The sequence below is a fragment of the Oncorhynchus keta genome, chromosome 21, assembly GCF_023373465.1.
Source record: "Oncorhynchus keta strain PuntledgeMale-10-30-2019 chromosome 21, Oket_V2, whole genome shotgun sequence".
Lineage (NCBI taxonomy): Eukaryota > Metazoa > Chordata > Actinopteri > Salmoniformes > Salmonidae > Oncorhynchus > Oncorhynchus keta.
This window is the reverse complement of record NC_068441.1, coordinates 8,802,040-8,946,218: the sequence shown is the minus strand read 5'-3', so window position 1 is coordinate 8,946,218 and position 144,179 is coordinate 8,802,040. Positions and strand designations below refer to the sequence as shown.

The 144,179-nt window shown below is 41.6% G+C and overlaps 1 protein-coding gene across 1 annotated transcript; it reads right to left on the bottom strand.

The window, feature by feature from the left end:
* Nucleotides 1–31,402: 31,402 nt before the first annotated feature.
* On the bottom strand, nucleotides 31,403–98,415 carry LOC118400068 (contactin-3-like). The gene is made up of 23 exons (XM_035796474.2): nucleotides 97,960–98,415; nucleotides 82,680–82,816; nucleotides 72,996–73,131; nucleotides 67,564–67,739; nucleotides 63,690–63,788; nucleotides 61,362–61,565; nucleotides 60,765–60,867; nucleotides 51,775–51,959; nucleotides 51,346–51,482; nucleotides 50,710–50,839; nucleotides 49,942–50,092; nucleotides 49,377–49,504; nucleotides 48,122–48,297; nucleotides 45,793–45,910; nucleotides 41,368–41,526; nucleotides 41,123–41,272; nucleotides 40,565–40,635; nucleotides 39,945–40,179; nucleotides 39,426–39,535; nucleotides 36,551–36,737; nucleotides 36,280–36,392; nucleotides 35,653–35,818; nucleotides 31,403–35,114 (listed from the first exon to the last, which is right to left on the bottom strand). The coding sequence occupies exons 2-23, from the start codon at nucleotides 82,732–82,734 to the stop codon at nucleotides 35,008–35,010; spliced, it is 3,096 nt and encodes a 1,031-aa protein (XP_035652367.1). The 5' UTR covers nucleotides 82,735–82,816; nucleotides 97,960–98,415; the 3' UTR covers nucleotides 31,403–35,007.
* Between the last annotated feature and the right edge of the window lie 45,764 nt (nucleotides 98,416–144,179).

Below are 144,179 nucleotides of genomic sequence, written 5' to 3'. Positions count from 1 at the left end.
TCTGTCTTGCACTTTGGACATGGACTGTATGGTATTGCATTGTATACAACGTTATTTACGTTTTCAATTAAATCTATGCTTCTCACTGGAGTAGCTTTTTCAGTCATGCACTTGCCACTTATGACCCCAACCTTAACCTTAATCCTAACCCTAACCTTTGTCCCTAACCCTAACCTTAGCCCTGACCATAACCTTAATACATTGTTTGACTGACAAATACATGATCATGTACAATATTGTACAATATATATATATATATATATATATTTTTTTTTACATTTTGTGTATTTAAAAAAACATTTGGTGTATTATCTTACGTTACGATAAGATAATGCGTCTGGAGTTCTCTGCAGTACGTGCGATAAATTGATTGAATCTTTGACTAGCAAATATGACATGACATATGACATATGAGTCTTTCATTAAATCTTAACTCTCAGCATGACACAGTTGTCATTAATTCGTAATCCTTTAAAAGTGTGAAAAACATTCAACACACATTTTTTTATATACTGAACAGCCGTCCTCTGCATTAAATCCAAGGCACTCAGATGCAGAGGTTGCAATGCCACTTAAGAGATGATAATTGGTGAAATCCAGGGCTCAAGAAGCGTAAGAGACCGCTTGGCTTGTTTGATAAATGGATGTTCTGGTTGAACTTTATATATGTTGAGTGGGCTGAGGTCAAAGCAATATTTCCCAAGCTTGCATGAAAATCAGCCTTGACAAGACATTTTGAGAGGGGTGCACTTTGCATGGAGGCTGTGCCATTTAATATAGTTTAAGATGCACACTGAATGTAAATGTGTGAGTGTGATTGCAGGTTTGAGAAACCTTGAGAGCAAAACCCACCAGAGTGCTCTCTAGCTGGAAGATATCTTTGTTCTGGAATACAAGTCCTCAGTGATTGCAAAAGAAGAATGCTTGAAATCAACACAAATTTGCAGCCTTCCAATTTTCATCACACGCATATCTCAGCAACATATTTTCGTTCACCAAATCAGATGGTCAAATGAATCATTGTATTCTGTGTCATCTTTTTCTGACCTACAACAGCACATTTCAATCCATTCATTTGACCCTTCCTTTCATGGCTTTGCTCTTGGTCATGTCGCACAACTCCTGTGGTCATTCCATCCACTGTCATTTTGATGGCCTGCAGAATGTCCCTGTGGATACAGAATGTTGCCTGTCCATAGCCGCTGGAAATGACAATGAGGCCACCGTCGAGTGGACAACAAGAGTTGCTAGTGTGGAAACGCTTGTTGCCGTCTCGTAGATGAGATATGAGTGGACATGTTCTGTCAAAGCCTGAACTCTGGATGTGAGTGTCTGACTCAAAAATCTAACACACGGTCACACGTGTACACAATCACACACACACGTGTACACACACACACGTGTACACACACACACACACACACGTGTACACACACACACACACACACACACACACACACACACACACACACACACACACACACACACACACACACACACACACACACACACACACGTGTACACACACACACACACACACACACACACACACACACACACACACACACACACACACACACACACACACACACACACACACACACACACACACACACACACACACACACACACACACCTTAATTGGGGAGGACGGGCTTGTGGTAATGACTGGAGCGGAATAAGTGGTATGGTTTCAAATGTGTTTGAGGCCGTTTCCATTTTCTCAGTTCCATACATTATTATGAGTTCTCCTCCCCTCAGCAGCCTCCACTGACACACACACACTTACAAAGACAAGTACATCTCAAAAGGACTACCATGGATAGGTTAAAAAAAGCACATAGTTGTTATCACATGGACATGAATTCAGCCCTCTTCAAGTTCAGACCCATAGACTCGGATATTGACGGCAAATGCCAGCAAGAACTTCTTAGGCCTCTGGAGTAGAATGGAAAAAAATATCAAATGCACATTTCAAGCTAAAATCATGTTGATTCACATGGAAATGCCAGCTAAATAAGTCGAAAAAATAGCAGCATGTGTCGAAGTGAAATATGTATATTTAACAGAGGGAGGAAGTTCCTAGTGTGGAAAAGGTCAGACAGCAGAGAGACTGGAGGCCAACACAATGATATCTGACAGGATTCTAATACTGCTACTAACACTGCTACTGGAACACTGTTTATATAGCAGGGGGGGAACATCACTGCATTCACATAAAAATAATTGAAGCACTGCCCTAAATGGTGTCCAAGTCATATACAGTTGTCGTATCTAATGCAACGACAACAAGAGGATAAATCTTTCTTTTTAACAATGCAAAGTGCAACAACAGAGATTGTGATGGCAGTGAGACAACTTTCTCTCTCTCTCTCTCACACACACACACACGCACGCACGCACGCACGCACGCACGCACGCACGCACGCACGCACGCACGCACGCACGCACACACACACACACACACACACACACACACACACACACACACACACACACACACACACACGAAAGGATAACATACTGTGTTGCCTGTTCATTTCCCTGCTGGTTGGTGCCTTGGGGCGCAGCAGCAGCATTTGTGCAGCCTGCTCTAAAGTCATGACCTGGGGCCCAGCTGAGCACTTGGCCAGAGCAGGATTGGGCAGGCTAAACAGCCTCTGCATGCCAAGACAGATACAGTACATCACCATTCTGACTACAGCAGGGAGCCTCATAATAGCAAGTCTGCTTGTCCCCCCCCGTCCCCCCCCGCTTCTCTGTTGACTTTTTCCTGAGCACCTGCTGTCTCTCAGCCTGTAAATTAGGTGGCAAGGCCGCGGTGCCACACCGGAGGAGCCGGGATTATGTGGGAGCGCGGCACGCAGGGATTCTTGGACAGGATTGTGATAACCGGATCCAACTCTCTCTTTATCCTTTCTGCATGCCATAGCAGCAACACTTCACACGTCCCTCCCCCCTGTTCCTGTCCACTCACCATGTGAAAGCAGGCCCTTAAAATAGCTGAGCAGGCACGTGCGACGGCGATACCTAAGCTCAGGTCTTCATTCTGTCTTCTTTATTTAGTTATTTATCTATCAATTGGACATCTGCTCACTAATTTCACACAAAGAGCAAAAACGCTGATGAACTGAGGATGGGATGCCTACAGGGGGATGGAGGAAAGATGGATAAACACATGGATATCTCCTCTGTGAAGACTTGTCATCATCCACTCCTAGGGGGATTGAACAGTCAAGCCTTTGTTTGCTTTAGTTCATCACTCACCAAACACCAAAACATCAAAATGGTGATTCCTCAGATGCACACACATTATGAATAATTGGGAGATCATTACTGAGGGAAACAAAGAAGAGCAATCTGTAGCTGTGACGTTTCAAGTCGAACAATAGGGTATTCCTATTCAGTCATATTTCTCAGACTGAACTCAACATCACCCCCTAGCCAATCTGTCTTTGTATTTCATTAGACAATCATTCGGTGAAGGGATATGACAATCTTTCAGAGAATTGTCAGTCAAAAGCCTCCCTCTACTCACCTCCCTCGAGCAGGGCCGGGCATCCCTTCTGTTTGTTGCCACTTAATATGAATGGAGTCACTCAGCCTGAAAATGTGTACCAGGACTAATATTTACAAAACACCAGTTATCTGTAACGCATACTGCAGCGAGCAACATAATGCATGAACATTTGGGCTTATGACTTTCTCTGCATTACAAATACTGGATGCCTCTGTGTTTCACATGCGTTTTAGCATACACAGCTGTGCCCAGTCTTAATGGAGATACAATGTTTGGGAATGTGCACTCAAGCATGTCTGACAGTAATCAAATAAAGCTGTAATAATTGTGTAATCGAAGCCATTATTTCTACCTAAGGGATCCATTCCAATATAACGTCAAATATACCTAACAGGTCATGGCCACCCAATACTAATACTTTGGTGGAATTATTATTTGGCTACAGTTTGCATCAATGTGGTTATGAGCCAGCAATGAATGCACATACATACGTGATCGACCGGCTCAAATCGGTCTTGTGTAGCAAAATTTGAAATTGTATTTTTTACATTGGATAAAAGTAGACACTCTGGTATATCATACACTACAGTTGAGGAACACTGGGAAAATAATTCTGCTTGGAAAATTGATAAACTTGTAACCTCACTTTTGAGAAAATGGCCTTTGAATGTTTTTTTTCGAGAGCCCTTCTTCGTTTAGACCCCTTTAGCATCGTTCACCCCCTCTTAAGCTTTAGCTTTAGTATTATTGACTGTATGTTTTGTTTATTCCATGTGTAACTCTGTGTTGTTGTATGTGTCGAATTGCTACGCTTTATCTTGGCCAGGTCGCAGTTGCAAATGAGAACTTGTTCTCAACTAGATAAATAAATAAAAAGCCCCACCCATCTCTTTAATTGTTGATCCGAGCATTCTGTCCTAACAACAACAACAGTCAAACACCCTGTCAGGACCCGGTTACGAACCCGGGTCTCCGGAGTGAGAAACAGTCACTTAACCAACTGAGCCACGAATAGTCGGCAGAACCCAGAAGATGAGGCAGACACAGCAGTACTTGAGACGGTGTATTTAATGAAGTAAAAAGTGAAGTTCTTCAGGAAAACATGTAACTCCACAACCTCAAAAGGAATCCTACAAGAACAAAGGTAATCCTCCAAGACAAAAAAGGTAAATCCACAAGGTGGAAGGTAAAGCACAAAAAGCCTCAAAAGATACTCAAAAAACAAACAAACAAGAACAAAAAACAGAATTCCACAAGAGAGTCCACCGGGAACAACAAGAGTTCTCAGAGTACTAGGGCTGGGTGCTAACATACAAACACAAAGCAAAGAACAGAGGAAAACAAAGGGTTTAAATACAATCAGGGGAAACGAGGCACAGGTGCAAATAATAATGGGGATCAAGGGAAAACAAAAAAGGTCAAAAGGCACAATGGGGGCATCTAGTGACCAAAAACCAGAACAACCCTGGCCAAATCCTGACACACCCAAGCTAACTGGCTAACCCTGGCTAGCTTGCTAGCTACTTCCAGACACTAATGAGAGATCAGCTCACTGACCATTTTACTCGGCCTAGCAGAGCTGGTTAGGTTGTTTTTACGTTATCCAGAACGTTTGTGATTGCAACTGTGCTGTAGGCAACAATTTCTGCTTTTCTGCCAACGTTTGTAAATTCATCAGTTAATCGTTAGAGTGAATTTACCAGCTACGTCTATCAACATTTTTCGCAATGACATCATTAACATTCTGTTGAAATGGTTTCTTGCATAGTGGAGTCTTTTGTTAAGATGTGTAGCTAGCTAGATAGCTCGCTAAACAATGAACCATAATCCCAACTCATGATGTTACAGTACTACCCTGCATTAATCCCCAGGTAGCTAATCAACCAGGTTAAATGTTAGCTCGTTAACATTAGGCTATAACTTTCAAAGCATATGGCTCTGAGATATGAATAATATTGCTACACAGATCATACACGTCACGTTAGCTAGCGAGCCAGCCAGCTAACATTAGCTGGCTAGCTAACAGTACACTGTAACTTGAAATGAAAACTACTTTCTGACTAAAATGAGAAACGTGTAATATATGAAAATGTAGCTAGCTCGGACGGACACTTCTTACTCTTTGTCACGGATGCCATGGTTGCCCTTAGTTTGAAGATGTAATCCGGGACAGGTGTTTTCTCCATCTCCTTAGCTATCATATGTACTATAATTCCACTGATTTCAAAATTCGGTCCTGCAGAAAGTGGAGAGCAACACTTATGCAGTTATACTACATGATATATATATATATATATATATATAAAAAACTGTGTTAGACAGGATTACCAACATATACTGACCAACTCATACAGACAGAAGCGTGCAACATGGCTGACCAATCCAAACTCATCTCTCGTCATGTCCAGCCCACTCATTATCTCTAGCGGGAAGGTTGATGGCTTTTTCTGTGGCTAAACCCACTAGGCTCGTATTTACAGATGGCATACAAGTTTGTTATTAAGTCACATGAAAGTTCACATGTTCCAGAAGGCATTTCTGCCCCAAAAAAACACATTTTGATTTAAAAAAGGTTTACGTTCAAATGCCTCTCCTGTGAAGTAGTGACGTGCGACATATGCCTAGTTTCCTAAAATGAGTCACGTACTATGTTGTTGCACATCATGTCAAGCGCAAGACTGATATTACTATATCATGTATTTCCAAATAATAAGCTGTAGCAGTTATTCTGCCATGCTGAAAATGGTCAGGCATTTTTGAGTTTATTGCAACTGAACAAGGATGATAACAAATAATCAGATAATTCAACTTTGCATTTTTCTTTTTTATCGTTTCACTTTAATCTGTTGGTGTCCAGAGGACCTTAGTTCCTATACTGTTCAGTAGTACAGTAGCAGTGATTTCTCTGGTGGTAAAGATAGAGACCTGATAGTGACCTGATGCTTATACCATGATGAATTATTTAAAGCCAAAAGCAATCAGGTTTCAAAGGCAGTGGGTGAAATCTATTATCGTTGTCTGCTTTGCTCTTCCAAAAAAGTACACTGTCTCCTAATGTTTGTTCAATGTGCTGTGGGAGCCTTTTCAAAGTCATAAATATAAAGGTAGCGATTTGGTGTAGGCTTGTTGACGTGTTTATAGAGATAGATGGCTAGGAACAAAGAGAGGGGTCATGTCTGCAGTGCTTAATTAGAGAGATTTGTCTCCAAACTCCTAACTTTAATTAACCATGAAGAGCAAACGGCTCGGCAATTTGAATGATAACTTATCAGCAAACAGATTTCAGTAGCTAATATCATCAAACCCTCAAGGTGCAATACATAGCCCCCCAAAAAATCATTGCGACATGTGTAAAAGAAACTGGCTGTCGCCAATTTATTAATGTGTAATTTGCCTAAATAGGAAATGGAAACACTTCAACGACTACATTTCTATTCAACACTGTAAGTTTTTGAGAAAAAAGTTTGGTGTGACATCATTATGTACACCTGTTTTGAACAACAGACAATAACATCCAAAGATGATTGATATACTGACAAGATACTTGTCTCTCTGCCCAAACAATGGGAGTCATTGTCCACAAAGTGGCACAGCGGGCCGTCTAGTTCCTGCCTATCCTTTCATTAGATTGGTGGATACATCAAATTACTCGAATACTTTTTTGAATATTTGATGAGGGTTGTTGACGTCAACCTCCTGTATTCAATGGAGAGATGCTATTACATGAATATGCATAGCCATCTTGAGACAATTCCGTGTTTCGTGTGTCCTACTTGTATCACTACACTCGTAACAACCGAAGTAGTATGAAAGTTCTATTCGATAAAATAAACCTCACGTAGAGAATAAGCCATACATTTCGATTGGCGACCAAATGTAACACTCTTATTGACCTCCATACAAAAACTCCTTGATTGTTGGGCGAAGTGGGGCCTCTCTCTTTATCTCTCCCTCTCTTTGGAAATGCATCCTGGCAGGAAATTGTTGCATCTATTTTCTGTGGGAACGTTGTAAACATCAAAAACGACAAAAAAAAAATCACTGCACAAGTTAATGGGAACATGGCTACCTGTGTCTTGTCTTTATAGTAATACTTTTTCTCTGTAACGTTGGCACATTTTCAATGAGTTGTTCCAAACAAATATCCTCGGTTATAAAACGTAGATGAACATGTCATTGATTGTGTCTGCATATGTGTGGGGGAGCCAGGCTCTAATTAATTAACCAAGCTAGTCTCTTAACTCAATGCTTTAATTAGCAGTGAATTACACACTGCAGTGTGTGAGTTACATCTAATCAGTGGAATAGATTTCAGCAATTAAAGCGCCCTCCAATAAGGAGGTGAGAGTAAAAAGCATGCTTCACATGCCATTATAAATCCTGCTATTGATTTGGAAAGGGGAGCGTGGTGATTCAACAAGGCAGTCCTGGCTCACTCCATTGGCATTGCTTAAACTGAGGACATTTTCAGACTTGGGGGAATTGGGTGGGGGGGAGCATGCCGATGTGTTACTGTTATTTTCAGGAACGTATAAGCCCACACAGAATTAAATGTGCCTAATCTAGCTTTTGTGCTGTATGAGTACAGGGCGATTCCACGCCAGTGGAGCCCGAAAATATTTTCAGTATCTCAGATTGTTCTGGCAATTCTTACATAGTAACTTCAATAGGAGGAAGGCACGCTTTTGACATTTGTATCACAAAAAAATCTTTATCAAATCTGGATGAGGTGGCCATTTCAGAACATTTTTAGACCTACAGTGCATCCAGAAGTCACCCCTTAACTTTTTCCACATTTTGTTGTGATACAGACAGAATTTTAAATGGTTTAAATTGAGATTTTATTTTTACGTCACCGGCCTACACACAATGCCCCATAATGTCAAAGTGAATTATGTTTTTCGATGTCTTGTCTTTTTGGCTTTGTCTCGAGTCAATAAGTATTCAACCCTTTTGTTATGCCAAGCCTAAATAAGTTCAGGAGTAAAGATGTGCTTAACAAGTCACATAACAAGTTGCATGGACTTGTGTGAAATAACAGTGTTTAATAGGACTTTTGAATGACTCTGTACGCCACACACACAATTATCTGTAAGATCCCTCAGTCGAGCAGTGAATTTCAAACGCAGATTCAGGCACAAAGAGAATGGAGATGTTCCAATGCCTCGCAAAGAAGGGCACCTATTGGTAGATGGGAGAGGGAAAAAAGAAACAGACATTGAATATCCCCTTGAGCATGGCAAAGTTTTTAATTACACTTTGGATGGTGTATCAATACACCCAGTCACTACAAATATACAGGTGTCCTTGCTAACTCAAATGCTGTAGAGGAAGGAAACCATTCAGATATTCAACCGGAAGGCCCGTGGTGACTTTAAAACAGTTACAGAGTTTAGTGGCTCAGAAAACTGAGGTTGGATCAACAACATTGTATTTTCTCCACAATACTAACCTAAATGAGAGTGAAAAGAAGGAAGCCTGAACAGAATACAAATATTCCAAAACATGCATCCTGTTTGCAACAAGGCACTAAAGTAATACTGCAAAAAATGTGGCAAAGCTATTAACATTTTGTGCTGAATGCAAAGTGTTATGTTTGAGGCCAATCCAATACAACACATTACTGAGTACCACTCTCCATATTTTCAAGCATAGTGATGGATGCATCACGTAATGGGTATGCTTGTAATTGTTAAGGATTGGGGAGTTTTCCAGGGTAAAAAATTAACTGATTTGAGCTACGCACAGACAAAATCCTAAAGGAAAACCTGGTTCAATCAGCTTTCCACCAGACACTGAGAGATCGATTCAGCTTTCAGCAGGATGAAAAACCTAAAACACAAGGCCAAATCTACCAAGAAGACAGTGAATGTTCCTGAGTGGCCAAGTTACAGTTTTGACATAAATCTACTTGAAAATCTATGGCAAGACCTGAAAATGGTTGCCTAGCAATGAACAACAACCAATAGAGCTTGAAGAATGTTGAAAAGAATCATGGGCAAATTTTGCGCAATCCAGGTGTGGAAAGCTCTTAGAGACTTACGCAGAAAGATTCACAACTGTAATCGCTTCCAAAGGTGATTCTGCAAAGTATTGACTCAGCGATGGGAATGCTTATGTAAATTAGATATTTCATCTATTTCATTTTCAATACATTTGCAAAGATGTATAAAAAATGTTTTCACTTTGTCATTATGGGGTATTATGTGTAGATGGGTGAGAAGAAAACTTCAATTTAATAAATGTTGTATTCAGGCTGTAACACAATAAAATGTAGGTCAAGTCAAGGGTTATGACTACTTTTTGAAGGCACTCTAAATGCCTCCTGTAAAGACCCTATGACCTGTGAACTTTACATGATACAGACATAACACATCTTGGTACATTATACTCCTCATAGTGTTCTATCAAATATGGAGTATGTCTAGATTCTGAAATACAAATGTTCACATTCATGTATTAAACATAAAACATATTCATATTAATATCTCAAAAGTACTCTTTTTGATTTAGCTTATTTTTAGATTTATTGTTTGTAACAAAATACTCTTCAAACACGTCACATTTCCAGCATCGGCTCTCTATGACCCGTTTTATACATATAAATTGACATTATAGGTAAATAACCAATCACACCCCTCCCATTATCCATTATTTTTTAAAGCTATGTTTCTTATGGAGTATTACACACATATATATATATATATATATATATATATATATATATATATATATATATATATATATATATATATATATATATATATATATATATATTGTTTAACAATAGGTATTGGAACAATATGTATTGGACATGGGAGAGGGTGTGGTTTAAAGTGATTCTCTGCTGTCCATTCAGCACCAGTGCTTCAGAGGATATCAGGACCATGGACAGAGTCAATCCAGTCCATTGCTCCGTTAACACTGTGTTGTCTCTATCTGTAGTAACCCTTTTAGTGAACTGAGCTAAAATAAACCTAGCTCCTTTAAAACGGTGCCAGCTTGCCTGGCCAAATTCCAGACAGTGGGTTGTTAGGGGGATGTGTAACTTTCCACCTGGAAAATTTGCTGGCCACCTCTGTAGCTCACCAGCCACATGCCATTTAATGCATAATTTGCAACATAATTTCACAACCTCCACTTCAGTCTGTTTTGCCTTCAGGGACTCAAACTGGGGAAAAAGCGTTGGATGCATCCCATGCTGTTTTGATCAAAGTGCACATTTCCTGCTGATGGAGAATTTGTTTAATTTGAAGCCTTCCCCTGGAAGCTGACAGAGCCTATTGTTTTAGGCATTGCGTGGGCATTGTATGATATTAAGATATACTGTATGTACTGTAGTATCTCTGTACATGTGATGCTTGCTGGTAGTAGTTGAGTTTAAATTTGAGGTCATTATTGTGTTATTCTTTTAAAATATTGAGAATAGGGTCAAATACGATGGAGTGAAACGACTAAATGTAGGTTGTGCCACAGAATTCTGGAGCTGTAGTTCACTCAAACATTCACTTACATAAAATGGGAAAATACTAGAATGTTCAGAGTAATCCTTTGTAAGCTGTTCTTACAAAAAAGTCTGTCTCTTGAGAGTAACCTTCCTTGAAGGAAATACTCTTCTATCTTATTTGGAAAAAGACTAGTTGTGCTGGCTAAATACTAAACCCTAGAATTAGCATCTAAAAAATAACTTTCTCTTTGCAGTCAACACAATGCTTTCATATCTGCTTCTAATAAAATGAAATTGACTGCCTCGCAGTATTCCTCCTGCTCTTCAGTCGTACTGTAGCTAGCACTCAGGAGGTTGACTCTCTGTCCATACCCACCGTGGTGAGCCTTTTATCAGCAAACAATGATTCTGTGCTCTGTGGTCTACCACAAGCTGCCCTTCTAACATGTCAAGTGGAGTGATATTAGAGACTGGGGGGTTGGGGAGTGCTTGGGAGAGGGGGAATTGTGCTGACCGAGCCCTTTCGATAGACAGGCCCTGTCTCTGGTCAGACCTCAGGGAGGCTCAGGGACCCCATGTGACAGCAGTAGTGTTGGCCACAGCAAAACAAACACACTGCCTTAATGCCTGACTTACTCCCTTACCATAGCAACCTGTGAACAATCTCTGCATGGAGACGACGTACCCTTGATCAAATCCCACATTCTAAGCTCCGTCTGGTACAAGTGAGGTAAGGTGAAATACGGCTTGGCTGAAGAAAGTATGAAAGTGTATGGGCAATGGACCACACTGAATAATGCTATGTTTCAGGACAACTTTCTCTTTGCCCCATTTGTACTTTCGTTTAATCTGTCTGGTAGGCTGACGCTGTTTTATTGACACCAGCATTTAAGCATGAAATATGAAATAGATTGGAAACCTTTGAAGTCCCTTTCAGACAGACAGACACACATCACATTGCTTTACAAAGAGTGCAGTGACATTTGACTTTGGGCATATAGACTCATCTCTGGTGAAAAGTGACATTTTGCCAGGAGACAAAAAAAAGCCCACTCTTCCTCTCTGGCCTATTTCCCGAGAATAACTTGTCGGTGACCCGTCTGACTTTCAATCAAAACCCTCAATACAGCATGTCATCGAACTAAAATTTCACAATGCCATATTTCGCCTTTGAATGTGAAAAATAATGAAAATGAGTAGGCTTTCAAATCTCCACCCTCAGAAGACTCAAAGTCAGTCTTGTAACGTCCCTTACAGGAAGCACCCAGACAGCATTATGCACAACTATATATTGTTCATATATATCTAATCTGCAGGTCACTCGCTTACTGCACTGTACTGCTCCAAAGGAGAGTGTTCACCAAACTTCCTAGATTTGGTCCACGTTTATACCTACATCTCTTAGAGGAACGGGACAACAAACCGCTTGAACTTTCAGAGCACCTCCCATAGTGTTTTATGTGTATTCATTAAAGATCTCTGTTGGGAGTGACAGCAGTGTAGCCTCATTGTGTCAGTGCACAGCAGCACACTGAACTGGGAAGTTGCTGAGTGAATCAGACAGTTTTCAGTCCTCATTAGAACAAAACGTTTACATTCATACCTTTGTACATTTGATTGTCTCTGACAGAAAGAAAGAAAAAAAACGTTTTCAGAAGACTGTGGATGTGGGTCATCGTATGATACAAGAACCTGGTAGATTTAGACGCTCTGCAACACCAGGTCACTGCTCCCCTTGTCGCGTTGTATTGTCTCAGTGATGGTTGGTATTACCTGGGGAAAGAGCACACCCTCTGGGTGAAACAGCACTTACCAACACCACTCACACTCTTAGTAGACACTGCCATGGGGAATGTTCCCACTCCTAGGGTCAATAGCTATTGTATAGAATCTGTTGAAACATAGTACACGAAAAATGAACAAATTGTTTTCATGCCTCAAGCATTCCTTGACTACCCAAGTGGAAATACTTAGCATCTCTTTCTGCCCCTGGAGACACTAGAGGATTTTGTAAGTTTCTCCACATTATTGTCTCACTAAGAATTTCCAAGGAAATGCTTAGTCACTTACTAAACAACATTCCATTAGTATGACCAAGTAGGCTACAACATGTATTATGTAGTTGTAGGCTAACTAGGCAAGCTCATTCAAATGAGCATGGGTGATATACAGTAGATAGGGTTCATCACATTGTCTTGTATCAAAACAGATATACAGTCGTGGCCAAACGTTTTCACAAAGTCTGCTGCCTCAGTGTCTTTAGATATTTTTGTCAGATGTTACTATGGAATTCTGAAGTATAATTTCAAGCATTTCGTAAGTGTCAAAGGCTTTTATTGACAATTACATGAAGTTGATGCAAAGAGTCAATATTTGCAGTGTTGACCCTTCTTTTTGCAATACGTCCTGGCATGCTGTCAATTAACTTCTGGGCCACATCCTGACTGATGGCAGCCCATTCTTGCATAATCAACGCTTGGAGTTTGTCAGAATCTGTGGGTTTTTGTTTGTCCACCCGCCTCTTGAAGATTGACCTCAAGTTCTCAATGGGATTAAGGGAGTTTCCTGGCCATGGACCCAAAATATTGATGTTTTGTTCACCAAGCCTCTTACTTTTGCCTTATGGCAAGGTGCTCCATCATTCTGGAAAAAGGCATTGTTCGTCACCAAACTGTTCCTGGATGGTTGGGAGAAGTTGCTCTAGGAGGATGTGTTGGTACCATTCTTTATTCATGGCTGTGTTCTTAAGCCAAATTGTGAGTGAGCCCACTCCCTTGGCTGAGAAGCAACCCCACACATGAATGGTCTCAGGATGCTTTACTGTTGGCATGACACAGGACTGATGGTAGAGCACACCTTGTCTTCTCCACACTCCAAGCTTTTTCCCGAATGCTCCAAACAATCGGAAAGGGGATTCATCAGAGAAAATGACTTTACCCCAGTCCTCACACCTGCCTGCTGCCAATCCTGAGCAAGCTCTGTACTGGTGGTGCCCCGATCCCGCAGCTGAATCAATTTTAGGAGATGATCCTGGCGCTTGCTGGACATTCTTGGGCGCCCTGAAGCCTTCGTCACAACAATTGAACCGCTATTCTTGAAGTTCTTGATGATCCGATAAATGGTTGATTTAGGTGCAATCTTACTGGCAGCAATATCCTTGCCTATGAAGCCCTTTTTTCCTTGCAGGAAACCATGGTTGACAGAGGAAGAACAATGATTCCAAGCACTACCCTCCTTTTGAAGCTTCCAGTCTGTTATTCAAACTCAATCAGCATGACAGAGTGATCTCCAGCCTTGTCCTCGTCAACACTCACACCTGTGTTAACGAGAGAATCACTGACATGATGTCAGCTGGTCCTTTTGTGGCAGGGCTGAAATGCAGTGGAAATGTTTTTTTTTGAGATTCAGTTCATTTGCATGGCAAAGAGGAACTTTGTAATTAATTGCAATTCATCTGATCACTCTTCATAATATTCTGGAGTATATGCAAATTGCCATCATACAAACTGAGGCAGCAGACTTTGTGAAAATTAACATTTGTGTCATTCTCAAAACTTTTGGCCACGACTGTATTTGCTTTCTGCTTTTGTGGTCCGCTTTTAAAAATGGGAGACTTTGGGGTTAATATGTAAGACTAAATAAATGTATGTAACAATTCTTTAAATGTATTATGGCATTTCATATTTTCTCCTTCTTTACACAATGACTATACACAGTAGAGAGAGGTCAGGTGTGTGCGCTTGTGTTGGAGTAGCATCTATTTCTGACCATCTCTGCGCTTGACGTTAATAATTCATTGCAGCTCCATGTTTCCACTCCACAGGCCTCAAACTAAAGCCAAGGTACAAAGATCAGGTTTAGTTCTAGAGCCAGTGAATTCTGTGTCAGTGATTCATATGTGGTGGCTAGGGACTGTTTCATATACAGAATGAATGGCTGTGCTATTCAGGACCACTCCTCCTGAATCCCATGGCCCTCTCCGGCTTGGCAGTAGACTTCAGACTTGACAGACATATTGACAGAGATTGAAAAATGAAAGATATTTATGGGGGAAAGTCAAAGTGGTGTGGGTTAATAAGATTTGATGCTGCTGCTGTGTCAAAACAGAATGCTGGTTAGAGGAGTAATGTGACTAACTTAAATGAAGTAGCCTAATCTAGTTTTATGAAAAATAATACACATGGAGTTTAGAAAACAGGATCAATCTGGTAGATATTTGATCGATTTACTTTTGTGATGGATATCCATCATAGGGGTGAGTTCATTCAATCCATCAGAGATCAAGTCATGACGTTGTAAAATGAAAATGGAGTCAGGAGGCTGAAGATCTTGTCCTTACTGGCAGCCAAGCAGGACAGCTTCCAGAGGACAGAACCACACAATGGCCTGGATAAGCCTATAGCTCAGTATCTATCCTGGACATACGACATGTGCAGGAAGGACACTGTATGTCTGCTTGGAACAAACAACACATTGTTTCCACAGCAGCAAACCATAATCATAACATCTGTAAATGCCATGATTGAAAAATAGCGTAAAGTCTGTAGGTGGGTGGCTGGGAGTTGCCACAATGGAGAGGGTATAGCCTTTTATTGAATATAAGTTGTATCTTTGATCTTTGTAGGCTTCAGACGGCGTAACAGGTAACGGATGATGGTTCAAATAAGGTACAAACAGAAACAAGACACTGTTAGTAGAAAGCACTGTTAGTAGAAAGCACTGTTAGTAGAAAGCAGTTACACAGGCTCAATAACGGTACATTTACCAACTGTTACTAAGTGCTACACAAATAGTAGTCTGCACCGCAACAACAATGGGCTTTGAATATAGCCTTCAATTAGCACTCTAAATCACATAGTATTAATAGTTAATATACAGGGTGAATACAATAGGATTTGAATATAGTCTTCAATTACTGTAGCACTCTAAATCATACAGTATTAATAGTTAATATAGAGGGTGAATACAATGGGCTTTGAATACAGCCTTCAATTAGCAGTAAATCACACAGTATTAATAGTTAATTTTCCATGGTGAATACAACCAATGTATACACACTAAAGGGATACAATTTAACTGCCACATACCACATGCAGACAATACTCACTGTCAGTAACAGGTTCCATCTGAGCATATTCCTAGAACCATATTCGTAGAACCATATACATAATACAATACAATATTCCCCGAATTCAAATCAAATCAAATCAAATGGTATTGGTCACGTACACATGGTTAGCAGTTGTTAAGGCGAGTGTAGCGAAATGCTTCTGCTTCTAGTTCCGACAGTGCAGCAATATCTAACAACTCATCTAACAATTCCCCAACAACTACCTAATACACACAAATCGAACAAGTAATCTAACAATTCCCCAACAACTACCTAATACACACAAATCGAACAAGTAATCTAACAATTCCCCAACAACTACCTAATACACACAAATCGAACAAGTAATCTAACAATTCCCCAACAACTACCTAATACACACAAATCGAACAAGTAATCTAACAATTCCCCAACAACTACCTAATACACACAAATCGAACAAGTAATCTAACAATTCCCCAACAACCACCTAATACACACAAATCTAAAGGGGTGAATGAGAATATGTACATATAAGTATATGGATGAGCGATGGCCGAGCGGCATAGGCAAGGTGCAATAGATGGTATAAAATACAGTATATCCATGTGATATGAGTAATGTAAGTTATGTAAACATTATTAAAGTGGCATTATTTAAAGTGGCATTGTTTAAAGTGACTAGTGATCCATTTATTAAAGTGTCCAGTGACTGGGTCTCAATACAATATATACATGTGATATGAGCAATGTAAGATATGTAGACATTATTAAAGTGGCATTATTTAGAGTGGCATTGTTTAAAGTTTAGAATTGGGATAACACTAAAATGTTCAAATTCAATGCGAGTTACACTGAGGCACAACTAAAAGGCAATGTGGTATTTTCTGTTGTTTTAAAAGTGTCTCACAACTCCTTGTAATGTAGAACAATCTCAGAACATAAAGCCAACTCTAACCTTTATTGGTGTGCAGAAAAGAACTGTGCCACTTTCACAGTAAATGTAGATCACACTATTGGATTGGAAACGGATAGGAACAGGCTGTGTGGGAGTGTTTGCCTCAGACAACATGCCAATAGTAAAGACTTGTGTTTCTAACTAATGAGATTATAGCATATCAGCTATAGGCATGCTTCTCTCACCCCTCTACCTCCACGGGCTCTTAGTGCAATCCTGATTACGTGCAGTAAGACAGATAGGATTCTCCATACCGCACATATTCACATTCTCTCGCTCTCCCTCCTCTCCCTCACTTTACAGATCCGTCCCTTGTGTAATGCACACGCACTTAGACTCATTTATTTGCAGTCAACCCACAGCATTTACAAAATCCGGCAGCAAAGCAACTCGGCCGAGCTCATCACACAGATAACTACTCTTTCAATTGATGTTCCTACATGAGCACCATATAGTGGGCATATGCCTGGCTGGCCCATTTCCATTCGAACAAATAGGCTTGCATGAACACATGTTGTGGAACTGAATCCAAGAAATGACGACCATGACCTGTTTGGAACCACTTAATGTTTACTGTAAATGGAAGCATATTAAATGCTTTGAACTTCAATGCTACACAATAACATCCATCCAGGGCACACTGAAATACATGGAGCAAACAGCAACGGAAAGCGAGGAGCCTACACTATCTATCCATACGGATTTGAGCTGGGTCTGTCAAGGACTGGTGCTTCTTTTATATTTCTACCTTCAGTCCTATGAGTCTGGTATATTGTGTGGGGCTCCGTTGGCAGTAGTTTGGTGTCTGTGTGGGCATGTGAACTTGGCAGGGCAGGGGGTGAGAGAATGCACAGCCTGATACCATTGTTTCTTCACTCCCAAGACTGTGCTCGGCGGTTCAGCTTGGGTGGTATGTGTTTCTAAGCTCTGCTGTGTACTTATCATCCAAAGGCAGGATTAGAGAAGAACATGCAACCGGATTTGGATTTCTTTGAATGGCTCATTTTCCTATCTCTTAGACCAAGACATCAGTCCCAGGGTTCATTACAAGGCACAGAGAACAAATATACACATTGATTCCTGGGGACTTGTCTATCCCACAGGGATTGTTTTCAGAATATATATTTATTTGGCACTGTAGCCTATACTGTAGGCTACTTAAGCTTGACAACAATATTTGTCAAAGAAAAGTGTGTTTTCAAGATGCCGATACAGTATGCCCATTGATTTATGTCCTCCCAGAATCATTGCTCAAATGTATTAGCACTTACAGAAATATGAGAGGGGTATAAAACATGCATAGACTAGAAACAACTCCAAAGAGAACCTGGGTTCATTACTCCCATTGTGGGGTTTTTCACACGTGTGTGTCAACCAGCCAGGCTACACAGAGGTACTGTAGCCTACGTACTGCACAACAACTCTGGGATAGATCAGGGGCAAGGGGGATGGGGACGGACGGACTGATGTACACGAGGCTCCTTCAGGTCTCCGTAATTCACATTGTCAGCTGAAGAGTCAGTACCCAGCGCCAACCCCTAGCTGTCTCTCATCATCACACACAGTCAAGGGCCTGGCCTGTCGCTACAGATGAAGCCACCAGCTCACCACTGTCCAGGAACATTGAGCCCTATTTTACATTCTCGTGTAGAGACAGGGCTCACTAAGTCCAGGCCCTGCCACAAAGCACATACACTGGATCAGGGATCCCACATACAAGCCTAGAGACCCAAATAACTAACTTGATTAGCAATGATCAACTGTATTGGCAGTGTTCAAGTGATAATTCAAATGTATGCTCAGGTGTTTTTTTTGTTGTGTATTCAGTATGCATACATGCATACATTCTCCCCCATATATCCATTGTACTTGCATACATTCTCCCATATCCATTGTACATGCATACATTTCACACAAAAATGTATTGTACATGCATACATTCTCCCACATATATACATTGCATATGCATACATTCTCCCGCATATATATACATTGCACATGCATACATTCTCCCGCGTATATACATTGCACATGCATACATTCTCCCGCATATATACATTGCACATGCATACATTCTCCCGCATATATACATTGCACATGCATACATTCTCCCGCATATATACATTGCACATGCATACATTCTCCCGCATATATACATTGCACATGCATACATTCTCCCGCATATATACATTGCACATGCATACATTCTCCCGCATATATACATTGCACATGCATACATTCTCCCGCATATATACATTGCACATGCATACATTCTCCCGCATATATACATTGAGCGTTCCAGAAATGAAGGCATTTCAGTTCAAATGCATGAGTCCAATGCATAGTCTCACTGTAATAAATGTATCTGCTCACGCTCATGCAAACTATCTTTAGGAGTCTTTAGGTTATTAAAACAATACGGAGTGTAACACACTGCAGCATATGCTCTATGGTCTACAGTGGCACAAGGTCATGTGACGTACTGTCGCTGAATCTCAGAAAATGATCTACAGCACCAGCTTGAAAAGCCATCAAAGCCCCAAGCCCTTCATACTACCTGAAGTCCTGTGAGTATATTTTTTTCAGAATCCCAGTCCACAGCAGTAGTTACACTACCATTCAAAAATTTGGGGTCACTTAGAAATGTCCTTGTTTTTGAAAAGAAAAGCTTTTTTTTTTGTCCATTAAAATAACATCAAATTGATCAGAAATACAGTATTCGAACCCACAAATGCTGATGCTCCAGATACTCAACAAGTCTAAAGATGGCCAATTTTACTGCTTCTTGAATCAGGACAACAGTTTTCAGCTGTGCTAGCATAATTGCAAAAGGGTTTTCTAATGATCAATTAGCCTTTTAAAATGATTGACTTGGATTAGGTACACAAGGTACCATTGGAACACAGGAGTGATGGTTGCTGATAACGGGCCTCTGTACGCCTATGTAGATATTCCATTAAAAATCTGTCGTGTCCAGCTACAATGGTCATTTACAACATTAACAATGTCTACACTGTATTTCTGATCAATTTGATGTTATTTTAATGGACAAAAAAAAGTGCTTTTCTTTCAAAAACAAGGACATTTCTAAGTGACCCAAAACTTTTGAATGGTAGTGTACATCATAGTGATCAGCATTCACTATCCACTTTTGCTTTTAATGGCTTAATGAAGCCACAATGAAAGGCAACATCCAGCCCAGGGAGTCATGGTGCCCAGAGCCACAACTCATTCACACCACCGAGCTCCAGCTCCTCCATATGAATGGCACATCACACTGTGCTGTAAGCACAGCTCATCATTACAAAGGCGTGCGACACCACCACCAGACAAAATAAATATAATCTGTGATAAATGTTTTATTTCACTCTGTGACACTATGAACGGAAGAAGGTCCCTAACTACACAACAACTACCGAAAACACATGGAATGGCCCTCTGTCAGATTATGGTAATGTCACTGGACAACATTTTGTGTTGGACATACGTGACCTTTATAGAACTCTGAATGAAATGGGTTCGTGTGGACGACCGACATTATTCTCCTTGAAATGCTGTGGTTGATGACTCCATGTGGCAGTGGAACATGAATGTTAATAACCTCACAATTCATTGCTTTATTTTCCTCCTAATACACATGTATAATTCAAGTGCAAGTTTAATTTGCTTGAGGGTTATGTGCAGAATAGCAGATTAGAGTGTAGCCAAAGAATATATTAACATATGTCATCCCCTAGGCCACAGGTTTTATGCTATTCATTTAAATGTGGTGGCCTAGTATTCCCTTCAATTCACAACAAACACTAATTGTCCTGCCTGTTTACATCCATTGGACACTTTAAATGCATCTGCAGCATTTAACCATGTTTAGCACCTAGGTCCAAAGAACAGTTGAAGGTGGGAGGTTGATTATTTGATTTTTGGAGCACGCCACTGAGAGCATTTTTAACAGGAAACTGTTATGGGCAAATTCATGAAATTAGCACATTTCCTGTAACACCCCTTCTACCAATGTCTTGGACGGCACCGAGTTCCTTCTAATTCTTAATTATGTGTCAGTAATGCCATAGGGATGTATGAGAATGACTGCAAACTTTTAAATTAAAAAAAGATTTGCTCAAATGTCATTTGCTGAAAAACCTCTCCCCAGTTGCAAAAGCCTAAAATAGGTTGTTAGGAATGGCAGATTTTTTTATTACCCCACTCATTATTAAAGGGAAGAGAACAGCTGCTGTTGCTAACACCCTGAAGTCCTACATAGAAGAGCTGATACTAACTCCACTGGGACTGAAAGAAAAAGGTGGCTTTTTAACAAAATATTTAAATGCTTGTGCTAAGCAATTGAAAATGTAAGTAGCTAAGCCAAACCTGCTTGCTTTAAAATTGAACGCAAGATATTGGGTTGTGGTGTTTGAATGACACGTGTTTGTACATCTGGGGTCTCCAACCCTGGTCCTGGAGATCTATCCTCCTGTAGGTTTTTCGCTCCAACCCCAGTTGTAACCAACCTAGTTCAGCTGATCAACCAGCTAACTACTAGAATCAGGCGCGCTAGATTAGGTTTGGAGTGGAAACCTACAGGACGGTAGCTCTCCAGGAACACGGTTTGAGAGCTCTGTTGTAGATGATGTCTATTGGTGGAGATTTTACTGGATCAACTCAACTGTTGTTACGCATGTAAAGGATGGCACACTGCTTGCTTAGCGAGTACCACTTCCTCTTGATTCCGCTCATACTTGGGCTCAAACCCAGGACCTCTGCCTCGCAAAATACACCTGACGCCCCCCCCCAGAAGCATCTCACCCAGTCGCACAACCAGAAAGCTAGCTATTCGAAAGCGGAAGTGGAGACACTTCAGGCTGAGATCCCAATCTGCCACACAGATCAGCTGATGTTGGAAACAAAGCCGGTTGGTTGTTTGACACGAGCTTACAAAGATACTCTATAAGGTCACGTTTTGGAGTATATTAAAATCAAGCTGCATCATATCAGTCAACGAAAGTTTTCAAGGTGGAATGTTGAAAGAGTGCATCTGTTGAATAGGTTGGCCTTTGATGCCTCCCCCATGGCAATGTCTTCTGTAACACCAGATTACTATGAATTGTGTTCAGTGCTGTTATTATTATTGAATTCTCCCAGACACAACACTTCCACAATCACACTTCAGAGCAGCCAGATAAATGGCAACTTCTGTGAAGAAGGTGATACTACCGTCTACTAAATAAACTTCTTCTAAATTCCCGGCAGAACAGCCATATTATATATTCCTAGCCTGCAGTGATGAATCAATAACCCCCAGCATGATGTTTTCGTATTGCTGCACTAATCACATTGTTTATCCTAAAACCATTGCTAACTGGCAGAAGACTTTTGTAACATCGAAAGATTTAAGAAGTCCTAATATGAACCCACTCACTGATGAAGACATAAAAAAAGAAGAAATGCAAAATCACGACTTGTAAAGCAAATAGACCCATCTCACCTTTGGCTTGACGAAGAGAGGGATATTGCTCTTAGCATCGAGAGGGACAGGTGCATTTTTAATAATTCACTGGCAAAAACAAACAGCAAAGAAAAAGGGTTGGCAAACTGCTGAAGGCTCTTGAATATACGAGGCTGATCCAATTTGTGACTTATCGATGTGCATATTCCCTCTCTGGCACAATGCTTTAGTTTTTTTATCGATCCAAGATTTGGATACGTTCCCTTAAGGTCATAGATATGTCAAATTCCGCCATAATTTGACTCGTAGCCTACGACTCAGTGCCAAGGGCTCAATATTCACTGTCAAAAGCTTCTTTGTTCCACATTACATTTCGCTCTTTATTCAAGTTACCATGACGTGCAACACCTATCTGTCTGACCACAATGATTTTGTTGAAGAGAAGCAGTAAAAATGTATTACAATGCCAATGCTAGTATAAAGCCAACAGTTCTTCATAAAAGTGGTCTTTATTTGTCTTGTCATAGAGGGTCAGAGAAGTCCTTTGTTGTACTGCACGTCAAATGCAGTGTTCTGTTTTGTCCTATGATACTGTAGCTCACATTATAACACAAACATAATAGTATTCGGTGTAGATGTTAAGTGATCCTTATGTTCAACATGGCCCAAAGGCATTTGAACAGTCATGTGCTCAACATGGGATTATTATTATTATTTTTTACAGTTCTATAAAACACATCATTCATGATGACTGATTCAGTTGGAATACCAACTTCATACAATCATTGGTTGTTGAGAGTGCTCTTATTTATCAGTTTTGACATGCCCCTCAAGAGCTGGGTTTACCTCATCACCCATATGGGTTCCGGGGCACCTGAGCAATCAAACACATTCATCTTGAGTCGACTAGAAGCTCCACAACCCTACCTTAGAGGTGAATGCTACAGCCAACAGTATATAGTGGGTATCATAAGTATTCACCCCCATTGGATTTCTTCATATTTGATTGTTTTACAAAATGGGGTTAAACTGTATTTCATTGTGTGTTCTTTTTATACACAAACTACTCTGTAATAATCTGTAAAAAAAAATGAATTAGATAAGTATTCGCCCCCCTGAGTCAATACATGTTAGAAACACCTTTGCCAGCGATTACAGTTGTGAGTCTTCTTGAGTTAGTCTGTAACAGCTTTGCACACCTGAATTGTGCACTATTTTCCCAGTATTCATTTAAAAATTCTTCAAGCTCTGTGAAAGGGTTGTGTGTCAAGGTTACACAGCAATTTCCAAGTCTTGCCATAGATTTTCAAGATGATTTAAGTCAAAACTGTACCTCGGCCACTCCGGAACATTCACTGTCTCCTTGGTAAGTAACTCTGGTATAGATGTGGCCTTGTGCTTTTGGTTATGGTCCTTCTGGAAGTTGAATTAATCTCCAAGGTGTAAAGCAGACTGTGAAGCAGGTTTTCCTCTAGGATTTTGCCTGTGCTTAGCTCCATCTCATTTATTTTTATAGTGAAAAACTCCCCAGTCTTTGCTGATGTCAAGCATACCAATACCATGATGCAGCCACCACCAAGCTTGATAATAAAGAGGCAGTTATGCAGTGACGTCTTGTGTTTGATTTGCCATAAGGCTTTTACATTCAGGCCAAAAAGCGTATTCCTTCTCCGTGGTGTTTTGCAGTGTCTTGTTGCATACAGGATGCACGTTTTGTAGTATTATTATTCTGTATTCGCGTTCTTATTTTCACCCTGTCATCTAAATCTTTACTGTGGAGTAACTACAATGTTGTTGAGCCATACTGTGCTTGATATTCAGTACTTGACTGAGGGACTTTAGAGATGTTGTATGTACAGGGGGACAGAAGAAGGGTAGTCATTAAAAGATCATGTCAATCCCTATTATTTTACATGTAAGTTTATTTACAGTCCGTGTGATTTGATTTGTTAAGCCAAATGTTGCTCCTGATCTAGTTTAGGTTTGCCTCAAGGTGGTGAACACTTTTGCAGACTATATTTGAGTTTTTACATTTTGTATTACTTTGAAAACTTTGACATTACGGAGTATTTTGCGTAGATCAATGACAACAACAAAAAATCACAATGAAATCCATTTCAATCCAACTTTGTAACGCAACAAAATTCGAAGAAAGAAAATCAAGAGGGGTGAAAGTGTATTTATACCCACTGGATAGGCATCTGTGAGGGTTCCTGTCAAAATGCCACTCAAACTAGTCACAAGGACAAACAGAGAAAAAGCCTGTGCTTACTAAGATCACCGAGCCACAGTTATTGCAAAGAACTACATAAAATGAGCAGTCTGCTAGAATAATTTGGTTCCATCAGGTCTGCAGAGCAATGAGGTATTGAGTACCTTCCACACTTAATCAGCTGAGACATGTCCTTGGACTGTTTTATTGAGTTAGGTCTTTGCATGTCATTGTTAAGGACAAAAACATGTTGCATGCTGTGTAACTGCCCCATTGGTTTTATCCATTGAGTATCACACCTGGAACATCACATTTTCAGAACATGAATTAAGGACCGGCATATAGCCACATAAGGACACTATCACAGTTAGGTCATTAAATAATGACCCCTGTTTAGTTGTAATCTATTTGGAGATGGGTGACATATTAGAATAGTAGAACAAATAAACTCAAATAAAAATGGAAAAAAACAAAAAGTAAAAGTAAAGTAAAATAAGTAAAGTAAAATCATTTATCCAGGATTTGTCGACCTCGTCGATGTAGCCTAGTTATGGTGTAAATGAAATTCATACAGCACTATATTGATTTATCAGTGCCTGGATGCTGTAAGCGGGAAAGGGAATCAGGAGTCTTGTGGAAGGCAGTCTCAGACAAAATTATCCTGGTAGGAAGTGACATTGTTCTCAGTATGTTAAACTGCCTACACACATCAAGAGAAATCACAAGCTTATGCACAGAAAAAGTGTCCACTGAAAAGAAGATGGAATTCAACTAGGGACACGTGCTCATTGTGTACATCGGAATCAAACTACTGCCTGTGGAACTGTTTTACTTGTTATAATAGTTCATGTTATTGTTCTTAATATGACTCACAGCCTTAATGAGCTGACCACGTACTGTAGACCCCCCGTCTCTAATTAACATAATTGTATTACCATTACCTGCAAGTGCAGCGTGAAGATTGATACCTTCACTTATAAAATGTATGTCTTTCAAATCGACCTCATTGTCTTTAATTATGTACTGTATGTGTTACGTACATACCTCATTGTACTTTATCTGTACTTTATCTATCTTAGGCACACATTGACTCCGGTACCCTACCGGTACCCTCCTGTATATCGTCTCACTCTTGTTATTTCACTGCTGCTCTTTAATTACTTGTTACTTTTATTTCTTATTCTTATTCGTATTTTTCCTCTTTATTTTTACTGCATTGTTGGTTAAGGGCTCGTAAGTAAGCATTTCACTGTAAGGTTGTATTCGGCGCATGTGACTAATAACATTTGATTTGATTTTGACCTAGTGTGCTCCCGAGTGGCGCTGCAGTCTAAGGCACCGCATCTCAGTGCGAGAGGTGTCACTACAGTCTCTGGTTCGAAACTGAGCTGTATCACAACCGGCTGTGATTGGCCCAGTGTCTTCCAGGTTTGGCCGGGGTAGGAAATCACTGTAAATAGAGCTCCCGAGTGACTTGCCCAGTAAAATAAAAATAACTGATGCATACCTATTTGAGATCCATAACTGGGTTCAATATTTATTCCATTCTTCAGTTCCCACAAATAATGATGGTTTCCAAAAGCCGGGCCCAATTGATGTCTACAGTTTAGCCCATGATTGATGGAGCTAGCCTCTGATAGTTCACGTCTCATATTGTTGTCTGGCGATACGGAGCACATTCCCTATTAATAAACCCGAGTGATTAATTGCAAAACCTCCCTCCTGTCTCCCCTCCCTTGTCATGTGTTGAAAAGGTGCCCTCCTAATTAGTCAAGCCTGATGGAGTGTCCATCCTCCCAGGGTCAAAACCAAGGATTCATATTCAGCCTTTTGTGTCAGGAAAATTGTCTATTCAAACGAGAGGGAAATGCAGGGAACTCAAATCAAATCCAATCAAATTTTAGTTGTCACATACACATGGTTAGCAGATGTTAATTGGAGTGTAGCAAAATGCTTGTGCTTCTAGTTCCGACAGTGCGGTAATATCTAACAAGTAATCTAACAAATTCCCAACTACCTTATACACACAAATATTAAGGGATGGGCGACGGCCGTCTGGCAAAGGCAAGATGTAATAAATGGTATGACATACAGTATATACATATGAGATGAGTAATGTAGGATATATAAACATTATTAAAGTGGCATAACTTAAAGGTACTAGCGATACCTTTGTTAAATCCATTTATTAAAATGGCCAGTGATTTGGGTCTATTTGTTGGCAGCAGCCTCTCTATGTTAGTGATGGCTGTTTAGCAGTCTGATTGCCTTGAGATAGCTGTTTTTCAGTCTCTTAGTCCAAGCTTTGATGCACCTGTTCTGACCTCGCCTTCTGGATGAAAGTGGGGTGAACAGGCAGTGGCTTGGGTGGTTGTTGTCCTTGATGTCCTTGATGTCCTTCCTGTGATATCAGGTGCTGTAGATGTCCTGGAGGGCATGTAGTTTGCCCAGGTGATGCATTGTGCAGACCGCACTACCCTCTGGAGAGCCTTGTGGTTGAGGGTGGTGCAGTTGATACAGCCCGACAGGATGCTCTCGATTGTGCATCTGTAAAAGATTGTGAGGGTTTTAGGTGACAAGCCAAATTTCTTCAGCCCCTTCGTCACCACACTGTCTGTGTCGGTGGACCTTTTCAGTTTGTCCGTGATGTGTACGCCGAGGAACTCAAAACGTTCCACCTTCTCCACTACTGTCCCGTCCGTTGTGGATAGGGGGATGCTCCCTCTGCTGTTTCCTGAAGTCCATGATCATCTCCTTTGTTTTGTTGACGTTGACAGAGAGGTTGTTTTCCTGACACCACACTCTGAGTGCGCTTACCTCCTCCCTGTAGGCTGTCTCATCGTTGCTGGTAATCAAGCCTACTACTGTTGTGATGTCTGCAATCTTGATGATCGAGTTGGTGGCGTGCATGGCCACACAGTCATGGGTGAACAGGGAGTACACACCCTTGTGGAGCCCCAGTGTTGAGGATCAGCGAAGTGGAGATGTTGTTTCATACCTTCACCACCTGGGGGGGGGTCCAGGACCCAATTGTCCCAGGCGGGGTTGAGACCAAGGGCCTTAAGCTTAATGGTGAGCTTGAAGGGTACTATGATGTTGAATGCTGAGCTGTAGTCAGTGAACAGCATTCTTACATAGGTATTCCTCTTGTACCGATGGAATAAAGCAGTGTGCAGTGCGATTGAGATTGCATCATCTGTGGACCTGTTGTGGCGGCAGCCTTACGAGGGTTAACACTTTTAAATGTCTTACCCACGTCGGCCAAGGAGAAGGAAAGGGGGAGCCTGAGGTCCTTGATAGTGGGCCGCGTCGGTGGAACTGTGTTGTCCTCAAAGCGGGTGTTTAGCTTGTCTGCAAATCACGGATAAACCAGATTTGTAATTTAACTAGTTTAAGTTATAACTAGTATAATACTGCCAGGCTAGTGTTTTAACAACCTATCTACAGTACATGGCAATATGCTGGGAAAGTCCCGCCTATTTCCTGGATCATGTCCTGTATGGTTTTTGAATGGGCTTCAAGATTAAATAATTCAATTGAAAAAACGGTCATTTGAGATGTACAGTATGTGAAAATCTATTCATATTTGTGGATTAATTGACTTCACCTGATGCCTTTCATAAAGGTTTCTGATTGCGTTGTCTTTTTCGTAATCGAAAACCTTCATAAAGGTATCTATGAATACAAATAAAATTTTACATATATCTTTTTGTCACGCCCTGACCTTAGAGAGCCTTTTTTATTCCCTATTTGGTTAGGTCAGGGTGTGACTTGGGTGGGAAAATCTATGTGTTTATTTCTTTGTTGGCCGGGTATGGTTCCCAATCAGAGGCAGCTGTCTATCGTTGTCTCTGATTGGGGATCATACTTAGGCAGCCTGTTTTCCACCTGAGTTTGTGGGATCTTGTTTTTGTTAGTTGCTGTATAGCCTGCAGAACTTTACGGTCATTTTGTCTTTTGGTGTCCAGCCAATTAAAGAAAGATGTACGCTTACCACACTGTGCCTTGGTCTCAATCTAACGATGGACGTGACACTTTTAAGAGGACTTTCCCAGCATATTAGTCTTAGATAATGTAAGCAGACGTGATCTATGAGAAAATGTTAGCTAGATGCTGCTAAAAATGCTAGCTAGTTAGCTAAGTTCAGTTAGTCAGCTAGATGTGCCTGTATAACTAAAGTTGCCTGTATAACTGCCAAATCAGGAAAAAAATGTAGTTTTAGCAAGCCAAAACTACTTTATAGTCACTCTCAGACAGCTCTCCAATTCCTAGTTCGTTAGTTGTCAGTTCATCCATTGCACAATCATGTCTGTTGGCACCAAAATCAAAACAACCTTTGAAGTTCGAGCCCGATCACAGCTCCATCGCTATTGGTCGATAGATCAATCAATCAATCAGAAAATAAATAAGCCAAATAATCAAACATGTGCCCTTACAAAGTACCAATCAGTATGATGAGAGATTCCATGTACTTCTGAAGGTAAAACATTATGTATACCTTTTACATTTTCATACCCAGGGAACAGTCTTGTGTTGACATTAAATTAAGATAAAACAGAATAATTCTAAATGAATTGCTTATGCCATAAGCGAAAGCTAAAGCTAAAGCTAAAGCCGCGAACATGTCTGTGTGAAGAAATGAGAGGCTCACTTAACTTTACTGACAATGTTTACAAATAGAAGCAGTTGTTGGCATTCAGACTCTACGTTGGCCACTGTCTGACGAGCTTGGCATTTCTACTTAATTAGGAAAATGCACAGTGCCTACCTCTAATTACACAATATTGAGAGGAAGCACAGGCTGCCAATATTAATGACCTGATCCCAAGCCCAGTTCAAAATTGTCTGGAATCTCCCAAAGCCCTCGAAATGTCACAGGGAAAACAATGCACCAAATTCTAATTTTTACAATCAAGTGCAAGCTTTTTTTTGGAACTGTGGTTAAATGTACCGACAGTATGTCAGAACAGCAATGATTAAATGCCTTAAATACGTTTGCAGAATGTCAGATCATTTTCTAACCTTTGTACCTTGATTGCATATCTTAGACCAACTTTTAAGAAGCGTTAATTAAATACAATTGTCATCAATGAATACAAAATGTAAAGTGTTTTGTTCACAGAACATCAACACGTTGTTCTAATCAGGAGAGAAAATATTGCAAATATGTTCAGTAAATGCCACTGCACAAAATTGCAAATGGCTTTATCAGGTAGAACATAGAACAAAGCTCTAGGCAATGTTTTTAAAAATATTTTTTACATTGCTTAGATGTAGAGGATGAAGTTGAATGACTTCTAAGTAATCTTTGGTTACTCCTAAATCATCATCTCCCAAATGTTGACTTTCTATTACAGAGCATTGCTATGGCGTAGACTGAAGCCTAGAAAGTATATTCATATCAGTTGTGTTCCTCCACTTTACGTATTCACCTTTCCTTATTTCTATTGGGGATTGTGTTTCTGCTTGCTGATGGAAAGTCTACTGATATCTTAGCAGACCAGCCATTGTATTGAATATATGGAATTGCATTGTGATGATACTGATGAACACATCCTGCACACAATACGCTTATTTTCTTTTTCTTTTTGATCAGGAATTATATTTGATTTGATGTGTATAAAATTGTCTGGTGACATTTGCATGAAAGCGGAGTAACTTCGCACAATTCTGCACCTTTGATAATTGTATTCCGTCATAATTTAGTGACTGCTAAGAAAATATATTGATCTACTGGATATTTTTTGTTTTTTTAAAGACTAACTTTCTGTTTTGTCGGCTTAGACTGTATGTTTGTATTCATCTTTTTGCAGTGATCTTTTGATGAATGTATTTGCAATTATTTTGACAGTATCATTTAGTTTTGATGAATGTATTTATTTTTTAAGGACACGTTTTAATACATTAAAATGTTTTACGGGCAAAGAGATTCAAACGTAATGTATATAGCTAGTTTGTACAGATTACATTCCACTTGCTCGTATCTCCACGCTATGTCCATTAGGTTAGGACAATCTAAAAATGAAGATGCATACAGTGTCTGGTGAATTGCATTAGTTCACATTTAAATTCAAAGTAATTGAGTGATTAAGCAATATATTGGGTGTGTGTGTGTGTGTGTGTTGATCTACAGTAGTTAATATGGGCAGAAATGAATGCTATTGAACACTGTACTCACTCCCTGATGGTGAACAGTGATTACATGCAGAAGCACTACTTTGTTCTATAATTTGCTATGGCAAAAGTAATCCTATTTGGATCCCACTGACTAAAAAGCCTAGCTTATCATTGATGTGTGAATCCCTGGAGCACAGCTTCCCCAAGATTTATTGAACTTTGCGATCCCTGAATTAGATTACATGAGGGAACTGCCTTCGACCCAATTAGGCATTCATATGCGTTACCAGTGCATGTAAAAAAAAAAACACTGCATAATCCAGCACTTACATATCAGTAATTCTATCACCACTCTGAAATTGTGCCAAGATATCAAATTGATTTACAATGGCTATGTTAACAGCACTGAATGGGGCTGCTGAAGACGATCAAACCTCAAATGGGTGCCAAATAATAAATCCCTGCTGTTTTCATACTAAACGTCCCTTCTGATGAATATTAAAAGGTCAAATGGTGCTGGAATCCATTAACTGTCTAATGTGGAAGTGGAAAAGACCACGCTGTCACAGATGCGGTGCTTTAAAGAAAGAAGGGGATCTTGAACGCAAACAACTTGCCGCAGTAAACATTTTAACAGTTTATTAAGTTACAATTTTAGAAAATTCAACACATACTCACAAAACAATGATTCACATGCACAATTTTAGTATACAAGACAAAACAGTTAGTTTTCAATATGAAAACGCAGTTCTATAGGTCAGTTATCTCATGGAGATCATGGATTAAATATCAGTATTAAAATCAAGGGCCACAAGTTGTATAAAATATCAGTAGGTTGTCTTTGTAGGCCAGCTTTAAAAATATATATGCAAGCTATTTACATTAGACCAAGTACATTTGTCAGAACTAAAGCGAATATTTGAGTAACCATAATCAGTGTTTATCATATCAAGTTGAATCCTTTAAAATCAAACTCAGTTGACCCGATGGCTAACATAACGGTCTTAGATTGCATTTAGAATTAATTAACAAAGTACAAGGCCAGAAGGTACAGCATTTCCCCCTCTATTTTACAGTCAGCAAGGAACAAGTACTTAGAACTATAGCTACGTAGATTATAGGATAGTCTGGCCAAGTTTGATAAAGGACTCATTTGTAAATCCACATACTCTAGCACTGTGTGAGGGATGTGTACTGGTAAGTATACACTATTCTACTAACCAGCATACAGAAATAATGGTCAGGTGATGGGTGCAGGAATGAGGATAAGGTCTACCTACGAGTTATACTATTTGTATTATACACTGTGTTACAAGGTTTTATCCTTGAAATGAACTGACATTGCACTGTACTTTTTTTTATAGTAGTATTATTACACAGGCTTAATCCACAGACAGTTTGACACCTAAAAAGCCTATTGTTCATCATTTGGAGAAAAAGCAAAGGCTATCACTGCTATATCAATGCATATCTTCAGCGTTGGATGGACGTTTTTTTTTTTTCAAAAAAAGGGCTGAAGAGTCAAAAAGACAAAGGAAAATGACTAGCTCCCTTTCTTAACCAACACATGACCTTTAAACCTGGAATCCGTAATGATGAAACTGCCATGTCCATTTGCGATAAAACGACAACAAAGTTACTTCAAACAACGATCACCGTTTTCTCATTGCACCTCGTTGCACGCACAATCGATCAGCAGAGTATGTGTTTCGATATTTTTTACCACGATGCTGGATGCTCCTCTCCTCCGTTTCAAAAGCAAAACAATAACAAATGTGCCGGGGGCGAACAGGGGTGCTGTTTTCCCTTATGCCGATTTCAGCTTTAACGAGGAACAAAATACTGTTCATTTTCACATGAAAGTCAGTAAGATCACTTATGAACGTGGAGCCGTTTGAATCCATTAAAAGTTCTTAGTAGGGGGATGTTACCTAAAACACCAGTTTTGTACTGTATATTACATTGTGTTCTTATGATTTTAACTTTGAGTCGGGAAGGACATCTCCAACTGTACCCAACAAAAACATGCGCAACAGGAAGCCTCGGCATCAGTCAATCAAGCATCTGAATTGTGACAGCTGCAATAACGGGGCAGGAAAATCAATATCCTATTGACTGGGCTGCAGCAGTCTAATCAAAGAGCACAGGCCTTTATGAAACCACTGAAGGAGCAGATAGGCTGATTGTGTCCGCTGCTTGGGCTTTACGGGCCTCTAGGGACTGCACACCTGTTCTGGTGGCTGAGCAGGGACACAGTCACACAGTCACCTTGGATCAGTTCCTTGTGCTTTCAGTCGACTTTGGGAAATGAGTGCAAACGCAGACGACGGGGACAGTCTCACAACAATGTAATCATAGCTCAGCCAGCCCTAATCAGTCCCAAGTTCAGTGAAGGCACGGTTCTTTATAGCAGTAGTCGAGTGTTTACTGCAAGTCCAAACTTACACCAGTGGAACCAGAATGATGACTTATGATGGAGGACCCATCAGACAACAACATGAACAGGAACCAGTTTCTCACTCAACATCAGGCTAATCGAAGTACTTTAGCAGTTACTGTGTCTAGTCTAGCAGCTCAGGATGTACTTCATTGTGTGCAGAGAGGGACATTATGACAGCAGCCAACCTTTTCCTCTATTTCCAGTCAAAGCTCCTTTAACGTTACATCATTTATTTAGAGGCTTTAATAGCTGCTAAATTGTGCTGCAGATCCAATCATAGATGTATTATTCACAGGATCTCACCAGGCCATAAACGTAGACCAAACTTCCACACTACATACAGTCGGATCCATCTCTACTTCTATAAAGTTTTCAACCCATTTTTACATCAGGTGTTCCAGTATATAATTAAAATTGGAATCATCGACCCATTTCCATGAATGGGGTTTCACATTCACCCCACTCAGTTACTTCGTTTCTATCCGTCTGATAATTCATTTCCAAAAACGGATCCAGAAAGAATGGGTATGTCCCTCAATTTGTAATATGAAAGATATGAATGTGCAGTGAAGGCACTAATATGTCCTGTACTCAAACATGTATACTTTATATATATTTTGCAGACCGGTAATCTGAATTCTGGATAATCGGTAAGACTTATTTAGCATTTAGAGGTCATTTGAATGCAGAATATTACAAGTGGCAACACCACATGATTCTATTCCTTCTGGGACCTTAACATTTCACCGAATTCATTGTGATATGCATCAATTATTTAGAGGAGCTTGAGATACAGACCAAAATGCAAAGTCCCATCAGCTTGTTGTAGAGAGGGGGTCTAAAGCTCAATAGCCAGGAGCTCTGTAAGATGCCTAATACTATTTCACTATGCAGAGATGAGTGGGCTAGAGGCACAAGTAATCGATCTAGTATCCAGCCCTGGTCCTGATGAGTTAACAAAGCTCAAAACACAAAACATACAGGGTAAGGTTCTAGCTGCAGTTACAAAAATCACTTGATAGAATATTTTTTGATTCGGTTCACCAAGTAAAACTGGTTTTATATTCTATAGTAGCCAATTTACAATAAGTCTGGGCATGTTGTCAGCTGCATAACTTAGTTAGTATATATTGTTTTACTTTTTAAAGTTCTACTTCTTCAACTTCTTATAATAATAATCCAAAATGCCATCTACAGTTAACTACTATATCAAAGGCCATCTGACCCATATAAACCAAAACACATCTCTCCTTTGAGCAGCTAACCCTAGAATTACAAATGTATGTGAACATACTGTACCTCCACCTGGTAAAAACCATTTTTTAAAACCTCAGATGACCTCTGAAAGACCAATAAATGAATGAAATAATGACAATGAAACCTTTTTTTTCGTCAACTACTTTGGTATCTACATGGATTTAAGGCATTAGTATTCTTCAAGGGTCTGTATCAAACATATAGAATGTAGACATCGCTACTCCCAAATTGAAGTATATTCCATTGGCAAAAACAAAATAACACTTCCAAAATGTTTTTACAGCATGACGGCACTTATGACATGAGAGGAAATACTGTAAAATATAATGCACACAAATTCACGTTCTCTATCTCGGCCCGTTATTGAAATCCTCAATGCATGGCCCTTTTAAAATTCCTGTTCTGTCCAGCACTGCCACAGAGAGTTTTCACCCGTTGCCCCTTCCGACTGAGGGTGAATGCAGGAGCAGCCTCCTAGAGGAGAGGGAGAGAGAGGAGGGTCGGTAGGAGGGCTGTGACCAGACATCACCAGGAGGAGCTGAGGAGGATGAGAGCACTGACGAGGACTGCAGAGAGATGAGACGGCGACAGCAGACTAAGCCGAGACGCTCCCGAGCCCTGTGCGCCCATGCCTGAAACCATAAACCACCAGTTAGAGAGAAGCTCTTCAAGAACTTAAGATTCCACTCTTTTTTTTTTTAAAGCAAAAAGTGGGGCATTTTCTGTCTCTATCTGCAAAATTGGCTGACAAGTCGTCATAAATCAAAGAGTAACTGTGAATTATATAGTGCTTCCATATCTCCATTATTAATGACTTTCAACAGGATAGGCCATTAAAGTATACAGAGATGATAAGGCTTATATCACATTAGAGCAGATCTCTTTAGAGAAAACTGAACCCTGTTTCAATTTTGCACAGCGGGAGGGGCATGCAACTATTTTAGACACAGCCGAGCTGTGCAGTCAACAAGGAGTAATAACCCAATGGCAGAGATGGATTGCACCGTACATGCATTTTTAAAAAGGTTGCCTTTCTTGCACCCCCCAAAAAGTATATTACACATGGTCGAAGAGGGGTGCAACGAGGCCAAAATAAATGTTCTGTTCGGCTGGTTGAATCATCGCCAAAACTTGATCAATGGACACAGGAAGAGGAGATGGCAAGCGTACTTAATTTGTGGATGTGGATGGGTTCGCTGCCCACACCTTCACCGCCCTCACTCAGGGCCTTGATCTGGATCAGGTAGTTGTCGTTGGAAGACAGCGTCAGCTCCAACCTGGTTTTGTTTGTCATGATGCTGTTTACCTCATTATCCCGGTGTCTTCTCAACAGCACCTGGAAACAGCAATGCAAAACCCCCAAAATACAAAAATGTAGCAACACACAGTAACTTTGCAAAAACAGACAACCTCAAAATGAAAGACTGGCTAAAATGAGCGGTGAGGAGTGGGAGAATTCAAACTAGGAGAGTGACTAGATTTAGCTGATTGGATGATAAGATGAATCCTGATGCTTTGTGACAGTACAGTGCGGCTGGCTGATTGAAGCTGTGGATGTTCTGTCCCTGTGGACAACCCTACCAATATGAGCCACTAATTATCAATATGGCTGAGTTGACCAGAGGCGATGGTATTGAATACACTTCTTTCATTACACCCCCGACCAACTACCTGCTCTTTGCTTCTTCCTTTTTTCAAATCAAACAACCCACACAAAGCAGCACTAATTGAAAGATTGCGTTTGATGGTTGTGTTGTATTTGACAAAATAATAGAGTTAGAGTGACATGAGACGTACAAGATATCCGATGACCTCTGCCTCCGTCTCCATGGCTGTGACGGGATCCCAGTGCAGAGTGAGCAGAGAGCCAATCATGGTCCACTCTACGTTCAGAGGAGGCTGGCCAGGTGCTGCGAGAGGGTAGTGATGAAGAAAGAGAGAAGAAAAGAGAGATGCTCATATACAGCAATGTGTGTATGCTTTGAAAAAACGAAAGAGTTTCAGTTCTGCTTACATTTTGAAGTTGAATGTACAATAGACACAAAACCCACTGACGAGATTCACTCACGTGGCTTCTTGGTGGTGGCGTTTATGGGTGTAGACTGTGGCCCTGTCCCAGCAGTGTTAAAGGTACACAAAGCCAAGTAATACTGTGTGTTGGCTTTCAGTCCAGTCACGTTGACTGCTGAGTAGTTAGCAGAGATTCTCACTTTGCCTACTGTGTCAGGCTTGGTGTCATCTTCCCAATACACCACCTGTTTACCAATGGAAAGAAAACAACAAGAAGTTGAGACATCAGACAGGAAAAATTATATCCTAGTAGCCATGGGGACTTTTATTAACTCACACAAGTGATTAATCTCATCACATTATTAGAACTCACTCCTCCTCATCTAATCTGTGATGCCATTTAGTGTGCAGTAGAAGACTGGCTTCCCACTGAATAATACATTTTTCAATATCTAGGTCCTCAATTGCTGATACACCATCCTCTCTACCCTATGGCCATTCTACAAAGGCACCAATAGTATCCCTAAAAGTAGAATATGACAAAGTGCTTGTGTGACAAAGTATAGGGATATTCTGTCAATACTATGTTTTAGATCTCCTCTTTTTGGTAAAAGAAAATATATTCCCCTCACGGGGAATATGTACTTTCAATGATTAAAATACAGTTTCTGTACTTAGAAATGAACACATCCAGCAACAGCATGGATGAATATTGTATTCTCTCTAACACGAGACACAGTGCTTAATTAGTTCCCTTGAGGGTATTAACTTTCAATTAACGATGCAGGTGAAGAGATTTTTGATTAAGCAAATGAAATAATCCAATGCTAGTTTAGGGTCATATACAATATTCAAGTCTCTGGTATTAAGTGACAGAGTTAAGTCAATACATAATTAGAGAGAAAAAGTGAAGTCTACCCGCACTCCTATATCCCTGGTATTGCTATGAAACTAAATGAATCTATTAGATACTATTTTTCACCCCAAAACAATATACTGTTCTGGAGTTAAAAGCTACCTCCATACTGTAGATGATGGGCCTATTATTATGCAAATCAGTTTAGACCTATCCTGCCTGTTTGGATACTAAAACAAACAACACTAATGCATCTGTCTATGATGTCTTTCAGAATCCTATGACCTCCACTGTACCCAATGGCTAAGGTTTAAGATGCATAACAACAGCTTTCCTCCGTAAAAGCGCCTCTCTCTCAAATCCTTTTTGGTGACATGATAACACTATTGTATCTACACAATATAGCCATTGCCATGGCAACCATGGGTTTTTTGCCAAGGGGCAGGGGTGAGAGGGATTGAAAGAGCACTGGGAAAAAATGTGTTCTTAAATGGATGGATGATAGCTATCCTCATCAGGTTTCAGAAGCCTCTGGTGGGTGGTCTTCAGAGCAGCAGTGTATAAAGCGTAAATCATAGTCCGCAGGAAGCTGAGACGCGATAGTCTGGTGTCCCAATGTGACATAGCTAGGCGGCTCTGAGAACACTATCCGAGCGAGACGCACAGCTGAACGGGCACCTCCCCACAATTCCCAACCAACGCGGCTTTGGTACGCATCCTCCATTAATTTGAATGTGTTGACACTAGTTGGAGAAATTGCTTGAGTAATCGAAAAGTATGAAAGCCAACGGTCCAATATTCTAGAACAATGCTGTGTGTTTTGGACTATGATAAACCCTTAAGCAACACCCACTCTCTGAGGGTGTCTCAGGGGGAGTGGGATATACACAGAAAATAACATTTCCAGTTCACCAAACACTGTACAGATTACACACATGTACATTTGTGAAACTTGCCAAAATAAAGGAAACACCAACATAAAGTGGCTTAATAGTATGTTGGACCACCACCAGCCAGAACAGCTTCAATGCACCTTGGAATAGATTCTACAAGTGTCTGGAACTCTATTGGAGCAGCGTGACACCAGAAATTCCATCATTTGTTGTTTTGTCGATGGTGGTGGAAAACGCTGTCTTAGGCGCCGCTCCAGAATCTCAAATAAGCGTTCTATTTGGTTAACATCTGGTGACTGAGATGGCCATGCCCTATGGTTTACATCGTTTTCATGCGCATAAAACCATTCAGTGACTACTCGTGCCCTGTGGATGGGGGCATTGTCATGAGGCATAGCCATGGCCTGCCCAGCATTTTTGACCTTATGCATGATGTGATGTTAATTTCTTAATTAACTTAGGAACCACATCTGTGTGGAAGTGCTGTCAATATTCTCTGTATCCCTAATTTACTCAAGTGTTTCCATTATTTTTGTAGTTACCTATAGGTACAGGAGTGAACATACTATACTATTTACAAGCTGTTGTCAACGTTATAGAAGTTCACATGATATCTTATTCAGTGAAATGTTACATTTACACAGCACTCCAGGGAATATTTCAAGAATCGTCTTAAAATAGTTTAAATAAAGCTACTGATTTGCATATAAATATTAGAAATGGCATCAGAACGTGTCTGGCCGTGTCCGAAATCTGTCTTGCCTACTACTTACTACAACTACATAATGTGTACTATTCATACCATATACTATTCAGTCAAAACGGATGCAGTAAGCAACAAATACCAAGCTACTAGGCTCACCCATCCTGAGAATGTGTCATCTAATGCGCAATTGCATTGATTTACGCCATTTGTTCATTTGGTATAGCGCGTATCATCTTATTTCATTATCGGCTGATTATCAGTTTTTGTCAAACACATGTGAGTCTGGAGAGATGATTATCTTCCTCAAAAGTGTTCAGCAAATTCTACTCGATGAAAAGCATAAATGAGTAATAACCTGGCATTTAAAGAATACTTGAAATTTCACATACTATAAACCATTATATTTTCACATGCCTAAAATGCCTACTATTTAGAATGCAAGTATGGTTATTTATTGAGCAAATTGAGAGAATCCTACCTCATAACCCAGCACTCTTTCAGGGGTGGCAGGGAGGGCTGCCCAGATCACTTCAATTTGAGCTGCAGACACACTCCTGCCCCAAACCCTCTTAGGAGCCTCACTGGGGACTGCAGAAATAGAGAGCTGGTGAGCACCACTCACTCAACACCATCAAACACACTAATAGGAAGCAGAAGCTGGCAGAGAATAGACCTGTAGTTTCACTGGAGAGAGCTATATTGCTTGGGCTTGGTTTTTAATGGGATCTGTGACTGACATTAGGGAAGACTATCTTCACGGCAAATTCAATTAACACAGTACCTCACTGACAGCCCAGTGTAGTAAGTGTCAGCTAGGATTTCCTGTAATCTACCTCTGCAATAACAATAACTAATATCAAGTTGAAACTCCCAGCTTGAGAGGGGGAAAAGTGTCTGAACCAACTTATTTCATCATTACTATTCAAGGTCGTGCCTCCAGAATACAAAAGATTAGGAGCTGTTTGAGCGTGGTTCCACTGGCTGCCATTGCCTTTACCTTCCTCTGCTGAAAACACTGTGGCTATGGAACTGAAAGGCCCCTCCCCGCGGTTGTTGTACGCCCCAACCTTCACATCGAACGGAGAGAAGGCCGGGATGGTGTCGTTGCGGAAGACGTATCGGGCGACCCCAGGCGTGGAGATGACCACTCGCGTCCAAGTGACAGCACCCAGTGGCCGGAAGGCGATGATGTAACCAAAGCCCTCTCCATTCTGCAGTTCCTCAGGCACGGGCTGGGAGCGAAACACAAAACTATAGTGATATTAAAACGCATACAGACAAAGACACAGACACCCCTGCCTTTGTCCTCAAGCACCCGCCAAAGAGGGCTTCAACACGAGCTGCAATGATTAGATGCGGCGTTTTCCCCCCTACACCACAACCCACAGATCCTTTTCTCCCTGCATTGGTACATCATTGTGGATGAAGTGGGCTTCAAAGAAACAATCTCTTTCCCGGAGTTGAATCACGTTGGGGGCTGGCACTTCGAGGCCAGACCCCAGAACGGAGGGGCTGGCTCTAGTGCAGGTCATGAAATTGCTCCATTCAATTCTGCACAATTAAGCAAAACCATTACCAGGCAATGGAGAGAGCAGTAAAACCTGACAGATGACTTACCTCCCAAGTTATCACTAATTCAGATTTTGTGCCGCCTCCGCCTCCAACATCAGTGGGAGCTGTATCAGGCACTGTAAGGCAAAGCCCAAAGGAAAGCAATTAGAAGGCAGTTAACATAGCTGAACTACAGGTCTATAAGTCTAGCCCCACGACAGTTTTAAAATGCATCCAGAATATTTTTTCATTTTACAAACCACAACTTCTCCCTTGATACGAGCGACCCAACATGTTTCGGAGTATATCCTCCTACTCGAATAGCAAGTCTCACAATGAATAAACAACTTTGTTTTTGATTTAGCTGTTAAGTTTAATAGTCAGAAAATGCCATTTTACTTGACAACTGTTTTGTGCATGGCTCTGCACAAAAGATTTGCGGATCACTCATGTGCATCCTGATGTGTATTTACCCAAAGTAAATGGTCCATCACATTTAATCTGTCACATTAGCAACTGGTTCAACCGGCATTTAAAGTCAGATGTCAGATGTGTATATCACTTTGTGTGTGTGTGTGTGTGTCTACATATGTATTTTAGAGAGAGTAGAGGAGTGACACTCACTGGCATCCTCTGTCCTGGTCTTGGCTGAGGCTGGACTAGGCTCTCCCATGCCCACACTGTTGCGGGCCACCACCCGGAACTCATACTCCACCCAGGCATTCAGACCCACTACAGTGGCTGTCAACGTGTTGCCATTGATTTCCTCGGGAACTGGAAGTGGAAAGGAGAGCGTTCAACATTACCATCTACATAAGCATGGCTAAGGTGTGCTCTGTTCTGTACTGTATGCTAGGTGTATTAGCTACCTGTGTCTACAGCTTGCCAGCCCACAGTGAAGGGTGTCCTGGCCTGGATGATGTAGCCGATGATAGGGCTGCCATTGTCCCTACCAGGTTTCCAGGAGAGCTGGGCTGTGCTATCTGTGATCTCCTCCACCGCTACAGTGTCCGGGGGCCCGGGGGGACCTGACTCAATCAGACAATTAGCAAAGTGAGCCTCCACACCAGGCTCACAATACCACCACCACCCCTCCCATTCCCAACTCATTATGCTCTTGCCTTTACTGCTGACCCTGTTACATATCAAGGCCATTACACTCCATCCAATTAAGGGCTGTGTCCTTGGTCCGGCTTCACAGGGGCCTTTAATTCAGACGTGTGATATGTGAGGCTGAGAAGTGATTATGAACACAGGATCACTAACACCGAACAGGGACATGGGAGGGGTACATTTGTGAAGAGAGAAAGAGCGAGAGAAATAGTTAGAGATTGATAGAGAGACAGTGAGTTAGAGAGAGACAGTGAGTGAGATAGAGATGCAGCAAGATTGAGAAGTACAGAAAATATGTGACCTGCTTCAGGAAGCTAGGCATTTGTCGCACGTCACTACTTCACAGGAGAGGCATTTGAACATATACTAACTAGCGTTCAAAAGTTTTGGGTCACTTAGAAATGTCCTTGTTTTTAAAGAAAATGTTTTGAAAAAATTGTCCATTAAAATAACATCAAATTGATCAGAAATACATTGTAGACATTGTTAATGTTGTAAATGACTATCTATTGTAATTGGAAGCGGCTGATTTTTAATGGAATATCTACTTAGGCGTACAGAGGCCCACTATCAGCAACCATCACTCCTGTGTTCCAACAGCACCTTGTGTTAACTAATCCAAGTTTATCATTTTGAAAGGTTAACTGATCATATGAAAACACTTTTGCAATTATGTTTTCCTGTTTTCCAGTTTAAAGAAGCAATAAAACTGGCCTTCTTTAGACTTGTTGAGTATCTGGAGCATCAGCATTTGTGGATTCGATTATAGGCTCGAAATGGCCAGAAACATAGAACATTCTTCTGAAACTTGTCAGTCTATTTACATCATTAACAATGTCTACACTGTATTTATGATCAATTTGATGTTATTTTAATGGACAAAAAAAAATATATTTCGAGAATGGTAGTGTATATTTTTAACAAAGTGCGCTTTTTGCGCTTTTTGGCAGAAATGCCTTCTGTTGCATGTGACCTTTAATGTGCCTCAATAACAAATGTGTATTCCATCTGTAAATATGAATACAATTGCTAAATTACGAGCCTAGTTGGATTAGCCAAGGAAAAAGTGAGAACTGTCCCGCTAGCCATGATTATCTGAGATAATGGTAGGGCTGGACATGCCGGAAGATGAGTTTTGATTGGTCTGCCATGTAGCATGCCTCTGTCTATAACGTGAGCTGCTCAGTACATGTTGATAGTCCTTTCTCTCACAGTGTTTTTTAAAGATATTATGTTAGCCATCGAGAATTACAAAAGTTTTGCTACTTTTCTCAACAACATTGATGCTTTGAATTTACCAGGTGCTATCAACAGATCAGTTGGAAAAAGTTGTGATGGACTACTTTCTGCACACGCCATGGTCAGTGTGAACCGGAGTGACTTGACAACGCTGGCCAAACAAGATGTAGCTACAAACAAAACAGAGTTAAAGTTCCAGTTTGCCATGAAGCGTTCATCCATGTACACTGGTAAGAGTTTAGCTACATTTTCAGATATTATACGTGTCTAATTTTTGTCAGAAAGTAATTTTCATTTGAAGTTAAAGAGTACTGTTAGCTAGCTAGCCAACGTTAGCATGCTGGCTTGGTAGCTAGCTAACAGTACGTGTATGATTTGTGTAGTGATATTATTTGAACCAGAAATCCCCTTGCATTGCAAGTTACTGCCTAATGTTAGCTAGCTGAACCTGGTTGAACCTGGTTGGCTAGCTTTAGCTACTGTAACAGTATACTTTTGAACCGTCCCCTCGCCCATACCCGGGCGTGAACCAGGGACCCTCTGCACACATCAACAACAGTCATCCACGAAGCATCGGCCCTTGCAAAGCAAGGGGAACTACTACTTCAAGGTCTCAGAGCAAGTGACGTAACCGATTGAAATGCTATTTAGCGCACACCGCTAAAACTCACCCCCCTTTTGACCTTGCTCCTTTTTCCGCAGCAACCAGTAATCTGGGTCAACAGCATCAATGTGACCCTCTGCACACATCAACAACAGTCATCCACGAAGCATCGTTGTTACCCATCGCTCCACAAGAGCCGCGGCCCTTGCAGAGCAAGGGGAACTACTACTTCAAGGTCTCAGAGCAAGTGACGTAACCGATTGAAATGCTATTTAGCGCACACCGCTAACTAAGCTAGCCGTTTCACATCCGTTACACTACTTGCAGATTCATACTACAGCTATGACAATGTTTGTATTGGTAGTAGTATGAGTTGGGATTATGCCGGGTTCATTGTTTAGCTGGCTAGCTCTCTAGCTACATGTCTAAATGAAAGGCTACACTTCACCAGATGATTACATGACCCATCAAGTCAGCCAGATGTGTCGGGGTGACTGTGGCCATCTATTGTATTTCATGAACATGTGTACATGTCTAGACAATAGTGACCCATTCATTTAGCTAGATGTGGCTGGGGGGTGGTTATAGCATTTCTTTCACGTGACAATTCATTTATACACGTGTGTCTGGGTAAACGTCATCTAATAATTATAACAAATGTATACAATATCTGTATAAATCTGGACAATTTCTGTTTTTGATATTGCTACTATGCAAGTGACCATTGATTTGATATAGTGTGTTTATACCATTGAAGGCAATGTGAAGAACAACATGACCTGCACCAAAGTCAGATAAGGATGTAGGTCAAGGACTAGCTAGATAAAGTGAGTTTTTACTTATTGTAGGCTACTACTTTTACCACTTTTAGTATTGAAAACGTTGGATATTTACTACACTACTCACTCTGTTTAGCACATGCCCTCACATGTGAATCCTTAAAGAGATGGGTGGGACTAAGGCTTAAGAGGCTGTGAACGATGCTGAATGGGTGTAGACAAAGAAGAGCTCTCCATTAGGTGTATAAAACAATTCAAGGGCCATTTTCTTAACAGTGTGGTTACAAGTGTATCCACTTTCAAAGCAGAATTCCTTTCACATTGTTCCTTAACTGCAGTTTATGAGATAACATTTTCTAGCGCTGTGTGTCTTTTATCCAATGTAAAAAAAACACCATACATTTTTTTTTGCTACCAAATCTAAAAGTGGTTGGTCACATATCTGCTCCAAAAGATGTTGTTGTTTGCTCCTCTGTTTCAATATTCAGATGCTTCTATGTTTTCTTTTATCAATGTGTAAATGAGCCAATTAAAGCAATTCTCTGTAACAAACAATGGCTTTCCAAAACACCGGGACAGCTATTACAGGGTGTTATGGGCATGCAATGCATGCCAATGTAAATCACTAGAGATAAGTTACAATGATGAGATATGATACACTGCGCTTAACAGATATTAACTGCTGCTGTGGAAGCTCCTGTCACAAATGTACCAGAGTCACATTATGTGCCATTTTTAAATTTTAGCAATGCCAAATATTGTCTTTCAAAAACATGTCATACAAATGTTCTCATTACACCAACATCACACATCGTCACATTTGTATACCATGTCATGTCATGAAGAAATTGGTGTAAGATAATTATATTTGTCTGCAGAGTTCTCACCAAACTATGAATATATTTATGGTTCAATTTGACATTTTAGTCTTTCAGCAGATGCTCTTATCCAGAGTAACTTACAGGAGCAATTAGGATTAGGTGCCTTGCTCAAGGGCACATTGGCAGATAGTTGGCTCTGGGATTTGCACTAGCGACCTTTCAGTTACTGGCCCAAAGCTCTTAACCGCTAGGCTACCTGCCGCCCCACAGGTAGCTTGGCAGCAAGTTTAATTCACCAATATTATTCATATAGGCCTATAAAATGATAGTCTGGTTGCCAGTCTGTTTAGATCACATTCCACTCCTTGTACTCCATGGCATGTGCCAAATTTTTAGCACATGACATGGAGAACAATGACTGGAATGTAAGCTAAACAGACTGGTACCCAGACTAATAAAATTAACTATGTCATCTAGATTGCAATTCCAGCACCAATTTATTGCATGAATCAATTTTAATTCTGTCAAAGTGCTTACAAGATTTTACATTGGAAGCTCTATGATCAAACATTCACAGCCGGATCTATATTGTATTTCGACACTCAAACTTTTCTGAAGAAGCTAAAATGTAAATCACGTCTGAGAAATAAGTATCTGTACACATGTGAATCTCATAGCCAGAGTGAACATGAATTCCATAGAGGCAGATTTTACAACCTTAACAGTTGGTTCTTTTACCTTTCACAACCAAGATGGCTGAAGCAGACAAGCTCTCCACGTCGGTGTTGATAACACAGACATACTTTCCCCCGTGATTCAACTGGATGTTACGAATCATCAGATCTCCTGAGATGCTCTACAAGGGAAAACAACAACACACAAGAAAATCTGATGTAAAATCGTGAAATCCAAAGGAAATACACTCTGAAACGGTTTTATAATTATTTTAGCTGCCTGTGTGATCCTACTGTAGGTTGATTCATAAATACATGTATCACATCGGAGCAATATCATGTGCTGCTATCTTCTTTTTCTTTCCAAGTGTGACTGTAGCTTTAACATTGAGAAAGCTCTGTGTACGGAGCTGCATGTGGTCCCCTCAGGTCACAGAGTCTTGTGACACACGGAAACCAGCAAGAACGTGAGCTGTGTTCTAAACAAACAGTCCTGTTGGCTACGCTTCAGGCACTGCATGCTCCCCTACTCAGCCTCGCACAGGACCACCAAAACAAACACACAACGGCTAATTGGCAAGATGATCCTAATTATTCAAGAATTACATAAGCAGGGATGGATGAGAAATTAGAACAACTTACAGACTAAGAGCTAATATTGTTCTAAATAAAACAGTATGCTCTTTGACACCATGGGGAAACTAAAGCTGATAAACTATTGAAAAACCTAAAGAGGAGTGAGATGTGATGAAATAGCTTCAGTTCATCTTCCCATCTGCCATGGAGCCTTAAGTGGAGCTACAGAAGTCAATGTGGAAGAGCTATCAAATTTAAATGTCTTCATATTTTAAAGTGAGTGAAATGGGATCATCTTTATCTGTAGTTAACTATTAGGTACATAGCAATGGTACCCATCACTCTATCTGGGGAGTGGGACTCACATTCTAAAAATTCAGAGCCAATGTTCACTTAGTAGTGGTCTGTCACACATACACAGCATGTCATCCTCCAGGACTCCTTTTAAAATAGAGTGTGCTTGTCTGGAGAGGATTCACCTGAGGGCTAGCCAGGTTAGACACACTCAAGCCACGCCAAATTTCATCAACTCACTGGGTAGTGACCATGGCTCAGCTAGGCTCGGTTGCAATTGGGCATGAACGCCCCGAGGATCCTCACCTCTCGGAGGCAAAGACAAAGCGGAGCAGAGTGGCACTTATGTGTGGCTGAGGGACGGCATGGCACTCCTCTCCTCTGAAAGGCTAACATGCTCATGCCATGTCTGCCTCTGACATGCCAGCCAGCAGCTGCCTGACTGGAGAGCGAGGGGTTAAATTCCATGCCTTGGCAGGCAGGAAGCTATGAGGCAGATCTGGTTTAATTATGTTAATTAATTCATCAGACGCTGTTGAGAGGAGCTGGTAATCTCCCTGGGCATGGGGATACGGAATATGTGAAAACTGTATCTCATTATTTGTGTGTCCACATGTCAATGTCATTTGTAATTGCCATTTGTCTATCCACGCAGGCGTGAACTTAGCATGACCACGACGTGGGAGGGGTTCAACTCTGATATCAACTTCAACTTTGATCCATTAATTATTATTTTTTTCCAGCTATAGCCATACAATGAACCTTGGGTGAATAATGAATCCATAAAACAGTGATAAATGATTCTCTAAAACAATTTGGCAGAGACGAGCGCAGAACAAATGACAGTGCTCGTCTATCAAAAGGAACACGTATTTTCGCCAAAGAGTAGTCAGTCTCTTATCGTTAATTGAAGGCATGAGGAATTCAGATAAACATTTTACTGGTGTGAAGGCTTGCCCTTGGTTAATGCCAGCCAACTCACTACAAATGATTTCAGGGCACAAGATTCATAAATAGGTATGCAAATTAAATTAACGCAAAGAGAGATGATGAAAAAAAAGATCTCCCTTGGGGTGGAGAAATTAGAAGTTTAAGGGATGAAAAGTAAAAACACTTTTAATTTATCAGGCTTCTTCCACCATTGAAACAGCTCTTCACCTTTATGTTGTCTTACGAATAAGATCACAATTCTTATGGGCTGTCTGATAGACAGGGAGTTAAAAGATAAATGGAAGAGTAAACATAACTTGTAGCAATGGAAGTTAAATACAGCCTACTGAAGCATCGCTTCAATGTTAAAACTGCTGCTAAGTTTTGATCCCAACAGTACTCTTCTTGAATACACGTTTAATAAAGTAGCCTACAGTGTGAGGGTAGGGCGTTTAGGAGGTAGCTAACCTATTATACACAGATTATACAGAGTTTCCAAATGAGGCATATTATTTTGCAGTCTGACACACTGTGTGAAACAATCAATCCTAGAATATCCTCACAGCAGTTGTCCACTGCTCCTGATGACTCACCCCTCCTACTCTGTCGAAATGGTCGGCATCCCCATGGAAGTCTATGAGCTGCCCGTTGAAGGCCCAGGAGAAAGACACATCCAAGGCTGGATCGCTGGCTATCTGGCAGGGCAGCACGATACTTTCGCCAACAATGATCTCCATGTTAGCAGGCCGCTGGGTGATTCTGGTGGGCTCTGTCCAGACAATGACAGCTTAGTATGCATCTTAATACTCTCTGGGTGGGAACCATTACACTCAAACAACTCTAGTGTAACTATATCGTACTATCATTACGACAAGGATCATCATAGCTACGTGTATCTTGATTCTAGCACTTAGCTTTCAAAACATTTCTGGTTGACTCTTCGTATTTGCATGGTCAATTTGGGGGGAGATGTTTGAAGTAGGATTATGCAAGCAGAATGCATTTCCAATGCTGGCTGTAGAGAATTGGATGCAGTGGACTATGGGAGCCTTGTAAGGGAAAGGTCAGGATAATTACATTCCATTAGATTAAAGGGATCAGCTGTCGGAGTAAAACTTCAAATAAGCGAATGAGAAAAACAAGGGAGGTGGAGACAGACGTTTACAACACATGTACCAGATATCTGCATCTGCACGTTAGGTCTCCGCATCCATAAGTAATGACCGTTACTTAATTGCAGTACAATAAATGATTGCCTATTTGAGCACCATTGCAATTGCTTTAATTCCAAGATAACAACTGTGACTGTGTTAAGTTGTACAGACAAAATAGTCAGGATCACTTTCATTAGATGTTAGGCTGGAATTATTAGTACATTTATCATAAAAACGTACATACAAATATCAGACAGTACACTCTAAAAAATGCTGGGTTGTTGGATGACCCAACTACTGGGTTGCAGTCAGTGGGCCACTGGGTTGTTTTCTTTAAAAAGTGCAAGGTTGGGTTGTTGATGCTGGGTTAATAATGCTGGGTAATTGAGATATGGGGCAGAAAACAGAAGGTGTGGCTTAGTAGGGGCCAACTTGTAAAAGTAAATGTCATTCCTGTTCATCCGTTGTGTTGTACTGTTGTCACGTTAAGGTGAAACACTAACAGTTTTGTAGCTTCACTGAAGCTTACTGAAGTGTAGGCTGTAGGGAGCCTAGTGGTTAGAGCGTTAGGCCAGTATCCGAAAAGTCGCTGGTTTGAATACCCGAGCCTGCAAGGTGAAAAATCCGTCGACGTTCCCTAGTTTTGGGGGCGATGCCTCAGGGATTATTGGGAGAATATGTTATGAGAGCTCACCTGTGATAAACAACCTTCCAGTGGTGCTTGCAGTTCCAAACGGATTCTTAGCGATGCACGTGTAGCTTCCCGCATCCCTCCTGGTTACATTGGCAATCTTCAGTGTCCCGTTGGGGAGCAGAGTAATCCTGGGGGATGAGTAGCAGAGATTCAGAGCTTGTGCTTGGGTAGAGAACAGAAGTGCCGTGTCTAAATCCAGTCCAAGTGCTAGGACGCATCATCGCCTTCCTTTCAACACCATTTACATGTTTCTTTCTATTCCAGAGGAAAGTCCAACTGTCATTTCAGAAAATGAACTTTGCATTTTTCAATTTCCTATGAAGATTGGTGTCCTAATGCCAATCCTTCCACCCAGGCTTGTCATCCAAGAGACTAAATGACTGAAATGTAAGTCTTCGCATATACTAAGCATTCAACATGCACAGATGCTGCATACTACTTTACTGGGCTTTGTTGTCTTCTCATTAGCCTGTACTCCTATTCATCCACACATCTGAAAATATTCTAATCACACATAACCACACTTTGTGAATGGTTGAGAATTCATTCGTGAGTTCCACACTACCTCTCGTTTCTCTGCACAATCTCATTGCCTTTCTTCCACAGGCTAATTGCCCGGGGCGAGGCTTGGGGCTTGCAATCCAAAGCCACATCACTGCCTGAGCAAGCTTTTAGCAGGGCCTTCAGTGGATTCTTGGAGAAACTGGGAGGTGATGCTAGAGAAGATGCAGGGGGTGAAAAAAACGCAAAGAAGACAACTTGAACCAACTCCCAGATCAAATGTGCTGAGCTGAGATTGACTCTCATTCCCTCCCTCCTTCCCCTACCCTCTGGCATAAAAACCATTATTTCCATAGGAACTGCTCCAGGGCTTCAGCGATGAAGCCCCCCCCGCCCCCAGTCCTCACTACACAGTATGAGATTCTCTAAACTTTTGGCTTCATCTGTCATCATCATGTTTTGTCAGCCATCATCTGAGACCCCCAGTGTCATTAAATATCAAGACAGAATTGGATTTCTCATCCAGTAGGTCAGATAGAACTCATCAAAGCTCTCCAAATAAATCGATATGTCATCTACATGAGAAAGCCCTCTGACGCCACTATGCAACGTATCTGTAGCATCAAAATCAATATAATGAAATGATTGAAACTAAAATGAGACACTCCATCAGATTCAGATTTTCTTTTCTGGAGCCGAAGTGGCATTAAATGAGGCAGCAGAGTGATTTTTGAAAAGGGTAATCACAGGATGCTAGTTGTACCTTTAAGAATATGATCAAACACACAGCAAGATAGACACAGATAAAAAGCAGAGAGGAAAGCAATCTTACCTAACACCATTAGCTCAGCGCTGGAATAAATAATGCCATGTTTGTTTTCAGCCACACACTGATACATCCCGGTGTCTGACAGGTTTAATGCTGCTATGGAGAGAGCCCCGTTTTCAATTTGTCTCCGGCCCTGTGTATGAGAAAGGAGACAGATCTGTATACGTATTGCTGGAGCAGTCTAATATGTCCACAGGCGCAAATGCAATTACTTGTACACTATGAAGAGACGAAGAAAGCAAGAGAGAAGAATACTTTTTTTTATTTTATATCCCTCTGTTGCAGTATGTATGCTCAGATTGGGGCTAAAAAATGCTGACCTGCAGCTTCAATGAAAAGGGAAAAAAAGCAATGTTGACAATACCAGTAGAACACTAATAAGCAATTTATTTTCCATGGCCATCCAGTTGGAAAAGCCACTAAGACAGGTCTGATTTTTTTTGCTGATGTCTTACTCAGACTGAATTTTAACCCCATCAGCTGTTAAGAGAGCCTGAACCACGGCACATTTATGGTGGAGATGTTGATGTGATGTGTCTGTGGGACAGGTCCCTCAGATCGGATCCATCACAGTGCTGTGAAGGGGGGTTGAACGATCTGCATGCTCAGAGCTGGTGGTTGCCAGGGCTCCATACATACCTCTGCCATTAGGTTGTCTCCATTCTTCAGCCAGCTGTAGGAGGGCTTGGGCTTCCCGTTAGCCTTACACTCCCAGAACAGATTCTCCTCAATGGACAGGGCCCCGTCGATCATTGTCTGGAGCCAATGGGGCTTCGCTATGAAAAGAGGGAATATGCAAATGCCAGGGACATGGATTCAAAAGACATAATGACGATAAAAAGGACAACTGAGTCAAGACTGAAAATGAATTGTTATCACGGACCACTGAAATAATATAAGCATTGAATGAATATTCCATCATTTCACACAATTACTATGCTAATCTCACTGAGCATTCCAAACAGCCAGGTTTTCTATCAGACGTCCAAGGCCATAAAAAAACGTGGATATCTATTACAACAGCACGTTGACTCATAAGTCTCTCTGGATTTGAAATGGATCACTTACCATGGAAGGAGATACGACCTCGTGCAGCGTTTTTGCCTCTGCTATTTTCTGCCACACACTCATACGTCCCAGTGTCTTCCTGCTGGAAATTTTGAATTTCAAGGACTGCGTTGGAGTTCTTCATCTTCACCTTACTGGGAAACGGGACGCCACTGGTTCTCCTCCAACTTATTTCTGGGACTGGGCTGCAATATTAGGAATAAAAAAAAAAGCCCTAATGACGACGACTGTCTGAGGTGGAAAGAATGTGATTAACTGTACAGAAGCTTCTACTGTGTAATGGAATTCAATTATTCTCTAAGGATGAGGCTGCCAAAACCTTTACAATTACTGTAACCATACAAATGTGTCTCTCATCCATTTTTCACTGTCTCAAATTTCTACGGCTTTGCCTTCCTGGGAGATGTATGAAAGGACATTTGATTTTCACATCCTTACGATGTGATATTGCTTTCTGTAGCCCCTTGGGAATCTGTGGTATTGGTTTGTTTATCCCCATTAGCTTTTGCAGAGGCAGTAGCTATTCTTCCTGGGGTATCCCACAAAACATGACAAGTAACAAAGTACTGATAAACTGACAGACAAGAGCAGTCACACACATTTTAAATACAATGATATGCAAACAATTCAAAAAGACCAAACAAAAAAAGACAAAATACCACAAAAATGTGTGTAAGATCGTGTTTGTGTGTCACCTGACAGTCCCCGCCGTTACATGAGATGTTGTTTAATATATTTTTTAAAGATCATTTTTCTGTTTTCTTCAATAATTGGAGATAGAAGGGAGTTCCACGCGATCATGGCTCTGTATAATACTGTGTGTTGCCGTGGATTTGTTTAGGAGCCCGGGTGGCACATCTTGTGGGTGTCTGAGCTGAATGTTATTTGATTATGCAGAAAATCTGGAATGTTCATTACATTAATACTTCTCATAAAAACGAGAAGAGAAGCAGTTAATCTCTCGTCAACCCTCAACCAGGAAAGACAGGCATACATGTTGTTGATGTTAGTTCTGTGTGTGCAGTTAAGGGAAAGCCCTTTTGCTGCTCAGTTTTGATTCAGCTGCAGCTTTGCTGGTTCTTTATTTGCTGCACTTGACCATATTACCGGGCATTAATCAAAATGGAACAAGACTAGAGCCTGAACAACTAGTACAGTTGATTTTCTTCACAACAACTGATAATTAACAACGGATTATTAACCATCCAATGTTACACCTAGGAGTTCAGCTTCCTCAACTTGCTCAATGGTCACACCATTTGTACACATCTCCAGTTGAGGTTTAGGTCTTAGAGAACGCTTTGAACCAAATAAAATTGTTTTAGTTTTAGATGTATTTAAGACCAGTTTATTATTAATCACCCATTCTGATACGGACTGTAAATCCTTATTTGGAATTTCAGTGAGCTCATTGGCTTCGGGTGCTGACATGTAGAGTGTGGAATCATCCTTATGCATAGTCATTCTAGCTTTGTGTAAGACCAGTGGCAAATCATTTGTAAAAATAGAAAAGAGTAACAGCCTAAGGCAACTGCCTTGAGGGACTCCGTACTGTACATATCTGATGTTAGAGAAGCTTCCATTGAAGAACTCTCTCTGGGTCCAACCATGTCATGGCAGGTGATGTAAAGCCATAGCAAGTCAGTTTCTTCGATAAAAATGTATAATAAAATCACATCCTGCACCGAAATCCATGTATTTTAAAGAATCATCTGTCATTGGAGTCAGTGCAGTACAAGTGCATGCCCTTCTCTACAGTATATGCATGCTGAAAGTTAGTAGCTAACTTGTTCTCAGAAAAATAGCATTGTATTTGGTCACCCAAATGATTTCCATTAGTTTACAAAGAGTAGGCAGCAAACTGATTGGGTGTCTGTTAGAGCTGGCAAGGGTGCTTTACTATTTTTAGGCAGTGGAATGACTTTAGCTTCCTCCCACGGCTATGTACACACACCTCTTTAGGTTTTGGTTAAAGATATAGCAAAAAGGGGAGGCAATACAGTCCACTACCATTCTCAATAGTTTCCAATCAAGGTTGTCTATATCTGGTGGCTTATCATTATTGATGGATACCAATAGTTTTTCCAGCTCAACCACACTAAGTTGACCAAATTCAAAACAGCACTCCTTCTCTTTCATTATTAGATATTTTATACAAAAATATGATGGTTCACTGTTCAATGTTTTCATTTCACTTAAGTTTTCCACTTTCTGGGCGAAATAGGAATTGAAATGATTGGCAATATCAAAAGTTTCAAAAAATAAATAAATGACCAATCAACTTTAATGAACGATGGAGATTAATTGGTTTTTCTGCCCATGATATAACTTAAAGTACGCCAAAGTTTTTACCCATTGTGTTTTATGTAATTTATCTTGGTTTGGTAATACAGTGTACAAAAATGTCTCAATTTAAACTATGTCAACTAATCAGCTGAGCAGCTTGACTTGTTTGTTTCTTTGAACCATAATATTTTTCTATTAATCATCAATCCAGAGGGTTCCAACAGCTCTCACAGTTAATTTATTAACAGGTGCATGAATCATGTTGCACGTACTTCCAGTGTTGCATCTGGGTTCACTTCCTCATACACATCAGGCCAACAGACATGTTATACATCTTCAACAAAAAGAGTCATGAGAAAACATTTTGTATCATCTCTTGTAAATTACTTTAGGCTCAATCTTTGACACTTAGGCTTTCCTTCTTATTGCCACAATGTTATGGGAACGGATATTGTTTTCGAGCAAAGCTCTGCAGCATGAGTGAAGATCTGATCAATACAAGTGGATGTCACAGATCCAACACTATTGATATGCACTCTAGTTGTTTGAGTGATAACCTGGGTCATATTGCAGGCGTTAGTCACAGTCAGAAAGATTTCTCTTGAGAGGACAGCTAGTTGCTAACCAGTCAATATTCAGGTCAACCAGAAAATAGACCTCTGTTTAACATCACACACATTATCAAACATTGCACCAAAATACTGACTGTTACGACTTGGTGGCTTATAGCAGCACCCCAAAAGAAGAGGCTTTAGATGAGGCAGGTGAACTTGCAACCACAAAACTTCAACATTTGACTTGAGCTCTCTAAGCTTTATAGGAATATGTCTCTGAATTTACACTGAGTGTACAAAACATTAGGAACTCTTTCCATGACAAGATTGACCGGGTGAATCCAGGTGAAAGCTATGATCCCTTATTGATGTCACTTGTTAAATCCACTTCAACCAGTGTAGATGAAGAGGAGGAGACAGGATAAAGAAGGATTTTTAAGCCTTGAGACAATTGAGACATGGATTAAGTATGTGTGCCATGGGCAAGAATGGGCAAGACAAAATAATGCCTTTGAACAGGTTGTGCCAGGCACACCAGTTTGAGTGTGTCAAGAAATGCAATGCTGCTGGGTTTTTCACGCTCAACAGTTTCCTGTGTGTATTAAGAATAGTCCAGGCAACTTGACACAACTGTGGGAAACGTTGGAGTCAACATGGGCCAGCATCCCTGTAGAACGCTTCAGAATTTTAAAACTTTGTTTCCATTGAACATTCCATACAAATAAAATCATTTGAGTTAATTATATGAAGAGTGCCTTGGTCCTCCTTTATTTTTAATAACCAATTTACCCCTTTTACAAGAGCACCTTCTGCCTACCAAAATCTACTATTACCTTAGCAGCGCTTCCCTTCCTCCTTTTTCTACAAGTTAATCACAGCACTTGTGTAGTGCTTAGAGGAAGCAGCTCCACAGTCATTTTTTTCTGTGTTTTGGGGACATTTTACAACTCATACTATGGATTTTACCCAAGAGGCTACAAGATTTTCCTATTCCCATGAAGAAGGGTCAAAATATTATTACCACTGCCTCGTTGCTAGATGAGATGACAGCCACAGAGAATACTGGAACGGACTTGAACAAGGCTTACAGAGACTTGCAACACATTATGGAGAAAGACACCAAACTTGACCTCAATTCTATGAGCATGTCTGACTATTGGAGAAAAGGCCTAATCCCCAGAGGCCTCCGTATTATGACGTTTCCAGCTAATGGAGCACAAGGTAAGACTGAATTTAGAGATAAATGGGAGGCTATTCTCAACATGTGTTCTTTTGACCTAATGCTACTTCTGATAGAGGAAGTGATAAAGGACATGTAGTCCAAACAGAAGTTGAAGAAGTAAAAAGGAAAATTACAGAACACAGTGACAATTCTAACAAAGCACAATGTGAAGAGATTTTGAAAGAGGAAATAGACACATTCACTCTGACATTGAAGCAAGACAAGCTAAGGACATTTAGAAGAGATGCAGTAGACTACAGAGATGGCAAGGTCTTTTCCTGGAGAAAACCAACCCACAAGATCTGTTTATTTCAACTTTATGAGCAGTGGCGATGAGGCTCACCCCAGACACTCAGAGGCCGGCTCCTCCAGGAAGAGTAGCCACACAGGATCCCCAACAAGAGAGGGAGAGGACGCGGAAGAGGTCAACACGGAGGGGGAGGAAGAAATCAAGTCTATCCAACCACACGGAGCAGGACCAGAACAAGGCTGTGATCAACACTTCTGGAGAACCCCTTTCTGATGATTGTGTAAGGGTCGTCTAAAGGAATGTCCTTTGCCCCCATATACTCAACAAATGAATTAAATACAAAGATAGACATATTTTGATTCTACAGGAATCTACATCTGAAGGCCTGGTATAAGCAAAACAACTCTCCAACTACAGACACCAGTGTTTCAGGTCAGGCAGTTTCTGTGCCCTCAAAAACACATTTGAAGCCCAAGTCCACCTTTTGTCCCATTGTCCAGAATGCCACACTAAATACACTTGCCAAGAAGATGGATTTTGATGTGGAGAGTCCGTTTAAGGGTAAAATTGACTCTAACCAAACGCAACAATCCAAGACAGAGAGGGATGCAGTTGAATCATTGTCCAAAAATGTATGGATTGTGGTTTAAAAAGCAGAGCAAGGTGGCGCTATAGTAGTGTGGAGTAAAGACAAATGTGACAGAAGCCTACCGTCAATTAGACAATGATGAATTCTACCAATCTCTTACCTTGAACCATACAGAGGACCTAAAAACTGAATTGAAAGGGATCCTCACAGAGGCTTAGGAGAATGGCTACATTTCAGACACTGAGTTCAAATGTATTTACCATGGCAGTCCTCGTATGGATTCTTTTTTTATCTCCTTCCAAAAATCCACAAGAATCTTGAAACCCTCTATGCACCATTTCTTGAGATCCCGGCCTGAGACTGAGATGCCTCCCACATAATTCATTGTCTCACTGACTGAATGGACTCTTAATCATAACATCTTCATCTTTCAGGACCGTATTCTTAAACAAGTCAAAGGATGTGCCATGGGAGCTTGCGAGCAGCCTTTCCTATGCCGGTTTGTACTTAGGTAAATGGGGAAATGACTTCATTTTGACCGGATTATACAGTGGGGACGCTATATTGATGATGCTTGGCTGTTCTGGACTGGCTCAGAAGATAGAACTTATTTCCTTCCACCAATACCTTGGGTTACAGCAAGGATAACATACATTTTTTTGGACCTTGACATTAGTAAAAATGACAAAGGTTGTTTGCACACATCAATCTTTAGGAAACCTTCAGATGGGAAAACCATTCTGAGGGCAGACAGCTTTCAAAAAAAGGCTAAAAGAGAATATTCCAATTCCAAAGAGTCAGAATTTGCCACCAGGAAAAAGATTACAGTGTCAAATCTGCTGAATTCGATAATCGCTTCTTGAATCGGGGCTACAGCGCTCAGGTCCTGAAAGATGCAGGTATAAGGGACGTGCGACTTGACAGAAATAACTTGTTGCAAGGGGAGTGCCTCCTGATGCATCAGAGAGAGTGTACTTTGTTACAAAATACAGCACTGAAGCAGAGAACAAATCATTCAAAATAATTGTGGAATCATCCAAAGTGATACGCTACTGTCCTCCCCTAAATGACAAATGAGTCCACATCCATCTTCCTGTTGACTCTCAACAATCTTGGCTAAACCACAAGCCTATGGGTTCTTTTAAATGCAACCAGTGCAACCATTGCAGAAATATTGCACGGAAAAAAATATTTTGTTGACACATCTTGGAGTATCAAGTCAAGCATTTCATTAACTGCAAAACCACTCATGTCACCTACAGATTGGAATGTCCAATAGTGCAAGGTGTTCTACATTGGATGGACAAACGAGACACCTTCAAGACCGCTTAGCGGAACACAAGTACACCATATGGGTAGGCAATGAAGTCTACCCCATGGCAAGGCACTACAAGTCCTTACACTATGGCAACCCTGCCTCCCTACAAGCTATGGGTATTGAACATGTTCCGACCTCAATTAGATAAGGAGACCATCTTAAACAGCTAAACCAAAGGGAACATTTTTGGATTGACAAACTATAGGCTACTAAGTACCCTGGTTTAAATGAGGATATGGATTTCTCACCTTTCAGTATCTGGGGTGACCACCATTTGCCTCATGAAGCGCGACATTCGCATAGAGCTGATCAGGCTGTTGATTGTGGCCTGTGGAATGTTGTACCACTCCTCTTCAATGGCTGTGCTAAGTTGCTGGTTATTGGCGGGAAATGGAACATGATGTTGTACATGTTGATTCAGAGCATCCCAAACATGCTCAATGTGTGACATGTCTGGTGAGTATACAGGCCATGGAACAACAGGGACATTTTCAGCTTCCAGGAATTGTGTACAGATCCTTGCGACATGGGGCTGTGCATTATCTTGCTGAAACTTGAGGTGATGGTGGCGGATTAATGGCACGACAGTGGGTATCAGGATCCCGTCATGGTATCTCTGTGCATTCAAATTGCCATCAGCAAACCTCTCTCCCACACGGTGCGACATGGTCTGCGGTTGTGAGGCCAGTTGGATATACTGCCAAATTCTCTAAAACAACGTTGGAGGCGGCTAATGGTAGAGAAATTAACATTCAATTCTCTGGCAACAGCTCATGTGGACATTCCTGCAGGCAGCATGCCAATAGCACGCTCCCTCAAAACTTGAGACGTCTGTGTTATTGTGACGTAACAAAACTACACATTTTAGAGAGGCCTTTAATTGTCCTCAGCACAAGGTGCACCTGTGTAATGAGCATGCTGTTTAATCAGCTTCTTGATACGCCACACCTGTCAGGTGGATGGATTACCTTGGCAAAGAGTAAATGCTCACTAACAGGGATGTAAACTAACTTGTGCATTTGAGAGAAATACACTTTTTGTGCATATGGAACATTTCTGGGATCTTTAATTTCAGCTCATGAAACCAACACTTTACATGTTGAGTTTATATTTTCAGTATATATAAAACCTTGTTTAGCTAACAGTCAATCAATCAGGCGCTTGTGAGTGTCAGTTGGTGTATGTGTGCCTGTGCATATGTGATGTCGGGCTGAAGCTACTGATCCAGAAGCTTGGCTCTCTAACTCCTCCCAGGCTTTTGGGAGGGTGGACAATGAGCTTATGGTAGCTAATGTAAGCAATGCCCCCACGCTCTCTGGCAGCTTTCATAGCTGGGATAAGTTCTTTCCTCTGGCGAACAGCTTCAGAGAAGTCCTCGTTGAGGAAGATGTTGGTTTCTCTCGAGTTCTTGGCTCTCTCCTGAACAGCCATCTTGTCATTGAACCTTAGGAACTTGACCATTATTGGCCTGGGTAGGTCACCTGGGCTCGTAACAGGTTTTTCAGACGGTAGAAATGTAGGCTAACACAGGTACTCCACGCAATTCCAGCCTGCACAGCTCACAGGGCCGATGGAAACAGCAAAAAACAGCAGGGATTTAAACAGCCACAAGCACGGGACTATATGCAGCCCCAGCCACAAGCACGGGACTATATGCAGCCCCAGCCACAAGCACGGGACTATATGCAGCCCCAGCCACAAGCACGGGACTATATGCAGCCCCAGCCACAAGCACGGGACTATATGCAGCCCCAGCCACAAGGGCTAACTGCGTCTCGGGCTGTGTTCAAACGTTCAAGGAAACCTGGCTAGTTTGAAAGCTAGGCTAGCTGCTTCACCAATCAGCAGCTCTTCAGCCTTTAGGGTTTAGCAGTATCCCGGGACAGATAGTAGCAGTCCCAGCAACTGAGGCTAACTGCGTCGCGGGATCCAAACTAAACAGGTAAACAAACATTTTCAAACAAACCAAATTCTCTACTGTTCCGCTCTCAGCATGTTGACGTCACTGTGTAATGTGAGTTGGTTGCAGGATAAGGTTGTGGTTTGTGATACTTGACTTCAAGACTATAGGTGATATCACTAATATTCCAGCATCCTAAAAACAGCAACCTCATAATTCTCTCTACTACCGCATTGCAAGTGGTACCGGAGTGCCAAGTCTAGGACAAAAATGCTTCTCAACAGTTTTTACCCCCAAGCCATAAGACTCCTGAACAGGTAATCAAATGGCTACCCGGACTATTTGCATTGTGTGCCCCCCAACCCCTCTTTTTACGCTGCTGCTACTCTCTGTTTATCATATATGCATAGTCACTTTAACTATACATTCATGTACATACTACCTCAATTGGGCCAACCAACCAGTGCTCCCGCACATTGGCTAACCGGGCTATCTGCATTGTGTCCCACCCACCAACCCCTCTTTTACACTACTGCTACTCTCTGTTCATCATATATGCATAGTCACTTTAACCATATCTACATGTACATACTACCTCAACCAGCCTGACTAACCGGTATGTAACCTCGCTACTTTTATAGCCTCGCTACTATATATAGCCTGTCTTTTTACTGTTGTTTTTATTTCTTTACTTACCAATTGTTCACCTAATACCTTTTTTTGCACTATTGGTTAGAGCCTGTAAGTAAGCATTTCACTGTCAGGTCTACATTGTATGTATTCGGCGTAAGTGACAAATAAACTTTGATTTGATTTGATTACAATGATATGTCTGACATATGCACAAACTTGCACATTCACTCCAACTTACTTTCCCAGAGCGAAACATTCCAGTTTCACCGTGGATCCCTTCGCAGCTGGAACAGTGTCAGGGAAATGAACTTCTATTTTGGGTTCATATTCACCCATTGCTCCTATGAAAGAGAGACAATACACAAACCAAATTTTGGCATCAATGATTAATGGCACACTCGCTTTACGCCCTGAAAAACAACAATAACATGGGCCCAGAAACACAAAGGTATTTGTGTGTGGAACAGAAGCGATCACTGAGAGGTTGGTAAGATGGAGAGAAACAGAAAAGGTTTGCAAAAGGTTCAAAGAAGGACACACCTGGGTGAAGGCAGGGATTAATCTCCTTTTCAGACTGAATCTCATATTCAAGCTGCTAGGAGGGCAACGGCTTCACCCTTTGACTTTACCTTTTGAGGGGGTAAGATTACTCTTGCTCTTTGACCACTTATAATCAGCATTACAGAATATCTGGATAGAATGGTCTATTGTAGACTGCATAGACTGCCAATGTTTTGTAAATTGGGGCTTAATCTGGGCAGTTTTTTAAAAATCGGGGCAGTTTTTTGTGGTTGTGCTGTCTGATCAGTGTGTCTGTTTAAAGATGCGATCTTACCATCATTCCTCAGGACCAGTGGTGTAGGAGAGCTGAGGACTTTCCCCTTAGTGATGCTGTTGTTGACCACACAGGTATAGTTTCCCACATCAGACGGCTCCACTTTAGCAATGTACAGACTTCCTGTCTCCTGGGAGATGAATCGACGACTGTCTTGCTGAACAAAGTATGGGTACTCATTGAAGAGCCATGCAAATGTCAGCTCTAGGAAGGAGAGGAATATGACAGTGGTAAATACAGTACAGTAGTATTAATATATTACAACACAGTAATGTGCTTGTAGGAATCTACATTGAAAAATTCCCTTTTGAAAACATAATTTAGCATGTATGCTAAATAGCTCACAGTATCGGTATTGCCCATTGATGAAATACTGTATTAGAAAACAAAAAGAAAAGCACATTGTAAGCAGATCAGGTTGGCATTCCACACAATTTCCTTTTCCTTATTTCAGTTTCCTTCCAAGAAGATACCAGGGCAAATATATTAGAACAGCTATTGGTGCACAAAAAAAAAGAGTGTCCAAAGGAAAGAGAGCGAAACAAAACGGATTACAGCGCCTCACTGACACTCTCATGACACATGCCCTGTCCTCTACCCTGAGTAACCGGGGACAGGGCTTTTTTTCCAGGCTTGACTCATGCATGCCACACTTCTCCTCAGCCAACAGGCCTAGCTAAAGAACACAGAGCGCTGCCACACAGCAATACTGGGTCATCTTGAAAAGAGCCAGTGCACAGATTCATAGGAGCGAGGTACCGTAGCGAAAGCCTATCTACCGTGGCGTGGAGGCGAGAGCGCGTACGGAACTACAAAGGTGTGTATGCAGCGTACTGTCGCTCATCTCCTGTCCCCCTGGGAGGAGAACGCCTCGCAAACCTTGGCTCCTGGGATCACATCTTTGCAGTCGGTTCACTGAAGCCGAAACCAATTCATTCTGACGAAGCAAAGCAAGACCGGGGATCCCTGACTCTGAGCTATGTGGCCGTAATGAACAGTGATAGCATTCGTCAAGAAAATACAAATCAAGAGGAAAATGAAAATATAGTGCAACAACCTCTTTTCTTATTGAACACAATGGCTATTTATGTAACAAGCACAACGCTACAAACATGCCAGAGCTATGACACAAAAAGAAAAATAATTGAGCCCTGGAGAATAAACACATATTTATGATGGCTCAGAGCCCTAATGCAGTCACTTTAGCTAGCAACGATATTTATTTTGTGGCCATGTCGATGTAACGTGAGATATAATGTGTCATTTGAGAGAGCCTCTATTCCAGCAGTTGAAGCCGCTGTGGCAGAGTAAAAACCTGCAGAGATGTCTTACAGTCAGTGGATAGTGATGGGTCCAACGAGTTCCATGTTTGTGTGTGGCATATTCATGCTTCACAGTGCAATAAGCACAGTGCCACACCTACTTGGTCTTATTCACTTGTTCAAATAGGGAAGCAAACAAAAAATACTGTTATGGTGACAACAACATTCCTGGCAGAAGCTCATTTCTGAGTGAGAGGCTGTCACATTGTGTTTCACACTGGCTACCCCAGGCCATTATCACCTCCTCCAGCTGTACAAGACTGTATACACACACCTACTGTAGGCACACTTTAGGCCTATACATTAGAGAAGAACCAGCCACTCTACAATGTCATGTTAAAAGTGAGTGGTCCTGCAACAGGGTCAGCCTGTATGTAGGCAAAGTCCGTTATTCAATACTAAGCTAACTGGAATTGAGTAGTGTCGCGATCACACACACTTCAAATAGCCATCTCGCATGTGCCGAGTCACTTCCTCTGTACAAGTTGAAAACAGTATGGAAGATAAATAAGATATTCCAGAAAGTGATTCTGTATGTTTTCCCTCTATAGGGTGTAGATTAAATTAGTTTACAAAATCCCTTTGAATTCTGCATTCCATTTAAGTTAGGATAAGTTACTATTGATTATCTAATACAGGTTTTAAAAGCACTTTACTCAGACCGTATTGCCTAATGATCAGGTTAAGACTACAATTTGAGGAATATTTTTTCAATTGCCACCAGATTTGGCACTAATTGTAAGAAAGTTCAGAATGAAAAAGAAGCATTTCTTTAGTCTGCAAATATCTGTGTGAAATAAGTTCATTTGAGGCTGCTCGCAAGAATCCATGCTTTGAGGCTCTAACAAATAATGTTTTATGAAAAAACTGATTAGGTTAGGAATGTGAGCACACCAAATAGCGCCTGTATATTCACTCATATACCGCATCAAAGATTTTAATTGGATACAGAGGAGAGGCATCTTCAGGTACTCATCAATATCTCTAATATGGAATAAAAACCTACCTCCAGAATGCATGGGTGGTCCACATAACAAAACCACTCCTTGGCCCTCTCGGACACTGACAGCACTCCTTGTCGTTTGGGTCTTGAAGTTATCTAGGTCTTATCAACACAAAAATCAAGGGTAAGCTTTAGTGTTATTACAGAAGACAGAACGGATAAATATAAAGCACAAACCTTAATATTACTCTATGTCTAAATGCAGCTGATAACTCAATCCGTATCAGCTAATGTGTTTCCCAGTTTGTATCAGTTATCTTGGTTTCTTTAAAGCGCTAAAATCCATGTACTGTAGGAAGACTATTTACAGGTACAGTAATGGATTGCTTTAGAACACCCCCAATGCTATCCAATACTTAGAAAGGCAACTGTAACATTACATATTACTTGATGGACTTATGGTATGTGATGGATACCTCACAACACACAGTCGTTGTGATAGCAGCAGGAGATTCAATTGCAAAGGGATAAAAAGAGGGGAGGAAGTTGGAGGGGCTGCACAAACACGGAGCACATGACGAATAACAGGAATCAGTGCCAAGAGCAATAACCAACATCATTATTAAATGCAGTGTAATCTCGCCCTTAAAAGCACTAGCTTCCCTGTCGATACTCTGGGAGCAATTCATCCCTGCAAATGAAAGAGGAAAAGCTGCCTGACTGAGCTTGTACCTGGGCTGATGAAATGCTACTCTAGTTTAGTGTGTGATGGGTGAACTACTGTACCCCTGTCCCTACTGACTCTGCACCCTCGGGTTGGGCAGCCCTACAGTCGGGCCCCGAACACAAACAAAATAAAGTCAATGGGACCGATAAAAGGAATTGGGAAAAGAGGAGGATTACAGAGGGGGGGTGGGAGAGTGAATGGAAGATTAATGAGCCAGTCTCTGATGACCGTGGTGAAATCCAACACAGCCAAGGCATAGCAGGATTCTGTCCAGGCCACACAGTGAGTCGCCATCTTCTAATAGAGCCACAGAGAACTTCAACTCGCAGACATGGTGCCGAATCTAAAGCGCTGGAGGAGTTAGGCTAGGCTATCTAGACGAGGGAAAGGTGGTGCAGGCTGGTTGGAAAGCATCACAGGAGCTGATCATTATGAAAATATTCCTTACCTCCTAAGAGGTAGGAATCAGTTCTCTTACTCCTCTCTCCCTCACACAGAAATGTTCAGTGTAAGGAGAGACAGTAGGGACTGCTGTCAGTGGGGACTGCTGCATTCCATAAGCTGGCTCTGCCTTGTCTATAGCAGAACGACGGCTTTCTGTGTAATATGTCTCCTCTACACAGACTCCAACTCTGAGAGGCAATAAGAATGTGTCAGGAGGGAAGCCAGGAAAAACATATAAAGGCATCCTATCTAACACCATGCAAGCTCTTCATTCTATTTTTACCACAAAGGAATAGCAACTCAAGTCACAAGTACAGAGGGAATGTCATTTTAAATGCATTTCATTCTCTCTCCCTGGTGTGTATTATACCAGTGTTTGTACATTTGTATAACAGTTGCGTTACAGTTGTTCAGAAATTCAATGTAAATTTGGATGAAGTTGATGACCGTAACACATCGCAAAAAAATATATAATTGAAATGACAGTTGAATTGTGTAGACAGGAAATGGGTGCGGTAAGCCATCCCTGTCTATGGAAGAGTCTTTATTACGAAGAAAATCTAGCCGTGTATGCAGCAATCCCCATCTATCTCCAAGGCCTCCCCTGAGCATTCAAATAGACAATAAATGTCAAGCAGTTCCCTCCTCACCCAGGCCCCACAAGTGAGATTCATTATCCAGCCCATAAGGGTAATGGCAGTCCATCTCTTAAGAGGAAGGAAATGCTCTCTATCCCTGGGACGTGATCAATGATCAGTGAGAGGTGTCTCTCTACACCGTCTATTGGTCTGCTCTCTATGTGGTAGAGACCCACACCAAAGCTTCATATTCACCAGTGGAGGCTGTTGGGGGGAGGACGGCTCATAATAATGGCTGGAACGGAGATTATGGAATGGCATCAAACCGTGTATTTGATGCATTTGATACCATTCTACCTATTCCGCTCCAGCCATTACTACAAGCCCGTCCTCCCCAATTAAGGTGCCACCAACCTCCTGTGATATTCAGATCTCCCTCTCTAGAATACCAGACTGGCTGTTCAACCAAGTCTGATCTATCTGCAACGGCAAACAATTCCACAGTAAAAAATGATTGTGTCTGGTTTGCAAAGTTTAAGCTTTATTTGAGTAGGTTTCCTTTCAAGTCCAGATCACAGAGGCTTGCATAGATTGGCAAAGTATCAGTCAGTACTGAGGTTGCACAGACGCTGTCAAAGCTGGAAACACAGAGACTAATGAGAATCAATGGAGTTCAGAGGCAGTCAGAAGCTGCCTCACCCACTGTGGTTGTTGCATCTGACATTTCATTCGATTACCATTTCCCTTTAAAAAAATCTATTTGAAGCATACCGAGCAAGAAATCGGAATGCTAAAGACACAGAGGCCACAGACACACAACACAAGTGCACACACACACACACACACACACACACACACACACACACACACACACACACACACACACACACACACACACACACACACACACACACACACACACACACACACACACACACACACACACACACACACACACACACACACACACACACACACACAAACATGAGTGCACAATTGCAAGTGTAATACTCTTGTTAAAACCAAGTATTGAGTTTATTCTTGTTAAAACCAAGTATTGAGTTTATTTGTTATAATTAATTGGTATTATATTTAAAAGGTGATTGAATTGCTACCGAATTGTAATGTTGTTAATGCATTTCTTTTGAAGAAATATTTATTTAATGTATAAGTGAATAGGTTGGTTTACTTTTAAGTTTCAGTTTTGACCAATAAGGCCACTTGATAAGCTGTGGCCAATGGGAGAATTGACCTGGTTAGCGGGAGGCCTGGGAAAAAAGAGAGGGAGAGAGACGTTGAGAGAAGGATGAACATTACATTATGACCGTTGGTGAAGAAGAATTCTAAAAGAATACGATAAAAATAGAACAAAATCCATACCTACCGAGTTCGAAGGGAAATACAGATTTTATTTCATAAGAGAGTTGTTATAATTTTGTTAAGAAAAACTTAGTAAAGACTGAAGCTACGGTCTCATCATGGAGGTATTTGACAGCCTTGAGGTTAGCCTAGCATCGTGTGACACCGAGAGAGAATTGCTTGGGAAAGTATAACGAGTTCATGTTCCCATGGGATATCGGTTACGGCTAAAGAGTACTGTCTGCTGTGATAGCTGTGCTTGCTGTGGATCTTGTGAGGAAACCTGAAAGGAACTGCCATACTTCACTGAGGGAATATCTACGAGTAGTGAGTAACCACTGTGGGTTGCTTTGGGCCTTTATGTGTGTCGTCATATTTTTTGAGCTCCAACGCGCACCAACGGGTTAAACAAGCTTGAAACAATTTGGACATGGGTTGTGCACGAATCATTGGGGTTCATTCTTTTTTATTTATTTTGATGTGGTGCTTTGAATATGTAATAATACACATTTTGAATGTATGTTGCCTTGGTGGAGTCATTTACTGTTTCAATGTAATTGAATGCATGGGATGGCCTATCCTGATACAATAACAGAAACCTATAATCTGAAGTTATTAACCAAATTGTCATCACCCTAGATACTTTACAATAGGGACTCTTATTGGAGATGTCCTTCTCACCTAACATCCCATGCTGTTGAGATATTCTATGTAAGGTAATATCGTGAGAGTCAAATTGGAGCCTGGTGAGAGGGTTACACGTGCACACAAACACACACATACACACACCCCTCCCCTATAACGTGCTAGGGATAGCCCGGTCACTTACATGCAAATTTCAGAGTGGCTCTGCGGCTGAGGATGGTCCCCCATGTGTTGAAGGCAGTGCACTGGTATATCCCCGTGTCTTGGTCCCTGTCCAGACGGTTAACGATCAGGTTGCCCCCAGACATGTGACGCCTGTAGTCACTCCCCAGATCAATGAGTGTTCCGTTAAGCGACCATCTGGAAAGACGTAAACACAATCAGCAGCCGGGCCTCTGGAGATGCACACCCACAAACATTTATCACATGGATCGATTTGATAAAGACAATTGAATCAAATGAAGATATGGGATATAATCACGCTGCAATTGTTGGTATTTTGAGCGTGAAACTTTTCATTGTGTATTGGGTTAGCTAGTTGCCTTTGAAACACTGTGTAGTCTATTTGTTAATATTGTACATAATTGTATTATGTAAAAAACAAAATCACATCTATCTTATATTACTGATCTAAAATACGTTGCATGTGAAGTTATGGGTTGAGCATAATAATTCCTATTTCTAACTTCTTTAAAAACATCCATCAGCAGCTAAGTTAAATTCCCAGATAGCATGAGGTCAAAGAATGCACAACATACAAATGTTTTGGAGTATTTACTACTCTAATGATTTGTTGCGATAAACAATTTACAAAATGGGGAAATGATTTTTTGTTTTTCCAAAGTTAACAAAGCTGAGAGGCATGATAAGTATAGATTATTTTCCACTTAAGAATGCAAGAAATTAGGCATGATTCGGATAAGACTTGGAGACAGCTAGCTTGAGCAATGCAATTTGGGACCGTGAAATGACAATTCAATGATAGGGGGGGATCAATATTTTTTTATTTTCAGCAAACTAACGAGCAGGGAAAGTGGTGCTCCACACAGCCTTAAAACCAGCCATGACTTTCCCCAGACTCCCGTCTGACAGACTACAAAAGATATAGCTGTCTTTCATGTTGTCGCCTGCATTATTCATCTATCTCAGTGCGGCTTTCACTTAATCAAACGTATTCTGTCACCATTCCAGATACCAAAATAATTGTTTAAATGTTTGAAGTTATGTGATGAAACCTATGTTTCCTGGGCGCACAAATACAAACATTTCAAACAAGGCAATTTGATGCCATATTCAATCTCAATTGCCTTTAAAAGAGCATCTTGTTTATGCATGTTCCAAATGGCTGATATTATCCATTGTGTTATCGTATGTAAACCAGTGTTTCCCTCCGGATTTTTTTCCTAGCAGAGGTGACACTGCGTATACAGCCTAGCCGAAGGATCGGACGTGTAAAATAATAAAGGAGAGCGGGAGAGAGGGGGTTGGGTTGCTGGTTGTATTCGCAGCCACCCCAGCATATCTGAACTTAATGGGAGAGGACGGTAGGCAGGCTGAGCAGATCAGACACCCCTGGAGCAGATGGCTGGGCTCTGCCTCTGCTGGGTGTGAGCGTGTCTACGCACGACACAGCCAGCCATCCCATCTAGCAGAAGCAGCAGAAGCAGCCGCAACACCTCGAACAGCAAGCCTCAGCTCCATTTGAACAGTGGGACAAGCTGTCAGAGACACCCCTCACCTGCCAACACTAAGTAGCCACCAGAAAAGGCCTGGTATGAATCCCCGCTGGGGATGAAGGCTAGGTGATAGAGCATCAAATTCCAGTCACATACATAGCACCCATTCCATGAGAGTAGGAGCAAACAACGAGGGCAAACCACAGTGATGCTGCTGGTGTAAATTCACCCATAAGCAGATGTGGAGTTATTAAACCTGAACCAATATAACTGATATTCCACATTGTCCTCATAATAAATGATCACGCCACCAATTAAGGCCCATGCGGACATAACGATCCTTTACTATCAACTATGCAAACTATAATTATCCATGGGAGCCTAGTCATATTGTATTTGAGTCATCACCATCATCATCACCATCATCGTCATATGCAGTGATGTGTATCCTTCTCTCTAACAGTCAATAAAATGCTTCTTACCAGCTGTGAGGTTGTGAGCAAAACCTCAAATATGGTGTCAAAAACATGAACTAAGACAGCTGGCGCCAATTATATTGTATTGTGAGAGTATATGATTATTGCAAACTGCATGCTCTGACCTGTATAGGAGTCTGTGCCCTCAAACCTGTTGCCAGCACAGGACTAATGAGGAACTGAATGAGCACTCCAACACCATGGAAATCTTTCTGCATTCTAAACAGTAGTGGTCTCATCTCCTTTTCATTGCCCACTAAAGGTCTTAACTCATCCACAGATGAGGACAACTGAAGTGCTTCACAAAAATGGAAAAACAGCACTTCGAAAAAGCACAATTTCTCCGGGGCCATGGCATTAGTGGAGCCTTATAGAGTGAATGGAGGGAATTTAACACACCAGACAGTAGGGTTCCTAAACAACAACAAAGACTAATGGCTCCCTTATTTGCTCTAGCTGTCCAAGCCTGTTACAGCCTCCAGGCCATGGGCTGCTCATGGCATGGGCTGGATGAACTCTGGCCGACCTTGAGGTTCACATCAATGTTGCATGAGGCCTCTTCATCAAATACAGGCAGGGAATGGTGCCGCACTCAGCGCTGTCTCCAGCCACGCACCTCACCTGTTTTCCCCTGAGGACAAACACACACACAGCTAATATTGGCCCTTAAAAAAACACATTGCTGACCAGGAGAAAGAGGGCCCTTGGTCTCAACCCGGAAGGTTGGCAGAGAATAAGACTAACAGCTCATCAGATATTACTGAATATCATCATTGAACATGGTTGTATTTGAAATGGAAGAATTAATATTTCAGTAGTCTGAGACTTTGTCAGGGCAGGAGATGCAAAGTTCTCTCCTCAGGCTCCATGCTGTGATAGCTTCCAGACTAAATGAGAAACTCAAATTGCCTAACGTGTCCTCGGAGCGCTATTACATAAATTAAGAGACGTGACAACATCTCCCAGATTTCACATTAGAGGGCAGGGAACATCACAAATAAATGATTGATGTCCTTTGGCCACTATGTCCTTGGTTCTACAGTACATTACTGTAAGTTCAGAACACACTGCCCAATGTAGTGTTCATTCTGGGTCACTGTCAAGGAAGAAAATCAAATGTGACAACCATATTGAGAAAAACTACCCCTACTGTAACAGATCAAGTACTAATATCTTTAACATGCGCTGTGGTGTGGAGGGATGTCAAGTGTGGAGTTGTGTGGGACTGCTTATGAAAGATAAAGAAGAAAGACAGTACTAAAGAGCATTGTTTGAGTGATATGAGATGGTTACTTTGACATGAATTGGAAAAAGTGAAGCTCTTGAAAAAAACTCACAAATCTTGTGATTCCAGTATAATTTCACTAGAAATTGACTGATGTTCGTTGATGCCTCCCTGTGGGGGATCAAAGCTTGTCCCTTTGCAGCTCTGAGGGACAGCGCGGGCAGCTCATTGGGGGCATTTGAGGTCCTGAGTTTTTTTTGCGTTTGGGAAATGTATTGCTAAACATTTCTGTTTCACTTTTAATTATCAAGACAAAAGTCCTCTCCTTGCCGGAGGGGACACAAGTCAAGAACAGTCAGTGTCAAACATACACTCTGGTGCAACCCAAATAAATCCACAAATGATCCCTTTACTTGCAGTGAGTCCAAGGACTAAACGATGCAGTGTCTTTAAAAGTATTCCCATAAACGTCAATCCCCTGCCATGGGAGTTTGTTTCAATAAAGTGATTCACTTCAATTCTACTCAGATATGTGCTCTGCATTCATTTGGTTTTAATACACTTATCTTACGTAAAATGGGTGCTTGAAGTCCAACTTTTCAATTTGATCGACTTGGTTCTATCCATTTCACAACGAAAGCTTGGATTGTCTTTAATTAGTCTTGGATTGGACTTTACAAATAACATTAATCGTGTGAAATAGCTCATTAGACACACTTAACTGGAGTGTTATTAGCCTGCATGAAAACAATCATAATATTTGGAATTGCTTATGATGACTAATGTGTTATCCGTTCCAATACATCCAATATTAATCAAGAGAAAACATATCACTGTTACTTTACTAATGTAGGAAACTTTTGCGCAGCACTTAAAAATCTAAAGAGGCTTCTACTTACAGCATTCGAGGGTTATTCCAATTTGTGGCACAGATGACTAGACCACATTTTATCACACATAATCATAACCCACGATCTATGCTTTCCCTGTGCACTTAAGTTAAAAAAAAAAGTAATAAAAAAAAAGAACAATCCTAATTGTTCAGTTTGATGGTGAGAACACGTCCACTCTGCTTCTTTTTCATAGTTAGTGCAAGTTGTAATGGTGCAGCTCATCCTTGGATCGCTCAGCTTGCACAACAAGTATAATGATACCCCCTGCTGCTGCTCTAAGACCCATGTTTTCAGCACATACGCATTAGAGGAAATGTAAGCATTTAACGGAATGTCACTCACAAGGTTATTACCGCTCTCGACTGCCTGCTGTGCATTTACATGATGCTGACCAAGCTACGAAACACAATCTACCACCAAACCAACGCAGGCTGCCATTTTCAGGCAGACTTACCACCGGGGAATAACCGGGGGGATATCAGAGAATCTAGAGTAGAATTAGTAACTGAAATCTCCCTACATTCCTAATGATTTCCTAAGCAGTGCAGCACATTATAAAGCATTAGCTTCAATCCTAGAGCAACCTAAATAAAATCTGTAATAAAGATAACTAGACTCATATCTCTGAAGTATTTATAAGCTAATGGTTGTCTGACTTCCCATCTAAATCTAAATCATAGCTCAAAGCCTGCATTAGTTTACAGCTTTTAGTTTTTTTGGAATGAGCATACCATATGAATCAGTTTCTCTGTCTGGTTAAATGTCTGCATACCCCTTTCCTGCAGTCAAATGACCCAGTGTCCTCATGGGTGGAATGTTATTAATATGTCATAATTTAATCATTAATAAACATATTCTACTTTTTTTAATGCAGAAAATCTGGTGTTTCTATGTCAAACGGTTTGTTATATTTCAGTATTCTGCAATGTATATAAAGTGTAATATTGGGATGCAAACTCAAAATGGAATACATTTTAACTCCATATCTGACATGGAACAGGTGTCTTCTTTTTTTAGGCCCATACCCTGTGAGGTGTGTACTTTTGTTTCAAAGTAGATTTGTTTAAGACTACCAAGAAACACTATATGTAAACCTTGATTTAGCCAACTGCAGTGAAAGGTGAATCTTGTTTCTTGGATGTTACAGTATCTCTACTGCTACTATGGTAAGCCCAATGTGTATCGCTCTCCACCAAATCAATGCCAATCAATGCTCTCAGTATCCTGTTTGATTGCCTTGAGAGAGAGCGACTGAATATTTGGTTAAACATCCATGTTAAATGGTAGCTAATGGCAGTTCCACACTGAATTGTGGAATTATAGTGTAGATTGGTGGAATCATTTACCTGTACTGTGGGGTGGGGTTCCCCTCTGCCTCACATCTAATGGTAGCTTCCTGGTCAGGGAAGTTGATGGGGAGAATGAGGTCACTGGGCTCTGTCCTCCATCTTGGCCCTTGGAACAGGACATCTTGTGCATGAGCTGTAGAACAAAAGCAACACAGGCTGTAATACTCAGGCCTTTAACAATTGACATTTGTCAATGTGTGACATTTCAGTCATCTAACACGGAATTAATAAATTACTCTGAACAAACAGGTAGACAGTGAAAACTTGTGAATCCTGACAAAAAACTAGTGACAATTTAGCATTTTTAAAAATCATGTCTATGATTGCAACATGGTAATACACGGTACGACTGAGACAGGGCCATTCAAATATTTGATTTGGAATAGACATAAGGAAACCATTATTTGATTAAATAGTGTGCTACTAACCCAAATAATTATAATAGCTAATCCATGAAAAACTTAAATGTTGGCCTAACTATTCAATGTTGGCACAAATCTGAGCACTGCAAAAATCTCGGTGACGTTGAAACGTTAGTCACATGATTGCACCTGTGTGAATCCAGCAAACCAGGAACATTCACAGGACGTTAGCTAACATATACCTATTAAGTTCTTGTTAGGGTTTGAGACAACATTTTTGATCACCAAAAAAAAAAAAAATCAAAACATTTTGGAAATTAAAATATAATTGGAATGTTCTGCTAACATTCACAAATATATTGTTCACAAAATCTGTAAAAACTACCACAGAACATTCTCTTAAGGTTAAGGTAATAACACAATGTTCCGATAATGTTCTTAGAACATACTGCTGTAACAAAATTAATTGACCCTTTGCTCTGCCCAGCCCCCCTTGGTTGCTGTTGCAAACCTGGACAACATTTTTCCAGGAAGACCAATTCCCCATTCAACCATTGGCGAAATCCCCTCACAATAACCTCAAACTGTGTTTTTTTCTTCTTCTTTTGAGACCAATGAAACTGTTTCTAATAAATAAAAAAAATCGAACACAGATCAATCACCCTTTGCTAAATCAGGAAACTCTTGGGTATGTTGTGGTGGACTGTCATTACAATTGCTTCATGGGAACCTGGTCAAATTATGAAGAAAAAAAAATAATGCATCTCAGGAATCACATTAATAATTACTCCTGGTGCATTGTTAAATTATTTATCAATTTAAACATGTATTTTTAAAAGAAAACTCAGTTTTTGACATAGCCCTCATTTGCCTTCAGACGATTTAAACATGAGCTGTCAGAGGTGTCAGACTCGAAGACAATTGCTATCCATTGGAGCACTGTGATTGGTTGCCAAAACTTATGGGTGGGACTTAGCGACGGGTCAATCGAAGTGGCTACGAGGAAACATTACAGGAACGTTCTGCTAATGTAGATGGATATTTATGTTATATTCAAAACACTCATAAAAACAAGCAGGGAATATTCTAATATTCTAATGTGACGTTATGACATAACGATGTTCCAAAAATATTCCCTCAACATATTTCAGCAATTATGTCTGGATTCAATTAAATTGGTTCTGAGAAAACAGTGCAGGAACGTTCTATTAATGTTCATGGAGACATCATCCAAAACATTCAAAACAACACGCAGTGAACATTTCTGCATAACTCTCATATGCACTACCGGTCAAAGTTTTAGAACACCTATTCATTAAAGTTCTTCTTTATTTGTACCATTTTCCACATTGTAGAATAATAGTGAAGATAACAAAACTATGACATAACACATATGGAATCATGTAGTAACCAAAAAAGTGTTTATCAAATCAAAATATATTTTATATTTGAGATTCTTTAAATTGCCACCCTTTGCCTTGATGACAGCTTTCCACACTCTTAGCATTCTCTCAACTTGCTTAATGAGGTAGTCTCCTGGAATGCATTTCAATTAGCAGGTGTGCCTTGTTAAAAGTTCATTTGTGGAATTTATTTCCTTCTCAATGCATTTGAGTCAATCAATTGTGTTGTGACAAGGTAGGGGAGGTATACAGAAGATAGCCCTTTTTGGTAAAATACCACGTCCATATTATGTCAAGAACAGCTCAAATAAGCAAAGAGAAATGACAGTCCATCATTACTTTAAGACATGAAGGTCAGTCAATCTGGAAAAATGTAATAACATTTTACGTTTCTTCAAGTGCAGTCGCAAAAACCATCAAACACTATGATGAAACTGGCTCTCATGAGGACCCCCACAGGAATGCTGCAGGGGATAAGTTCATTAGCGTTACCAGCCTCAGAAATTGCAGCCCAAAATAAGTGCCTCACATAGTTCAAGTAACAGACACATCTCAACATCAACTGTTCAGAGGAGACTGTGTGAAGCAATCCTTCATGGTCGAAGAAACCACTAGTAAAGTACACCAATAATAAGAAGAGACTTGCTAGGGCCACGAGCAATTGACATTAGACTAATGGAAATGTTTATTTTGGTCTGGAGTCCAAATTGGAAATATTTGGTTGCAACCTCTGTGTCTTTGTGAGATGCGTTGTGGGTGAACGGATGATCTCCGCATGTGTGTTTCCCACCGTAAAGCATGGAGGAGGATGTGTTATGGTGTGGGGGTGCTTTGCTGGTGACACAGTCTGTGATTTATTTGGAATTCAAGGCACACTAAACCAGCATGACTACCATAGCATTCTGCAGTGATACGCCATCCCATCTGGTTTGGGCTTAGTGGGACTATCATTTGTTTTTCAACAGGACAATGACCTAATATACCAAGAAGGAGAGTAATGGAGTGCTGCACCTCCACAATCCCCTGACCTCAACCAAATTGAGATGGTTTAGGATGAGTCATCCATCCATAACTCATCCAGAACGCCGCAGCCCGTCTGGTGTTCAACCTTCCCAAGTTCTCTCACGTCACCCCGCTCCTCCGCTCTCTCCACTGGCTTCCAGTTGAAGCTCGCATCCGCTACAAGACCATGGTGCTTGCCTACGGAGCTGTGAGGGGAACGGCACCTCAGTACCTCCAGGCTCTGATCAGGCCCTACACCCAAACAAGGGCACTGCGTTCATCCACCTCTGGCCTGCTCGCCTCCCTACCACTGAGGAAGTACAGTTCCCGCTCAGCCCAGTCAAAACTGTTCGCTGCTCTGGCCCCCAATGGTGGAACAAACTCCCCACGACGCCAGGACAGCGGAGTCAATCACCACCTTCCGGAGACACCTGAAACCCCACCTCTTTAAGGAATACCTAGGATAGGATAAAGTAATCCTTCTCACCCCCCTTAAAAGATTTAGATGCACTATTGTAAAGTGGCTGTTCCACTGGGTGTCATAAGGTGAATGCACCAATTTGTAAGTCGCTCTGGATAAGAGCGTCTGCTAAATGACTTAAATGTAATGTAAATGTAATGTAAATGAGTCGGACCGCAGAGTGCAGGAAAATCAGCCAACAAGTGTTCAGCATATGTGGGAACTCCTTCAAGACTGTTGGAAAAGCATTCCAGGTGAAGCTGGTTGAGAGAATGCCAAGAGTGTGCAAAGCTGTCATCAAGGCAAAGGGGGGCTATTTGAAGAATCTCAAATATAAAATAGATTTTGATTTGTTTTACAGTTATTTGGTTACTACATGATTTCATATGTGTTATTTCATAGTTTTGATGTCTTCACTATTATTCTACAATGTAGAAAATAGTACAAATAAATCAAATTCAGCTAATGTTGATATCAATGCACTAATACCTACATTACATGACCAACGTATGTGAACACCTGCTCGTCGAACATCTTATTCCAAAATCATGGGCATGAGTTGGTCCCCCCTTTGCTGCTATAACAGCCTCCACTCTTCTGGCCACTCTTCTGAAAAAGCTTTCCACTAGATTTTGGATCATTGCTGCGGTGACATGCTGCCACAAGAGAATTAATGTTGTCGGGTGCTGATGATAAACGATTAGGCTTGGCTCTCAGTCGGTTTTCCAATTCATCCCAAATGTGTTCAACGGGGTTGAGGTCAGGGCTCTGTGCAGGCCAGTCAAGTTCTTCCCCAACAATCTCAACAAACCATTTCTGTATGGACCTCGCTTTGTCCACGGGGGCATTGTCATGCTGAAACAGGAAAGAGCCTTCCCCAAACTGTTGCCACAAAGTAGGAAGCACAGAATTGTCTAGAATGTCATTGCTGTAGCGTTAAGATTTCCCTTAACTGAAACTAAGGGGCCTAGCTTGAACCATGCAAAACAGCCCCAGACCATTATTCCTCCTCCACCAAACTTTACAGTAGCACTTTGCATTCGAGCAGGTAGCGTTCTCCTGGCATCCGCCAAACCCAAATTTGTTGGTTCGACTGCCAGATGGTGAAGCGTGTTTCATCACTCCAGAGAATGCTTTTCCAACTGTGGCGAGCTTTACACCTCTCCAGCCGACATTGCACATGGTGATCTTAAGTTTTTGTGCGGCTGCTCGGCCATGGAAACCCATTTCATGAAGCTCCCGACAAACAGTTATTGTGCTGACGCTGCTTCCAGAGGGAGTTTGGAACTCGGTAGTGAGTGTTGCAACCGACAGATGATTTTTACGTGCTACAGTACTCGGCAGGCCTGTTCTGTGAGCTTGTGTGGTCTACCGCTTCGCGGCTGAGCTGTTGTTGCTCCTAGATGTTTCCACTTCATAATAACAGCACTTGCAGTCGATCATGGAAGCTCTAGCAGGGCAGAAATTTCATGAACTAACTTGTTGGAAAGGTAGTATCCTATGATGGTGCCACGTTGAAAGTGACTGAAGACATTAAGGCCATTCTACTGCCAATGTTTGTCTTTGGAGATTGCATGGCTGTATGCTGGATTTTATGCACCTGTCAGCAACAGGTGTGGCTGGCCACATACTTTTGTATATATAGTGTATAGCAACAAACAACAAACATTTCTGTGAAGTTATATTGTAATGTTATGACATGACGTTCCAATAATGTTCTAAAAACATACTTTAACAATAATGGAAGTAGTTCTTAAAACATTGCTGCAACGATCCACTAATATTAATGTATAGTATTATACAAAGTTGCCAAACTTTGAAAAAAATGTCAACCCTCTTAAATCATGATATTTTAAAAGGGTATTGTTCAAACATGGTTTTACATTTTTTAAATAAAGAAATGTCATTAAGTAAGTGTTAACCTGCTATCTGCCATCTTCCAATCCAGTAGGCTGTGGATTCCACAAACTATGATTCAAAGTCCTTAAACTTAGATTCAAACTATGGCTTTATGTCTTTGTACATACTGTATGCACATCGATGTACATACATCTCACCACAATCTGTCAGGCAATAATTTGACATGATTTCTGAAATCACGTTCGTAGTGAAAATAAAAGGTAAAAACATTCCAACTTTACAGTGTGTCAGAAATAGAGAAAACAAATTCCTCAACAGTAAGATAGCACTAACACATCAAATAAATCTCCATGGACTGTTCAAAACGGTTTTGAATACTTGTTGAGCCCCTTAAAGCACACACCTATTGTATACTGCATTATATGTACATTCAAAGTCTGCTTTGCTGTGGTTGTCTTACGAGAGAGAGAGAGAGAGAGAGAGAGAGAGAGAGAGAGAGAGAGAGAGAGAGAGAGAGAGAGAGAGAGAGAGAGAGAGAGAGAGAGAGAGAGAGAGAGAGAGAGAGAGAGAGAGAGAGAGAGAGAGAGAGAGAGAGAGAGAGAGAATGGATTTCTGTCCCAATCCCAGGTGACCACAAGGGCATAACGAGCCAGTGTAGCAGGAGGTTTGTTCTAAAATGCAGGCGCAGTTCCATCCCAAGGATCCTGATAATGATCTCTGACATGTCATACACAGGAATAGGAATGGAATCGCAGATGTCCCTGGAGGTGCAAATGCAGTAGGCTGCTCAAGGGATGGCTGAAGGGCAACAGTAGCCTACCGTATATGAAAAACTGCATTTTAATCAATTTAACCTTGTCACTATGAAATATAATACGGTTGCTTGCAAATACTGTGTGGGTGTCTCTATCACTTTTCTTATCAACAGCAAAAGAGAAGATTAGATCTAGGCTAATGCAATGTAATGCAATACAGATTCTGTAGAATTGTGTAGTCAGTGCACAGTATGGTTCATTTCAGTTCATAACGTCAAGCAGAATCTAGAGAATATCCAAAGCACTTCAAAATGATGTAGGGAATACTGTAAGCATTAGATTTCCTACATTTCCATATGAGACAAAAGAGACAACATAGACAACATAGACAACACACACATCAGTGTAATACTGTCGACTTCAAACTAGTGCTCTATTGAGAGGTATTGCAGTACTGTTGCCTAAAAGGTATACCACCCAGCAAACTGGGAACATTTCCAGAACATTAGCTAAGATTCTCATTAAGTTATAGTTAGGGTTGTATCTAACACTAGGATGACAACATTAAGAGAATGTTTTTCAGAACCAAATATTTGAATTAATATATATATATTTTTTAATTAAATATCCTTGGAATGTTCTCCTAACATTCATTAAACTGTTGTGCAGAACATCTGTAACAACAACCACAGAACATTACCCCAAAGTTCTCATTAGGTTTCCAGGTAATGTAATAACACAATGTACCAGTAATGTTTTCCCAGCAAACCAAAAATGGTTCTGTGAAAGTTCCCGGAACATTCCTTAGCTCACAGCAAATGTTCTCATAACATACCTGTATATAAAAGATTTGTCTGATGTTGTAAGAACATTCCTAAAACACATTTAATCTGTTCTTTAAAGGTTCCCAGAATGGTTCATTAGTTTGTGGGAGCAGTTTTGTGAGATCGTTGTGGGGACAAAAGAAAATGTGAAATTAAGGCTCAGGTATACTCTACTAAAAGAGAGGATGTCTTTATTTCATCCAGATTTATACATCTAGAAAGACATGTAGAATTTAGACTACCTGTAAAAAAAGATATAAAAAACATTGTGTAAAAATGGACTGTTCAACTTTTTAAAAACGCACCCGATATAATTCCTATTTTGAAGTTCTTGATATGGTCCTCCTGTCTTATTTTTCATGATCTGAAAAGCAGAAGGGAACCTAGATCAGTACTCATAGTCTATATATGGGCCTAGGGGTACGCAGCATATAAAGAGTGTGATGGTTAATAACCAAGTTACCAGTATTCCACTGGGTTAGTTATATCTAAGAATGCAGAAAAGGAAGCATGGAACTCCAGTGTGACCATACTGCCATGGCTATATATTGTCAACATATGAAGTGTAAAAAATATGGTTGTGTTTGGATGATTAAATGCTGTTCAAATGTCCTATGAATGAAATTAAAATGCCATGTGTCTCTACAATATAGTCTTCAAATGCAAATTACCGTTAAATCTGTAGAGAAACAAAATGGGGATGTATTCCAATCTGCTTTTTTATGCTTTAATTTGCATACTGAGAATGTTGTGGTAATATTAGGTAAAACTTAAACGTAACATTTTCTAAGTGTACTTGTAATATTCTGTGTATATTGCATGAATATCAATGGAATATTACGTCCCCTCCCCAATTTTATGATATCCAATTGGTAGTTACAGTCTCGTCCGATAGCTGCATCTCCCGTACGGACTCGGAAGAGGTGAAGGTCGAAAGCCATGCGTCCTCCGAAATACGACCCCGCCAAGCTGCAGTGCTTCTCGACATAAGGCTCGCTTAACCCGGAAGCCAACCGCACCAATGTGTAGGAGGAAACAACATACACCTGGCGACTGTGTCAGCCTGCATTGCGCACAGCCTGCCACAGGAGATGCTAGAGCGCGAAGGGACATGGACAACCCGGCTGGCCAAACCCTCCCTTAACCCGGAAGACACTGGGCCAATTGTGCGCAGCCTCAAGGGTCTCCCAGTCGTAGCTGGCTGCGACACAGCCTGGGATCAAACCAGGATCTGGAGTGATTTAGCTAGCACTGCGTAGCAGTGCCTTAGACCGCTGTGCCACTCGGGAGGCCCTGGAATATTAAGCTAAACCTAAAACAAACATGTTATGAACATCATAAAAATGGTCTTATTGAATTCTTACAACATTTTCCTGTACAACCTAACTTAAACATTGTATGAGTGTCATCACAACTGAGCATATTTTGTGTTTTGGAAACCTCTCTCATGTACTGTACCCACACTTTCCCCACAACCTAATTACATGTTCTGGGAACCTTTAAAGAACTCAGGAAGGCTGTTCTGTCAACATTCTTGCAACATTAAAGGAATGTTTTCTGCACCCTGATACAAACATTATCTGAATGTCAGCACAACCAGACAGTTTTTGTGTTTTGGGAACAAATCTGTTGTTATCGCCCCACAATGTTACCACAACCTAATGAAACATTCTGTGAGCAGTTAAAGAACATACAAAATGTGTTCTGGGAACGTTTTTGTAATATCAGGTGAAATGTTTGCACCCTAAAATATTATCTCTTTTATACAATGGGTTACTAACATATTTAGTCATACTATTTCATCCTTCCACAAGATATAGTCCCGACACAAATCTAGGGTTGCAACACAACCTGGCTGGTCACTCGTTCTTTCTGTTCGGTTGCCAGAGAAGCGACCTAGTCGTTCTGTCTTTTTGTTCTACATCTATGGACGCGACCCAGTCGTTGGTTCTAAAAGTTCCATTGCAATACTAGCTGGCATGCAACTAGACAGTTTTTGTGTTTTGGGAACATATATTATGTGATGTTCTCACAATTTTCCCACCAGACTGTTCCCACAACCTAATTAGACATTCTGGGAACCTTTAAAAGAGCAGATCATCCGTGTTCTGGGAACATTCTTGGAACATCAGTTGAATGGTTTTGTACACTAACAAAACATTGTACAATCATCCACGCAACTGGACAGTTTTTGTGTTTTGGGAACATCTTTTGTGATGTCCCTACATTGTTCTCACCAGACTTTACCCACAACCTAATGAAACATTCTGGGAAACTTTAAAGAACAGATGAAATGTGTTTTAGTAACGTTCTTGCAACACCAGGCAAATGTTTTATAGGTCCAAAAGGCTCCTTAGCCGCTTCTACCCCCAAACCTAAGACTGCTGAACAATTAATCAAATGGACACCCGGACTATTTACATTGACCTCTGCTGCTACTCACTGTTTATTATCTATGCATAGTCACTTTACACCTACCTACATGTACATATTACCTCGACTAACCTGTACCCCCGCACATTGACTCGGTACCAGTTCCCCCTGTATGTAGCTCTTTTCTTGTTATTTTATTGTGTTACTATTTTTTACTTTAGTTTATTTAGCAAATACTTTCTTAACTCTATTTCTTGAACTGCATTGTTGGTTAAGGGCTTGTGAGCAAGCATTTCACCGTAAGGTCTACTACACCTGTTGTATTCGGCGTGCGACAAATGCAATTTAATTTGATTTTATACAAACATTCTACAATCATCACCACAACTGGACAGTTTTTGTGTTATGAGAACTTTTGCCACGACCTAACAAATGTTCTGTGAACTTTCACAGAACCAATTTTGGATTTCTGAGCAGTTTCTCGTTTGTAACAAAGAGAGCATTTAGGCCTAGTAACATTGTTACATGCACAATGTTAATGTAAACATAAATCATCCTTCGAATGAAAAATTATATTGGAGCTTGTAGAATTATAATAGTAAATACCTCTTCCTGAATAAAATGTGTAGTAAAACATCTTACCTGCAAGGCAACCAATGATTGATAGCAGCACAAGTTGTTTCCATAGTAACATCATCTTCCGTTGCCAAGGGCAAATAAGACTCTCATCCAATTGCTTGTGAATGGAATGTTCTCCCCTGAATACGAGAATCTTTGATCTGAGGGGAAAGTAATTAAACAAATAAGTAAAATAAGATATTTTGAGCCAAATATTACAAGCATTCAACATCAATACATGATTACAGTATTACAACAGTTTCACTATTCATGTTCTTTCACAGTTTTTAGAAGGCTTGAAGTAAAAATGAAAATAAAAAAACTCTGAAAGCAATGTAAATTAAATCCACTCAAGAGACAACACATGCATATGATTTCAGCCATTAGGCAACGGTTGATTAATTATTTTATTAATTATACTGTATGCCTTTTGATGACTGCATGATGCCTAAATGTAATGGAAAATACAGCTGTTGACACATTGGGGGTAAATAAGGATATAGAATGCATAAAATATATATATATATACACTAACTGTTCAAAAGTTTGGAGTCACTTAGAAATGTCCTTGTTTTTGAAAGAAAAACACATTTTTGGTCCATTAAAATAACATCAAATTGATCAGAAATACAGTGTAGACATTGTTAATACTGTAAATTACTATTGTAGCTGGAACCGGTTGATTTTTAATGGAATATCTACATAAACGTACAGAGGCCCATTAACAGCAACCATCACTCCAATGGCACGTTAAGTTAGCTAATCCAAGTTGATCATTTTAAAAGGCTAATTGATCATTAGAAAACCCTTTTGCAATTATGTTAGCACAGCTGAAAACTGTTGTCCTGATTAAAGAAGTAATACAACTGGCCTTCTTTAGATTAATTGAGTATCTGTAGCATCAGCATTTGTGGGTTCGAATACAGGCTCAAAATGGCCAGAAACAAAGAACTTTCTTCTGAAACTCATCAGTCTATTCTTGTTCTGACAAATGAAGGCTATTCCAAGAGAGAAATTGCCAAGAAACTGAAGATCTCATACAACTCTGTGTACTACTCTCTTCACAGAACAGAGCAAACTGTCTCTAACCAGAATAGAAAGAGGAGTGGGAGGCCCCGGTGCGCAACTGAGCAAGAGGACAAGTACATTAGAGTGTCTAGTTTGAGAAACAAGTGCCTCACAAGTCCTCAACTGGCAGCTTCATTAAATAGTACCCGCAAAACACCAGTCTCAAGGTCAACAGTGAAGAGGCGACTCCGGGATGATGGACTTCTAGGCAGATTTGTCCAGTGTCTGTGTTCTTTTGCTCAACTTAATCTTTTATTTTTATTGGCCAGTCTGAGATATGGCTTTTTCTTTGCAACTCTACCTAGAAGGTCAGCATCCCGGAGTAGCCTCATCACTGTTGACGTTGAGACTGGTGTTTTGCAGTTGCTATTTAATGAAGCTGCCAGTTGAGGACTTGTGAGGCGTCTGTTTCTCAAACTAGACACTCTTGCTCAGTTGTACACATTTCAATACCAGGTATAGCTGGAAAGCCAGTGATCACTATTCCATCATCTGTGACAATGTCAAATGTTCACCATAAAACCTGGTCCAGACAAACTCTTAGGAAGATACTACATATCAAACATGGAAGAAGTTTGAATATTATTCAGCTGCAATGACTCACAGGTTCCCAACAGTACCTATTCTATGGAACTACATCTTGGACAATGTTATGGAATAGTGACACAAAGAATTGCTAAGTGAGCTTGTTTTTTCATTACCAAACCATCATAGTAAATTTCCTGTCAACCTGAGCAACAAGCACAAATCTGCTACATCGGAGGAAAGAGGCGGGTTGGAAATAATTGACCTCAAAAGCTACTTTCCTATTAATAGGAACTGGCAGACAACCTAAATACATTTAGCAGTATACTAATATATAGCCTAATGTGCAGCACAATGCCCATACAATGAGAAAAGCTTAGAGTGCCTTCAGAAAGTATTCATACCCCTTGACTTATTGCACATTTTGTTGTTTTACAGCTTGAATTCAAAATGGATTCAATGGGTTCTCACCCATCTACACACAATATCCCATAATGACAAAGTGAAAAAATGATTTTAGAAGTTTTTGCAAATGTATTGAAAAATTCAATACAGAAATATATATTCACACCCCGGAGTCAATACTTTGTAGAAGCACAGCTTAGTGAACACAGCTGTGAGTCTTTCTGGGTAAGTCTCTAAGAGCTTTCCACACCTGGATCGTGCAATATTTGCCCATTATTCTTTTCAACATTCTTCAACCTCTGTCAAATTGGTTGTTGATCATTTTCAGGTCTTGCTGTAGATTTTCATGTAGATTTAAATCAAAATTGTAACTCGACCACTCAGGAACATTCACTGTCTTCTTGGTAAGCAACTCCAGTGTAGATTTGGCCTTCTGTTTTAGGTTGTCCTGCTGAAAGGTGGATTTGTCTCCCAGTGTCTGGTGGAATGCAGACTGAACCAGGTTTTCCTCTAGGATATTGCCCGTACTTAGCTCCATTCTGTTTATTTTTTTTATCCTGAAAAACTCCCCAGTCCTTAACGATTACAAGCATACCCATAGCTGTACCAATAGCTGCCATTCTTTGTGAGGCATTGGAAAATATCCCTGGTCTTTGTGCTTGAATCTGTGTTTGAGATTCCTGCCTCGACTAAGGAACCTTACAGATTGTATTTGTGGGGTACATATAGCACTGGGCGATATGGACCAAATATCATATCCCTGTATTTTTATTTGGAATGGATGCTGTGACCGTATATTACGGTATTTTATGTTTTTTAATAATACAAGTAATACATTTGCTTCATGAATAGTGTGTGACCCTAGGGTGGCAACACATACATTCTAAGTGATTTCAATGAGTATTTCTCCATTCTGATTGTTTTATACCATTCAAATCAAATTTAACAAAATATTATAATATGTATTTTCATCAATTTCTGCATGTCCTGCACTCATTTGAGATCATTTCCACACTGCCACGTAGGGCTACATGACATGGGCAAACAAGTTAGACCTTATTTTTTATCAAATTCTGATTTGACTTGCGATGTCGAGAAAAACACTTGGCTGAACTGTTGGATTCATGCAAATATAATGATAATTCTAATGATTCAGTTAGAATATAATAGTGGGCACTTTGAATACAGTGTTGTTTGACATGACAAAGAACGCAAATGCCAGGGAGGAGTTATTGTGACAGGGTAAGAACTTAAGTGTTGATAAGTAATTCCTAGGTGACTCTTTCATCTTTGGCTACACTGAATGTAACTAACACAGTTTTATTTATCTGTTATTTTACCAGGTAAGTTTACTGAGAACACATTCTCATTTACATCAACAACCTGGAGAATAGTAACAGGGGAGAGGACGGGGGAGCCAATTGGAAGTTGGGGATGATTAGGTGTCCATGATATGAGGACCAGACTGAGAATTTATCCAGGACACCGGGGTTACTCTTTACATTTTTATTTTTATTTTGAGTATTTTTATTGAATATCCGAAACAGACAATATACTTGCAGTGAAGCCGCTCAACAACTCCACCCCACCAGTCATCCAACAGATTCCCATTCAGAGCGACACACAGAAGCATCCAGGGTCAATGCCCTTCTCAAGGGCACATTGACAGATATCCCACCAGACCAAAAAAAACGTGAATCCGAACCCTCCAAGATCCCACCACAGTTCCCCAATAGCTGTCCCTCAACCATCCGAGACCCCTCCAACAGTACCCCCCAAGAAGAAAAAATATATACAATTCCATTCCCCACCCCCAAGAACCCCAAATGCACCAACAACCAAGAAATTGAACTAAAGAGAAAAAAATAAAAAGACAAACGAAAAAAAGCAAACAACGCAAAAAACAACAAAAACAACAAAAACACAAAGGACATCAAGGACAACTAAAATCATAACAGCAATGCCAACTGTATATGTTTGAGTGCATGTCTGGCACTATTCCATGTGTGTGTCCATGTATGCATGTATTTGAATGAGACTGTGTGTATATATGCACATTTTCAAACATATTTCCCATAAATAAAGGTATTTTATTAACCAGAACATTTGAGTTCATCCATAATATTTGTTCTATCTTTTCAGGGGGATGAATTTGAAATTGTAGCCAGCTCTGCAATGGTTGCTTGAAAATGAAAGATACTTTATTTAAACTATCATTCTCCATTAATCGAAAATGAAACATGACAATCTACACAAAGGCAAAAAGGCCAATTTTAAACAAAGGATGAGCTTTTCTTCGCAATCTACTTGAGAACCATATAGGGATCAAGTAAACTTTTGAATAAGTGAAGCTATTAGAGAGAGGTTTAGTGCTTTTATATTTAATAATCTCAACCCACCCAAGTCATATTCATTATATAAACTCAGCAAAAAAAGAAACGTCTTCTCACTGTAAACTCTGTTTATTTTCAGCAAACTTAACATGTGTCAATATTTGTATGAACATAACAAGATTCAACAACTGAGACATAAACTGAACATGTTCCACAGACAAGTGACTAACAGAAATGGAATAATGTGTCCCCGAACAAAGGGGGGAGTCAAAATCAAAGTAACAGTCAGTATCTGGTGTGGCCACCAGCTGCATTAAGTACTGCAGTGCATCACCTCCTCATGGACTGCACCAGATTTGCCAGTTATTGCTGTGAGATGTTACCCCTCTCTTCCACCAAGCCACCTGCAAGTTCCCGTACATTTCTGGGGGGAATGGCCCTAATCCGCACCCTCCGATCCAACAGGTCCCAGACGTGCTCAATGCGATTGAGAACCGGGCTCTTCGCTGGCCATGGCAGAACACTGACATTCCTGTCTTGCAGGAAATCACACACAGACCGAAAAGTATGGCTGGATGACCATGCAGGAAGGGTACCACATGAGGGAGGGGGATGTCTTTCCTGTAACTCACAGCATTGAGATTGCCTGCAATGACACCAAGCTCTGTCGGATGATGCCGTGACACACTGCCCCAGACCATGACGGACCCTCCACCTCCAAATCGATCCCGCTCCGGAGTACAGGCCTCAGTGTAATGCTAATTCCTTCGACGATAAATGAAGAGACAAAACCTTGTCTCATCAGTGAAGAGCACTTTTTGCCAGTCCTGTCTGGTCAAGCGACGGTGGGTTTGTGCCCATAGGCAACCGTTGTTGCCAGTGATGTCTGGTGAGGACCTGCCTTACAACAGGCCTACAAGCCCTCAGTCCAGGCTCTCTCAGCCTATTGCGGACAATCTGAGCACTAATGGAGAGATTGTGTGTTCCTGGTGTAACTCCGGCAATTGTTGTTGCCATCCTGTACCTGTCCTGCAGATGTGATGTTCGGATGTACCAATCCTGTGCAGGTGTTGTTACACATGGTCTGCCACTGTGAGGACAATCAGCTGTCTGGCATGTCTCCCTGTAGTGCTGTCTTAGGCTTCTCACAGTACGGACATTGCAATTTATTGCCCTGGCCACATCTGCAGTCCTCTTGCCTCCTTGCAGCATGCCTAAGGCACGTTCAGGCAGATGAGCGGGGACTCTGGGCATCTTCATTTTGGTGTTTTTCAGAGTCAGTAGAAAAGCCTCTTTAGTGTCCTAAGTTTTCAGAACTGTGACCTTAATTCCCTACCGTCTGTAAGCTGTTAGTGTTTTAATGACTGTTCCACAAGTGCATGTTCATTACTTGTTTATGATTCATTGACAAGCATGGGAAACAGTGTTTAAACCCATTACAATTAGGATCTGCAAAGTTATTTGGATTTTTACAAAAATATCTTTGAAAGACAGGGTCCTGAAAAAGGGTTTAGATAGGCACGCTATATTTTGTCTGGTTTAGCATCCCAGATAAAGCAAAATATTTTTAGTTCATATAATTTGGAAAATGAATCATCAGTAGGCAGCACCATAAGTAAGTGAGTAAACTGAGATTTGACTAAGGGGTGAATAAGGGCAATTTTTCCATAAATAGACAGTTATTTACCTCTCTATGGTTGCAGGAGTTTTCTATTGAAATTAATTGTGGAGAGCTTATTTATATATTTTGTGATATGAATACCAAGTATGTCTACTTCACCATCAGCCCATTTTAAAGGTAAACTGCAGGGTAATGTAAAAGTTGTATTTTTTAAAGATCCAATTTGTAATATTGTATCATCATTATGTTTTTTTCCCAGAAAGTACAGAAGAGTTATCTAGATCTTCAATGAGACATTGCAGGGATCTAACTTGTGGACTTAATATAAAACTTGAGTCATCGGCATACATGGACACCTTTGTTTTTAAGCCTTGGATTTCTAATCCTCTAATATTGTTATTGGATCTGATTTTAATAGTTTGCATTTCATTGGCCATAACAAATTGATATGGTGACAGCAGACACCCTTGCTTAACTCCTCTTGACAATTGAAAACTTTAGTAGTAACCTTTATTTACCATTTTTCACCTGGGGTTGCTATACATTATTTTTTACCCATTTAATAAGAGAATCACCGAAATTGAAAAAAAAAACGCAGGCATTTATAAATAAAATCCAGTCTTACTTCATCAAATGTCTTTTCAAAATCCGCTATAAATACCAGGCCTGGCTTCTTAGATGTTTCATGATGTTAAATTATTTCTAGTAGTTGTCATATATTATATCTAATGAATCGTCCATGTAAAACAATCTGTTTGACCAAGATGAACAATACCTGGTAAAACCCTTTTAATTCTGAGTGTTACGCATTTTGCAGGTATTTTTGCCTCACAACATTGAAGTGTAAGGGGCCTCCAGTTTTTTTAGATAGACTGGATCTTTATATTTGCCATCTGGGTCTTGTTTTAATAATAGTGAAATCAGACCTTCCTGCTGAGTACCCGACAGACTACCATTTCCATAGGAGTAGTTAAAACAATCTAACAATAGAGATTTTAGTATATCAAAAAGGCTTGATATACCTGCCTAAAATATTTAGTTTCCTCTTTTAAAATATAATTCAGAGAATCATAAATGACTCCGTTTTCAGTAACGAGTTTCTGCAAATTAATTTTGTTAGTGTTCCTGTATTGGAGATTCAGAAATAATTTTTTGCCTTTTTCTCCATATTCCATCCAGTTTGCTTTATTTTTGCAATAGATTACATTAGATCGTTCTTGAATAAGTTCCTCAAGTTCTTTTTCCTCAAACTTATTTTGTATCTCCGTAGGATCGTTTTTATTGCTATCTACCTGTACTATTAGTTCATGTATTTTCCTTGTTAGTCTTGTCTCTTTAGCCAGAAACTGCTTTTTTATTATTGATGGATATTGAATGACCTCTGAAGGTACATTTAAAGGTATCCCAAACAATGAGTGGATTTGCAGAACCTATTTTATAGTGGAAAAATTCAGTTATAAATTATTTTGTCTTAGTTAAAAATAAGTTGTCCTCCAGTAAACTTTGATTACATTTCCAATATCCCCGACCACGTGGAAATTCTATAAGAGTTATGTGAAGGCCCATTAGATTATGATCCGATCGCATTCTGTCTCCTATTAAAACTTTTTGAACCTTTGATGCAAGAGAGAAAGAGACAAGAAAGTAGTCAAGATGACTAGCTTGATTAAGTCTCCTCCATGTATATCTCACTAGGTCTGGGTTTTTTAGTCTCCAAATATCCACTATTTCTCATGTGTCCATAATATTTGTGATTTCCTTAAGGGCATGGTGATGATAGTTTGAAGAATGATTTCCTTTACGGTCAATTGAGGTACTTAACACTGTGTTATAGTCTCCTACCATAATGATTTGATAATTTTTTGCCTGTAAGTTCAATAAATTGGTATAAATATTTTCGAAGAAGTATGGATCATCCTGATTTGGACCATATAGATTAATGAGCCAGAACTCTTTTTCGACCACGTTCATATCCAAAATGATCCACCTTACTTGCGAATCATTCCTGACTAATTAATATCACACCTTTTGAGTTCCTTTGTCCATGACGGAAAATTATTTCACCACCCCATTCCTTTTTCCACGCAACTTCATCTAAGGATGTAGAGTTTCCTGTAAACATGATATGTTATATTCCTTTTAGCCACATAGAGACTGATCTTCTTTGATAATCTGTTAAACCGTTACAATTCTAAGTGGCTATTCTTATTTCAGCCCTTACCATAACTAGATACTATTCTCAGTCTAAATTGACCATAATTAGTGCTTGTAAAGTTACTGCCATCAGAGGTATTATGAGGGTAAAAATTAGAGCTTTCAAATGTCTGATATTTAGAATTCAAGAGGGCTTGTAAGGCCTGTCGTAAGTCAGGTCCTCACCAGACATCACCAGCAACAACGTCGCCTATGGGCACTAACCCACTGTCTCTGGACCAGACCTGACTAGCAAAAAGTGCTCTTCACTGACGAGTCACGGTTTTGTCTCACCAGGGGTGATGGTCGGGATTCGCGTTTATCGTTGAAGAATGAACGTTACACTGAGGCCTGTACTCTGGAGCGGGATCAATTTGGAGGTGGAGGGTCCGTCATGGTCTGGGGCGGTGAGTCACAGCATCATCGGACTGAGTTTGCTGTCATTGCAGGCAATCACAACGCTGTGCGTTATAGGGAAGACATCCTCCTCCCTCATGTGGTACCCTTCCTGCAGGCTCATCCTGACATGACCCTCCAGCATGAAAATGCCACCAGCTATACTGCTCGTTCTGTGCGTGATTTCCTGCAAGACAGGAATGTCAGTGTTCTGCCATGGCCAGCAAAGAGCCTGGATCTCAATCCCATTGAGCACGTCTGGGACCTGTCGGATTGGAGGGTGAGTGCTAGGGCCATTCCCCCCAGAAATGTCGGGGAACTTGCAGGTGCCTTGGTGGAAGAGTGGGGTAACATCTCACAGCAATAACTGGCAAATCTGGTGCAGGCCATGAGGAGGAGATGCACTGCAGTACTTAATGCAGCTGGTGGCCACACCAGATACTGACTGTTACTTTGATTTTGACTCCCCCCTTTGTTCGGAGACACATTATTCAATTTCTGTTAGTCACATGTCTGTGGAACTTGTTCAGTTTATGTCTCAGTTGTTGAAACTTGTTATGTTCATACAAATATTTACACGTTATGTGTCACGACTTCTGCCGAAGTCGTTGCCTCTCCTTGTTCGGGCGGTGCTCGGCGTTCGACGTCACCGGTCTTCTAGCCATCATTGATCCTTTTTTCATTTTCCATTGGTTTTGTCTTGTCTTCCCACACACCTGTTTTCTATCCCATTCATTACCTGTTGTGTATTTAACCCTCTGTTTCCCCTCATGTCTTTGTCAGAGATTGTTTTATTGTCAGTGTAGTGTGTTTGTTGTATTAGGTGAGTGTCGGGTCCCCGTACCCATGTTTGTTTGTTTATGTACGTTTAGTGTTATGGAGCACACTCCGTGGACTTTATTAAAATACTCCATTTTACACTCCATTTTACTCTCCTGCGCCTGACTTCCCTGCCACCTATTACACCTATGCATGACATTATGTTTGCTGAAAACAAGTGCAGTTGACAGTGAGAGGACGTTTATTTTTTTGCTGAGTTTATAAAAATGTAGACACATACATAAAAAAGAGACAAACAAGAATCATATTAAATTATACACAAACAGTTTGACAAGAGAGAGAGGGAGAGAAGAGAAAACAGAGAGAGTGAGAGAAGAGCGCGAGATCAGGTGTGTATGTATAAATCCGTATGTGTAAGCGAGCATGTAATTGAGTACGTGTGTGTTTATAGCCACTTCATAGTGTTCAGATATTTTTAGTTCCAATACTTTTTTTTCTCGTAAGTCCCTGTAGATTTTAGTACATCCATGGTGTTATGGAGCTGTCTTGGAATAGCTGTCCATCTATAAAGAGTTTGTCCACAATGAGAAAGAAACGCTTACCCTTCTCCCTCTGTTGCCTCTGTACCAGATACAGTCTCTTACGATGTTTGTTGATCTCCCTTGGAAATTGGTAATTGAGACTCAATTTGGTCCCTTTAGGCTCACATCCCCTGCTTTTGATCAGCTCTTTTTGTTGGTAGTGCTCAAATTTTGCGATGATCGGTCAGGAGCCTTGGTTTTGTTGCTCCGAGCTCCAGGTCTGTGTACTCGGTGGAAAGCCACCTTGTTTACAGTCTCCATAGGAAGTTTCAAGGCGGATTGCATGAATTCTCTGATCACGCCCTCTGGATTATTGGACGAGGTAGCCATTAAAAAATCATGTTAAACACTATCCTTGCACACAGAGTCAGTCCATGCAACTTATTATGACTTGTTACGTACATTTTTACTCCTGAACTTATTTAGGCTTGCCAAAACAACGGGGTTGAATACTTATTGACTCAAGACATTTAATCTTTTTACTTATAATTCATTTGTAAACATTCTGAAACATAATTCCACTTTGACATTATGGGGTATTGACTGTCAAGATCAATACATTTTCATTTCAGTAACCATTTGAGTTGCAGATCCTTTGAAATTATACATTACATGAATGACTTGTTTAGATATGTGTGGTATGAACATCTAAGCAAATTACTACCCAGACTATTTGCATTGCCCCCCCCCCTTCACACTGCTGCTACTCTCTGTTATTATCTATGCATAAGTCACTTTAATAACTCTACCTACATGTATATATTACCTCAATTACCTCAACTAACCAGTGCCCCCGCACATTGACTCTGTACCGGTACCCCCTGTATATAGCCTCGCTATTGTTATTTTACTGCTGCTCTTGAATGATTTGTTACTTTAATTTCTTAATTTTCTTTTGGTATTTTTCTTAAACTGCATTGTTGGTTAAGGGCTTGTAAATAAGCATTTCTCTGTAAGGTCTACAATTGTTGTATTCGGCACGTGACAAAAAGCATTTTATTTTATTTGATACGTCTCTAAGGTTTGCAATTGTCAAAGCTTTGAAAGCCTGGTTCCACAGCCAGTAGATTGAGTGACGTTTTTCCATTGAGCCTGTGTCATGCTTGCAAAGTCTGTGAACTGAATTCACAATGCCTGGTACATAATATTGTCTGACAAGTAATGTAATGGGCCTTTAAAAAAATGTGGATCTGGAAGTGGTGCCTATTGTTATATAATTCCAATTCTATCATTATTTCAATGGTAAAAAGCTTTATTTCCTAATGCTTTGACCTACATCACTGTTACCACTGGTAACTGATATTCCTCTCAGGATTAAGATTCCTAACCCTTCTCCAGCTTCTTAAAACGTCAAATTTTTTTGTGAATTAACCCAGTAGGCTACTAACTTTGGTATTCTTAATATAGTAGTAAAATGGGACATAAAACTATTGTTTCGTCGTCTTACAAATGTTTACAAAACAAAACATGCAGTCATTTCAATAGCTACAGAATTGTGTATGTTTAGTTTGAAGGGGAGGAATATAGCTGTTATTCCATAACCATTGTTATGAGTCACATTCTGTGAGGAGCCCAAAGCACCAGCCTCCTGCAGCTACCTACTGTCGCCCAGTACACACTCTTCAGGGGAGTGATCTCATTTGGTTATAGATTACATAATCTTCCGGCCAGTGCTGGCTTAGCACCATGCTCCTGGTGCCAGTAATGGTTCCTCATCTGCTGTAATTGTGGGACACAGTGTGTCTCAGAGTGGATTTCCTGGTGTCTTTCAAGTTTTAGGGGGCATTTTGCCACTGTAAATCGTGTCACATTGGATTACATGCTTTGAGATCATACCCGGGTAGAAATGTGTGCAACATTCCCCAGTTTGTCTGGTTTGCTCTGCTCCATCCCAGTCATCCCATCCTATCATTCCCAGTCTAATGCCGGGACCCATAGGTATGCATTATCATTCAAGTCTGTCTTCTATTTGGCCGTGTACTGTAGAGGTAAGGGTGGCTGGTTATCACTATGCTCTGGCGGAGGTGAAGTGAAATTATGAACACGAGATTTCTCTGCCAAATGTAATGATTCATCACAGTTTCACCTCCACAATAGCTAAGCCTAATGAAAATCGTTGGCTAAACGTCCCCCTGAGTAAATGACATGACTTCTTGGTTAAAGGGGCTGTTGTTTGGTGCATAATTGATAGAAAAGGTGGTTAAAGGCGTCCGTTTCCCCCTGAAGGGACGCATAATAGCAAAGAATCTAATAAGGGTGGGAGAAAAGGAGAGAGGTTCTATCACAACATGAGAGGGAGGCTGAGCTGTTTTCAGATGCAACAAGACCTATGGCAAACAAAGCTGGACCAGCAAGGACTGTAGTGTACAACTCAAAAGGAGACACTGTTACTCAGTTAGTTAGAAAAACAGATAATAGTTAGGCCAGCGTTTCCCCTATATGCTTTGGTGCGTTGCTGCCACTGCACTGTTAGAGTTATAGAAGTATGCCCCAGGAAGAGCCCATCGGCCGCCCCCTGCAGGAAGACCCCAGGAAGACCCCATGATTCTGAAATAAATCCTAGGGGAAACACTGGGTAGGCTATTCACCATATCACAAGACAGCAGCATCTAAAACCTCATTCATATTGAAGATTATCTCTAATTCGAGAAAGGATACATATAATTACTGTAATCACTATTATTGCCCTCCACTAGAAAATCTCTAAGGCCAGTATGAACAAGCGGAATGATTTAAGTTCTAACTTCCAACATGAGCTGTGATTTACCCAAGAAAGATAATGAGCCCATCTCATCTGTGCCTCACTATTTAGTTTATCCAGCGATCCAGCTGCTGAGTAAACTTAATTTCATATGAGCCAACGAGGACGCATAAACGTTAGTATATCAAAGTTAGGTATTAAAGACTTCGAACAAGGGCATTGAAAGACGTCTTTGAGATTGTTTCACAATTAAGGTCTAAATGCTCCGTGCTGAGAAACTGAATGATGTTTGTCCAAGACCAATTAAGTGTACTGACTTGGAATATTTTTTTGTAATCTCTTACTATATATACTGCCCCCTTTCCTCTCCGTACAGCTTTGTACCATTTTCATCCAATTAAAGAATGGTTTTACATAATCATATGAATACCTCTCCTGAGATGTCTCTGTCAGCCGTTTCAAGTGCGGCTGCCATGGAAGCACATCACATAACGCAGAACACTGAGTCACTCCATGAAGGTGTCTGATTGGCATGTTGTTACATACATGCGTGCATAAGATAAATGTGATTAGGACTGACAAACTGGCTGTGACTAAGACCAAACATACAGAGCACTAACATAGACTGAGCTCTAAGACAAGAGAGATGTTATTACGTTTCCCACTTTTGTCACTCAGAGAAACATCATAGTGACATTGAGTCACAATTGTTTTATGCATTATACAGTACATTATAGTATAGCAAATACTGTACAGGATGAATTGAAAACAACAAAAAATACTTCTTTTTTTTGAGGCCAAACCTCAAAACATTTGAAGACACAATCAATGTCACAAATGTTATCTATTAAACTAAATGGCATGAAGCAAGATACTTTCATGAGGAGATATGAACTGTTTTCACACAGTGAGTGAGAGAGTTTGTTTAACACCCGAATAGCAGCTGTGCACGAACGGTGAAAGGATTGATAATTATCGGGTCGAAAACATTTCACCCAAAGAGGAAAGGATCTAGTAACTGAGAAAACAGGAGAATTCCTAGAAGGCCTCACTGTTCTAAAGACAACAGGAAGCTCCAGTGATTTCCTCAGATGTTAACCAAGGGGCCAATGCATCGGTGAACCCCACAGCTACTGCAAACCATGGGGCCAGAAAAGTAAGTGCACTTAACAGAGAGTGAGACAGGGAGCAGTGATCCGTTCCACCACCCTATCATCGTCGTGACATATCCCCAGACCCCCATCCCAATAGCCACAGATACATCACTGGGTTGAAGGTGTGGGATGAAGAGAGGGACAGATGCTTTCTAGATTAGAGCTAGACCTCTGGATCTGTGCATCCATTTACAGCACTACAGTATATTCGAACCGCCTAGATTTTTTCAAACAGAAATGCACTTTTTGTACCAAGATTGCCACTCTGATGTTCTTCAGAAGGGATTTCAAAACCATTTGAGCTAAAGTAGAAGGGCCACAGTCCTTTCCTCTGTAGCAATGTCAGCGGCATATTGCAGTGTTCAGGAATAATTCAGCACCTAGCTGCTTATGATGTTTTCACCTCTCATTTGGCTGTGCTTGTTAGCCACAAAACGAGATGAGCAAAGCATGCTAGAGAAATCTATAAATAAACATGAATAGAGGAGAGAGGGATCAAATTCCCCAATGAATAGCACACACTTTGAAGATGTATATTGGCTGAGCATCTGCAATTCTGCTGCAGCTGGTGTTCTGTCGTTTTTAAGGGGTTCAAAATATGGTCCAACCAGAAGAGTTTTGAGACACGAATATATGTATCTATCTAAAGGAAATAGAACAAAGGAGAGACCGTTTTGGTCACAAAGGTCCCCCAGAGGGCAGCCACCTGGGATGCAGACAATCATTTTACACAGTCAGAGGAGTCAATGAGAAATACAATAGTGCCAGCAACATAATTAAAAGCATAATTGAATGATGTTGGATGACTAATCACAGCTTAAAATGAAAAAAAGCTAGAGAGCAAAAGATCCATATGGTGCTCCTGACTGAATTGTATGTAGAGGAAGGGGCTCTATTGCAACCAGCATTAGCCTATCAGCAGTCAGAGCTATGAAGGCTATACCTTCCCTGACTGCATGGCACAAAGCAGGCCCCCATGTGGACTTGTGCCCTAGATGAAGAAAATGAGCCTGAGCAGCAAGATAAATCTCAGTAGCCTGGAAAAGCCATTCAAGGCTCCTGGTGGAGTAACTCGATAAATGTCTGCTACACACATCTTTTTTTTTTTTTGCTGTTGTTGAGGAAATAGCTTTTTCTGCAATTCAAAAGATAGAAAGTTGAATAAGTGCTTGGAATCAGGGTGTTGTTTAAATGTGTCACCCTCGCCACCTCCCATATTTGGAAATGGGAACAAGCTAGAAAATCCAACTATAACCCTGGCCTAATAGGCTATACTATAGGCACCGTGTGAATTGCACTGTAGTTGCCATAACATGCTCAGTTATCAAATAATTTTTATATTTCACACTGCCTGTTCGATTATTGAAACATAAAAAAAAAACTTCTCAGCATGTCGAAAAATACTAGTAGGCTATAGCCTATGACATATTGTGGAATTGATAGACACTCAGACTCGCATGCAACGTAACCACTATTATGAAACATTAAAATAGCGTCTTACCTTATGTGGAAGCTTATCAAATCAACGTAAACTAATAAACACTTACCGAGTTATTAAACAGAATGCTGTTTTTCCTCTTCAAGGAATTGGACGACCAGAGAAAATAGTAGGCTAGTCTATTTAATTGATTCCACTGTCCAAATGACATACATCAGTGGTATTTATCGATTGTCTATATGTATTTTCCTAAAGAATAAAAATTTTCATAAGAGCCGTGGCTCTCTTATTCAGGATCCCAACGAGAGTTTGCGGATAAACGCTGGTCCACGGAATCGCAGCACCACACTTCTCGTAAAGAGCCCCGCAAGTCCGTCTCTCCTCTTGGCTTGGAGGTGATGCTCCTCGTTGTAATCCCCGAAGCACCCACGCAATTAGCTCAGGAGTCACAGGGCTCCAGCTCCGACGTCGGGATGCCAACTGTACTCAATCACAGGTGCTTTGGTCTAGTCTTTCAACAACGAAGACACCCCAGGAAATGCTGCCAGTCTGGACGGAGAGTGAGACAGAGAGACCTCTGAGCTGAGATTTACATTCTGCGCATCCCCTTGCTCCAGACCCGTTGTACAGAGGCAGTGAAGCGCCCACTGTTGACACGTGAAAACACGCGCACAAATGAAATGCACCACTGGTCGGGAGCTCAATACTCACCCAGCATGCTCTAATTTCCACGTATTCAAAGCCAAAAAGATGATCTGAAGTATCTTTTTTTATATGGCACACGGTCATTTATAGGCTATACGTTGCCCAATTGGAATTAGTCACAGCCATCCAGATAGAGGGAGTTACAGCAGTAGTTTCCTTTCACGACTGTCACGGTAATTTGAATACCTCGTGGTAATTGCATAGGGAATATAATGAGCATCACATTGTCACTGATATGATTATGCCATTAAGACCAGTGTTCAAGTCAATAGGCCCAATTCAAATGTATTCCACTGTAGGGCTATTAGACTAGATCTATTTACAAGTAGGTCTATATGCAATAGTCTACTAAAATGTATCACAAATTGTGTTGATCTCCCAACGGTTTACACAACTGTATTTATCTAGGCTACATTCAACAAATACAGTCCTGTCTCGTCAGTGCACAAGCTACCTGTGACAAAACAGCACTCCCTACCGTTGGATCTATCTTTGTTCCTCCAGTATTATCATGCGGGGGTGTCAAGCAAACGTATGTGTGTGGTATCTTACACACCCATTGGTTGATCAATGTCACGGCGCTTTGCTCGATTGCATTTGCCTGGGGTGCGTTCAGTACGACAGAACTGTATTCCACGTTTAATTAAACGGAAACGGTACTGTACTGATCGACCAGTTGAAATCTGGTGTGATTATGGTGGCCCAGAGGGCGATTGTATATGGTGTGCTGTACCAGTACTCTCTGTTATCACCTGCACTCTGGTGAAATTGTTAAGTACTAACCGGTCCACCTCCGTGTTAGTTCCCTTACGAAAAAAGATTGCAGTCAGAGTGCAGTATAACTGCAGTGGTGGAAAAAGTACCCAACTGCCATACTTGAGTAAAATTTATATTAAAGACACCTTAATAGAAAGTGATTCAAGAAAAAGTAAAAGTCAGACAGTAAAATTCGACTTGAGTAAAAGTCTAAAAGTATTTGGTTTAAAATATACTTAAGTATCAAAAGTAAAAGTATAAATCATTTAAAATTCTTTATATTAAGCAGACCAGATGGTACCATTTGTATTTATTGTTTTATTTATGGAAAGCCAGGGTCACACTCCAACACTCAGACATCATTTACAAACAAAGCATTTGTGTTTAGTGAGTCCGCCAGATCAGAGGCAGTAGGGATGACCAGGGATCTTCTGTTGATAAGTGCATGAATTAGACTATTTTCCTGTCCTGCTAAGCATTCAAAATGTAACGAGTATTTTTAGGTGTCAAGGAAAATGTATGGAGTAAAAAGTACAATATTTTCTTAATGAATGTAGTGAAGTAAAAGTAGTCAAAAATATAAATAGTAAAGTAAAGTACAGAAACCTAAAAAAAAACTAATTGAGTAGTACTTATTTTTACTTAAGTACTTTACACCACTGCAGTACACTGAAATTACTGCGTCCAAAATAGCACAGTCGACTGCAGTCACTGGACTTGTACTGTCTGTGAGTATAACAGAACTGATATGGCAGGCGAAAACCCGAGGACAATCGATCCAGAATTACATTTTTTTCAGCTCACCACTGATTAGAATGGCTGTCAATGGGAATATAAAAATAATACCTCCCATATTTCAGATCCTATGGCTTCCAATAGATGTCAACAGTCTTTAGAAAGAGTTTCAGGCCTGTTTTTTAAAAAAAATGATAGAATTTGTAGTTTTTGTTAGTGGCTCCCATTTTGGCTGTAGTGTTTGTAAAGCGTTCCGGTGAGGGTGCGCACTTCGTTATTTATCTCCGGTAATGAACATACTATTCTCGTCTTAAATGTTATTGCTTATTTACATATTAGGGCACTTGAGGATTGATTAGAAACGTTGTTTGAAAGAAGTTTATTGGTAACTTAAGTGATTCATTTGTATGCATTTTGAACGAGGGAAACCGGTGGATGACTGAATCAAGCGCGCCAACTAAACTGACATTTTTGGGATATAAAGAAGGACTTCATCGAACAAAAGGACCATTTGTTATGTAGCTGGGACCCTTGTGATTGCAACGAGATTAAGATATTCAAAGGTTAGTGATATATTTTATTGCTATTTCTGACTTTCGTGACGCCTCTGCTTGGTTGGAAAATTAATGTAATGCTTTTGTGTGCAGGGTGCTGTCCTCAGATAATCGCATGGTGTGCTTTCGCCGTAAAGCCTTTTTGAAATCTGACAAAGCGGCTGGATTAACAATAAATGAAGCTTTTAAATTATGTATGACACTTGTATTTTCATGAATGTTTAATATTACGATTTTTGTCATTTGAATTTTATGCTCTGCAATGTCACCGGATGTTGGCCAGGTGGGATGGTAGCGTCCCACCCACCCCAAAGAGGTTCGAACTATAGTTTTGGCAAGTCGGTTACGACTTCCACTTTGTGCATGACACAAGTAATTTTTCCTACAATTGTTTACAGACAGATTATTTCACTTATAATTCACTCTATCACAATTTCAGTGGGTCAGAAGTTTACATACACTAAGTTGACTGTGCCTTTAAACAGCTTGGAAAATTCCAGAAAATGATGTCATGGCTTTAGAAGCTTCTGATAGGCTAATTTACATCATTTGAGTCAATTGGAGGTGTAACTGTGGATTTATTTCAAGGCCTACCTTCAAACTCAGTGCCTCTTTGCTTGACATCATTTGAAAATCAAAAGAAATCAGCCAAGACCTCAGAAAAATAATTGTAGACCTCCACAAGTCTGGTTCATCCTCGGAAGCAATTTCCAAATGCCTGAAGGTACCACGTTCATCTGTACAAACAATAGTACGCAAGTATTAACACCATGAGACCACGCAGCCGTCATACCGCTCAGGAAGGAGACGTGTTCTGTCTCCTAGAGATGAACGTACTTTGTGCAAAAAGTGCAAATGAATCCCAGAACAACAGCAAAGGACCTTGTGAAGATGCTGGAGGAAACAGGTATAAAAGTATCTGTATCCACAGTAAAACGAGTCCTATATCGACATAACCCGAAAGACAGACTACTGTTTGCAACTGCACATGGGGACAAAGATCGTACTTTTTAGAGAAATGTCCTCTGGTCTGATGAAACAAAATAGAACTGTTTGGCCATGATGACCATAGTGATGTTTGGAGGACAAAGGAGGAGGCTTGCAAGCCGAAGAACACCATCCCAACCGTGAAGCACGAGGGTGGCAGAATCATGTTGTGTGGGTGCTTTGCTGCAGGAGGGACTGGTGCACTTCACAAAATAGATGACTTCATGAGGAAGGAACATTTTGTGGATATATTGAAGCAACTCAAGACATCAGTCACAAAGTTAAATCTTGGTCGCAAATGGGTCTTCCAAATGGACAATGACACTAAGCATACTTCCAAAGATGTTGCAAAATGGCTTAAGGACAACAAAGTCAAGGTATTGGAGTGGCCATCACAAAGCCCTGACCTCAATCCCATAGAACATTTGTGGGCAGAACTGAAAAAGTGTGTGCGAGCAAGGAGGCCTACAAACCTGACTCAGTTACACCTGCTCTGTCAGGAGGAATGGGACAAAATCCACCCAACTTACTGCGAGAAGCTTGTGGAAGGCTACCCGAAACGTTTGACCCAAGTTAAACAATTTAAAGTCAATGCTACCAAATACTAATTGAGTGTAAGTAAACTTCTGACCCAGTGGAAATGTGGTGAAGGAATTAAAAGCTGAAATAAATAATTCTCTCTACTATTATTCTGACATTTCACATTCTTAAAATAATGTGGTGACCCTAACTGACCTAAGACAGGTCATTTTTACTTGGATTAAATGTCAGCAATGATGAAAAACCGAGTTGAAATGTATTTGGCTATGTAAACTTCCGACTTGAGCTGAACATTAATTGAACCGTACTTCACCCAAAAGTAATAGAAACAAAGACCCACCATTACCAGCTCGGGTACGGCAAAGTTCACCACCCAGGTGGAAAAACCCTTTAATTCTGAAGTAAATCCCCATGTGATGATCATGTACAGACGGTGACTGTAGCGCGCCATTCCCCCTACCCCAAATGTACTATAGGGCTGCAGACCAAGCATTTTATTTTTACCCCCTCAGCCCTTCCACTAGCCACTTTCCCTCTGGGAATCCCTGTCGAAACCAGATGCAGTTTGATTGCCATCTTAAGTGGAGGTACAATTCACAAACGTTTCCCCCTCGGCCTTGAAGACCTTTGGTCACTTGCGGGGTTGATATGACCCACAATTCAATGCAAACTGTCGTCACATGTCAAACTCTGGTGGCCGTGAAGTGTCAAATTAAATCAACAAGGCTGCATGTTCGGCATGTCAGAAAAAAGTATGAAGCTAGCTTGCTAAAAAATATATAGACGCCATTGATTTTCGCTTGGGCAAATTGGCTTAGTCTCGTTGGATAGCCTATCTAGTAATCTCTAAATATTGTTTATATTTGCTTATAGTACTGATGACAGTTTGTCTGTTAGTCAGACACAACTTTACCAGGCTGAGTGTTGACTCAACATATAGGCTACTTGCTGATGTTTAAAACCCTTTTTTTGACTAGCTACATGCCGAATAGATAGGCTACCCTCACACATCTGAAATTATGTTTACTAATCATGGAATGAATGCAGTTACTTGCTGTGTAACTGTGATATTGAGCTAAATGTGCTCAATTGTTTTTCATGGAATAATTGCTCTTCAAGAGGTGATCACATTACAACCAAATAATATTGGCATTTATTTGGCAATCGTTAACAATGGTTTTAGCTGGCGGTGCCTTGCCCCCATAGGCAAATCGAACGTTCTGCACCTTATTGTGACGTTTATTGATAACCTACTTGCAATTACTATGACAAATAAAAATTCTCCCTTGTTATCTAGCCAACTACACAGAAATCACTTCAAACTGAAGATGGAAAGACAGCATGCTAGCTGCATTTAGTTTCCTTTGACCTGTTTTCTATTTGGATTTTTTTGTTGCATTTGTCCATAAAAATAATGCTGATCTTGATTTTGCCTCCCTTAAAAAAGCTGTATATATTGTCCAGACACGTTCACTCTCTAGATGTTGGAGATCACGTTTCAAAACTAAAACAACGTCGCAGATGTCAGAAAGACAGACCAGACTGCAAGGTTTATACAAGTCCCTGCTGTTGCAAACCAAATGCTAGGTTAAAAGCAAGGGGAAATATTTTCTAAAGGCCTTTTTACAATGTAGATCAAGTTTATGGGACAGTGGATGCAAAGTTATTTCTCTGATAGGTTTAAACTGCGTTCCAGCTGTTCTATCAGCATCCAGGAATAGACCCACCCATTGTATCATAAAAGCAATACATGTGACTTGCTCCATCAGTATCAGTCATATTGACCCCAACAAACATTTTCAGCTGTTTATATTGTTGAAAAGAGGAGATTCCTAGCTTCAAAATGTTGTTTAATTTAAGGATCGGCCCCTTTTTTCAATTTTCGCCTAAAATGACATACCCAAATCTAACTGCCTGTAGCTCAGGCCCTGAATACACACAAATCTAAAGTAAAGGAATGTAATTGAGAATATATAAATATTTGGACGAGCAATGTAAGAGCGGCATAGACCAAGATACAGTAGAATAGGATAGAATACAGTATATACATATGATATGAGTAATGCAAAATATGTAAACATTATTAAAGTGACTAGTGTTCAATTATTAAAGTGATTTCAAGTAATTTACATAGGGCAGTAGCCTCTAATGTGCAAGTGATGGCTATTTAACAGTCTGATGGGCTTGAGATAGAAGCTGTTTTTCAGTCTCTCAGTCCCAGCTTTGATGCACCTGTATTGACCTCACCTTCTGGATGATAGCGGGGTGAACAGACAGTGGCTCGGGTGATTGTTGTTCTTGATGATCTTTTCGGCCTTAATGTGACATCGGGTGGTGTAGGTGTCCTGTAGGGCAGGTATTTTTGCCCCCTGGTGATGCGTTGGGCAGACCACACCACCCACTGGAGAGCCCTGCTGTTGCAGGTGGTGCAGTTGTCATACCAGGCAGTGATGCAGCCCAACAGGATGCTCTCGCTTGCTCATCTATAAAAGTTTGTGAGGGTTTTAGGTGCCAAGCTACATTTCTTCAGGCTTCTGAGGTTTAAGAGGCCATGTTGCGCCTTCTTCACCACACTGTATGAGTGGGTGGACCATTTCAGTGTGTCAGTGATGTGTATGTTGAGCAACTTGAAGCCTTCCACCTCCATTAAGGTCCCGTCGATGGGTACGGGGGATGCTACTTCTGCTGTTTCCTAAAGTCCACGATCAGCTCCTTTGTTTTGTTGACGTTGGGAGAGAGGTTATTTTCCTAGCACCACACTCCCAGGGCCCTCACCTCCTCCCTGTAGGCTGTCTCATCATTGTTGGTAATCAGACCTACTACTGTTGTGTCATCTGCAAACTTGATGATTGAGTTGGAGGCGTGACTACGCATCCTTGTGAGGCCCCAGTGTTGAGGATCAGCGAAGTGGAGGTGTTGTTTCCTACCTTCAACACCTGGGGGTGGCCCGTCAGGAAGTCCAGGACCAAGTTGCACAGGTTGGGGGCAGACCCAGGGCCTCAAGCTTAATGATGAGCTTGTAGGGTACTATGGTGTTGAATGCTGAGCTATAGTCATTGAACAGCATGCTTACATAGGTGTTCATCTTGTCCAGATGGGATAGGGCAGTGTGATTGCGATTGCATCATCTGTGGATCTATTGGGGCAGTAAGCAAATGAAGGTGGGTCTAGGGTGTCATATAAGAGGTGATATGATCCTTGACTAGTCTCTCAAACTTCTCGATGACAGAAGTGAGTGCTACGGGGCGATAGTCATTCAGTTCAGTTACCTTTGGTTTCTTGGGATACAGGAACAATGGTGGACATATTGAAGCATGTGGGGACAGCATACTGGGATAGAGAGATATTGAATATTTCCAAAAACACTCCAGCCAGCTGGTTTTCAGTTTTCAGCCCTGCGCTTTTTTCATTCTGCATGTTGCAATGCAAATATTTGGCATAACTTATGGTTTGTTTGCTACTCATTTGACAGTTTCACAAAATAATGTGTGGTCAATATGTTTAAAAATAAGTTTGTGGGTGTAAGGTTCTGTTTTTCTTTTCTTAGTTAACCTTTGTCGTTGTGTTCTTGAACATAGCCCTGTTTCTTTTTGTTCTGGAACTTAGCCCTGTCTTTCATTTTTGTTCATTGATTTCACCTTTGTTCATTTCTCACCTGGTCTCATCAGCTCCCTATTTATTTAAGTTCTTTCTGTTTGTATGGTTGTGAGGTTTTTGACTGCCGAAGGCCTAATAAACATCTGCCACGCTCTGCGCATGAATCTACACATTTTTCTCCCTGAGTATTCATTACAGAATATCTCACCTAAAAATGGAATGTATTCAGCGGAGCTACAGCAGCACCTAACCCAGCAAGATGAGTTTATGGAGGAAATTTGCCATCTTCTCCGCCAGCCAGGTATCGTAACCCATAGCCCTCCTTCGTTCCCACCCATGCCTGGAAAATATGACGGTTTGCCTGGGAAATGTCATTGATTTCGGATGCAATGCAGCAAAAACATTGAGCACAACCCCACTAACTTCGCCACAGACAAGAACAGGGTGTATTTTGTTGTCTCTACTCACAGGCAAAGCCCTGGATTGGGCCACCACGATATGGACTGCCAACAGCACAGAACTTGGATCCAAGACCCACTTCCACCCCTCTTCATAGAGGTATTTGATCACTCCCCCCGGTCGTCCTACAGGAGACCTCTTCATAGAACTTCAACAAGGACACAATTCAGCTGCCGAGTATGCTGGCCTGTAGAGGTGAACCTTCAGGATTTAAATCAATACATTCGTATGTCCATTGACCACCTAATTGCCGACCGCCGAAGAACTCTGCCACCCAGGAACCCGAAACCTTCTTTCCATGATCCCGTCCGAGTCTTCCAGAGCCCATGCAGTTGGGCCATGCTCCTCTCGCGTGTATTGAATGTCAAAAGCGAATCCAAGAAGGGCTCTGCCTATACTGTGGAGGGAAAGATCATCTACTCAGCCATTGCCCCGTTCGTCCCCCACGGAGGGATGAGAAGGGTCCCTCCACTGCCATGCAGGTAGGTGTGACCTTATTTCTAAATATATCCGAGGCAATTCTCCATCCCAGTATTGATAATTGAAGGGGGTTGCCATTGCGCACAGGCTTCATAACGCACCTGACGCAGAGCGTCACCCTCCAGATTGGAATCTTCCACACCGAAACCCTTCAACTCATGGAAATCTCATCCCCCAAACAGCCTCTCATCCTCGGACACCCCTGGCTTTGTGGTCACAACCTTTGACATCTCGTGGCAACAAGGTGAACTACTGTCCTGTTCTTCCACCTGCTTCTCCAGTTGTCTCAGCCTACCCAGCAGAGCCACCACCATTGAGTCCTCGGCAGTGCCACTCACCATACCATCTGAATACATCCGGGAACAGCAATATCTTCAGAAAAACCAAGGCCTCCACTCTGACACCACATCGCCCAGGAGACTGTGCTATGGACTTACTCCCTGGATTGTCCCCACCGAAGGGCCGTATTTACCCACATCTATCCCAGAAAATGAGGCAATGGAGAACTACAGTACATTGAGGAATCACTCAAACGGTTTCATTCGTCCTTCTTCTTCCCCGGCTGCATCCAGCTTCTTTGTTGGAAAAAAGGACGGTGGTCTCCGTCCATGTATTGACTTTCGTTCCCTGAATGATGTCAAGAACCGTTTCCCCTCTTCCTCTGATCGCAGCGACCCTTGAACAAGTGGGCCGTGCCAACATCTATACTAAACTCGACCTGCAAAGTGCATGTAACCTTGTCAGTGTACGTGAAGGTGATGAATGGAAGACGGCCTTCATCACTGCTTCGAGTGCACTACGCATACCTGGTCATGCCTTACGAACGCCCCCGCCGTTTTCCAATCCTTTATGAACAAGGTTGTCCAGGATATGATCAACCGATTTCTCATCGTCTACATTGATGACATCCTGATTTTGTATGTGTTCCTTCAGGGAGTAGGACGTGTACATCATGTTTAAAAGTTTCTTCAACTGCTCCTTGACTTTCATGTGAAGAGTACCTTCCATGTAACCTCGGTAGACTTCCTCGGCTTCATACTGATACCTGGAGGGGTCAGCATGGATGAGAACAAAGTCACCGCCGTCAGTAACTGGCCCAAACCCACCACTGTTTTAAGGAACTCCAACGTTTCATTGGGTTCTGTAACTTCTAGCGCCTGTTCATTCGGAACAACCTTTGTCTTTGTGCTCTGGAACATAGCCCTGTCTTTCTTTTCTTTTTTTTCATTGATTTCACCTGTTTGTTTCTCACCTGGTCAAATCAGCTCCCGATTTAGTTCAGTTCTTTCTGTTTGTATGGTTGTGAGGTGTTGTGAGGTATTGCTTGTTTTTTGACTGCCTACCTGTGGTTGACCATTGCCTGCCTGTGACCATGATTCCTGCCTTCTGCAAAGGCTTAATAAACATCTGCCATGCTCTGCGTATGACTACACCTTTTTCTCCCTCAGTATTCAATGCAGTGGGAGTGCTAGCAAGCTAAACTGCTAGTTAGCTAGCTTTTTAGTTGACTGTTAATGAATGACTCATTTTGAAAGGGGGATCTTGATTAACATCTGAGGCTTTTAAAGTGTACTTATACCATGATTTCTACATTCAAACCAATTGGATTGGCTAGAAAACACGTCGTTCTAGTGAATTCTAATTTTGATCAGAAAACATATCAAGCCAATACTTTATGCTAATGAGCTAGCGTGACTGAAAATGATTGAGCATGTCACAAATATTACACTGAATACCAAAGCATGCCAAAACAGAACTGAACACATAAAGTAAATGGTACAGTGCCCAGGTATAAAACCCAAAACAGTTTGTAGTGTGTACTCACAGACAACCAATATTGTCATATTCAGTAGGCCAACATTCATTATTTAAAGCTAAAATCCTGAGTTGCCACATCCATTGTTGGACTTATAAATGAATGATATACTGATTCTTGAAGACTACAACTTATAAATGCTCCATGAGCTTGGTTCAACTGTCATACCCATAACCCAAAATAAAAGCTTGGTTTATTTACTCCAATGTTTGTAAACAAACACTATTGTCTCAAAACATGGTTAAAACGAGATTCTTTTTTTTATATATCATGGATGGTCCTTGCATCCATAGCTCTGTCTATGAATTTGAGATGGGCTACATTTCTCCAGGGCCCATCCCTCAGCTTTATACCAAAACAGAGGCTGAGTGTCCGGTTTGTTATTGTTTCAATTAAGAATTCTAGCTGTAGCACTTTCCTGCAGTCGATGACCAAAAGGCCTCAATGACCAAAAGGCCTTTGGCCTCATGGGTGAAATGTTAATATTTTATTACATTTTATTTTTACGACAGAAATCCGGTGTTTCTATGTCAAACAGTTTTATATTTCAGTCTTCTGTGATGTACTGTAAATAGCGTGTAATATTGGGATGTAAACTCAATGTAATACATACCTGACGTGGTACAGGTGTCTTTTTTAAGCCCATAATCATGTGTGTGTGAGGTGTATACTTTTGTTTCAAAGTAGATTTGTTTAAGACTACCAATAATCACTGTGGCCCTGATTTTAGCCAACTGCAGTAAAAGGTTAAACTCTGAAAAAGTGCACAGCAAATGTACACAGAACACGTCATAAGCCATGACAAAATGTTTATAATTACATGAAATTAGCTTTACATATCACACCCTGGTCTGTTTCACCTGTCTTTGTGGTTGTCTCCCCGCTCCAGGTGTTGCCCATCTTCTCCATTATCCCCAGTGTATTTATACCTGTGTTCCCTGTCTGTTGCCAGTTCGCCTTATCTTGTCAAGCCTACTAGCGTGTTTTTCTGTGTTCCTGTTTTTCCTAGTCTCTGTTTTCTAGCCCTCCCGGTTCCGACCTGTTCTGCCTGCCCTGACCTTGAGCCTGCCTGCCCTCCTGTACCTTTCAGACACTGACATGGTTAATGAACTGCTTGTCCTCGACCTGCTTATTGCCTGCCCTTTGTAATTTTAATAAATAACAAGGGCTCGAATCATCTGCCTCCTGTGTTTGCATCCGAGTCTCATCCTGAGTGATCATATGAAAACTGCAACATTTTCTCTCTGCCCCATTGCAAAATGATTAGAATTGCAGGAAATTAGCTTTAAAACAGCAACATTTTCTATCAGCCTCATGTAAAAAATGTGTAAATGGCATGAGATAGTCTATAAAACGACACATTTGTTCTCTGCCCCATGGCAGAATGTGTAGAAATACAGGAGGTTATCTGTTTTCCTAAAAAATCTAATGAAAATGTAAGAGCACTGAATTTAAGGGTATAAAGTTCACGCGTATGCTACAGTTAAGAGTCTATTAATGAACTTTGGGCAGCATTGTGGTTTGAGCATACAATTCCATTTCGTTGGACACAGCTGCAATGAGCTTTAAAAGGCCCAAGGGTAGGCTATCCTCTAATCTCATGTCAGAGCAAGAGAGCAGGCTAGATAAGAGATGCGGCATGTTTGTGAAAGGGGGCAGTGGGTTTAATAAAAACAGGGTGGTCAATACCACGGCCCTTACACCATGTGCACTCAACAGTATCTGTATGTCCTGGGGTGCTGTCTTGTAATCCAGCAAAGATGTTGCTTTCCAGGTCAACAATAAGTCTGTGAGCACTGCAATGCAATTTCCACCATGTACATGGTTGCTGCTTTCATTTATGATATTATTACATCTATAAACATTCTAACAGAATTACTGACATACCAACCAGATGCTAACACACTAAAGACAATAGTATGAACGATTAGGATTCATATGTAGCCTACTGTCCCCCTCTCCCCTGTAACTATTCCCCAGGTCGTTGTAAATGAGAACGTGTTCTCAGTCAACTTACCTGGCAAAATAACGGATAAAGAAAGAAAATAATAATGATTCAGGAATAATTGTTATTACCATGTGAACTGGTAACACTGTAAAAACAACATTTAAACCAGCCTCATGGATTGTGAGCACTCAATTTCAAAATGTATGACCCATTAAAACAGATGGCTTGATGACATGATTTGAACCTGAATGTGGTGTCATAGTTGCAACTGTAGGTCATAAGCAGGTGCATGTGCGGAGAGGAATACTTCAAGTTTGGTTATGTGCTAGTCGGTGGCCCATCACAAAATGCAGGTGCATTGTTTTATGTTGCGATGTAGTGGTAGACAGCATCAAACAGAATTTGATCCCTCATTTGGGGGAATTTCCTGTTGGGATTTCTCACATCAAAGGCAGCAGGTGTGGAAGATCCCATTTGGTTTATCTGCTGCTTCAGGAGACCTTTTTGAAATGAATGGTAATGCCATATTCTCATTTGCCATAGCGTATCTGTGTCACTCGATTCTTTGTATGTATAATTCCTCATTTGTATTTGATTCACTGTATGCATCGTAAATAACGATTCTCCAAACAGATTAGCAAATCTGAGTTGAGCATGAATATAAGGTCCTTCACTCCCTTTACTGATTGTCAAGTGCTGAGTTGCTGATTTTGAACATTGTAAAGACACACGATTGACAATTTTGCCTTTTCTAAACTCCGTTAATTGTCTTCGGAGCCAAGCTTTTGAAAATGACAGATGGCATTGCTTGGAAAACCCAGTGAAGTAGCCTGACACTTCTTCCTCAGTTCTTCTCAAGCATCATTAATGGCTCTTCATTCAGACATTATTGATAGAATATTACTGTGGAAATGTATTCATGCAATTTTAACAGAGCCACTTCGAGAGGAAACGCAGCCTCTAGGAATTTTGACTCAGCCACTCTGATAACAACAGGTACAGGATTCAGCCAGAGGCATCAACAATGTTGGGGTAGTAAATTCACACTTGGAATTGTATTATATTTCACAGGTGTTGTTGATCATTACTTATCTGTGGTAAAAGCTATAGTAAGGTAAAGCCTTTCATTGTGGTCCACTGTCAATGTTCCAATAAAATGCACAATTTCATAATCATATTGTCTAAAGACAACTTTCACCAGCAAGCAAGTAATGTTTAATGTACGTATTAGGTGCGTGTGGAGATGCAGCACAATCTGAATGAAATTAGACTTTTAATACCCAACTGAACTCAGTTTTTCCATATTCCCTTAGACGTTCAGTAATTACAGGAGCTACTCTAGGTACATCCCCCAAAGATGCAGAGAAAAAAAATCCAGAAAGCATCTGAGGTTAGAGAGGGAGAAAGACTAAAATTACAGATCTAATAAAAACAAATTAGACTGCCTTGGAAATATTAGCCATCAGACACCTCCATCAGTGTCTAACAAACAAATTCACTGCACAGAGATAGAAGGAGGAAATTGCATGGAAAGCATGGAAAGCACAGACAAAACTCCCCCTGAAGTCAGGAAATGAGCTTAGATGTTTGCTTAGAGAGGTGTGGAAGATGGCCCACTAGATATCCCCCATAACCTCCATGGGCATCTCAATAAATACTGATGCTTGCAAGGACAACACAGATTGTTTTAAATTAGTACTCTGAACTTTTGCTCATACTGATACATTCAATTAATAATAATTACACTAACAATTCCACAAGATGCAATGAGTTTTAATTTCTGATCGCCATGACTCTTGTTTTATCGTAACAATCCTGATGCACTGAATGACAGCATATGCCATGTTGCATCGACTTCGTCAAAGATGATCTATAGACTGACGAGTAATGGGACTGGCAGCACTAACATTGGGAATAAATGCCCACATAGGCCGAAGGCAGGCAGGGGGAGGCGGGATCAGGCGGGGACATTCTAGCCAATGAGAGGACAGTTATGTGTGTGAACAACAGAGACAACTGATATAAAATCATTTTTCTCAAAGTTTCCGGAATGGCACCTATATCAGTACATTAGTAAGAACCTAAACATGACAAAACTTATATTTGATCAAATAAGCCTCACATCAAATTAGCTATTCAATTTTATGTTGACCGAATTCATCAATTTCTCATTGACCTCCAAAAACAAAAATCCCCACTTGATTTGCTTCTATTTTCCGCACAGACAGAGTTTGGTGCAGATTCAAGCATCTCGTTTCACCCCCTTCATCTCTGAATTCCCTCAACAAGTCAAATAATTTATCATATTTCTAGCTAACAGCTTGTAAAATGGATTGCAGTCCTTGAGCCCTCTAAACTTTCGTATAATTTCAGTCAGTAATTTTGAAAGTTGTGCCACGAGCCAAAACATGTCCCTGTTTTTTGTGTACTAAGTCATTCAATTGTGTACTACGTCATCCCATTTCATGTGATATGATATGAATTTTGCGTATGTTACAAATCCAATTTGTGCTGCTTAAGAACCAGGAGTGCATCTTTAATGAAGAAATTATGTGATAGAGTACAAAGCAGTCAGATGTCATCACACATCCAAAATTAAACTCCACATAGAGAGGTGGAGACTTTTGTGAAAAGCTCAGAGCTTTTTCACAAGAGCACCTCCTCCCAGCTGCCCACTGCACTGAGGCTAGGCGACACGGTCACCACCGATAAATCCATGATAATCAAACATTTGAATAAGCATTTCTCTATGGCTGGCCATGCTTTCCTACTGGCTATCCCAACCCCGGACAACAGCTATGCACCCCTCGCAGCTACTTGCCCGAGCCTCCCCAGCTTCTCCTTCACCCAAATCCAGATCGCAGATGTTCTGAAAGAGCTGCAAAACCTGGGCCCGTACAAATCAGCTGGGCTAGACAATCTGGACCCTCTCTTTCTAAAATTATCCGCCGCCATTGTTGTCACCCCTATTACCAGGCTGTTCAACCGCTTTCATTTAGTCCGAGATCCCTAAAGATTGTAAAGCTGCTGCGGTCATCCCCCTCTTCAAAGGGGGTGACACTCTAGACCCTAACTGTTACAGACCTATATCTATCCTGCCCTGCCTTTCTAAAGTCTTTGAAAGCCAAGTTAATAAACAGATCACTGACCATTTCGAATCCCACCGTACCTTCTCCGCTGTGCAATCCGGTTACTGAGCTGGTCATGGGTGCACCTCAGTCACACTCAAGGTACTAAACGATATCATAACCGTCATCGATAAAAGACAGTACTGTACAGCCGTCTTCATCGACCTGGCCAAGGCTTTCGACTCTGTCAATCACCATATTCTTATTGGCAGACTTAATAGCCTTGGTTTGTCAAATAACCGCCTCGCCTGGTTCACCAACTGCTTCGCAGATAGTAGAGTTCAGTGTGTAAAATCGGAGGGCCTATTGTCCGGAACTCTTGCAGTCTCTATGGAGGTACCACAGGGTTCAATTCTCGGGCCTACTCTTTTCTCTGTATATATCAACGATGTCGCTCTTGCTGCGGGTGATTCTCTGATCCACCTCCACGCAGATGACACCATTCTGTATACATCCGGCCCTTCTTTGGACACTGTGTTAACTAACTTCCAAACAAGCTTCAATGCCATACAACACTCCTTCCGTGGCCTCCAAATGCTCTTAAATGCTAGCAAAACCAAATGCATGCTTTACAACAGTTCGGTGCCCGCACCCGCCCGTCCGACTAGCATCACTACTCTGGACGGTTCTAACCTAGAATACATGGACAACTACAAATACCTAGGTGTCTGGCTAGACTGTAAACTCTCCTTCCAGACTCATATCAAACATCTCCAATCCAAAATCAAACTAGAATCTGCTTTCTATTTCGCAACAAAGCCACTCACGCCACCAAACTTACCCTAGTAAAACTGACTATTTTACAGATTCTCGACTTCGGCAATGTCATCTACAAAATAGCTTCCAATACTCTACTCAGCAAATTGGATGCAGTCTATCACAGTGCCATCCGTTTTTTTTTTTTTACCAAAGCGCCTTATACCACCCACCACCGCCGCGACCTGTATGCTCTAGTCGGCCAACACCTCCTTTGGCCGCCTTTCCTTTCAGTTCTCTGCTGCCAGTGACTGGAACGAATTGCAAAAATTGCTGAAGCTGGAGAGTTACATTTCCCTCACTAACTTTAAACATCAGCTATCTGAGCAGCTAACCGATCACTGCAGCTGTACATAGTCCACCCAATCTACATACCTCATCCCCATATTGTTTTTATTTACTTTGCTGCTCTTTTGCACACCAGTATCACTACTTACACACCATCATCTGCTCATCTATCACTCCAATGTTAATCTGCTAAATTGTAATTACTTTGCTACTATGGCCTATTTATTGCCATACTTCCTCATGGCATTTTCACACACTGTATATAGACTTTCTTTTTTCTATTGTGTTGACGGTGCGCTTGTTTATTCCATGTTGTTTCTGTCGCACTGCTTTGCCTTATCTTGGCCAGGTCGCAGTTGTAAATGAGAACATACTGTAGTTCTCAACTAGCTTACCTGGTTAAATAAAGGTGAAATGTTTTTTTTTCTTTTTTCCGTTTAAGCAGATCTGCTGTCATATTTTTGAGTAATGGAATAAAGGTATCTTTATATATTTGTTGTTTGTTCAGTTATTAAGCATCCCAAGTATTTAATATTTTTGGAGAATTACTATATTCATTTTATTTCCTTTTGCCATTATTTAGTTTTTTTCAAAGTTAAATATAGAACCTGATATTGTTTTAGTATTCTGAGAACATCTTTACTAAAGCGGGCATTGAGTTTTCAATATTGGTCAGGTATATAACGCGATCTGCAAATAAATTGAGTTTATATTAATGTTTACCAATTCTGATATCTGCTACATTTGACCGCTGCTCTCTTAGGCACGGCATCTCAGTGCAAGAGGCATCACTACAGTCCCTGGTTCGACTCCAGGGCTGTATCACATATGGCCGTGATTGGGAGTCCCATAGGATGGCTATCACAGCTCAGGAGAAGACCCAGATGCAGACAGTTTGAGGTAACAAAGGTTTATTACCAAAACAGGGGGCAGCCAAATGACAGGTCAAGGACAGGCAGAGGTCAGTTATCCAGAGCAGAGTTAAAAAGGTACAGAACGGCTGGCAGGCTCAGGGTCAAGGCAGGCAGAGGACAGTAATCCAGGGCAGTGTCACAAGGTACAAAACAGCAGTCATGGTCAGGACAGGCAGAATGGTCAAAATCCAGGAAAACTAGAAAACAGGGAAACGGGAGACAAAGGGCTGTGAGACATAGGTTTAGTCCTAGACAGATGAAATGTGGGATGTACAGTATACAGAGGGTATGGGGCAACACAAGATGAACAGCAGAGAATTCTTGTCAGGCCATTAGACCGAGGATGGAACCCAGAGGACCCAATGGGTGTGCAGAACGTCTTCCAGAATCGGGACAAGAACTGAGGACCCCGGTAGGAGATCCATGGATCCAGAAGACATGCTATGCCGTCTCTTTGGCAGAGGGTAGCTTGGGGAGAGGAATGACATGGGCAGCTTTAGAAAACAGGTTGACTACTGTCAGGATGACGGTGTTGCCATCAGACGGGGGGAGACCTGTGACGAAGACCAAGGATATGTGAGACCAGGGACGGTGAGGGACAGGAAGTGGTTGAAACAGACCAGCTGGAGCTTGCCGAGGAGTCTTGTTCTGCGCACAGATCGTGCATGTGGGGACAAATGCGGAGACATCAGGGACCATGGTAAGCCATCAAAAGTGTTGTCGCACAAAGACCAGGGTCCGATGGGAGCCCGGGTGGCAGGCAAGTGGGCCCACCTCATGACCGAGGGACAGGCGGCACCAGGAACGGCTGAGTGCCGTCGCCAGGCACGAGGTGGAAAGGATGGTCTCAGGGTTTGAGGGTGTAGCCATGGGGCTATAGCGGCGTGACAGCGCATCCGGCTTGACATTCTTGGATCCCGGTCGGTAGGAGAGGGTGAACCGGGTGAAAGGTAGGGGCCACCTAGCTTGCCTGGAATTGAGATGCTTGGTGGTGTGGAGATATTCCAGGTTCTTGTGATCCGTCCACACAATGAAAGGATGTTCCGCCCCATCCAACCAGTGCCTCCATTACTCCAACGGCATCTTCACGGCGAGAAGCTCACAATTCCCCACATCATCATTTCTCTCTGTGGCATTAAGATGATGAGAGAAGAACCTGAGGTCCCGGGCAGAACGCTGGGACAGGACAGCCCCCACTCCAACATCCGAAGTGGCAGCCTCCACCAGGAACTGACGGGACGAGTCAGGATGCACCAATATGGGAGCTGTGGTGAAGTGGTGCTTGAGGTCCAGTCAACAGCTGGGGACCACTTCAACGGGACCTTGGGAGAGGTGATAGCAGACAGGGGGGAAGCCAGGGTGCTGTAACCCTGGATAAAGTGGAGATAACATTTGGCAATTCCAAGCAAACGTTGCACAGTTGCACTCTGGACGTAGGCTGGGGCCAATCCATTCCCCGCGGCAATGATGGAAACAAGGAAGGGGATGGTGGAGCGATGGAATTCTCACTTTTCCGCGTTCACAAAAAGCTGGTTCTCCAGGAGGCGCAGGAGGAACTGTCGGACATGGAGCACGTGAGTGGGAGAAAACGAGGATGCCATCGAGGTCGACGAAGATGGACCGGTTCAACATTTTGCCTAGAATGTCATTAACCAGGGCCCGGAAGACAGCTGGAGCGTTGGTGAGACCAAATCGCACGACCAGATATTCGTAGTGACTGCTGGCCATGTTGAAGGCAGTCTTCCACTTGTCCCCTTCCCATATATATGGCTGTTCCACTGGATGTCATAAGGTGAATGCACCAATTTGTAAGTCGCTCTGGATAAGAGTGTCTGCTAAATGACTTAAATGTAAATGTAATGTAAATGTATCTGCACCAGGTGGTAGGTGTTCTGCAGATCCAACTTGGAGAAAATGGTGGCCCCCTGGAGCAGCTCGAAGGCAGAGGCGATGAGTGGTAGGGGGTAACGTGTCTTAACCGTGATGTCATTGAGGCCCCTGCAGTCGATGCACAGTCGCAGGGTTTTGTCCTTCTTCTCCACAAAGAAGAACCCTGTGCCGGTTGGGTAGGGAGAAGGACGCCCTGCATACACCCTGCAGCTAGGGACGCCTCGCTGTAGGTCTCTATAGCCTTGGTCTCTGGCACCGACAGAGAGTATAGTTGCCCCCTGGGTGGTTTGGTGCCAGGGAGAAGGTTGACACCCGCAGTCATAGGGTCGTTGCGGAGGAAGCAAAGTGGCCCGGGCCTTACTTAATACCTCCTGGATGTCCTGGTACTCTGTGGGAATCGCAGAGTGGTCTGGGGCAACTTCCGAGCCCACAGTTGAAGAGTTGTTGAATCCTAAAAGGCTATGGGATCCATCCCACTGTTTAATTCTGATTCATATACATTTTTATAGAAACTTTATCCCTACCTACATGTACATATCCTCTCATTTACCTTGACTAAACTGTACCCCCGCACATTGACTCGGTACCGGTACCCCCCATATAGCCTCGTAATTGTTATTTTATTGTGTTACTTTTACATTTTTGTATATTTAGTACATATTTTCTTACATTTGAACAGACCTGACATATAAGGGTGGTGGGCATTACATATAATGGGAGGATCATAGTATAAATAGTTATTATTTACATTATATACTGTACAATACATGACAAAAAGTATGTGGACACCTGCTTGTAGAACATCTTATTCCAAAATGATGGGCATTAACATGGAGTTGGTCACCCCTTTGCTGCTATAATAGCCTCCACTCTTATGGGAAGGATTTCCACGAGATGTTGGAACATTGCTGCGGGGACTTGCTTCCATTCAGCCACAAGAGCATTAGTGAGGTCAGGCACTGATGATGGGCGTGATTAGGTCTGACTTGCAGTCAGCGTTTCAATTCATCCAAAGGTGTTCAATGGGGTTGAGGCCAGGGCTCTGTGCAGGCCAGTCAAGTTCTACCACACCAATCTCGAGAAACCATTTCTGTATGGACCTCGCTTGGAAATTGGAATTACAGAATCGTCTAGAATGTCATTGTATGCTGTAGCGTTAAGATTTCCTTTTGCTGGAACTAAGGGGCCTAGCACGAACCATGAAAAACAGCCCCAGACCATTGTTCTTCCTTCACCACCAAACGTTACAGTTGGCACTATGCATTGGGGCAAGTAGCGTTCTCCTGGCATCCGCCAAACCCAGATTTGTCCATCGAACTGTCAGATGGTGAAGCGTGATTCATCCCTCCAAAGAATGCTTTTCCACTGCCCCAGAGTCCAATGTCGGTGAGCTTTACACCACTCCAGCCGACACTTGGCATTGTGCATGGTGATCTTAGGCTTGTGTGCGGCTGCTCGGCCATTGAAACCCACTTCATGAAGCTCCAGACGAACAGTTATTTAAAAAACATGTTTTATTGTTTTTATTTCACCTTTATTTAACCACGTAGGCAAGTTGAGAACAAGTTCTCATTTACAATTGCGACCTGGCCAAGATAAAGCAAAGCAGTTCGACACATACAACGACACAGAGTTACACATGGAGTAAAACAAACATACAGTCAATAATACAGTATAAACAAGTCTATATACAATGTGAGCAAATGAGGTGAGATAAGGGAGGTAAAGGCAAAAAAGGCCATGGTGGCAAAGTAAATACAATATAGCAAGTAAAACACTGGAATGGTAGATTTGCAGTGGAAGAATGTGCAAAGTAGAAATAAAATTAATGGGGTGCAAAATAAATAAATAAAATAAATAAATACAGTAGGGAAAGAGGTAGTTGTTTGGGCTAAATTGTAGGTGGGCTATGTACAGGTGCAGTAATCTGTGAGCTGCTCTGACAGTTGGGGCTTAAAGCTAGTGAGGAGGATAAGTGTTTCCAGTTTCAGAGATTTTTGTAGTTCGTTCCAGTCATTGGCAGCAGAGAACTGGAAGGAGAGGCGGCCAAAGAAAGAATTGGTTTTGGGGGTGACCAGAGAGATATACCTGCTGAAGCGCGTGCTACAGGTGGGTGATGCTATGGTGACCAGCGAGCTGAGATAAGGGGGGACTTTACCTAGCAGGGTCTTGTAGATGACATGGAGCCAGTGGGTTTGGCGACGAGTATGAAGCGAGGGCCAGCCAACGAGAGCGTACAGGTCACAATGGTGGGTAGTATATGGGGCTTTGGTGACAAAACGGATTGCACTGTGATAGACTGCATCCAATTTGTTGAGTAGGGTATTGGAGGCAATTTTGTAAATGACATCGCCGAAGTCGAGGATTGGTAGGATGGTCAGTTTTACAAGGGTATGTTTGGCAGCATGAGTGAATTGTGCTGACATTGCTTCCAGAGGCAGTTTGTAACTCGGTAGTGAGTTGCGTGCTCGATTTTATACACCTGTCAGCAACGGGTGTGGCTGAAGTAGCCAAATTCACTAATTTGAAGTATGTCCACATACTTTTGTATATATAGTGTGTATAGAGCGTGTGGGCATGTGGGCTGAGCAGACATTTTAAAAAAACACACACAACAAAATATAAAGCAAACAATTCCTCTCCTAATGTACCACAAATTAGACTGTGGATGCATACATTGTACTCATATTGTATAGACTTTTGATAATTGTGGTGGATATTATAACATAAGGATTTTCTGGTGTCCAAGTCAAACTAAGATTATTTATTTCTGAGCTCATAGGGAACAGAATTACACAGCACAGTGTAGACAGTCAATTCCGAAGCATTGGGTGATAAGCACATAACTTTATAGTTTCTTGTTCTTCGGCAGGACTTTATCTGCACAAGAACGCAGGTGCAAGCTACAATGTTAGTCACATACTCAGTTATGTGGACACATACAATCAAAATGTCCCAATACAATAATATACCAAGAACTTTAATTCATTTTACCATGGGTTTATAATTCATCAATAACAACAATATATAATCAAGTCCTCTCCCAAGCAAAATCTACCCCTCTCCACCACCCCTTCCCTGTTTCCCCCTTTATCCCACCCATACCAAGCTTATCCCCACCTCCCATCTTTACTCCCCCTTGCGCCCCCAAACTAAGCTTGTCCCACCCTACCATCCTTACCCACCCTTGCCCCCAAGACCACCTCCCCTCCTTACTCTCCTTCATTAACCACCCCTCCCTTCTTCTCCATCTACTTTTTAACCGGTCTCTCCTCTCTGGGGAGGTTTGCATTGCTTGGGAGGAGGCAGTCACAATTAGTCCTTTATTTTAATGGGGAGATCAAGCTGATCCTAACTGTTATAGGCCTATTTCTATTTTTCCCAGTTTATCAAAAGTGTTGGAAAAACTTGTCAATAATCAATTGACTGGCTTTCTTGATGTCTATAGTGTTCTCTCTGGTATGCAATCTGGTTTATGGATGTGTCACTGCAACTTTAAAAGGTTGATTCTAAGCAATGTTGTACTGCTGTTTTATTGACTTGGCCAAAGCTTTTGATACGGTAGACCATTCCAATCTTGTTGGCCGGCTAAGGAGTATTGGTGTCTCTGATGGGTCTTTGGCCTGGTTTGCTAACTACCTCTCTCAAAGAGTGCAGTGTATAAAGTCAGAACATCTGCTGTCTCAGCCACTGCCTGTCTCCAAAGGTGTACCCCAAAGCTCGATCCTAGGCCCCACGCTCTTCTCAATTTACATCAACAACTTAGCTCAGGCAGTAGGAAGCTCTGTCATCCATTTATATGTAGATGATACAGTCATATACTCAATTGGCCCCTCCCTGGATTTTGTGTTAAATGCTCTACAACAAAGCTTTCCTAGTGTCCAACAAGCTTTCTCTGCCCTTAAGCTTGTTCTGAACACCTCCAAAACAAAGGTCATGTGGTTTGGTAAGAAGAAAGCCCCTCTCCCCACAGGTGTGATTGCTTCCTCTGAGGGTTTAGAGCTTGAGGTAATAACCTCATACAAGTACTTGGGAGTATGGCTAGACGGTACACTGTCCATCTGTCAGCACATATCAAAGCTGCAGGCTAAAGTTAAATCTATACTTGGTTTCCTCTATCGTAATCGCTCCTCTTTCACCCCAGCTGCCAAACTAACCCTGATTCAGATGTCCAACCTACCCATGCTCGATTAGGGAGAGGTAATTTATATATCGGCAGGTAAGGGTGCTCTCGAGAGGCTAGATGTTCTTTACCATTCGGCCATCAGATTTGCCACCAATGCTCTTTACAGGACACATCACTGCACTCTATACTCTTCTGTAAACTGGACATCTCTGTATACCCGTCACAAGACCCACTGGTTGTTGCTTATTTATAAAACCCTCTTAGGCCTCACTCCCCCCTATCTGTGATATCTACTGCAGCCCTCATCCTCCACATACAACACCCGTTCTGCCTGTCACATTCTGTTAAAGGTCCCTAAACACACACATCCCTGGGTCGCTCGTCTTTTCAGTTCGCTGCAGCTAGCGACTGGAACGAGCTGCAAACAAACACTCAAACTGGACAGTTCTATCTCAATCTCTTCATTCAAAGACTCAATCATGGACACTCTTACTGACAGTTGTGGCTGCTTTGCGTGATGTATTGTTCTTTACCTTCTTGCCCTTTGTGCTGTTGTCTGTGTCCAACAATGTTTGTACCCTGTTTTGTGCTGCTACCATGTTGTTCTCCTGACATGTTGTGTTGCTACCATGCTGTTGTCATGTTGTGTTTACTCCATGCTGTGTTGTCATGTGTTGCTGCAATGCTATGTTGTGGTCTTATGTCTCTCTTTATGTAGTGTTGTCTCTCTTATCGTGATGTGTGTTTTGGCCTATATTTTTATTTAATTAAAAAAACACATTTAATCCCAGCACCCATCCCCGCAAGAGGTCTTTTGCCTTTTGGTAGGCCGTCATTGTAAATAAAAATGTGTTCTTAACTGACATGCCTAGTGAAATAAAGGTTAAATATATATATATTTTAAACATCCCTTTATACCTCCACCCACTCATCCATTTACACACAACATAAACCCCCGTCCTCTTTCGCACACAGATCCTCATGCACCCTCCCTAACTCTCCCATTCATATACCCAGACACATACCCACACATACACCCACTCACACAGTAATTTCTTGCATCCTAGCCACATTTCTTCATGCGCTTCATGCACACCTCCCCTGTACAAAGGTGTTCTGGTACTTCCCTTATGCACTTACCATTTCCATGTGCTAACTTTTACTATACCACAGGTCAGTACAGTCTACCAGTATATTGGTCTATCCTGCCCTCTATCCACCATTCATAGTGACAATAGTGGTAGGTGGATCGTTTGTCCAGATCTGCAATAAGCTAACTAGCAATCATACCACACATAAAAACATTCAAAGCTTCATACATTTTTTATATGAATCGACAAGAATGAATAGGAATAGCTGATAGGTAGCGGAGAGGCCAGGTGCATCACTGAGCATGATGTTGATGTTGTTTAGGGACAATACAATTGTCTTGCCTAGACTGGCCTACAACGCTGCAATGCAATGAATATTGTATTATTGTTTTCAAGTGAGTACAACATTTCACTCTAGGATGCAGTGAAAATGTATTTTGAATTATGGCGCAAATGTCCTTTAATTTGAATGGTTCATTTCATTTGGATCAGTTGTGGGTCTACTCTCGACAGTCTATAAGGTCTAGAAAGTTACAGTAGCAGGCCGGTCGGGCTATATTTTTTACTTCTGATACTGAATGCGCTGTCTGTTGCAGATCATCATTCTCCCAAGTCGTCCTATAATAACACGGACACATGCTCCCAGCAGGCCCAGTCACTCAGGAAAGCTTAGCACACACTCGGCCTCCTCTCCAATCTGAGCAACTACAGTATTCCCCACTCACCTCGAACCTAATGCTTCAATATAACCTAAATATTTAACATTGAACTTTTTTGGCATAAACACAACCTGTCACAATGTTTTAATCTGATTAGGCTACTTAAAACGTATCCTCTAACCATGTGCACGTTCATCCAAAATATAATTCCAGCACCCTCAAAAAGGCTTGACATGAACTAGGTCCATCCAACCTTTTAATGCGAGTAAAGTAGTCTACATGTCTGATAAAAATGTCACCACATTATGGGAAGAGGATGCAGTTCATTAGGCTGCCTAGAGATTAAATTAATTATGATGAACTTCACAGGGTGGTGAAAGTGTACAGGGATAAGGTTGATGCTCCTTTCAATAAATATTGAGGGTCTTATTCTGGTGACATGATTATCAATGCTTGGCAAATATAAATCATCTGGCACTTTTGTCCATAATAATCTCAACATGTAGTCGCACTGTATCTGCAAATTGTTGGCTAGACTGCACGTGCCAATACCAGAGTGGGCACATTTGCTATACCCATGCATCCCTTCACTATCCCTTGACTTTTTTGCCCTGACGGAGACATGGATCACCTCAGAGAACACTGCTACTCCAGCTGCTCTCTCTTCATCTGACTACGTTCTCTTTCGTAGTCCAAGAGCATCTGGTTATCACGGTGGTGGCACAGGCCTACTAATTGTTCCTAATTGGAGATGTTCTCCCTCACTCACCTGTCCATCTCCTCATTTGAATTCCGTGCTGTCCCTGTCACTTGTCCACTCAAGTTTAACATTGTTGTCATCTATCGCCCACCAGGTGTCCATGGAGAGTTCCTTAATGAGCTTGACACCTTGATAAGCTCATTTCCTGATGATGGCTCATCGCTCTTCGCACTTGGCGATTTCATTTATTTCCAACTCTCCTTTTCCCCTACTTGCATCTTTTGACCTCACCCTTTCCCAATCCCCTCCAGCTCACAAGACAGGCTATACGTTTGACCTCGTCTTTACTAGAGGCTGTTCGCCTACTAATATCACTGCAACCCCCCTCCAGGTCTCTGATCACTACTTTGTTTCCTTTTTTGTCTCCCTTTCCTCCAACCCTAGCCACTCAGCCCCTACCCAGATGGTCATGCGATGTCGCAATCTTCGCTTTCTCTCTCCTAGTACTCTTTCCTATTGTATCTTATCATCTCTCCCTTCTGCTAAATCCTTCTCCCTCTTGTCGCCTGATTTTGCCTCTTCAACCTTATTCTCCTCCCTTTCCGCATCCTTTGACTCATGTTGTCCTCTTTCCTTGGCCCTCCCTTCCTGCTCCGTGGCTGAGTGACTCATTGCGAGCTTACAGAACAGGGCTGCAGGCAGCTGAGCCAAAATGGAGGAAAACTACACTTCCAGAGGCCCTATCATCTTTTCACTCCCTCCTCTCTACCTTCTCCTCCTCTGTATCTGCTGCTAAAGCCACTTTTTATCATTCTAAATGTCAAGCTTCTGCCTATAACCATAAGAAACTCTTATCCACCTTCTCCTCCCTCCTTAACCTCTTCAACCTATGGGGGCGCTATGTCATTATTGGATAAAAAGACGTGCCCGTTTTAAGCACAATATTTTGTCACGAAAAGATGCTCGACTATGCATGGAATTGACAGCCTTGGAAAGACAAAACTCTGACATTTCCAAAACCGCAAAGATATTATCTGTGAGTGCCCCAGGACTAATGCTACAGGCGAAACCAAGATGAAACTTCAAACAGGAAATGAACAGGATTTTTGACGCTGTGTTTACTAACGTCACCTTATATGGCTGTGAATATGCTGTGAACGAGCTTATGCGCTCTGCCGTTCATCCAAGATGTCTGCAGCATTGTGGCGTATTTGTAGGTATATCATTGGAAGATTGGCCATAAGAGACTACATTTGCCAGGGGGCCGTCCGGTGTCCTTTTCTAAATCGGTGCGTAATTCCCAGTGGCAACCATTGTACCTTGCGTTACAGAAGGAGACTCATACTTCCAGGAACGATACATCATTGAAGAGATATGTGAAAAACACCTTGAGGATTGGTTCTAAACAACGTTTGCCATGTTTCAGTCGATATTATGGAGTTAATTTGGAAAAAAGTTTGGCTTTTGGATAACTGAATTTTCATATTTTTTTTTGGTAGCCAAACGTGACGCACCAAACGGACCGATTTCTCCTTCCCTTTCAGGAAAAACTGAACATTTGCTATCTAACTGAGAGTCTCCTCATTGAAAACATCCGAAGTTCTTCAAAGGTAAATGATTTATTGAATGTTTTTGCTGGTTTTTGTGAAAATGTGGCCTGCTAATGCTAATGCTAAATGCTAATGCTAAATGCCAACGCTAAATGCTAAATGCTAGTTTGCTATGGTAGAGAAGCATATTTTTGAAAATCTGAGATGACAGTGTTGTTAACAAAAGGCTAAGCTTGAGAGCAAATAGATTAATTTCATTTCATTTGCGATTTTCATGAATAGTTAACGTTGCGTTATGGTAGTGAGCTTGAGGCTGTAGTCACGATACCGGATCCGGGATGGCTCAACGCAAGAAGTTAATCCTCCACCCCCCTTCCTCCCACCTTTCTGCGGACGACTTTGTCAACCACTTTGAAAAGAAGGTTGATGACATCCGCTCCTCATTCACTCATTCTATTGAGTCCACTCATCCCACTCAGATAGAACTACCAAACACCTTGACCTCTTTCTTTCCTCTCTCCAGATGAAATCCTACGACAAGTGAGGTCTGGCCGCCTGACAACCTGCCTGCTCAGCCCATCCCCTCCTCTCTTCTCCAGACCATCTCTGGAGACCTTCTCCCATTCCTCACTTCCCTCATCAACTCATCCGGACCACTGGCTGTGTCCCCTCTGACTTCAAAATGTCCCGAGTTGCTCCCCCTCCTCAAGAAACCAACACTTGACTCATCTGACGTCAAAAACTATAGACCTGTATCCCTTCTTTCTTTTCATTCCAAAACACTTCAATGTGCGATCTCTGATCAACTCTCGTTATATCTCTCAGAACGATCCTCTTGACCAAAACCAATCAGGCCTCAAGACGGGTCACTCAACCGAGACTGCTCTTCTCTGTGCTATGGAGGCTCTCCGCACTGCCAAAGTTGACTCTCTCTCCTCTGTTCTTATCCTCCTATTCGCTGCCTTCGACACTATGAACGCGCAGTTCCTCCTCTCTACCCCGTCAGGACTGGGGCTCCTCTGCACACTCAGCTGGTTTCCAGTCGAAGCTTGCATCCACTACAAGACCATGGTATTTACCTACGGAGCAGCAAGAGTAATTGCCACTCCCTACCTTCAGGCTATGGTCAAACCTTACACACCATTCTGCCACCTCTGGTCTCTTGGCCTTCATACCACTACTGGAGGGCAGCTCCCGCTCAGCCCAGTCCAAGCGCTTCTCTGTCCTGGTCCCCCAGTGGTAGAACCAGATTCCCCCAGAAGCTAGGACAGCGGAGTCCCTGCCTATCTTACGAAAGCATCTGAAACCCTACTTCAAAGAGTATCTTAAATAATCCCCCACCTCACCTTGAGCCCCCTCCTCCACAAAACCAACACTTGCTCTTGACCCCTGTCACCCCCCTTCCTAGCTCTGACTTTTCTGATAGCCACATTGAGGGAAAGCATGCTTACTATGCCTGTGATATGTGGTTGTCCCACCTTGCTATCTTAAAATGAATGCACTAACTAAGTCGCTCTGCTAAATGACTTAGATGTAAAATGATAACCTAACCTGGTAGTAGCACTGTATCTGCAAGCTGTTGGCTAGAGTGCACATGCCAATACCAGGGTGGGAACATTTTCTATACCTTTTTTTCTATTTTGTTGTAACAAAATCGTCAGTAGGCCTGGAGTTGAAAATGTGATGGAAACTCATTTAACTTGTATTTATATTCGGTACATGGGAATTTAAGTGTAACAGAGACGCTGTGAGTCGTGAAGCAAGTGCAGGTGAAACGTTTAATAAAACAACACGAAACAAGACAACATAACAGTGGCGTTTACGCATGAACACAAGAACAATACTAACTGAGGAAGGAACCCAAGGGAGTGACAGATATAGGGGAGATAATCAGGAAGGTAATGGAGTCCAGGTGGGTATCATAATGATCTGCAGGTGCGCGTAATGATGGATGCCAGGTGTGCGTAATGATGGATACCAGGACCAGTGTTTAGGATACCGGCAACATCAAAAAGCCGGATGGGAGGAGCGGGAGTAGACGTGACAATACCCCCCCTGATGCATGGCTCCCGCCGCAGGATGACTCCAACCAGATGGACAACCCCGAGGACGAGGGGTTGTCCACCAGGTACTGTAGACGACCCCCATGACATCAGGAGTCCAGTAGGGATCTGATGGCATATGCCAGACTCCCATCAATATCCAGGGGGTGGGGGGCAACATCAGCTAGGGGACCAGGAACCACCGGCCTGAGAATGGAGACATGAAAAGAAAATCTAATCAAATTATATTGGTCACATACATGGTAAACATATGTTAATGCAATTGTAGCGAAATGCTTGTGCTTCTAGTTCCAACAGTGTAGTAATATCTAACAATTCCCCAATGACTACCTATTACACTCAAATCTAAAGGGATGGAATAAGAATATGCACATATAAACAAGGTGAGATACGGTAGTCACTGGGAAGCTGTAACCTATATGTCACCTTGTTGACCCTCTGGAGGACCTTGAATGGCCCCACAAACCGGGGGCTCAGTTTCTTGCAGGGCAGGCAGAGTGGGAGGTTCCTGGTGGGGATCCATATGCGATCACCAGGATGGTGACGGACGGCACGCTAGAGCCTCACATGAGCATTACCCCAAACCTCCTCTGTGTGCCGGAACTATTCGTCCACTGCAGGGGCCTCGGTCTGGCTTGGAGTCCATGGAGCCAAGGCTGGTTGATAACCCAGGACACACTGGAAGGGAGTAAGCCCAATGGAGGAGTGACATAATGAATTTTGGGCATATTCCACCCAGCGAAGGAATTGGGCCCACTCCCCCTGTTGGTCCTGCCAGTGACTCAGGAACCTCCCCAGCTCCAGGTTCATCCTCTCCACCTGCATGTTGGACTGAGGCCGGTACCCGGACGTGACGCTGACCGTGATGCCTGGTTTCTCCATGAAAGCCCTCCATACCCTTGACATGAATTGAGGGCCACGGTCAGAGACTATGTCCTCTGGAAGGCCATAGTGCCGGAAGACCTGCTGGAACAGTGCCTCAGCGACCTGGAGAGAGGTAGGGAGACCAGAGAAGAATAAACCGACATGATTTCGAAAATCTGTCCACAATGGACAGATGAGACCAGGGACGCTGATGCACAGGAAGGAGTTTCCCTGCCGGAGCACGCGGGGAGACTTAGACTTAGTTTGGGCACACACATAACAGGATTTGAAGTAGCGATTTACGTCCTGCACCAAGATGGGCCACCAATACCTTTCGGAGAGTGATTGTATAGTATGGATGATCCAAGGATTTCCAGCGATGACAGCCCAGGTCAACAGTCGCGCCCTTATTCCTGTGGAAACGTAGATGCGCTCAGGGGGACAGGTAGTGGGAGCGGGTTACCGCTCCAGAGCCTTTACGAATGTCCAAATCCACGTCCCAGACCACAGGGGCTACGACACAAGAGGGAGCAGGAAAACAGGTCCTCCGGCATTTGGGTGACCAGTCTGTGATTCTCATCCTCCATGAGATGGTAAGGTTAGGGCGTTGGAACCATGGGAGCCCAAGGATGATCTTTTGAGGTGGTGCACTATTGATGTAGGGGATGTTTTCCTGGTGAATGGACTCCACGGTGAGGGTGAGTGGTGTGGTGATGTGTGTGATCGTTCTGGATCATAGTGGCCGATTTATCAATGGCTTGAACCGGAAAGGAGAGCGGGTATGAGGGGGATGTTCTGAGAGAAGGCAAGGGTAATAAAGCACCGGAATACACTAGCGCTTTAGAAACAGTACATGAGGGACAGCCAGCTAGTGTGATCGACACTAAAATGGGTTTGGCCATCGCGATGTGTGCTTCCAAGAAGAGGTTGATGTCATGACTTGCCAGTTCCGTTTGGACCTCCTTGCGCAGTCCTCTTCGGAATAATGGACGGAGCACTGGCTCATTCCATCAGCTGGATGCTGCTACTGTCCGGAAGGTGAAACGTACTCTGCAGTGGTCTGGTCATCCTGCCGTAGTTGTAATAGGCACTCACCCCCCTCTCTGCCCTTTGGTGGATGATCAAAAATAGGGCCATGAACCCCTCATATGAAGCCAGCTCCTCCTCTCTCCTCTCTCCCAGACAGCAGTAGCCCACTACAACGCCTGCCCAGTCAGCAGAGAAGTAACTGTGGCAAACTTCTCGGACCTCTCGGTGGTTATGGCTCCTATTTGTTGCACAAAATAGAGGGAGCACTGGAGTAGGAAGCCATGGTATTTAGATGGTGTTCCGTCATATTTATCCGGGAGGAACAAACAAGCATCGCTGACCTGGGCGGACTGCTGAATGGACTGAGGTGCTGGCTCGGCTGGTGGAAGACAACGCCTCTCGGGCATGTTCGAGACATTGAAGTCTGCGAAGAACCTCTTTCATAGCCGTCCCCAGTTGCGCCAGCTGGTCGTGGTGCTTATGAAGTAGAAATCCCTGTTCGTCGACCGTCTGGGAGATTTTCTGATTTCCTGCTGCTTCCATTTCATGAGGCAGAATTCTGTAATGTGGAAGCTGGGAGTTGGGAAGCAAGTGCAGGTGGTGAGTGGAATCATAAACGGCACATGGACTAAAACAAGAAACACAAGAAGCTGCAATTCACATACCCTGGACACCATATGTGAATTGATTGCCCCCCATCTATCTTCAGAGTTTGTACTGTTAGGTGACCTAAACTGGGATATTCTTAACACCCCGGCAGTCCTACAATCTAAACTAGATTACCTCAATCTCACACATATTATCAAGGAACCTACCAGGTACAAACCCAAATCCATAAACATAGGCACCCTCATAGATATCATCCTGACCATCTTGCCATCTAAATACACCTGCACTGTTTTCAACCAGGATCTCAGTGATCACTGCCTCATTGCCTGCATCTGTTATGGGTCCGCAGTTAAATGACCACCCCTCATCACTTTCTAATCGACCTGGCCTGGGTATCCAGGAAGGATATTAACATTATCCCATCAGTCGAGGATGTCTGGTTGTTCTTTAAAAGTGCTTTCCTCACCATCTTAAATAAGAATGCCCCTTTAAAAAAATGTAGAACTAAGAACAGATATAGCTCTTGGTTCACTCCAGTCGTGACCAGCACAAAAACATCCTGTGGCGTACTGCACAAGCATCGAATAGTCGCCGCGATATGCAACTGTTCAGGGAAGTCAGGAACCAAAATACACATTCAGTTAGGATAGCTTTTTTAAGTCACCCGCTTTTTCAAACAGAAATTTGCATCCTGCAGCACTAATTCCAAAATGTAAATCCCACCGTACCTTCTCCCATAGCCAACCGGTTTCCGAGCTGGTCACGGGTGCACCTCAGCCACGCTGATGGCGGATATGATGTCCTAAACGACATCATATCCGCCATCATTAAAAGACAGTACTGTGCAGCCGTCTTCATCGACCTGGCCAAGGCTTTCGACTCTGTCAATCACCGTATTTTTATCAGCAGACTCAACAGCCTTGGTTTCTCTAATGACTGCCTCGCCTGGTTCACTAACTACTTCTCAGATAGAGTTCCGTGTGTCAAATCAGAGGCCCTGTTGTCCGGACCTCTGGCAGTCTCTATGGGAATGCCACAGGGTTAAATTCTCGGGCCGACTCTTTTCTCTGTATATGTAAATGATGTCGCTCTTGGACAATCAGAGCCTTACAAGTGTGCCGCCAGAAATGCCCAAACAACTTTCCAAGGTGGCCCGGTTCCGAGAGATACAATCTTTCACTTAAATACATTGATATATAATAATATATATAATAATACATTCTTACTCCAAGCAAGCGGCGGTTTGTGTGCAAAGTATAAGTGAGTAGTTTCTAAATATATCAATGTCAAATATGTCTGTCCCTCTCTCTCTCTCTCTCTCCATGTATTTTGTAACACACATATATATTTTGTCAGTCCGCTAGGGACCTGTTTTTAATGTATTACGTGTGTATATTTATCCTGTGTTACCACTTAGTTATCTAGTAAATAAATAATTTTACCAATTTATGTAGTACTGAATCATAAGTAAGGCTCAGGTTTTTGCAGATGCAAGGAGGTTATGACTGTTCGGGCGGCAGGGTAGCCTAGTGGTTAGAGCGTTGGACTAGTAACTGGAAGGTTGCAAGTTCAAACCCCCGAGCTGACAAGGTACAAATCTGTCGTTCTGCCCCTGAACAGGCAGTTAACCCACTAGGCTGTCATTGAAAATAAGAATTTGTTCTTAACTGACTTGCCTAGTTAAATAAAGGTAAAATAAAAAATAAATAAATAAAAAGGATGATATGGTATAAGGTTATGATTAATACGTTGACTGTTTTGGATGTAATAGGTAAAGACCTTTAGAGTTTAATTCGGGAGATGGTACCTCTTTAACTTCTTTGGGATATTGGGCGGTATTCTGACATCCGGATGAAAAGCGTGCCCAAAATAAATTGCCTGCTACTCAGGCCCAGAAGCTAAGATATGCATATAATTGGTAGATTTGGATAGAAAACACTCAAAAACTGTTCAAATAATGTATGTGAGTATGACAGAACTGAAATGGCAGACGAAACCCCAAGGACAAACCATCGCCCCCAAAAATGTCATCCTACCACTGATTTCAATGACTGGCACTTTTATAATAGGGTGAAATTGTGCCCGATTGCAGTTCCTATGGCTTCCACTAGATGCCAACAGTCTTTAGAAATAGGCTGGTTTTTGGAAAATTGAGTCAGAAATTGTAGTTTTTCTAGGTGGCTCCCATTTTGGCTGTAGTGTTTCCAATCGCGTGAATGAGAGCGCGTTCTTTGGTATTTTTCTCTGGTAAAAACATTAACGATTCTCCATCTTAAATTTGACCATTTATTTGCGTATTAGGGTACCTAAGGTTTGATTATAAACATTGATTGACTTGATTGGATAAGTTTATTGATAACATTTGGGATTCAATATGTATGCATTTTGAAGGAGGGATTATTGATTATTGTGGATTATTGACTGAAGTGCGCCAGTTAACCTCATAGTCCGCCACATCCCGCATGCGGTCGCGTTACTACAGCCTCAAGCTCATTACCATAACGCAACGTTAGTGATTTCTAAAAATCGCAAATGAAATTAAATAAATATGCCTGCTCTCAAGCTTATCCTTTTCTTAACAATCCTGTCGTCTCAGATTTTCAAAATATGCTTTAGAACCAGGGAAAATCTATAATTTGTGTAAGAGTGGTGATAGCTAGCTTAGCATTTAGCGTTAGCATTTAGCATCCAACATATTCACAAAAACCAGCAAAGGGATCAAATAAAATAATTTACCTTTGAAGAACTTCAGATGTTTCAATGAGGAGACTCTCAGTTACATAGCAGATGTCCAGTTTTTCCTGAAAGATTCTTGTGTCGGACACAACTTTCCATTTTGTTACTATGCATTTGGCTACCGAAACTAACCGAAAATTCAGTCACCTACACGTCAAACTTTTTCCCGAATTAACTCCATAATATCGACTGAAACATGGAAAACGTTGTTTGAATCAATCCTCAAGGTGTTTTGTCATATATCTCTTCATTGAAATGCCGTCCCTGGAAGCCTGCATTCTTCTCTGATTCGGATGCCAAGTGCGGGACACTTGGCAATTGTAGTCTCTTATGGTCAATCTTCCAATGATATGCCTACAAATACGTCACAATGCTGCAGACACCTTGGGGAAACGATAGAAAGTGTCCGTTCCTTCCTGTCGCATTCACAGCCATATAAGGCGATCATGGAAAACGTAGCTTCAGAAATCCTGTTCATTTCCTGGGCGCTCAAACATCTTGGTTTTGCCTGAAACTTTTGTTCAACGGCACTCACAGTGAAAATCTTTGCAGTTCTGGAAAGGTCAGAGTGTCTTCTTTCCAAAACTATCAATTCCAAGCATAGTCGAGCATCTTTTCGTGACAAAATATTGCGCTTAAAACGGGCACGTCTTTTTATCAAAAAATGAAATAATGCCCCTAGTGGACTAACAGGCTAAACTGAGTTTTTATGGATGTAAAGAAGGAGTTTATCGAACAAATGGACCATTTGTAATGTAACTGGGACCTTTTGGAGTGCCAACAGAAGAAGATCTTCAAAGGTAAGGCATTTATTACATCACTATTTCTGACTTTCGTGTCGCAACTCCCTGGTTGAAAATTATTTGTTATGCATTTGTGTCCTGGGCACTGTCCTCAGCTAATCGCATGATTTGCTTTCACCGTAAAGCCTTTTTGAAATCTGACATGGCGGCTGGATTAACAAGTTAAGCATTATTTTGATGTATTGTACTTGTGATTTCATGAAAGTTTAATATTTATAGTAATTTGAATTTGGCACTTTCAATTTCACCGGAAGTTGTCAAAATGGGACGCTAGCCATCTACTGATCCGCAAGAGGTTTAAAGAACTGCTCTCATGGTGCCCCAAATCCTAATAAGTTAATTGTTGCATTATTCATTTAATTGGGTAGCAATTAAACATAGTTAGTTGATTAGATAAATAACAGTGTTCAGATTAATGTTAAAAGTCAAATCACGACATATGACATCAAAAAGTTGAAAATCAGATTTCATTGGCAGCAACCGGCTCTGATCATGAAACAGGCATGGGGAATGAGCTCTTCCTCTGGTCGTCAGAACCCTCAAGTTTCTGGCTAGTTGCCTGTTTGGCATTGACTGTGCCATAAAAGGGAAGTAGATATCCATGTTTATAAACACCTTGAGTTGGACCACCATTAACATAATATACCCAAGAGAATACTTAATACATTGCAGTTGTGCGTCCTGATGTATTAGGCTGACTCCTCCCATATGTATTATTTTTGTAAATATACAGTGCCTTCAGGAAGTATTCAGACCCCTTGACTTTTTCCATGTTATGTTTGCCTTATTCTAAAATGGATTAAAAATAAACAACAAATCTGCAATCTAAGCATAATACCCTATAATGTTTTTTTAGAATTGCAAGTGTATTAAAAATAAGAAACACCTTATTTACATAAGTATTCAGACCCTTTCCTATGAGACTCGAAATTGAGCTCATGTGCATTCTGTTTCCATTGATCATCCTTGAGATGTTTCTACAACTTGATTGGAGTCCACCTGTGGTAAATTCAATTGATTGGACATGATTTGGAAAGGCACACACCTGTCTATATAAGGTCCCACACTTTCCAGTTCATGTAAGAGCAAAAATGAAGCCATGAGGTTGAAGGAATTGTCTGTAGAGCTCCGAGACAGGATTGTGTTGAGTCACAGATCTGGGGAAGTGTACCAAAACATTTCTGCAGCATTGACAGTCCCCAAGAACACAGTGGTCTCCATCATTCTTAAATGGAAGAAAGTTGGCCAAACTGAGCAATCGAGGAGAAGGGCCTTGGTCAGGGTGGCGACCGCCCTGACCAAGCTCCAGAGTTCCTCTTATAAGGGCGCAAGGCGAGACCCAGATGCAGACACAGGAGGCAGATGGTTAGAGTCCAAGATGTTTATTAACAATCCAAAAGGGGTAGGCAAGAGAATGGTCGTGGACAGGCAAAAGGTCAAAACCAGTTCAGAGTTCCAGAGGTATAGAATGGCAGGCAGGCTCGTGGTCAGGGCAGGCAGAATGGTCAGGTAGGTGGGAATGGAGTCCAGAAAAACAGGTAAAGGTCAAAACCGGGAGGACTAGTAAAAGAGAATAGAAAAGCAGGACCACTGGAAAACACGCTGGTTGACTTGAAACACACAAGACGAACTGGCACAGAGAGACAGGAAACACAGGGATAAATATACCAGGGAAAATAAGCAACACCTGGGGGGGGTGGAGACAATCACAAGGACAGGTGAAACAGATCAGGACTTGACACCTTTGTGGAGATGGTTGTCCTTCTGGAAGGTTCTCCCATCTCTGCAGCGCTCCACTAATCGGGCCTTTATGGTGGAGTGGCCAGACGGAATCCACTCCTCAGTAAAATGCACATGACAGTCCATTTGGAGTTTGCCAAATGCCACCTAAAGACTCTCAGACCAAGAGAAACAAGATTTGTTGGTCTAATGAAAACAAGATTGAATTCTTTGGCCTGAATGCCAAGCGTTAAGTCTGGAGGAAGCCTGGCACCATCCCTACGGTGATGCATGGTGGTGGCAGCATCAGGACTGGGAGACTAGTCAGGATCGAGGGAAAGATGAACGGAGTAACATACAGTGATCCTTGATGAAAACCTGCTCCAGAGCTCTCAGGACCTCCGACTGGGTTGAAGGTTTACCTTCCAACAGGACAATGACCCTAAGCACACAGCTAAGACAACGCAGGAGTGGCTTCGGGACAAGTCTCCGAATGTTCTTGAGTGGCCCAGCCAGAGCCCGGACATGAACCTGATCGAACATCTCTGGAGAGACTTGAAAATAGCTGTTCAGCGACACTCCCCATCCAACCTGACAGAGCTTGAGTGGATCTGCAAAGAAAAATGGGAGAATCTCCACAAATACAAGTGTGCCAAGCTTATAGCGTTATACCCCGTCAGATTCGAGGCTGTAAACGGTGCCAAAGGTGTTCAACAAAGTACTGAGTAAAGGGTCTGGATACAATTTAATCCATTTTAGAATAAGGCTGTAACGTAACAATGTGGAAAATGTCCAGGGCCCTGTCTGAATACCTTCCGAATGCACTGTATACTGTACAGTACATGTGGGTAACTGTTTTGACTGATCAATACTAAAGAACTAAAGTTCCAAAGCAGAGTTACTTTGGAACACCTTTCAACACATCATAAATGTTTACACAACTGCTGACGCATTCCTGACAATCTCAATAGAAACTGTCCAATGAGTTGCAATAATATATTGTGTATGGGCGTTGCACAAAAAGATAAACACAAACATTTGGCTGATGCTTGTGGATTCCTCCCTGTCGGAACAAAATAGTTGACTGAGCATTCGTCTTTCATGACATCTCACTCAGAGGCCTTTGGCCCCCTGGTATTAATTAAGAGAGCCTCCCAACACAACCCTGACCTTCCACAGACTTCCCCTGCAATTAGCTGCACTAAGAGAGGCTGTTTCAGAGATTTGAGGCAGTAGAATTTGAGATAAATAATGTGAGTCAGTGATGGGTAACAGTGAACAAGTGAATGTATTAGAACTCTCTTGCGAGGCGATAAAGATCAACTTTCTTTAATTTCAACTGATTTCAAACCTGTCTGCTCTACTACAATAGCAGGATACTTTAGTTTGAAGTGAAATTAGACTGATAATGTTTTAAATGTTTGATTATTTGGGGTCTACAGACAGGACATCCCTGCTGGTGAACGGATCCTTTGGACACCATAGCGTGGCACCTGTGGAAGGGGCAGGCCAGATATAACATATGTAGACCAGCTCAAGAGCGACACCAGACAAGAGTAGGAAGAGGTTGCGTCTGCAATGGAAAACTGGTGTGACAAAAGATTGATGTTAAAATTGTGTACAATTATGATCACTCACTTCTCTCCCGTTTCGCCTGATCCTTAATATGAATATTACCGACAAAGGCTATCACCAAATGAAAACACATACAATTGTGGCAGTGACTGTGCAGCTCTGTGAGGACTTCATGGCTTTTACAGTTGAAGTTGGAAGTTTACATACACTTAGGTTGGAGTCATTAAAACTCGTTTTTCAACCACTCCACAAATGTCTTGTTAACAAACTATAGTTTTGGCAAGTCGGTTAGGACATCTACTTTGTGCACACAAGTCGTTTTCACAAAAATAGTCTACAGACAGATTATTTCACGTATAATTCACTGTACCACAATTCCAGTGGGTCAGTTGACTGTGCCTTTAAACAGCTTGGAAAATTCCAGAAAATGATGTCATGGCTTTAGAAGCTTCTGATAGGCTAATTGACATCATTTGAGTCAAGTGGAGGTGTACTTGTGTATGCATTTCAAGGCCAAGTTTCAAACTCAGTGCCTCTTTGTATTCATGGGAAATCAAAACAAATCAGCCAAGACCTCAAAAAATAATTGTAGACCTCCACACAGCTGGTCCATCCTTGGGAGCAATTTCCAAATGCCTGAAGGTACCACGTTCATCTGTACAAACAATAGTACGCAAGTATGAACACGATGGGACCATGCAGCCGTCATACCGCTCAAGAAGGAGACGCATTCTGTCTCCTAGAGATGAACGTACTTTGGTGCAAAAAGTGCAAATGAATCCCAGAACAACAGCAAAGGACCTTGTGAAGATGCTGGAGGAAGCGGGTACAAAGGTATCTATATGTATATATATATATCCACAGTAAAACGAGTCCTATATCGACATAACCTGAAACCGGCATAAAAAACCCAGACTACGGTTTGCAACTGCACATGGGGACAAAGATCGTACTTTTTGGAGAAATGTCCTCTGGTCTGATGAAACAAAATAGAACTGTTTGGCCATGATGATCATCATTAATTATGTTTGGTGGAAAAAGGGGGAGGCTTGCAAGCTGAAGAACACCATCCCAACCATGAAGCATGGGGATGGCAACATCATGTTGTGGGGGTGCTTTGCTGCAGCAGGGATTGGTGCACTTCACAAAATAGATTACATTTACATTACATTTACATTTAAGTCATTTAGCAGACGCTCTTATCCAGAGCGACTTACAAATTGGTGCATTCACCTTATGACATCCAGTGGAACAGCCACTTTACAATAGTGCATCTAAATCTTTTAAGGGGGGGAGAAGGATTACTTTATCCTATCCTAGGTATTCCTTAAAGAGGTGGGGTTTCAGGTGTCTCCGGAAGGTGGTGATTGACTCCGCTGTCCTGGCGTCGTGAGGGAGTGTGTTCCACCATTGGGGAGCCAGAGCAGCGAACAGTTTTGACTGGGCTGAGCGGGAACTGTACTTCCTCAGTGGTAGGGAGGCGAGCAGGCCAGAGGTGGATGAACGCAGTGCCCTTGTTTGGGTGTAGGGCCTGATCAGAGCCTGGAGGTACTGAGGTGCCGTTCCCCTCACAGCTCCGTAGGCAAGCACCATGGTCTTGTAGCGGATGCGAGCTTCAACTGGAAGCCAGTGGAGAGAGCGGAGGAGCGGGGTGACGTGAGAGAACTTGGGAAGGTTGAACACCAGACGGGCTGCGGCGTTCTGGATGAGTTGTAGGGGTTTAATGGCACAGGCAGGGAGCCCAGCCAACAGCGAGTTGCAGTAATCCAGACGGGAGATGACAAGTGCCTGGATTAGGACCTGCGCCGCTTCCTGTGTGAGGCAGGGTCGTACTCTGCGGATGTTGTAGAGCATGAACCTACAGGAACGGGCCACCGCCTTGATGTTAGTTGAGAACGACAGGGTGTTGTCCAGGATCACGCCAAGGTTCTTAGCGCTCTGGGAGGAGGACACAATGGAGTTGTCAACCGTGATGGCGAGATCATGGAACGGGCAGTCCTTCCCCGGGATTACATCACGAGAAAGCAAAATGATGTGGATATATTGAAGCAACATCTCAAGACATCAGTCAGGAAGTTAAAGCTTGGTTGCAAATGGGTATTCCAAATGGACAATGACACCAAACATACTTCCAAAGTTGTGGCAAAATGGCTTAAGGACATCAAAGTCAAGGTATTGGAGTGGCCATCACAAAGCCCTGACCTCAATCCCATAGAAAATTTGTGGGCATAACTGAAAAAGCGTGTGCGAGCAAGGAGGCCTACAAACCTGACTCAGTTACACCAGCTCTGTCAGGAGGAATGGGCCAAAATTCACCCAACTTATTGTGGGAAGCTTGTGGAAGGCTACCCGAAACGTTGGACCCAAGTTTAAAGGCATTTTAAAGGCAATGTTACCAAATACTAATTGAGTGTATGTAAACTTCTGACCCACTGGGAATGTGATGAAAGAATTAAAAGCTGAAATAAATCATTTTCTCTTCTGTTATTCTGACATTTCATATCCTTAAAATAAAGTGGTGATCCTAACTGACACAAGACAGGGAATTTGTAGTAGTATTAAATGTCAGGAATTGTGAAAAACTGAGTTGAAATGTAGTTGGCCAAAGTGTATGTAAACTTTCAACTTCAACTGTATGTCTTTACAAAGTGTTTTGTTTTTCCCAGTCGTCTTAAAAACTGCATTTCTTTTGCTATTTTTTTCAGAGCCTGTTAGTCAGCCATAACATGTTAACGTTTATACCTCCTATTCCGTACATGCACAAATACTAGTTACCTTGTAGTATACTGCACACTGTACTATCTCTTGATCATGTGTGGTACTATAGAATGTTGTAGGAGATTATAGAATTCTACAGTATTATCTGCAAGTAAACACTGTGGTAAAAACTACAATAACGTCTGCAAAAACACTACACATTTTTAAACTATAGTAAATACTATAGTATTTCATTTGCATATATACTGCCCCTTCTACTACCCCATATCCCAATTTGTGCCACCCATGAGTGAAAACCTACATGTCCAGTAAAGACCATATTGCCCACAAAGCTCATCACTAAGCTAAGGTCCCTCGGACTAAACACCTCCCTCTTCAACTGGCATCTGGACTTCCTGACGGGCCTCCCCCAGGTGGTAAGGGTAGGCAACAACACATCTGCCACACTGATCCTCAACATTGAGGCCCCTCAGAGGTGCGTGCTTAGTTCCCTCCTGTACTCCCTGTTCAGCCACGACTGTGTGGCCAAGCATGACTCAAACACCATCATTAAGTTTGCTGACAACACAACAGTGGTAGGCCTGATCAACGACAATGATAATACAGCCTATAGGGAAGAGGTCAGAGACCTGGCAGTGTGGTGCCGGGACAAGCTGATCATGGACTACAGGAAAAGGAGGGCCGAACAGGACCCCCATTAACATCGGGGCTGTAGTGGAGCGGGTCGAGAGTTTCAAGTTCCTTGGTGTCCACATCAGCAACAAACTATCATGGTCCAAACACACCAAGACAATCGTGAAGAGGGCACGATAACACCTTTTCCCCCTCAGGAGACTGAAAAGTTTTGGAATGGGTCCCCAGATCCTCAAAGTTTGACTTCTGCACCATCGAGAGCATCCTGACCGTTTGCATTACCGCCTGGTATGGCAACTGCTCGGCATCCGACCATAAGGGGCCAAGCTTCCTGCCATCCAGGACCTATATAATAGGCTGTGTCGGAAGAAGGCCCAAAAAATTGTCAGACTCCAGTCACCCAAGTCATAGACTGTTCTCTCTGCTACTGCACTGCAATCGGTACCGGAGCGCCAAGTCTAGGTCCAAAAGGATCCTTAACAGCTTCTACCCCCAAGCTATAAGACTGCTGAACAATTACTCAAATGCCCACCTGGGCTATTTACATTGACCCCCGTTTTACAATGCTACTACTCTCTGTATATTCACTTTACCCCTACCTACATGTACAAATTACCTCGACTAACCTGTACCCCCACACATTGACTCGGTACCGGTACCCCCTGTATATAGACTCGTTATTGTTATGTATTTTATTGTGTTACTTTATTTTGTTTATTTAGTAAATATTTTCTTAACTCTATTTCTTGAACTGCATTGTTGGTTAGGGCTTGTAAGTAAGCATTTCACTGTAAATTTGATTTGTGTTACATACATGTTATACAAAAGAGCAGAAGCTCTACCTACCTCCCTACCTACCTACAGGTTATGGAAAATGTGTCCTTTAAATATTTACCAGTAGTTTCCTGAAGGAGAATGCCTCCACTTGTATGTCAGATATAATGACACAAAAACAGTATAGTAATGTCCGCAAAACACTCCAGTTGTCACGCCCTGGCCTTAGAGAGCCTTTTTATTTCTCTATTTGGTTAGGTCAGGGTGTGATTTGGGTGGGCATTCTAGGTTTTCTGTTTCTTTGTTTTTGGCTGAGTGTGGTACCCAATCAGAGGCAGCTGTCTACAGTTGTCTCTAATTGGGGATCATACTTAGGCAGCCCTTTTTCCCACATTTAGGTTGTGGGATCTTGTCTTTGTTTGTTGCATTATGCACGACTAGCTTTAAGTTCGGTTTGTGTTCATTGTTTTTTCCCGGTGTTATGTTTTCAAATAAAGAGAGAATGTACGCCTACCACGCTGCACCTTGGTCCGGTCATTTATCATCAGACGATGAGCGTAGCAACAGTATACTACAGTCCACAAAAACACTACAGTAAATACTACTGTATACTACAAGCTGCAAAAACACTGAAACACTAATTACTATAGTGTATATACTACAGTTATTTTACTACAGTATTTATTAAAAACTAGGCAAGTCAGTTAAGAACAAATTCTGTTGACAGCCTAGGAACAGTGGGTTAACTGCCTGTTCAGGGGCAGAATGACAGAAAGGCAGAATGGCTAAACACACAACTTCAGTGCACTGTTCTCTGTCTCAATGGACCTGTCTCGTCTCAAATCTTTTGCTAAGATTTAACACGTTGAATCTTAAACTCCAGCAGCCAACATGAGACGTTCTAAAACGAGACTGTTGAGATCAAGCAAACTTCGTTTTAAAACAGCATAAAACCGTCTCGTCTTGGCTGTTCTATCTGAACTGGTCTATAGATGTTTCAAATCATATTTTGACACGTATTCTTTGAAATACTCTGAACTGTCAAACTGAGTGAGTCCTACCTCAGTAGATAGATCTCAGTTATGCAGGGTGCAAGCGAAATGTTCTAATCAATAGTCATTCTGACACATGCTAGCAATTCCGTGGATGGAGAATTATCTTCCCTCACGTAAAACACTCCCACATACTGACAATTATAATTGCTGATCATGTTTGGCTCATTTTAGATGTCCTCCGCTCAGCAGGTTGGCCCTTTTCAAAGTATCACTTCATCATCTCAGCAGAACAAAGCTTTTTCAGGCTGTTGGTTTCATACACAGGCTCATAGCAAGGGCTTCATAAAAAGGGCTGGTTCACATATGCCTACAGTACAAATCATTCCCTTCACAAGCTTTGGAAATGGAAAACAATGGTTTCGCTGTTTTACATTTGTAAATGTTCATGCATAATTTGACAGACTTAAATTAGTTGGTGGATTAATAGAGTTTGATTGGCGATAAGTGAACATGGTCTTCCTGCATGGCAAGGGAAAATGATATCACCAGCCATTCTGACATGGCATGTGGGAATTTCTTTGCAGATTTGATGTTCACAAACTCTTCTGAAGAAATTAAGGGAATACGATGTTGACTTTCAACCTGGAAGTGGTAGACCAAACCACACAAATCGACATCCCTTTCCAGTTTTAAGTAAAGTTAGGGAGAAATGTACTACATTTGGCAGATGATTTTCATCCTTGAGGCTGTAAATGCAACTTCATTCCACCCATGACAGTCACTTTCTTTGCCTTTTTGCGACGAAATCAAAATTCAACACAGAACTAGGAATGACCTTTGACCCAAATGTGTGTTGCCATTTGCAGAGGTCACAGGCCCTCAGGGGCTGGTTATTTGGTTAATATGTTGTTGAAATATTAATGTAGTGGAAAATCTATATTCTCACATAGGCCTATATCTCTGCTGTGTGGCATATTCTCCCCGCTGTAGTTTTTCAGCTACAGAGAGAGATGTGATGACACGTCTCTGTGTACCTCTCCAGCTCTCTGAAGCTACAATGTGCTGTTTACACTGAGGCTGATTCCACTCTGTGAGAATGAGGAATATACTGTGGTTAGTCTCATATCTACACATTGACAGGTTCAACACACCCACTCCTCCTGGGACACCAATCATCCCTGATAGCACACCACTCGCTGCTCTCCTTTTTCACCCAGGCATCCCCCCTCTCACCGGGGCCTGCCACTCGCCTATTTATTTAAATGTGATAAATATTTAATTTGTGAACGTGTTGCGGAAGATCACACAGGCACTCACAAAGGACCCTCAGCTGAATATGCAATGCTCAGATAAATATTTCAGCATTCCATTTCCCCAGCCCCCTGTTGACTCGCCATGCGCCTCTAGCTGATCCTTGCAAGAATTAAACATGTTTTGCTTGCAATATTTATTCTTAAACAGTAAATGCCTTGCAGAATTGTTGGTTGCAAGAGGTGGCTGTGACTGGCTTGATCTGTGTGCATTTGCAGTTAAGAGCGTTGGGCCAGTAAACGAAAGGCCACTGGTTTGAATCCCCGAGCCAAACAGGCAAAGCATCTGTCGATGTGCCCTTGAGCAAGGCACTTGAAGCCTAATTGCTCCTCCAAGTCAGAATGACCAGCTGCTGCGATGGATGAAATGACACAGGGTATCTCCACACACACCTCAGTGTAACTATATGCATGTCACAGTTTCTCACTAGGAACTCTCATAAACATTTTATTTTATTTTATCCAACAATACTATACACTCTTAGAAAAAAAGGGTTCCAAAATGATTCTCCGGCTGTCTCCATAGGATAACACTTTTTGGTTGCAAGTTGAACCATGTTCTACAATAAACACTCTCAATGTGAATGATCAACAAAAGGTAGGCAGAGTGTCATCTGAACTACTTCACAGAGGGTTTATGCTAATCCCTAATAAACACTGCAACTTAGTCTCTCTAAAAGACAGTCCTTTCAGAATAAGAGCTTTGCATACATTTTCAGGGAGCGGTGAGGTAAAAACACATTTAACACTAAATGTGCAGAAAATAGTTATTCAGTGACAGGTTGAAAATAGGATGAGCATTCCACGCCTCTCCATTATAGC

What these genes read in the sequence shown, in the direction of transcription:
- LOC118400068 (XM_035796474.2), bottom strand. Translation starts at nt 82,734, where the DNA reads ATGATGTTACTATGGAAACAACTTGTGCTGCTATCAATCATTGGTTGC. An exon ending in CGCTGAGCTAATGGTGTTAG is followed by an intron (nt 50,093 to 50,709) that starts GTAAGATTGCTT and finishes CATCTTCTCTAG; the next exon opens with CATCACCTCCCAGTTTCTCC. An exon ending in AGTGTTTTCAGCAGAGGAAG is followed by an intron (nt 39,536 to 39,944) that starts GTAAAGGCAATG and finishes CTATTTCTGCAG; the next exon opens with TCCCCAGTGAGGCTCCTAAG.